This window comes from Glandiceps talaboti, chromosome 14 (genome assembly GCF_964340395.1).
Source record: "Glandiceps talaboti chromosome 14, keGlaTala1.1, whole genome shotgun sequence".
Taxonomy (NCBI): domain Eukaryota; kingdom Metazoa; phylum Hemichordata; class Enteropneusta; family Spengelidae; genus Glandiceps; species Glandiceps talaboti.
Genome location: NC_135562.1, coordinates 9,987,634 through 10,101,404, shown reverse-complemented (window position 1 = coordinate 10,101,404; position 113,771 = coordinate 9,987,634). Strand labels below are relative to the sequence as shown.

Sequence of the window (113,771 nt, the reverse complement as noted above, 5' to 3'; positions counted from 1 at the left end):
TTAGATTAGTTTGGGCTTTAATAACGAAAGTGGAAACAAAGCCTTTCCAATATAATCAGTCTGGTCTGTCTCTATTTTCCATGCGAAAAATATTGCAGCGATGTTTAATACGTCTGATTATTTCTCATTCAGTCACATTGTAACCGACAACAAAACATGCACTAAATGAATTCTACGAAATGAAACCAAACGCATTATATTTCCCGGTATTTATTTGTTCACCGATGACCGATGACGTAGTTCCCAGACACCATTGTGTCAACACTTTTAACTTTGTATTGGATAGACTAAACTGCTATACGGAACTTACACCCTTAAAGACCAAAATGACAGCAGAGGCGACGAAATTCCTAGAGAAGATAGACGCTAACTTCTTGAACTGTGGAATATGTTTTGGACGTTACCAAAATGCTAAAAGTTTGTCCTGTGGTCACAATTTTTGTCAGAAATGCCTATCGACGCTAGCTGGCAAGAGTTTCGTGCTTTTTTGTCCCGTGTGTCGTCAGAAACAGATAATATCAACGGGGGGAGTGGTAAACCTACCTAACAACTTCTTCCTCAATGAATTGGTAAGACAGTTCAGTGAACGAGATGAAAAACTGACAGACTCTAAGAAATGTGGAGGATGCGATGAGGGCGACAACACGGTAAGATGTGTCGATTGTGCAATGTTTCTCTGCGACATATGTACACGTACTCACCGTAAAGTTCCAATGACCCGTGGTCACAAACTCGTGTCACTTGCTGACTACAACAAAACAAAGTCAACTGACCCAGCTTTGGTACAGCCACCGATGTACTGCAGTAAACATCCAATCCAACCGTTGAAGTATTACTGTGATACGTGCGAAGTCCCAATCTGTCTCGAATGCACAGCTCTCGATCATAAAATAACTGAGCACAATTATAGATATCTTAAAGATGCAGCAACTGAGTACACTAAGGAGTTGGTGGATATGGTTGCCATGTTGAAAACGAAAGAAAGGAAAGCAAAGATGAACAAACAACAACTACAAAGAATGCTACAATCTTTAGATAGCCGTGTTGGCGTTGAAGAAAAGAAACTCGACGACTACATGGAAAAGACAATCATGGAAATCACTCGTATGATACGAGAAAATGGAAAACAGCTGACGAAACAGTTGAAAGAGGAATATGGAAGTAGACAACAAAAACTGGAAGCACAGTATAAAGAACTTGACATTGCTGAAAACTACCTTAGCAACGTAGTGGAGTTTGCAGAGGAACTGATACATAGTGGGAATGCTGCCAAGATGATGTCAGCTAAGACTGGGATGACGTCACAAATGAAAGAACTGATGACAATCGAGGTGAAAGGTGAACCAGTTGATGATGACGACATCGAGTTCAAAAAGTCGGAAGACTTCTTTAAAGACAAGTCTTTGGGAGAGATTGTAACAGGTTCTGATATCAAGTACAAACTTGCTGATATTCCTGATATCAAGTACAAACTTGCTGATATTCCTAAAGTTACAAGAATTGGTGAGGATATCAAGACAGCTTTTACAAGACAAGACAAGTCTGACAGGAAGCAGACAGAAAGAACAAAGAAAGAAGACATCAAAGCAGAGATGAAGACACCTGACAATAAGATAAAGGATGTCAAAGTTAGAGACAAGAACTCAGCGAGATACACTGGTACTATGGCACAATGCCATGAACAACCAGTACATGTAAGAAATAAACCAACAGCAGAGTCACTTGCCGCAACTGGGACCATTCCACAGAAGGGGTTGATTTGTAAAGTAGGAAAACCAGGGAAAGGGAAGGGTCAGTTAGGCTCTATTCCATCTGGGATAGCTCTAACTAAAGAGAGGTATGCGGCAGTATGTGATAGAGGTAATAATAGGTTGCAATTGTTTGACATCATTACTGGTAAAGATACACAAATCATTGAGTGTAAGAATTTAGGTCAACCATGTAAACCTAATTTCGTTGCTATTTCAGCCAATGGTCAAATTTTCTTTACTGATACTGGTAATAATCAAGTAAATGTTTGTGATGAGAATGGTAAATGGATCAGGTGTTTTGGGAAGGGTGATTTTGAATGGCCTGTAGGTATTGCTATTAGTCCTGTGAATGGAAGAGTGTATGTAGCTGATATGGAAGCTTTCTGTATAAGAATCTATCAACAAGATGGTGTGTGTTTATCATCATTTCATTGTGATGGCGATGGTCGGTTTAATAGCCTCTATGATATTAACATATCAAAGAATGGCAATGTCATTGTAGCTGATCAGGGCAACAACTGCATACAAATATTTGATAGTGATGGAAAATTCCTGTACAAGTTTGGCAGAAAGGGGAACTATGATGGTCAGATTAATAGACCATTTGGTGTAACCACAGACAGGGATGGGAATATCTATGTCAGTAGTTATGGCAATGGCAAGGTACAAAAGTTTGATTGCCATGGTAATTTCATCTGTCGTATTGACAGTGATGGGGATGGGTTGAAGAGAGCGACCGGTATCTGTGTTACTGATGATGAGCCACGTCAAGTCATAGTAGTTGACTGTGGTAATAGCTGCATGAGGGTGTATTCACAGTGAAACAGATACTCAATGTGAACATCTTGAGATGTGCTGCATCTTTTCAACTTGATTGTTGAGGTCAGTTACCAGTTTGGCCACTTCAATAAAAGAAAATTAGAGATTAGTACATTTGTACCAGAAATTACTTGCACTTGTGTGCGTATACTAATGGTATTTTCACTGCAGTGCAATACCAAAAGCATCATTGTGTAACCTGCATGCAAATAATATGCAAATGAGGATGTGATCATTCAGTGCACATGATTCATGAAATTGCTTGATTGCGCTGTATGATTTTTTAGCACAACTGATATGGTTTAGTAGTACTGTATGTACCAAATTTTCGGAGATATGAGAAATGTCTATTTTAGGACAAATATGGCTGCCAGTGTCATAAAGTTCAAGTTGAAAGTGACATGTATATATACCCCAGAGGGTTTGACATTTGTGCTAGGTTTGGCTAAAATTGAATTGTGGGTGCCTGAGATATGGATGTCCACAGACAGATGGCAAAATGGACGCATATGAACAAACAGGCGAATAGAGGCATACGGATCATCCTACATGCCCTGTACACACTGCACTGCTCGCTGGGGACTTGAAAACAAAAAAGTAACCACACACATAATGATGTTTTACAATACACCTTGGAGACAGAAAATCCACTCTTTAGTAGACTCATCACATTTGCATTTATTGTGACAAACTTTATTTCTAATAAAGTTATGGCAAAATTGACAAGATACATAGCATTTACTACACAATGTCTGCCAAGTAACAAATACTAGGCCTGGCATGACAGACATTTTGTTGGCACCAATACATGGGTACAAATACTAGCATTACCAGTGACAGAAAATAAAAGTCTGCCATTTCATGAAATTTCACTCTTCATTTTTTTTTTGAGTAACAAATTGATTTAAATCATGTTTTACTGAATGCCCACATTGAAATTCTTTTGTTGATTGTACACAGAATGTGGTTCTCTCACTCTTCGCAACGAATTGAAGGAATGTTTACAGCGAAAAAAATATATTTTGTACTTCGTTGCTATTTGAGTGTAATGTAAATATAGGTGTAAACTTTTCATATCAAGGTTTGTTGGCATGACAACCAAGACTAACAATCATAACATCACAACACACTTTATTATGTATTTGCTCTATACTAAGAATACAATGGCAGTAGTTCTTGTAGTAAAGCCTTGAATAAGTTCCTTCTAAATTATTCATTTATAATGTTTTACTTTACAAAGGTATAACACACAAACAGTTCTAAGTTTTTAACATTGAGCTTACAATCTGTCTTCAGTGGTCGATGGTCCTCATTAGAATGACAAATTCCATAGTTACAGTTGACCACTAGATGGCGGTATAATCTGTCTTGGTCGACGATCTACATCAGAATGACAAATTCCATAGTTACAGCTGACCACTAGATGGCGGTATGATCAGGATCGCTGACTAAGATGTATCTAAAGCCCAATGCTAAAAACTCTGAACTACTTGTGCGTTATGTTTGAAAATTAATTGATCTACCAAGCTGATGAACATTTTTTATTATATTTTTACTTTAATTTTGAGAAAACAATCACGTTATCTACGCTAAGAAAATTAATCTGACATTTAAGTAAAGGTGAATACACTTTTAGTTGAAATAGAAGTACTATTTGTTTCAGAAATGTGACACAAAAAGTGCTACTCAAGTACATTGCATACAAAATGTTGTTCAAATAAATATGTTCACAAAAAATTTGGTGAAAGTTGACCATCTTTCAACAGTGATAGTCTTCTTGATATCCTAGAGGCACTGTTTGCACATTAACCAGTCCCCTTAATGTACTTTGGGTGAAGTTTTCAACATTTACCGAGTACCATTGATAACAATGCCATTCTGACATACATGCCACATTCAGCTTGACGGAAGTAGGCAGCACGTGGATCAGAGTCAACCTCGGTACTAGAAGATAGAAATTACATTGAACGTTAAATAGGCAGTTTGGCTAAGGTATAGAACCTTGTTAACAGTAGGAGAAATCTGGTAAAGCTGGAACAGATTTCCATACTTGACTAAGATATAGATCCCAGTTAACAGTAGGAGGAGTCTGGTAAAGCTTGAACAGATTTCCATACTTGACTAAGGTATAGATCCCTGTTAACAGTAGGAGGAATCTGGTAAATCTGGAATAGATTTCCATACTTGACTAAGGTATAGAACCCTAATAACAGAAGGGGGAATCTGGTAAAGCTGGACTAGATTTCCATACTTGGCTAAGGTATAGAACCCTAATAACAGAAGGGGTGATCTGGTAAATCTGGAATGGATTTCCATACTTGACTAAGGTATAGATCCCTGTTAACAGTAGGAGGAATCTGGTAAAGCTGGAACAGATTTCCATACTTGACTAAGGTATACAACCCTAATAACAGAAGGTGGAATCTGGTAAATCTGGAATAGATTTCCATACTTGGCTAAGGTATAGAACCCTAATAACAGAAGGGGGAATCTGGTAAATCTGGAATAGATTTCCATACTTGACTAAGGTATAGAACCCTAATAACAGAAGGGGGAATCTGGTAAATCTGGAATAAATTTCCATACTTGACTAAGGTATAGAACCCTGTTAACAGTAAGAGGAATCTGGTAAATCTGGAATAGATTTCCATACTTGACTAAGGTATAGAACCCTAATAACAGTAGGAGGAATCTGGAATAGATTTCCATCCTTGGCTAAGATATAGAACCCTAATAACAGAAGGGGTGATCTGGTAAATCTGGAATGGATTTCCATACTTGACTAAGGTATAGATCCCTGTTAACAGTAGGAGGAATCTGGTAAAGCTGGAACAGATTTCCATACTTGACTAAGGTATAGAACCCTAATAACAGAAGGGGGAATCTGGTAAATCTGGAATAAATTTCCATACTTGACTAAGGTATAGAACCCTGTTAACAGTAAGAGGAATCTGGTAAATCTGGAATAGATTTCCATACTTGACTAAGGTATAGAATCCTGTTAACAGTAAGAGGAATCTGGTAAATCTGGAATAGATTTCCATACTTGGCTAAGGTATACAACCCTAATAACAGAAGGGGGAATCTGGTAAATCTGGAATAAATTTCCATACTTGACTAAGGTATACAACCCTAATAACAGAAGGGGGAATCTGGTAAATCTGGAATAAATTTCCATACTTGGCTAAGGTATAGAACCCTGTTAACAGTAAGAGGAATCTGGTAAATCTGGAATAGATTTCCATACTTGGCTAAGGTATAGAACCCTAATAACAGAAGGGGGAATCTGGTAAATCTGGAATAAATTTCCATACTTGACTAAGGTATAGAACCCTGTTAACAGTAAGAGGAATCTGGTAAATCTGGAATAGATTTCCATACTTGACTAAGGTATAGAACCCTGTTAACAGTAGGGGGAATCTGGTAAAGCTGGAACAGATTTCCATACTTGGCTAAGGTATAGAACCCTGTTAACAGTAAGAGGAATCTGGTAAATCTGGAATAGATTTCCATACTTGGCTAAGGTATACAACCCTAATAACAGAAGGGGGAATCTGGTAAATCTGGAATAAATTTCCATACTTGACTAAGGTATAGAACCCTGTTAACAGTAAGAGGAATCTGGTAAATCTGGAATAGATTTCCATACCTGACTAAGGTATAGAGCCCTGTTAACAGTAGGAGGAATCTGGTAAATCTGGAATAGATTTCCATACTTGACTAAGGTATAGAACCCTAGCAAAAGAAGGGGGAATCTGGTAAAGCTGGAACAGATTTCATTCCTTGATAGAATTCCAGTAAATTCACTGGGAATAACACTTTTCACATTTTTTGTGGCTTCACGACATAGTCATAAGTACTTCTTTATATAAACACACACATGATGACAAACACATATGATATAACAGACTCATAGATAATTATGACAACATGCATTTATATTGATTCCACACACATGCCAGGTAACTATGGCAATGTAAATACCAGATTTCAGAAACTATAAGTAACTATGACAACATAAATACCAGATTTCTGACACCAGGTAACTATGACAATACAAACACATGATTTAAGTCACTGGTAACCATGACAACATACATACCTAATTTCAGACACGCGTGGCATTGGGTGCATCACAACCATTTTGTCTTTAGCTCTTGTCATGATATGTGGGGTTAGAACAAAATGACCAGCAACCTAACAGAAATAAAAACAATCTTGTAAATTGTGTGAACGTTTCTATTCCAATATATATTGACGAAACTTTGCTTTCACTCTATATGTGGGTAAAACACTAATGCCAAACTTCTCTGCTATATAGCTTGAAGTCAAAGAAAGTAGACAACTGCACTGAGTTTCTAGAGTTTTTGTTGGTCCACAGTATTTTACATATAAATAGCAATATATGAAATAAAAGTCATGAAGCAAACTGACTTGCCTGGTATGTCAAGTAACATCTTATTTTGTTACAACTTTAGGAATTAATTGATACTGTGTGGCACTTTGATTCAATATGGCACTGCACTACAAACAACTTTACACTTTAAACTAAATTTGTAACAACTTTCATGTTCGTTGCTACTTTGTATCACTATTTATCAATCTGATAAGATCAAGCCTTGCATTACAACTTTTCAATGCTTACTCATACATTGTATCACTCTTATAAATTACTTTAAACCTTATTTGTAACAATGTTTATCAGTTTATTGATACTTTGAATCACTTTAGACCTTATTTGTAACATTATCGGTTTATTGATACTTTGTATCACTTCAGATCTTGTTTATAGCAATGTTCATTGTCTATTGATACTTTGTATCACTTTAAACCTTATTTGTAACAATGTTCATTGGTTTATTGATACTTTGTATGTATCATCAAGTATCAATCTACACACCAGTGCATAATCCTCTTCACTCTCAAATCGTTCTTTCTGTACACGAGTCATATAAAGTACATCGGTTCCAGGCAGGGCCTCCTCTATGCTTGAATACTCCTCCTGAAGAGACAAACAATGAATTGGTTTATTGTAAGTAAGCAAAGAAATATCATTATCACATTGGTAATGCAGCCTTTGGTTTACTAAGACAGATGCAAACTAAATCTATTGTTCTGCAATGTAGTAGATTACACAAGTGGGTGATAGCGGTTCCTCTGTTGTGTGATTCTAATCACTCTGTGATCAACATAGTGTAAACATTGGAAGTCCCAAAACAGCACTACAAGTTCATAGAACTCTAAATGAACAAGTTTTCAGAGACGCCTCCCCTACTGAGTCCATAATTAAACCAACATCCATTCAATAGCTTATCACTGTTGCATCGACATGTTACGACAATAGTTTTAGTTGGTGTATATCTTAGAAAACGAAAGGCTCAACTACCAGGGTAATATTCAAGAAAAATACAGACACAGAGAAACCCAGACACAAAAAACAAAGTCAGACACACATTCATGCACATAAACCACAAACAACAATTTCTTCCTTAGTTAACTTACCTGTGTTATTCCTCTTTCACTGACATAGTCGTAGACTGATTTTGGCATTTTGAGTTTTGGTGGTGCCACATATCGTAGCTGTACACGGTATAATGTTAGCAGTCTGGCCAAAGAGTGCACAGTTCTGCCATGTTTCAAGTCCCCTACCATTGTGATCTGCCAGGTGGAACGGATATGTTAATTAGACTTTACCAGGTGTACACAATAATTATGTAAATATTACTGAGCAGGTGTATACAATGTTTGTATGTCTTTATCAGGTGTACACAATATGTAAGTATGACTGACAGGTGTATGCAATGATTACATATCTTTACCAGATGTACACAGTATGGTTCCAGGATTTTTCCCAGTGTACATGTATATTATGTAAATATGGCTTTACCAGGTGTACACAATGTTTGTAAATATGTATATTTTTACCAGCAGTACAAAATGCTGTGTGTATTTTTTACCAGCAGTACGTGACCAGTAAGATTTCTAAATAATGATATTAATCTAAAAAAAAGAATGTGCAAAAAATAGAAAGGTAAAAATTGCTTCTGAAGATATGAAATATTTCAATAAAATTGTTAAATAAATGATAGAAAACTCACAATCAAGTTATTAACTGTACCAATCTCTTCTCTGATGGTGAAGACGTCAAGGAGTGCCTGGGTTGGGTGTTCACCTACTCCGTCACCAGCATTGATAACAGGACACTTGCAGTGTCTGGCAGCTTCCTCCACACTACCTGGCTGTGAGTGACGTAACACGATGACATCACTGTACCCTGCCATGGTTTGTATGGCGTCTGAGAAGAGAAACATGTTTTCTTAGTTCTTTCATCAAGCTAATATTCTCCATTGTCTTAAACCACAGGCCTCTTTACAGCACACTTTAAAACATGCTTGCTGTTAGTTGTGTCAGTAGAAACAAGTGTTCTGACTTGTGAGAATGATATTATCAGAATTTCGCCTTTGGATGTCCTGTGTAATATGGAGATCTTTTATTTCCTTCAAATGTCTTATGCAATCTATGTAAAATGGGAATTTGCTTGGCTGCAGCAAGTCAAAAATGTGGCAAAATGTTTTGGTTTAAAGCAATCCATCTTTGTTTTTAAATGGCTGGTACATGACCACAAACTCTAATATACACTTATTACCTGGCTATGTACACTAGTCCATACCCATGTGACAAGGTCTAAGCCAATCACTGAAGGTGAAAATGATGTGTTATAATATTAGGTACTGAAAATAACTGAAAGGAGTGAATAGAACTACCCACCTCGTAAACTCTCTCCCTTTCTATGAGATGAAAAGCCTTCATTGAAATGAAGGACACTGCCTCCAAGTCTATACATAGCTGCTGTGAAGGAATTACTGGTCCTCGTACTTGGTTCATAAAACATACTGGCAAGTACTTTACCCTGTAAATTGAAAGTTTTTTGCGTTATTCAATATGCAAATGTGAGCAATAGCCATGCTACATAGACTAACAAGAAAAACCCAAAAGAAACCTGTATGGATGAGATATGGGCTTGTGGACCCCAGGTCATGGCTGCTTACAGGCCCTCCTAAAGTCAGTCTGCAAAACCCATATCTCGGCCGTACAGATTCAAAATCTATCCAAGATCTCCAGTCATTTTAAGATGACAGAAGATATGGATATATATGCATGTTTTTTCTTTCTTTGTTGGGGTTCCCCATCAAAATTATGGTGCAAGATATGCAAATCTATGCAAATTTTCCTAGATTACTTTTTTACGAAGGTTCCTACATATACCATTGTACATTGTGTAGAAATCTGTAAGTTTTAGCAGATTATTGTTACCAGGGTTACCAAACTTAAGGTTACCAAACTTAAGTGAAAACTGTACAACTAGCGACAGGCATACATTTACAAGCAGAACTTGTCACAAACAGGGAAAGTAAATAAACAAAATGGAGTAATAACACTTGGCACAGCATGTTGGAACTAGACACTTGAATAATAGTTCACAATCACAAACAAATCTAAAGTTTCCATGACATTTCATGTACATGTAAAAAGGCCATAAAACTGTTGTTAATCCAATTCACCTATTCACTGTCACTGTTTTTAAGTCCTGCTTGTAAATGTTTGCCTGTTGCTGGTTGTATATTCAAAATTTATAAAAAATAAAGAATGTAATTAAAATGTAAATCTTACCTTGAGTATATAATCCAGAGATCTTTCCTTCTGAACCATCATTCTCATGTGATGTGCAACATTAAATAAATGATGCAGCTGTAATGATAAACATTATATATTACTTGTAGTAAAACACTGTATTTGCCATCACATGCACCCTTACTAGTACTACATACTACATACTCTATTACTCAAAGCTATATGTCGGAAGTGTGATGTGCATCTGAGAATAGACACTCATTATCAGAGAGAATAGACACACATACATGACCACAGAAGACACACACACATACACATACACACACACCAACAGATAACAGACACATGCATGCACATGCACACACTCACACACACACACACACACACACACACACACACACACACACACACACACACAGACACACAGACACACACACCATCAGATAGCACAAACATATATACACTATCACTGTATCAGAGAGAACACTATCAAACAGCACAGAGACGGACAGTCAACAGAAGACGTCCTATCAGAACAGGGGATGAGCACTATCGGAGAGAGAATACACATTATCATAGAGACATATATACCAGTCCTTATAAGTGAACAGAACAGATGCACTCAGGAACAACATGTTCTATGCAACAACATACGCACACACTGGAGACAGACACCCACACCCACACACACACTGGAGTAAAAAGACACTGACCTGGTCCTTTGAAAGTCTTCTAGCTGTCAGGATATGTTTGCCTATCAAACCATGATTAGGATAGTGTGGTAACAGTACTGGTTGTAAAGCACCATGATGACTTGGTGGGGTAACACTTGACAATCTTGGTATGGTGGCGTGATCTACAGGTGTTAATGGAGCCTCTGCACGGTATGGAGAGCTTGATTTAGTACTGGCTACATTCAATGATTGGTACGCATAGCTTGACACAAACGATGACTTGTAACCAGGTGGAGTTGGTGATGTGAGGTTTTTGATATCATGGAAGTGGAAATGATGGGGAGGTGGAATAAGAGTAGGAGTTGTCGGAGTAGAGTATGGGTAGTCAGAATAGGGATAGTCTGAAGAACAGATAAAGAGAAGCAGACAGACAGATGGGTAGAGAAGTGGGCAGACAGACATGGGTAGATAGCAAGCAATGCAGATAGGTGGAGAAGTAGGCAGAGTCAGATGGGTAGATAGGAAGCGACATGCAGATAGGTAGAGAAGTAGGCAGACAGACAGGGTCACAGACAGGCAGAGAGATAGATGGGTAGATAGGCACAGAGACAGATGGGTAGGACATGAGGCACAGACATGGGTAGAGGTAGGCAGAGAGATAGACAGGTACAGATAGAAAAATGCAGGCAGACACATAGGTACAGATATAGGGAACAGAGAAAGAAAGACAGACAGAGATTGACAACGACAAACAAAATGACAGATAGATAGGTAAAGATAGATAAAAATTAGAGACAGACAGAGACAGATGTGCAACCAAAGACAGACAGAGAGGCAGGTAAACCAAAGACAGACAGGCAAACAAAGATAGACAGAGACAGACAGGCAAACAAAGATAGACAGAGACAGACAGGCAAACAAAGATAGATAGAGACAGACAGACAGGCAAACAAAGACAGACAGACAGACAGACAGACAGACAGACAGACAGACAGACAGAAAGATAAAAGATCGGAAAGACAAGAAGATAGTTACATGGTCACAAAGTTACAAATTGGATGAACATTCACATAAATATTTCAACATATATGCATATTTTTCAACTTTCTCAGTTGAGTTGTATATTTTCTTAATTATCACTTTCAAATATAAAGGCAATGTGCAAAGTCAATACCAAATGAAACACTAATGTAGTGTAGTGTATCATAGTGTAGTGCAGTGCAGTGCAGTGTAGTGTGGTGTGGTATAATGTAGTGCAGTGTAGTATAGTGCAGTTTAGTATAGTATAGTGTAGTGCGGTATGGTATATATATCGTAGTGCAGTGTGTGGTGTAGTGTGGTATAGTGTAGTGTGGTGTGGTGTGGTGTGGAGTTGTGTAGTATAGTGTGGTGAGGTGTGGTATAGTGTAGTGTTGCATTGTACTGTACTGTAGTACAGTATAGTAAAATGTGGTGTAGTGTAATTCACTAATTGGCATTACTGTTTGTAATTATTTCAGGAGTGTTCATTGAAAACACTGTGTTATCGGACACTTTTGTATCTGTGCTTGCCTAGAATAAGCATAGCTCACTCAATGACCAAATTGCCATGGAGAGTAGTGTCTAGATATGCAGAATTTGACTTTTATGACTGCGTTTGTGAGAAAAAATGTGTGGTCAGAGTGACAACAAACTCACAAACTGACTATCAGTGGTGATTAGAGTGACAACAAACTCACAAACTGACTATCAGCAGTGGTACGAGTAACAACAAACTCACAAACTGACTATCAAGGAAAGTACTATAAGTAGCATTATTTTGAGATGCATAACTCACCAACTATTTGATCACCAGCCCCGGCGGGTGGGAGACTAGTACGGTGCACACGTGGTGGTAAGGAGAAGCGATCAACTGGAAGAACTTTCCTTGGTGATCCTGGAGCTGATATGGATCCTGGAAGTGGCTGGGTCTGTGATGGCACCTGTACGGTCAAAGGTCTTGGTGCAGGACCAAGATGTGATCTGACATCTTGACCAAAACCTGGCGACACTAGAACCTATTAAAACAACAGATTAACTCACATGAACAGTCAGGTTTGAATTTCACAAATAATTTCCTGGATTCTCAACAGTGTGGTTTGAAATTCTGCAATTTCTGCAATTCTCCTTGTAAGACTTTCAGTCTTTTGATTTTAAGTTTGCAAAGTTTTAGAAAGTCCTAACCTGTCTGTTAACTTGTTCAACCTCTCCTCGCAATACATAGAGTACCACAAACACTTCTCAATATTCATAACTGCCTTACCTGTCCATCGATATATGCAACCTCTCCTCTCAACACAACACGGCGTACAGTACCACAAACACTGCGTCCAGTGAAAGGTGTCCATCTTGCCTTACTGAATTGTGTATATTGTGGTATGATCCATTCTTCATCTAAATCAACCTCTACATAGGTGTCTTTCTGTTCTGGCAAGTTGAAAATCTTTCTTGGATTGTTGTACAACTTGTCAACAATATCCTGAAAATATGAATATGATTTGGTTTAAATTCTCTCAATAAAACTACACATGATTACCAATTTTATATGGCTAACAATTGCAACAATGTACTATACTGGAGTTAATCTTTAAGTCTACACTAGATTGCAAACAAATTCACTTTGTGTGTGAATGTGTGTGTGTGTGTGTGTGTGTGTGTATGTATGTATGTATGTATGTATGTATGTATGTATGTATGTATGTATGTATATGTATGTACATACTTATGTACATACACGTGTGCATGCATGCATGTAAAATTCAAGTAAATGCAAAAAGGCTCTTACATCCATGGTTAGCCTTCCCTCATTGACAGCAGTAAGTAGTAATGGTAACATTGTTTCCAACCCAGGAAATCCAGGTGGAGGCTTGGCACTGTTCTTCTCATCCACAGTATGGGGTGCTATTTTAGGATAAAAAAGAATTAAGCCAATAAATACCACTAAAATTTCCTTAATGCACACCTTTCAAGTTAAACAACATGAAACGACAGCAACCCCAACAACATTATTACAGCCCATCTTTTTCTCAGCATCTCTGTACGGGAAAATTCCGACCAGACTTAAAATTCAAAGTGTCAGAACAAAAAGACTGTGGTAAATGCGATGTCATCACCAGTCATTTGCCAATAAACCCTTGCAGGACATCCTCAAAACAGCAGAACATAATCAAGTGCACTTGGGCTTTTCAAAGTTGAGAAAGTTACAGAGGTGTATAAAGAGAAGAATAACTTATAAGAAATAAGTCTGACTGGACTTTTCCTTTACATGTAAGTTGATAGCAGTAATCAATACAAGTGTACTAAAAGTAGAAATAAGTCTCACTGAACCTTTACCTTAGGTTGATAGTAGTAATCAATACAAGTGTACTAAAGGTAGAAATAAGTCTGACTGGACTTTTACTTTAAGTTGATAACAGTAATCAATACAAGTGTACTAAAGATAGAAATAAGTCTGACTGGACTTTCCTTTAAGTTGATAGCAGTAATCAATACAAGTGTACTACAGACAGAAATAAGTCTGACTGGACTTTTACTTTAAGTTGATAGCAGTAATCAATACAAGTGTACTACAGGTAGAAATAAGTCTGACTGGACTTTACTTTAAGTTGATAGTAGTAATCATTAATGGCACAAATAAGACTGGAATTTTTCTTTATATCAATGTGGAGATGGGGGGACAAAAGATTCAGAGAAAGGACAATTCAGTTATTTTGGGGGGTTTTTGGTTTCTTTTTGCAGTGGTCTCATGTTATCCCATAATACTTACCATGCTCAGTAGCAAAACAATCTATGATATCCATGTTATCCCATGATACTCACCATGGTCAGTAGCAAAACAATCTATGATATCCATGTTATCCCATAATACTTACCATGGTCAGTAGCAAAACAATCTATGATATCCATGTTATCCCATAATACTTACCATGGTCAGTAGCAAAACAATCTATGATATCCATGTTATCCCATAATACTTACCATGGTCAGTAGCAAAACAATCTATGATATCCATGTTATCCCATAATGCTTCTTGGTCTGCCTTGGTGCATAGCATTGGTCTGACCTGACCTTTACCACAACCTATGACATCAAGGTCATCTGAGGTCAAAAACAGATGATGGGGAGCGACCTCACAGGTCACTTGCATTCCACGTTCCTTAGCAGCACGAATAATCTCGATCTGAAAAGAAGTCATGTGATGTTATGTTTAAGGTCAAAGTTCAAATAAGATTAAACTCTAGGAGTGAATAATGGTTGTTTAATACAGTACGGAAAAAGTTGGCCGTGAACAAAAAAAAATGATCCTTTAGAATTGCTATGGCTTCACCGATTGGATAACATTAATGAAAACAATTGATTGGATTCCAAAATAATGACAACTTGTACAATTTTTAAGATTTAAGCGAGAGAAAAAAGCTATTATATTAACTTAGAATGCTAACGAAAATTACTTTTTTACAAATTATTTCAGACATAAAGTCCTACCTCTTCCTTTCTGGCTACATGTGCTATATGCACAGGTCTGTCATTCAATTCTGCAATCAACAAGATGGCGGCTGTCGTACGACCCTCTGCATGGGTCACAATTGGTAAATGTTTGGGCCAATACTCAAAATGCTGCAAATAAAAATGAACATATGGATTTTTTAAGAAATATCACTAACGACACGGAAACAAAACTAATTCTTCATTTAAGTTTGATTGTGTCTAACTTTGTTACTACGGCTGTTAAACTAAAGATAAGTGACATAAAATAAAGATATAATTTATTCTAAGGCCTAATAAAAAAAATTGTGTGGTTCCGATTATGCTCAATTTTAGAATAGGTGGGGTAGGTAGATTATTTTATTTCATTTTATCTTTTTTTCATCTGTGAGTGTCAAGTTCAGGTTTCCATAGTTTTCCAAATGATCTCTGTGTTATTTATTTCTTCCTATCTGATGTACAGCTATTACAGATTGGAAGAACAGTTTTATTTTGTCTTTTTAAGTTGATGTCAGTTTCCACATCCACTATTGCTCATGAGACTTCACAATTTTTTCGATTTTATCATTTTGTTCTCGAATACATAAAAAAAAAGTTTAGGGTTGGCATGAAAAACTAGGTAGGGTTGGGTAGCCAGAACTAAACAATTATTTTTTTAGGCCGAAGTGAGATGAAAGTGTCATTACCCGGTTTATGACAGGTAATATTTCAGCACAAGGGCACCCATACAAAATTCATAACATTGTTAAAAAGTATTAATCATATTTTAACAGTCTGAATGACTTAGAATTGAAAACTAGTCAGAAAGAAACTTTGAACAATTTGTTTTCTTAAAGTTCCAAAATTTCAGCATTGCCCTAGGAAAAATAGAGCACAACTAGTGCCTTGCTCTATGCAAATTGAGGTCATTATAGGTCACTAATCCATACCATGTGACACGATCTAAGCCAATCACTGAAGGCTATACAAAAACAATGTGTTACCTTCATCCAAGTTGACATATCATCCAGTCTAAGTGAAGTGAACGTTTCATTCAGATACATCTTAAGTCCAGCAGCAGCAGGACCAATCTTAGGCAGAGATTCAGCATTGTCCGGTCCGGCACCAACATATAAACCATAGTCACAGCGGGCACCTAACTTGGCCAACTGAATACACATAAAAAGTAAAAGATGTGAGGATGAACACTTATAGATTCTGTGCCATAGTTACAAACAAAAAAATTTCCATTCAGACTCAACAAAATTGGGATTTGCCATTACTTTCCCTGATTTTTCTTTGACATTACTGGTGCTGGTATAATTATGTTATTCTCCAATATTTTTCTTCATTCAGCCGGAAAATACTCGTGACCTAAGGGTTGTCACTACAAGTCGCTACACGAGTAGTGACAAGGGCCCCTTAGGTCACTTGTATTTTCCTTGGCGAAGAAAAATATTGGGGTATAACAGTTAATTAGTTATTTATAAACTGAAATTCTATGCATCACTAGACATCTTACCTTTTGTGAAAGTGCAAATGAAGCTTGGTCTGTGATTGGTGGATTGGTATTAGGCATCGCTAGCACCATGGTAACGCCACCTGCTAGAGCTGCAGCGGTACCAGAAGCAAAGTCTTCTTTGTGTGTGGCACCTGGTTCACGTAAATGTACGTGGACGTCGATCAAACCTGGCAAACGAACCACACGTGATGATGTGATACAGTCTACGTGAGTTTTCATTGAAGGAGTACCGCCAACACGATGTAACGCCTGTAAAAATGAAAACAAGTGATGATGTGATAGTCTAAGTGAGTTTTCATTGGGGAAGCACCACAAGAACGAAATCTGGTAAAACTTAGATTTGCACAATAACTTAGTACCTAGTACATAATGTGGATGTGAGTATAAATAAACTACTAAGGGAACTCACATATATTTTGTCTACTTTCCTCCCCTTAACAAACACATACTGTACGTGTAGTATAGCACAACAGTACCACAGCAATGTGTAATCTAAAAAATCTAGAATTCATGAAATTATACAGTACACAATCACAAACACAGACACCATTCCACAAACACAATGTGCAAACACACACACACACACACACAGACAGACACACATATGTACACACAGACACATACGACACTGGTAATCCAGATAGACACAAACTAATCTATTGTTCTTCAATGTGGTAGATTACAAAAGTGGGTAATAGCGGTTCCTCTGTGGTGTGATTCTAATCACCCTGTGATCATGATAGTGTAAACATTGGAAGTCTCTCAAAACAGTACACTGCAATCCATGGAACGCTGTCAATAAAACTCTATGAGGCCTCCCTACTGAGACTATAATTAAACCAAGAACCATTCAATAGCTTATCACTGTTGTATCAACATGTAGTGACAATAGTTTTAGTTTGTGTATATCTTAGAAAACCAAAGACTTAATTATCAGGGTAATACCAATTACCATCCTACTAATATCTCAAGCTGGATTGTAATGTTTACAGACAGAATAAGTTGAGCAACATTCGAAAATATAATTTCATTGCATCACATAATATGACTGTAAATTGTTGATATGCACCAATAATCACTGACCTGTACAAATAATTTGACTTTTTTCACATCTGTTATGAGTGGAATCTCTTTATCCACCGCCATACGACGTGTACGATATCCATGCGTGATGAAGTGTGACGCCCGTCTTGATCCTCCGTTTCTCATCGGCAGATTTATAACCAAGTCAAATTGCTTCTCAGAGAGATAATCACTGATGCTACGTTCTTGAAATGACTTTGAGTCACCGGTGTCTTCAAATGGCCAATCAATAGCTTTGATCTGAAATACAGACATATGATTGGTCAATTCATATTCTAAGCTAACCAATCTGCTTTGACATCGTTTAATAAATATCTGCAATGATTGGTTTTTATCTAGAATACAGACATGTCATTGGTCAATTCATATTCTAAGCTAACTCAACCAAATGTTACCATGAAATGTGTATCTTCAATGACCAATCAATGGCTTTGATTTCAATTACAGACATGATTGGTCAATTCATATTTCAAACTAACCAATCAAATTTATCTTTTTCAAATGTGTCTGCAATGACCAATCAATGGCTATTATCTAGAAAACAGACACATTGGTCAATTGATATTCTAAGGAAATTTATCAAATTTACTGCTTTTCATATTCAGTGTATTCCCTGCAAAACAGGGTATCCTACACAAGTCTTAAATGAACTGCAGTTTTAATAGACACTAGAATCTTATAATAAAACAAGTGCATAATATGCCATAGTCCAGTTGTCAGAAAAACAAAAGATTACATAGCATGGCCACTGGGAGTGCTGTTTATTGAGGCAACTTTTTGTACTAAAAGTGAAGGCCATGATAGACAGGTGAGTACTATAAACTTCTTTGAAAAAAATAATCAATTCCAAGTCTTTATGGGCAAATTTTGATTGCAATCTTGACCAATCAAAACATTCTGCCAACTTTTGTTTCTGTTCATTTTTAGGAAATTTAGGAATGTTGTTTTAGGCACAGTTTGTTGACAACTGTATGTAGTACAGTGTGATTTCAACACCCACTTTTCCCCATGTGGGGCGCCCTCTAGTGGCATGTCACATTCAATAATGACAGCACAGTCGGTAACTGGAATAGGACATAATTCTAGGGAGATATCTACTCTACTGACTAGGGGGATAAATGAGACGGTTCTCGATACTTACTTTGATGCCATGTTCACTGTAGAAATCAGCCGTACCAATACTAGCAAACAACTGATAACCGAGATTCTCCAGAGTTCTTACAGACGGTAACAGTTCACTCTTTGCCTGCAAGGTCAAGTTGAACACTTACGTCAGTTTATGAAAAATTAGAGCATATAATGAAATACTGCATCATACTTGCTAGGCTGTTCTGATATACTACTAAGTGTCTATTTACAATACATTGATCTAAGACCATACCATATGTCACTTAATCAGAAAGACAAAAGATTTGTATAGTTTTGCCACTAGGAGTGCTGTTCAGGACACCGGACCATACCATATTCTACGCAATATCAGAAAGACAAAAGAATTGAATTGTTTTGCCACTAGGTGTGCTGTTCAGGAGCAGAAGCAAGGGAAACAATAGAATAAGGTCTCTAATAGTGATATCCAGGCCAGAAATGCTTGTAATACCAAGATGCACAGGTTTGAAAGAGATCTGACAATTTGTTCACCATCTCCCAAGGAGACTTACCTTGTAACTGCCGATAGACAACAGAATAGTTTTCTTTGGGATCTTAAATCCAGTACTCATCATAGCTTTTAGATACGCTTCATATCGATCTTCACCAAAACATGCCACTTCCCCTGTACTTGACATCTCAACACCCAGCATAAAATCAGCTCCAGCAAGACGTGAAAATGAAAACTGGGGACACTGAAAAAGAAAAATAGTATTCAGTTAGTTGTATTAGCATTTTGAGGCTCAAAGCTACAATTATGACTAAGTTTCTCAAAAACCCAATCTGGCACTAGTCCTGGTTCAATCCTGGGACTAGTTCTAGTCCGGGATCAGTTCCCGTTCAATTCCGAGACTTGTTCTCGTCCGGGATCTGGGATAAATCCCACTCCTAGTCTTGAGCCAGTCCCAGTTAAATTCTAGGATATATTCCACTCTGGGAATAGTTTCAGTTCCTGTCTGAGATTGATCCCAGATCCCATGTTGGACCAGTCCTAGTTAAATTCTGGGACAATGACATTTTTGGGCACAGTCCAAACTCCAATGTGGGACTGGTCCAAGTAGCAGTTAATTCAAATCTAAGTTGATTTCATGTACATGTATGTACATACAAAGGTCAGTGACAAAACATTGAAACTGAATTTGATATTTTTGAAATATATTCTTACTTTTCTTTCATACATTGTTTTTCTTACCAAGAAAGCAATAGGTCCAACGAATAAGCAACTCTCAGAGACTATATTACAAATAAGAAACTATTTCTGCAAAAACTTTCATGATTTCCATATTCTTAAAAAACTGATTTTAGACCTACCTTGACACCAACTCTTCCATTGCCATAGATAAATTTGAGTGGTTCAGTTGGTTCTCCCATAATGACGTCAGTTGCCATGGCAATAAAATCATGATCCAATGTTTTGGAAACAAATGGGAATGACCTTGATACTCTGACATTACATTCTATCACTTTCAGTTTGTTGTCCTGGAATAAGAGACGAAAGAATTTATTCAGTTGAAAGACACAATAGTAACAGCCTGTAATCACTACTTTCACACCTATTATAAATAGTTTTGTACTGCACAACATTTTTATACTCATTCAATGCTCACATACCTATCTACATAGAAATGCTACTACAGAAAGACCTTGGGATTGCCTTCCATGTGGTAATGCTAATTTCACTGTCTTTATTTTGCTGAAGTTTTGTTGGATAAAAAAGTAGGTGTGTGTGTGTGTTTGCGTATGTATGTGTGTATGTATGTATGTATGTATGTATGTATGTATGTATGTATGTATGTATGTATGTATGTATGTATGTATGTATGTATGTATGTATGTATGTGTGTGTATATGTATGTGTATGTGTGTATGTATGTATGTGTGTATGTATGTATGTATGTATGTATGTGTGTGTGTGTGTGTGTGTGTGTGTATGTATGTATGTATGTATGTATGTATGTATGTATGTATGTATGTATGTATGTATGTATGTATGTATGTATGTATGTATGTATGTATACATGCATTTACAAACTATTGGAAGTACACATAAATAACTTATAAGTTATCTCTGGCCATCAACTAAGGTAATTATATTACTCAGTATAAGTTACCTTAGCAATCAGCTGTAGGTTGAATGGACCTGTCACTTCTAGTTGCCGACCAATAGCAGTAACGATAGTATAGATCTTATCAAGGGTCTCTTTATTTAAATCTTGAGGCGGCGTCACTAAGGTAGCATCACCTGAATGCACACCTGCATTCTCCACATGCTCTGATATTGCCACGGCAACAACCTCACCATCCCTAGCAACTGCATCTACATCAATTTCCTTGAAATATACAATGCAGATTCCATGTACATATATTGATATTTGACCATTGATAATAAAATTCCTACTTCTCAACAAAACAATGTCTACATTGAGTCTGTATACTGGACACAAAAGAAAACTGTAACGTAAAGAGAGTCTGAAATCTATATTCACATTTTTTCATTCAGATTATCTGCCAGTCAATCTGTCAGTCTATCAGTCAATCAATCAATCAATCAATCAAAAAAGATTCCAAAGCCATCATTCTATTCAATGGCACTGAAAGGGTAAATCTACACTGAATGCTTGTTGAACAGATAAATCTTCAGTTTGCTCTTGAAAATATCCAGATTTGACTCCAGGACTGACCACTTCTTTCTGTGCATTAGGCCAACATGAGTTCTAAGCTAACATAAAATACCAAAGTCCAAAACAGTTTGATTAAAAATATCTTCATGATGAATTTCAATTATTTGAAATTACCAAACACTAAAGACATTGTTTACCTTTGCCTCTAGAATGAATTTAGAAATGACCACAGGATGGTCCTTGGACACAGCGACAGCATCACTGAGGTATGTCTCCAAATCATGATGTGAATGAGCCACATTCATAGCAGCTCCACTCAGTACATACGATGGTCTGACCAATGCTGGGTAGCTCACTTCATCACAAAACTTCTTAGCAGTCTAGAGAACAACAGATAGGCATAATTTAGAAAAGTGTTCAAGAGGAAACAGTAACAGAAAGAACACAGATTATGCATGGATTTGAGTGGTACTAAAGAGGTGACGATATCAGAATTATTTGAAGGTTAATACAAAATATGCATGGGTTAATATAATATTCTAAAAGCCACAGTAAGCTGAACAGTTCACAGTTTTCTGACTTGTATGCTCAGATATTGCTTCTTGAATTTAAGCACACCAGTGTACAGGGTTTGTGAAGACTTTGATATTTTAAAACTATGAAACTGTCATATCGATAGTCCTAGTTCAAATTCCAGTCGGGTCCAGATCAACTTCCATTCTGGACCAGATTAACATCCAGTCTGGAACCAATCTCTGTTCTAATGTGGGACTGGTCCAAATAACAGTTCTATCTTGTTAGAAGGTGATTACATTTATGAGTACAGTGGTGAAAGACGGAATATTGGAAGTCACTCTTTGTACTTTCTCTTTCAAGTTATTTCTTCCTCCAAGCAAAATGATGGACCAAGCTAACTAGAAGTTCTTAGAGACTATGTTAGGAAATAGGACATACATCTGGCTCTACAGTTTATTTACACTTACTAGATATAGACACATCAATGGAGTAATTTGTTCAAATTTTAACGAAATCTTTCCTCACTCAGTAAATCTAGTGATTACCTTGAGATCTGTCAATTCTTTCCATTGAGGTTGTTCAATTCCGATATTATCCAACATACGGGAAAACTTGAAGCGGTTTTCAGCGCTATCAATGTATTCTGGTGAGGTACCAAGAATACGACATCTCTGACGGTGTAAAGACATAGCAATGTTGTTTGGTAATTGTCCACCCATTGATAGGATTATACCTTTGGGATTCTCCCACTCATAGATATCCATGACAACCTGGTGAAATCAAAACAAAAATATTATAACCAAATTCTTTTAACTCTGCGAGTAGTAATTTTTTTGATAACATCCATGAAAACTCATTCTTGCATTATTTACATTGTTTCTTTATGATGTATGGACAAGAGTAAAAAATTGACTTAAATGTCTCATTAGAGAAAGTTTTCATGATTTCAAACTAAACAAGGTGCACTATTTTATGAAATTGATAAAAACTAGGTTGACCCCCTAACTTACCTTAAATGGAATCATTAAAGTAAAAGTTTTCCATCATACCCCTTAATTTACCTCAAATGAGGTCATTAAAGTAACCCAACATATACCACCTAACTAACCTCAAATGAGAGTTCATCAACGTAGAATCTGTCTCACACATATAGTCTGTGCTCAGTTTCTGGGTGTACCCCCTAACTTTCTCTAAATGAGGTCATTAAAAGTATCCCATCATACCACCTAACTTACCTCAAATGAGAGTTCATCAAAGTAGAGTCTGTCACACATATCGTAGTCTGTGCTCACTGTTTCTGGGTTGTAGTTGATCATAATTGTCTTGTGTCCACACTGAATAAACAAACAAAAAGGTTAAATGAGTTGATCTATAATTCTGGACATTCAAGCAAAGAAAGAAAACAAAAATGACTTTACTTTGTTACAGGAAAAGTTTATTCAGTCTTTAGAACAATTGTATTGATTACTGCTATCAACTTACATATGATTTTTTAAGTGTTAAAATAGCACATCAGTTTAACTTATTCAACTTTGAAATCTTGTAAAAAAAAAAAGAAAAAAAAAAGCCATACTCCACTTGACATGTGTTTGGCCATTTTGGGAATTTCCTGCAAGGGTTTATGGGAAAGCTACCGGTGATGACATCACATTTACCATAATCTATTTGTTGTGACATGCTTTGTGTTTGTATCTACACTTTTCCTTACTCTTGTTGGATCCTACAACACATGCAACACATTCAACGCAACTCACCTTTCTGAGTTCCGTGATACAGCCCACAGCACACCAATCAAATTCAACGCTACTTCCGATACGATACACTCCCGATCCAAGAACAATGATATAACCACCGGGGAAGTCCAAGTCATTACTTGTACCGTTGTAAGTCAGATATAAGTAGTTTGTTTGGGCTGGCCATTCTGCTGCCACTGTGTCAATCTGTTTTACATACGGTGTAATCTCTAATGTTTGTCTGGCTTTCCTAACAGCGATCTCCGTACTGAAATGAAATGTTTCAAAGTGTATGTTAGTATGTTGAATGTGACCAAACAAAAATCATGTCGTGATGTGTTCTGTGTCTATTCTCTGTAAACATGAAAAATATATTCTCCAAATGAACCTTACCTTTCAATAATCTTGGCTATCTGTTTATCAGAGAAACCTAGTTGCTTGGCACGAAGTAGGAGGTCTTTTGTCAGATCTTCGCTGTTCCTCAAAGTTTGTAACGTCTGCATACAGTCGATAATATTCCTAAACTTGTAAAGAAACCACTTGTCTATCTTGGTCAGTTCATACAATTTGTCGATGCTATAGCCTGCCTTCATTGCTGCAGCCAGCACAAAGATTCTTGTATCAGTTGGCGTCTTCAAATCCTGAAAAACAAGAAATTAGACATCATTTTTTCAATATTTTTCATCTTAATTTCATATCCAAAATAAAGAGGCAAATGACTGTTGTTATCTGTTAAAGATAAAATTCAGTCAGACTTATTTCTGCCTTTAGTAATGTACTGATTATTACTATCGACCTAAATATGATTTTGAGTAATAAGATAGCACCTTGGTAACTTATTCAACTTTGAAATCTTGTAAAGAAGCCCTCACGGCATTTGACATTTGTTCAGCCATTATAGGGGATTTCCTGCAAGGGTTTATGGGAAGTGTCATTCTAACACCAGGGTTTTCCCATCAACCTTTGCAGGAAATGTCAAAAATAGCTGAACACATGTCAAATGCAGTAGGGCTTTTTGTTACACGAAGTTGAGGAAGTTAGTGAAGTGTTATTTTATCACCCGGATATACAAGTTGATAGCAGTAATCAGTACAAGGGGCAACACTAAAAATGTAAAATATTGCATGAGTATATCATTCTATGCATATTGTAAATGTAATTGAATATTCTGGTCATATTGTGAAGACGGGAGGACTCCAATGAGCTTTACTGAAGGGCGAATAAATGGGAAACGAGGAAGAGGCAGGCCCACAATGCAATGGGTGGATAACATTACTGCCTGGAATGGCGTAGCCTCTCTTACTGATAATGAGATAGAGGGGCAATGGAACGGAACAGCTGGCATGAACAGACATCCAACCTCCAATGCAGAGATGGAACACGACTGACACTGATATTATTGTAATATCATTACCTCCTCAGATACTGTCGATCCATCAAATCCAAGATTAGATTCATCCACCATTCTCAGTGCTTTCTGGAAGGCTTCTTCAAACTTTCTACCAATGGCCATCACTTCACCAACACTCTTCATGGAACTACCAATCTGAAAAATTATAAACAAAACAAAAAAAGAATTGTAAAGAGCTAGAAGTCTTAACAACATCAAACAATGAAGAACTTTTATAGATCTACCAATAGACTGTGATATATGTCGTGTCGCTCCGCCCTTACTGGCTTCCCGAGAGGGGTTGACCGATGTGTGAGGGCGCCCCGTCACTGCATACCTTACAGACTAATCTACCAACAGCTGAAGTAAAATTTAACATTTCAACATTTACGAAATCTTACCTGTTTGCTGACTTTGCTGAACTTCTTGAGATCCCATCTTGGTATCTTCACAACACAGTAATCAAGACTTGGTTCAAAGCAAGCTGTGGTAGAATTAGTCACTGAATTTCTCAGCACTGGGAGTGGAATTCCTAGTGCCAACTTGGCTGCTACGTAGGCCAATGGGTATCCAGTAGCTTTACTAGCAAGTGCTGAACTACGAGACAGACGGGCGTTGACCTCAATAATGTAATACTGTGGGGAAAAACACAATTTGAAACACTTTATTCAAATAGTTCAGCATTCCAGTTGGTAAATACTGGAATGAGAGATAGTCTGGTGTCGAAGGGGAACACCACTCCAGGAAGGAGAGACATTTTCACAAACTATTTATTCCGGAGAGTCATTTCATGATTTTACATCACCTACAATTTAACTTGTAATTTCAGAGAAATATCAACTTGATCTTGTGCCTCTCATGGTGTATCTTTGATCTGTGGAAATTTCTTATCCATTGCATGATGGGAGCCAGCAGAAATAATATATTCATGGGTGAACAATGAATATTCATGACTACTCAGTGCTTATTCCCTTCAGCATAAAACATCCCCCCCCCTTTAACCTCTGTCATACTATGCTTTTGATAACTCAAAAAAATGTTACGTTTGAACACATTATAGTTGCTGACTTGTTCATAGTTACGTGTCCTCAACAAATTCTTGTTAAACTCAGGATGAAATTCACTCGTAATTCTGTACTTATCTTTGACATGTAAGAAATATTTACATTTATACGGGAATGGAACTACTTATAATTTTACATAAAACTTGTTATTTTAGTTGTACACACGCTTATTATTTGTGACTTTTACAATAATGTATTTTTACTAAATTGTCATGGCATGGTGCTGATATTATTTGCATAATTCAACCTTAATACCACCGTTCTTGTTGGCATCCAATCACACAACAGAATAGAAATCAGTGAAGCAGCAGAGGCCAATCAAACAACAGCTTTAAAATCAGCGTCCCATCACACAACTGCTTAGAAATATGGTTAATACCAGCATCCAATCACACAACAGAATAGAAATCAATGAAGGAGCAAAGGCTAATCAAACAACAGCTTAAAAAACATTTTAATATCAGCATCCAATCACACAACAGCATAGAAATCAGTTAAATGTCAGTGTCCAATCACATAACTGCTTAGAAATCAGGTTAATACCAGCATCCAATCACACAACAGCATAGAAATCAGCATCCAATCAAACAATAGCTTAGAAATCATTTCAAAGCCAGCTTCCAATCAAACAACACCTTAAAACTCATCACTTTATTATCGACAACCACCTTGTTTTAAGTGTGATATGCAAAATGGGTATATCAACGGTGGTGATGTCAGTGTTGAAATGACACTGTATTGTAGACAGATGAGTTGACATGAGATACAACTTGCCGACTATCATCAAAGCCCACAACCATTTTACACTAACATGGACAATTATTTGATTTGCACAAACAGTTCAAAGTTTTAGCATTGAGCTTATGATCTGACTTGGTCAATGATCCTCATTGGAGTGACAAATTCCATAGTGAGAACTGACCATTAGGTGGTGGTATGATCAAATTGGAAAATTATTTGTTGACAAGCATGGAGAAATAGCTTACTGTATACAACGAGTAACACTGAAATAAAGCACTTTCTCTATGTGCTACATCTATATCAAGTGTAAAAATAAATTGTTTCAATTGGTTTATATACAAGCCTAGCATGTGTGGCCTTACTAATGCAGTCAATTAGCAAATGAAACTTTTATAGTTGATATGGATGCTATAAACAATTGTGGTACATACAGACAATGCTTTACTTTAGTGTTATGGGTTGTATATTATCTGAAAGTTCTGAATACATTTTGTACTTTTCACCAATCAAATACAGAGATGGTGTTTTGGTTGACATTAACTTGGTTTGCGGTCTGACTGTACAAAGAACTCTTGGTTTGCATTGTGACAGTACAACTACAAGCAGTCTGGAAATTTCTTTTAAGCAACTCATTCTCACAACATAGTCCGCAGATTGAGATGACGAGATATCATAGCTTTGAATTGATACTTTTGAGTGTTCTGGTATGAGTTGTTTATTATGTAAAGCAGTGGCTTAATGTTAATGATGCAAAGCCCATGATTGAAATCACGCTGAGTAAAACACAAACTTTACCTCTATTTTTCCATCCTGTGGAAACAAATTAGAATGAATCTAGCTTAGAAAAGTCTATAAACCAAGAAACTTAAAAAAATTTAGACACAAAAGCACTGTAAATTATAGATGCACTTTTTCTATTTGATCCACACGACTTGGGTCAGGGAAGTATCATCAACGACTGCAACATATAGACTAATACATAACATTTTAGTTTTGTTAAAGTTGCACTAGATGCACTGGAACATGTTTTGAATCTATTTCGGTTAATAGCTATAATGACTTACTCATAATATCGTACACCATGATCAGTATTGAATCACCTGTGGGTAAACATGTTTGTGTAGCAGTACAGAGTATGATGATACAAGGAGTTTCTTTCAGTTTTGAATCATCACATGTTTAAGGATGGGGAATACATATTCATCAAAATGGCTTAGTTGTCACACAGGTGCTAAGCATGTACACGATTTCTAATTATCTAAATTACAGCATTTAGGATTCACTGTAAAAACTTAATATAAAATGTTCATGGTCCAACAAAGATTTAACCAGCTAACATTACATGATCATCCCCTCTAAGAGATAAACCCTCACACTAGTGTGAAAGTGTACGAAGTCTATGATGTTATGAGTATAAAGGATAAAAGAAACTAACAGTATACACTGTGTTTGCTATACATTAGTTTGTAAGATACACCATGATGGGGCGCCCTCACACATCGGTCAATGCATGATAGAGCCGGCCAGTGAGGGCGCACAACACGACGTACCTTACAGACTAGCTATACTTTACCTGTTGTGATTCTGGGTTGAGAGCATATTGTATGTTACATTCTCCAACAATGCCTAGATGACGGATCACTTTGATGGCTGTTGTACGTAGTTTGTTGTATTCTATGTTAGTCAATGTCTGACTTGGTGCTACCACAATAGATTCTCCTGTATGGATACCTAGGGGGTCCACATTCTCCATGTTGCATACCTAGTGTAGTGAAAAAATTTTAATTAAAAGGAGTTCATATGTTTGAGATTTTATACACAAGTTCTCTTCTCTTCCACTTTTTGATTGAGAAACAGACATGATTTGAACAAATCACTTGTCCTTCTTCAGTGTCTAACTGGATCTGACAGAATGATCCAAATTTGCAAGAGGTGTTGATGAGTAACCAGAGGTGTGAAAAGGTTAGCTTCAATATATGTAAATTTAGGTGTGAAAGTACTTGTCAGTTATGTACATCTAACTGTCCACCTTCTGTGATGATGTCACTGTAGATTTGGTGGAATGTCATATTTTCCTACATTGGCATTGGACGGATTGTTGACTTTGATGTACATGGCCACCAATAATCTTCTTTTATCCATGTTAGAGATTATATCTACAGCTTGTGGTCACTTCATTCTTATTAAACTTTCAGAACCCTTGTAATTAAATGGGGAAGACCTCAGTTTCTCTTAAGTTGTACCATAATTTATGGGAAAGATAGTGACCTGCTAATAGTTCCCTAATTATTCAGGGATTAGACTGAGTGGGCGTGCATGTTTCCCATGGACCCCCAACGAAACGTGGGATTCAAATCTTCTGGTTTAAAGATCAGCAGAGATGATACACCAGTAGATAGATGTATACACTGAATCTAAAATGTATATACAAGCCATCAAAAGAATGACCAAGTTACAGTTGGGGAAATCTTGTACAATTAGTTCTCCATGTGTTACATCATATAACCATACCCTATACATGTAATATCAGACTATTTCAACACCCCTAACCCACCATCCCCAACAGTGTGCCCTCTAAGTCAATTTGATGCACCACTGATGCACACATTTTCTAGTGACGCACCAAAATTTGGTGTTCCCCTATCTCTCACTATGTGGTGACTCACAAGAAATGCCAGTTTTTCTCATTTTGACTCGCAACAAAATTTGGCTAACATTAGAGGGCACACTGATCCCCGATGAATACAGCAAAGTAAAAGACAATATCTTACCGTGATACAATTATCATAGCCATCCCTTACAACTTCATATTCAACTTCTTTCCATCCTTTGAGTGACTTATCAACCAGTACTTGGCTGGTGTGTGCAAACGCAGTGTTAGCTAGTTGTATCAACTGCTGTTTATTGTCAGCAAATCCTGATCCCAGTCCTCCTAAGGCGTATGCTGCCCTCACTAGTACAGGATAGCCTAGTCTCTCACCAGCTGCTACAACCTATGATAAAGAACACAAAGGGTATTAACAGTGTTCTCCCAACTATAGAGAAAGCATGGTACAAACACCATCAATGTTATCTAGGCCGCCATGCTTGGCAGGTTTCTACCGTGCTTCAAAAGCATTCTACCATCCTTGAGCTTTAGTAATCTTTGAATGACAAAATCATAATAATACTTTCACATGAAGAGACATGTCTGATCCCAATGTCCATGTGACCAATGTGTTCAATGTGTTAAATGTAAACATGTAGCAGCATATTCTTAATTCTGTTCTCGTATGTTATTCGTTAGTGTATATTTTTTATATTCTGTATCTACTGTTTTTAATATGTTCTTGTTTGTTTATGCCATTTGTTGTAAGTGGATGGTTGCTCTTATATAGGTGCTTGCCACCTGTGCGACTTTTCCCTGACTTTTTGTCGAAGTTTAATAAATAAATAAATAAATAAATGTCAGCGTTTGTTCCAGTGTTGAAGATACGCTACTATTTTACATGCTGATCACTATGCAAACCAATATGCAAATGACCAGTTTTATATGTAAATTAATATGCAAATTAGTCACCATCTTTGCATGTGCGATTGTTCCTTAGGTCATTACGAATTCTTGTCATGAATTTCAGACAAAAATAATCATTACTTACCTCATCGATTGTATAAGCTGCTTCACTAGGTGCTACTTGTTCACCAATTTCAAACATTTTGTCGGCAAACGCCTTTCTATCTTCAGTCATAATAATAGCAGACACTGGAGTTCCTAAAACTTTCACATTGTATCTATCAAGGATGCCTTGTTTCTTTAACTGGATTCCACAATTTAAACCAGTCTGTCCACCAAAGGATAGCAGGATTCCGTCGGGTCTTTCACTTTTTATGACCTGTTGTTTGAAAGATAGCAAATCATATGATGAACAATTATGGCAAAACTGAGAGGGTCCATAATAAATATTTATAATCCAAAGCAATTTATAACTTAAGCAAAATTAAGGAGACTGTGAATTTCTTTTCAGGATTGTAAGCACTCAAAGTTCCATTCCAATTCCCAGTTCCATTTCCACTCTGGGACTGGTCACAGTTCCAGTCTCGGAATCGTCCCACTTCCTGTCTGGAATGGTCCCACTTCCAGTCTGGGAATGCTCAAACTTCCAGTCTAGGAATTGCTCCACTTTCACTCTGGCAAGGGCCCCACTTCTAGTCTTGGACTGTTCACACCTCCAATCTGGGTCTGGTCCCAAAAGTAATTCAACCTTGCATTACAAGAATCTGATTTCCATGCTTACCTGGGCTACATAGTCAGCAGTGATAGGCAAAAAGTAGACTTTGTCAGCAAGACCTTTCGATGTCTGGATTGTAGCTATGTTAGGGTTTACCAACACTGTCTGAATGGCTTCTTCTTTCAATGCTTTGATTGCCTACACACAGAAAACAAATATTGTTAGTCAAGATAACATAAAGTGAAACACCTAGTATACACAAAGACAAGATGGAAAAAACAACCAAACCAGATAGATAACTCACTGACAGACAATCAATGCATACACAAACCAGTGTTCTCACAAGAGAGCTCATACATAGACCTTTAGTAGTTGCTGGTTGTAGACTAGCAAAAGATAATCTGGGCTACTGACACTATAGGAAATAGTTCTGAGTATAATTTTGATATTATCATAAAATTACTCAGAAATTAGACAAGGACATGGCGAGTCCGCCACTCGACCATTTGACTATCATGACTCCATCATCCGTAGAGAATAAATGCATAGAAAGCAACAAAGTAAAATTTATACATCACCTGTGATCCAGAATAATCAAATTCTCCAGCTTGTCCAATAGAAAGCCCTCCTGATCCAAGAACGACTACTTTCCTTGGTTTCACGTCAACACTTATTGGGGTCTCTGGTACATACACCATGGCTGTCTGAAGACGTTCTTTAACACAAGGACTACAGACAGAAATAAAATGCTAATAAATTACATCTAACATTTCGGCCAAGAAAAAAAAAGAACTGTTTCTGGTCAGCACAGTTTGTCTAAAATGGTGCAACGACAAGCCTTTTTCTTTTCTTTTTTTAAATTCTCAACACACCTGTCACTCAATATACTATTTATGGCAGTTACTGTTCTTTTATTTAGTACTTCTAAGTTCTGAGCAAGTGTGTATGTGGGGCAGATATCATTTACTTGTTCATAATTGGCTCTGCAGTTGTCTTCACTGAAGTAGGGCGGGTTATTTTTGTGTTTCCCCATGGATCTGCAGAGTGCATGGGCTGGACAAACACACAAAAAAGAAAAGACAGACGTGGGGGTATTCAAGTGGTGTGCTGATCAGAAACAATTCCCTTTTTTTTCTGGCCTTATGTGAAATTTTTTTTTAAAATCTAGTCTGTTTGCAGAAATGCTGTCACTGCTGAATCCCTCGATGATTATTTTGAACAACAATATTTTAAAAACTATATGAAATAGTCATAAAAATGGCTCTGAATGTTACGACTTTTGCATCTTTAAATTTTTTTCTTGGTAAGCTTCTTACTTATCTGTATCTAATGAAATGAACTCGTATAAAATACCTTGTTACGCTATCTCCTGCTTTGGCAGATCTGACCGTGTCCATGAAAATATCAAAGAGGAACTCTAAATCTTCAGGTCCTGCCATTGCTTCTGGATGGAACTGTACACTGAAGAATGGCTTGACATTGTGAACGATGCCTTCATTGGATTTGTCATTGGCATTGGTGAACAAAACTGACCAATCAGAAGGCAGGGAGTCGGCATTAACTTCAAAACCATGGTTCTGAGTGGTGATGTAACAACGGTCTGTTCCATTGTGTATGCAGGGTTGGTTGTGTCCACGGTTACCATACCTAGGTAATAAAACAGACAGATAAATAAAAAATATAGAACTTCCAGTTCAAAGGTCTATTCTCCTTAATGACGAAGTGTCTTTGGTAGTTTTATCAAGTTGTTGTTCTTAAGCAGGTTATACATTTTGTTGCTCTTCCTTTTCCATAGAAATTTGAGTCATGTCTGTCTACAGTAAGCTTTCTATGGTAGCTTATTTTGTAGAGGTTTCAAACTCACAGCATAAATAATTTACCTAGTATAATGTCGACTCAGTCTTTTTCAGCTGTTTTTGCATGCATTTCAAAGACATAAACTTGTCATACAACTGCAGTAGATTTAGTTTACATTTATGTCAGCTTGTCTATAATAAACTGTCCAAAGTAGCACTGTTATCATTAGTAATTTTAAAACTTACTTCATTTTTGAAGTAGTAGCACCGATGGCCAGAGCTGTCAACTGATGGCCAAGACAGATACCAAACACTGGCTTAGGTTTGGAGTGATTAAAGATAGTACGAATGTTCTTAATGGCAGCCGTACACTGCTCTGGATTACCTGGTCCGTTGCTAAGGAACAGACCATCAAAATCTGGGGGAAAAATCAAAGTAAAAATACAAGTTATACGCTATGTTTTGAACATCCTCAGTTTATATTGGAAGAATACAAAATGTATTTGAGCTTCATTTACTGTTGGACAACATTATGTTTGATAAATACAGATAAACACACCACTATCTCAAACTTAAATGTATAAGATGAACTAACATAATTACATTGTTAAGTCAGAGCAACTCTATATTCAGGATAAGAAAACTGTAAATAGTCTATGTTTGAGAACCCTTATCTTACTGTTGAAGAATACAATTGGGAACTTTTATCTCCCTGTTGAAAAATAAGCCAACATTGATCTGCATGAGACCCTCAGAAAGACGACTTCTTGAGTTGACTGAAACTGTATGTCATGTGATGATGTCACTCACCGTTAATATCCAGTTGAGTGTCCCAGGGTACAACTTTGACGCATGCACCTCTCTCAACAAGACATCGTATTTGATTGAATTTGATACCACAGTCCACAGCCACAATCTTGACACTTCCTGACTTGTTGTAGGTCATTGGTTCCTGGTAGAATTCATGGAAAGTTTGTTACAAAGCTACTCTCACCATTTATACTATTACACACAGTACAACTGTATCTGTATGATTTATGTAAAACTCAAGATATATGGAATCAAATTGTCCGCTTGTTTCAGGACTTTGTAAAATTCTGCAATGCAGAACAATACTAACAGGGCAGTCTGTAACTTTATGGGTTTTGATGGTTACTTTTGTTTCATATTTTTAACATCATTTATGTTATTCAAACTAAAAAACTGTGTTGAATCATGTTTAGCAGCTATCACCATAGTAATAACAACATAGAAATAACAATGCCATTAATGACATAACATTTTGGATACCACTAAATTTGAAAATTCACCACATTCTTGTTTTCGATTGGTTGATTTCTGCATGCATATAACCATCAGATATTCACCCAGCTGATCAGTTTGTTTTCAGTGTGCATCATGTATTTGTACTTTGTATATCGACTTTCGATGAAAATGTGACCTCAGTTTCAGACCATGCCACTTTCATATTTTAATGCACATAGAATACATAAAATCACAATGGCAAGAAGCTCTAGCTTAGCTGTTTGACCCTTGGGTTAATCTGTTTTAAAAAGCGACCAAAGGTTGCCACTGAGGGCACTGCACCCAGACAGAGGTACATATCACCTTTCAGATAATTATTCAACAACCCCAAAGCACAGATCCGATGTCTTACAAAGCGACTAAGAAACTTGATGTAGATTTGACGTTCTTAGTCAAGATTTGCTGCTTTGTTATACTCATAGAAAATAAAGTACTTCAACATCAAACTATATTTCTCACCTTACATGAAACCTCTGCTACCAAGTTACGCACGTTTGGATCATCATAGGGTATTGTATTGGAATTAGTTGTACCAGTAACAACCTGTATTTAGAAAATATTACAACAAAGTTAGAATATTGATTTTATCATGTTAACAGTCAGTTTCCACAATTCATCACATTTTTTATTATTCAACATAGTAAATATTCTGAGAAAAAGACATCACTATTGATCATTTAGTAGAACAATGTTAAGTAGAATCTAAGTACTAAATGAACTACAAACTTTCTGGAGTGTGGGTCTTTCACTTTCAGCAGGAAATTTTAATTTGTAATTCACTATACCTTTTGCTAAGATTCCAAAGAAGCAAACCTATGAAAATCTAGACTCATACCTTTCCTAGCATGGTTCCATGTTGTCGTATCTTCTTTGTCAGTTCACGAGTATCAATACCTAAAATACATCGAAATAAACAACAAATAATTTCAGTACTTGAATTTTTGTCAACTACTTTGGTCTATTTGAGGGGTTTTTTTGGCTATCAAATCAGAATATACCATAATTATAGGTATTTGATGTTCTTTCAGCCAAACACAGTGGGTACTGTGTGTTCTTTCAGCCAATCAGAACTTACCATATATAGCAGGTATCCTGTGCTCTTTCAGCCAATCAGAACTTACCATATATAGCAGATAACTTGTGTTCTTTCAGCCAATCAGAACTTACCATATAATAGTATGTATCTTGTGCACTTTCAGCCAATCAGAACTTACCATATATAGCAGGTATCTTGTGTTCTTTCAGCCAATCATGAAGTGACTTCTTGGCAGCCCAGTGACTGTACTCCTCAGACATATCTCCAACCACCAATGCGGATACATGAATCTTCTTTGACTCAAACCATTTAGGAATATCATATTTATCGTTTTCATTTCCTGGGATGCCATAGTTTCCAATCAGGGGATAAGTTAACACTAAGATTTGAGATTTGTAAGATGGGTCAGTCAGAGACTCTGGATATCCAACCATACCAGTCTGGAATACTAAAATATCAAATGCAAAAATGTAAGATTAAAAATACAACATTGGAGATCTTCTATACTACTGCAACAATTGCAAAATAACACATGTATCATCCATATTAATTGTGCTTTTTGCTATGGTTTGGGAACCTGAATAACAGTCTACTCGTCTAGTTCCTATACAGTACTGTTACGATTAAAGGCCCACTTACAAGAGACAACTCAATGAGCAACGCACCAAGCAATTCGCCGCATGTGACGAATTGCCTCGTGTACATACATAATCGACGTCGCTAGGTGCGTCGCAAGGAATCCGACATGTCGTATTTTCTGCAACTCGTCACAAGTTGCTTCTCAAGTTGCTTCATGAATTGCCCCGTGTAATCACCTCATCACGTCGCAAGCACTAACCTTTGACATATACCCACATGTCAAATAACGTTCAATGTTATGGCTGCCATATTTTTAGTATAAATATTCTATTTCGGCAAGTATTTTTGATATGATTTCAATTTATCACCACGACTACCACTTATCACTGGTATACAACATCTATGAATGCTTGATCTCCACTGAATATCATTTTATTTCTAACTTGAATGCAAGTAGCGACATCGGAAATTGCCCTAAACGAACTTTGAATTGAATATAGTTTTACAAGTTTTCAGTCATTTTATTGGTAATATTAGCAATTTTATAACATTTCATCCAAGTTCCTGTTGCTAGAAGACTTGACCTCTATGATCTGTAACTTTTATATATCTACGCATGTGCACAATTAGCTCTTTCGACTCACCAAGCAACTGGTTGCCTCGTGTGCGTGTGCTCTGTTGCAGTTGCTAGCCGCGTCGCATGAGACAAATTGCTTCATGTATTACCCTGTGTAGCTGGGCCTTTACACCTAGCCTCCAGTCACAGTTAGAGACCTTGTTGACATCGACCATGACTTTGGTGGATAACACAATACAAAGTCTGGTGAAATGTGTAGAGGTACTAAGGTATGTAAACATCAAGCTAATAGTATGTCAATTGGCCTTGAGTCTCAAGGCTACTCAAACTTTTGACTGGAACTGACTGAACTGGGTGGGACAAGTCCCCTTAGAGTACGTTTTGGCAAAATTGGCTGTCCTATAGTGGTTTGCATTCCTAAGTTTGAGATCCAAGCACTTAATATCTACATATATATATGTTAGTATTGTTACCTTTTTTTGTACCATATGGCATGTCTTTTATGGGGAACCCCTGTAACAGGATATCTAGAAGTGAGTGCCATCACATCATTTATAGACACATGGACCAAAATGACATTTACCAGTGCAAAAATGTTTTCTTTGTACTCAATGTCTAGAATATTTCACAATCTATAATTAATACATGTGGGTTTCTTTTTTCTTTCCTTCACCTGTTGCTGATATTGTTGTTTATGATAATAATAGCTGTATCAAGTTCATACATTTTGCATATTCATTGGATATTGTTATTGTTGGGTTATCAATCAAATTTTCAAACATAAACAGTTCCAGTATTGTTTATTGATGAATGTCAAACTGTATGGTCACATGTCATAATAAAAAGATTGTTTTTTTTTCTGATCAAATAACTTATAAAACAGTAAAAGTAAGTCATAAATTTGTGAACATTCGCACATACTTAAGAAATAGCTTACATAATTTTTCAGCCAAACGAAATGTTCCTTATTATCATGATTTCGCTGTGCACGGTTTAAATTTGTTTTTCCCGCCATTGCGACTTTTACGGCATTTGAACAAAAATTATCTATAGCATCTAAAAGTACGTACCAACTTCACCAGCAACACTTTCGTTAGCTCCAAACAACGTTCCTTCATATTTTGAACCATCTTGAAGGTGAAGAACCGCTGTCATGTTTGGATGCTAGTTACGTAATGTTTTACGACAAATGCGTTTCCTGTGTACTCGGTAAGCTGGTAACCTTCAATCACCAGAAGCCCACGTGTGATATGAGTGATTGGGACAAAGACCACGAATGTTGCTCCAAAAACCTGAAAAAATCACTATATAGAAGCTATTGTAGGATCCAAAAATACGTCCAGATGTACAACTTAAAACTATTGGTCTGTTTCCCGTAAAAATATAATATGGTATTGGTAATTTCTGCCAAAAAACATACACGAAAGACGACCTGTCTCAGGAAAAATGTTTTCTCTCCGGCTGGCCGCCATTGATTGAACACGCACGGGATTTACCAATCAGCGTCAAACCGGGCTATTTAATTATGCATGTATTTCAATGACGTCATTGATAAATTTAGCCCGACCGGACATCTTCCTTCATGAAATACATAGATAATTACAAATTTATGTTTGTCATAAGTTCAGATATTTTGTTTAATTACTCAAAATGAGAAATCCATATAAAATGTGTGCTCATGACTATTTTCACAGCTAGGATGATTTACGAGCCATCTCGCGAGACTTTGGGGGATTGTGGGAACGATCGCCATTGCTTGCTTGTGTCTGTAATTTTCCAGAATGGCTTCTCTTATTTGTCGTGCACGCCTTACCGGCCTTTTAGCAAGGCCTTTCGTCGCGTCGTCAGTTAGGACGATGGCAAAGGGTGGAGGTAAGTTGTTTAAAGGGACTTGTATATATTACTTTCAAGTATCGTAAGTGTTTTCGTCGTGTTGCTGGCCGGTTGGTGTACTTTCGAACATTGAGCATGAGATCGTGCACGTACCGGCATTTTCAAGATGGCGGAAATTTTGTAACTTAATCGTAAAATCGTCGAATTATGCAATTTTGACCTTCCAAATCTGATATCATTTACATGAAATTTTAATATAATGTCAACACATCAACCTGTATTAACGGTGCATGAGCTGATCAGTGTTTTGTGGTATATTGCTCCTTGACCTAGTTCTGTGACCTTTTCGTGGACAGAAATGACCTCGACCCACCGTGCCCACTGTCTTAATATCATGTTTTCACATAATAATTCATCGTCAGATGATTTTGACGTACAGTCAGGTTAAATTTCTTAGTTCAGAAACGTGTCATCTTTGAACTGATACTTGCTTGGATATTTGATCATAATTTAATACAGTAATATTAAGATATCAGGAAGTGACATAACAATAGCTGCTGTGAATTGTGCCAAGTTGATTGTTTTACAGGCTTTCAAATTCCATACTACATTGTTGATAAATAGGTCATAGGATCTTACAAAAGGTCTAAATAACCCATTATAATAATGACAGAAATGTGCTTCAATTAGAGTACAGTAGCCACTGGCCTAACATACTATGATACAGAAATCAGTATATACAAAAAACTTCGAATGTAGTGGTTTGTTGTGACAAAACACAATGGCATATACAAATCCACTTATAGTAAAAACAAAACAAAATTTGTCTATCATATTAAATTAAATCATAAACAGAAGCAAAAATTACAAACTTTAACAACCCATTATGTCATATGATGGGGGACAAGTCAGTAAACAAGCATAACAAAACTATGCTACAATGCCATTACTGAATAGAATACTTGTGTATAGCATAATTTAGTTGTATCTTGTTTGCGTCTTGTGAGGTCCCCGTATGGTGTTATCCTACAATACATAAAACCCTGACAAAACTTTGGTTATATTTATACTACAGAGCCACTGAAAATCCTTTCAATCATTTTTCATTACAAAATTTTTGTTACATTATTATATATACTACGGAACCAATCCTCGTGAAATTTGAAGTATTGAAACAGTGTGCTTAAACTTTGTTAGGTAGTTTGCTAGATCTGTGTGTTGATATTCATGTGCATTTTACATGTAACTTTTCAACAACACAAATTGGTAATTTGAAGTAGTCAATACTACTACATTCAAATAACATACATCTTGTTACCGGTACTGTACTGACACAGTAGCCTGGAATCATAGCTGCTCTTGTACATACCTAGTAGTAGTCCTGTAGTAAAATGGGGTTATGGTTTAATAACACAACAAATACTCTTTTTTGTACTCAGGTGTTCCAGCCAATGAAGAACATGCCACAGGTTTGGAAAAATTAGAAATGGACATGAAGGAGTCTGGTATTGATGTAAGTACTGATCACAAACTGTATATGATTAGTGTTGACCAACATGTGACATGTGAACATGATGGAACAATCTCTACAGTATACATGTAATAACAACTAGTCTCATCCAGAAATTCTAAATTCTACCCCATGTCACTTTTGATCAGAATCACCACTGTAGAACTTCCTCGCTTCTCATTTAGAAAGGGAGTGCTAGCTAACTTGGTGTGTGTTTGGTCAACCATTTTGATAATATTTCACACACAATCACAGCTGTTGAAGTGGTTTGTGATGCAGTTTTCTTTCATGAAAGTGGGGGTTTTGGCACCATGTTTCTGTGTTTCTCATTGTAACACATTTAAAAGTATTGGGTCGGTCGCTCAGTTAAAGCAAGTGTATGTGTAGGGTAACACTAAAGTGTCTGAGGACAACATGGAAGTTAACAATCTATCATCATTTTTGTGTGATCATTTCTTGTTTTGTTACACGGTATACATATCAGAGCAAATCCCACATCATCATATTTACTGGACACATGTTATATTTTAATTACAGGATCCTTTTAATTTGAAAGTTAAACATGTTGTACCTGGCACAAAGCTGACACCCACACCAGTGCCATCAATCTTCGAAAAAAGAATTATTGGTTGTATCTGTAAGTATACTTATTAATACATACATGTTATGTACCAGTGATTGCGCCACCATGGCAAATTTTGGAAAGGCCGATTGGATGATAATCCTATACTTGTGTTTACATCCCTGTCCAATATTTACTACTGTGGAAAAGGGACAAGACCAATTTTACTAAATTGATCCAGCTAGAGAGTTAGGGTCAGGGTTAGGGTGCCCTAGAGTTAAGACTCCCTAGCTTAATCCTGATTTATATCACCGTCAATGGGTGGACACTGTTCTACATGTGTCTCCAAATGAGATATTATATAAACCTAAAGTTATGGTATATATAGGTTGTATGTAATACTGTACATATATGTATTTTTTTTCATTGTAGGTGAAGAAGATGCCACCACAATAAACTGGATGTGGCTACACAAAGGAGATGCACAAAGATGTGATTGTGGTCATTTTTTTGAGCTAACAGCTGATAAACCCTTGCAACCCACAATACGACAATAGAACTCCATCCTGTATAAATTTGCCAGCAAACGTCTATCTGTAGATTATACAAATTAGTGTTGACTCTGTGTGCTTGCTTCCCATTCTCTTCTATACACCTCAAACGGTAGTACAAGAAAATCAAGAATTTATATTCGTGAATGTCCACCACCGCATGTATAATTTAAGTTCAGTGGGTTACCAATGTACAAACTAACAATTTTCAAATGTTTATGCTTGCAATACCTGTTATAGTTGGATGCATTAAATGTCATCGATATATGAAAAATCTAGGACTTTACCAATATTCCTAACTATATTGTTGTCTTTGCAACTTTATCACAAAAAAGCAGAAGTTTATTAATCGCTGACTTTCAGCGTTATATATTTGACTCTAATGTAAAAACTCAATCTCATTTATTTCTGCATGAAATGGAAAGAATGCTGGACAACCATTTGCAATATAATTCAACAATATTACACTCAATTTACTTCAGTTCTGTAAGATCAATAGCTTTGTTTTTTTGTCTGTTTAATGCTTTATCGTTTTTACCTGTATTAAATTAAACCTTGTGGTGGTTTACAAGATTGCAGTTGAATAATTTAAAGTTTCATTTGTTTTGGAATGGAAATCTACAAAATAACAACAAATTGCCCAACCCACTGTTTTGTGTTAGGTTGTGGTTTTGACATGATGTTGATGTTACTGATCACGTTTCATGTTCCTGTAGCATTAAAGAAATGATATTGATTATTAATTAATGTGATGCAAGTAGTGTTTTCTGTGTTTTCTGATAACTATTTATTTATTTGTGTGTGTGTGTGTGTGTGAAAACAAAAGTATATCCTATACATGTACTGAGTATGAGAAAGTGAATGTTTAGCCTCGAATAACTTTTCTTCTACTTTTGATTGGGAAACACGTTTCATTTGTTCTTCAGTGTCTAAATTGGATCTGATGGAATGGTCCAAATTTATTGGAGATGTTAAACAAACTGGAGGTGTTTGCTCAATTTGCGTCATTCTGTCTGATCTAGTTTAAACACCAAAGCAGGACCAGTGATTTGTCCACACTATGATGATGTCCTGTTTCCCAACAATCCAAAGTGGAAAGAGAGAACTTGTGTATATGAATCACAATGCTTCCATGGTGAACATAAATAGTGTTACAAATAATTGCAGAAAGTAAATAAAGAATGTTCACTATCTTTTGATATGAATTGTAACAGACAGATACTGAGTCAGTCAAGAATTGCAAATTCGCTAGTTTAAACCAGTTGAAAACTATGAACATAGACACTGTTCTACATGCATGTGATTTTCTGAACATTTTATAAGTCTTAGTAATACTTTATATGGAATGAGTACCTCATGTATACACTATACGAAAAATCATATTTGACTGTCTTTCAAATTCTAAATGCAGAAATAAGTCTGATTTGATTTTTCCTTTATGTTGATAACAGTAACCGATACAAGTGTACAAAGGCAGAAATAAGTTTGACTGGACTTTTCCTTTAAGTTGATAGCAGTAATCAATACAAGTGTACTAAAAGACAGAAATAAGTCTGACTGGACTTTTCCTTTAAGTTGATAGCTGTAATCAATACAAGTGTACTAAAAGACAGAAATAAGTCTGACTGGACTTTTCCTTTAAGTTGATAGCAGTAATCAATACAAGTGTACTAAAGACAGAAATAAGTCTGACTGGATTTTTACTTTTAAGTTGATAGCAGTAACTGATGCAAGTATATCAACAAGGTAGAAATAAGTCTGACTACTTTTTTATACTCTGGTTATTTTTAAGTAAACTTTTTATTCCTTTTTTTCAAATTTGCATACAAACTCTCTCAAATTCAGAGAATAAGTGATTTCATCCAATGATTGCATGTTACCCTGGTTGTCTCATAAATCTCTATACTCCTCCACACAAAAGACTCCAGTATTTGTTCAGACAAATCTTCTAAATTCAAAGGTAAACTTGCACCACTTGTATTACCTCAAGTTGACCCTGGACATTTTAGATTATTATGTCTATAAATAGACCATCCAAGGTCATTGTAGGCAAACTCTGTATTCCAATCTTTGGTATACAAGTAACACACACTGATTCCAAATCCAAAATTACATAACAGAGGGCCATAGTCATGTTAGTTTGGTTTCAATCAGCTTCATGCTAGCTTGGTTTCAATTTTATGCAAACAGCATTGTTGTAAACCACAGCCTCTTTTCCAGCACTGTCCAAAATGTGTTATTTTGTTATTTTGCAGTGTCGCAGAAGAAATAACAGCTCTGGTTGCAAGAATAGTAAACAGCTATTTAGATATTTTTTGTCATTGCAGCAAACATATACTGGAGCAAATACTGACAACCTGATCCATCATTAGAAATTACTCAATTATTTGATTTTGAAATTATATCACTGAAACACTTCTACATGTCAAAATAACACGTAGAAGTTCTTTCTGTGAGATGTAGAATGGTGTACATTATTACATTCAAGAATCATTTTCTGTGCTAACACATAGTTGGCTTCCTCAGCAGCTTGGTTACATGTAGTGACTGGAGTGTCAATGATTGCAGCAACATAGGAACACATAGTTGGCTTCCTCAGCAGCTTGGTTACATGTAGTGACTGGAGTGTCAATGATTGCAGCAACCCTATGTTAACACCAGGCTAACTCAGTGCTAACACTATGCTGGCACTAACACCTCACCAGCATGTGTAAGCAATTGGAGGGTTAATCACCAGTCATATGTTACATGTAACACCAGACTATTTTTCATCTTTCTTTCCATTCAAACACTGCATTCTAAAACCACAACAAAACTGCTCCAGACATTCCCTGCCCCTACGTGCCAATTAAGATTCCATCATATATATCGCTGTATTCCAAGAACACATCAAAATCATCTTCAGAGATCCCTATCACTTTGTCGATTCAAGAATTACTCCCCAACCAGAAATCACTGCATTCTAAGACCACAAAAAAGCTGATTCCCTGCCCTTTGTCAATCAAAACAATATATCACTGTTTTTCAAGCCCACATCAAAGCCATCATCAAAATATTCCCTGTCCTGTTGTCATTTCAAGATTAAATAGAAAGTTCACTTTAGTCCAAGACCATGCTCAAACCAATTACAGTGCCTTGTTTCCTCATATGTTTTTCAAAACCACAACAAAACCAAACAGTAGAGATTCCCTGCCCATTTGTCAACTCAAGATTACATTTACAGTTCATTGTTTTTCAAGACCACACCAACACCATCTTCAGAGATTCCCTATCACTTTGTCATTTCAAGATTACCGGTGCATATAAAGTTGATTGTAGTCCACCCCTCCTCGTATACTGTCCCTTTCCTCTGCTGGGGGTAGTGCTGGTCTGACACCATTTTTACGACGTTCTGCCATGACTTGATTCTGAAAAATGGAAGTAAAACACTAAAGTATACACCATGTCTCAATTATCAGAAAGATAAAAATTGGGGGGGGGGGGTGTCTATAAATAAGTCCTTGTTAATGTTATTGCATTATGTGTATGGGGTTGATTTTCATGTAACAGGAATAAAAGACAAGATTGAGATAGCCTGACATTTCAGAAACGGGGCAAGTTTGTGTAACAGCATCCACAATCCAATGCATATTCTTGCGAAATTGAAATTCCTCGAAAAATTATTCAGAATATTTTAGTAGAAAATGATGACATGAAGGAGTACTCCCATTTTAGATCAAAACTCTGATGATTCCATTTTAGTCTAACACTCTCTCAAAAGACACCATTTTATACTTGCAGTTTTCTTATTTTTCTTCAGCTTGTTCCATTCCCCCCCCCCCCTCCCCCATCCACCCACCCAAATGTTATTCAAAATACCTTTATCTAAGGCCCTTCTCACAATTCATTTTTTGGCAAAAGTGTTACAAACTTCTGTAATTACCATTACTATAATCATTCCAACTTACCCAGAATTTCTTACAGTTTTTGTAGGTATAAAATTCTGTCATACACGAGTCCCTGTTAAAATTATAGTCATGAAGACACTGGAAAGATGCATTGGCTTCCTGAAATAAACAATGACAAGATCACAAAATGATTACAATATATGATATATGATATGATATATGATATGATATGATATGATATGATATGATATGATATGATATGATATGATATGATATGACATGGTATATGATACAAAGATAATACTGGAAACAGAACACATGATTAAATGTTCAAGACCAGTTTACACATATTTTAAAGTGCTTAAAATTCCTCAATTTTCATTTTGTTTTTCTTCTTAACATAAAATTGATGACAGTGAAAGGAGTTTTGTGAAGATGTAGCACTCATCAACACATACTAAGATACATGGTGTTGTTCAGCCCTCAATTCAAAGAAGTGTCTGACAGGTTCACAGTGGCATGACACATTGTGTCCTACAGACCATAGACATTTAAATCTGTGTACACACTAACCTTAACATAGCCAGTTGTGTGAGGAGTTTTGGCTCTCACCTCTTCCCTATCACGCCTGGCATTTCGCTAGCGGCCATTTATTCACACTTAAATTTGATTATGATTTCCCGCAACAATGTTCAACCCCAAATTGAATATGGTAATTGATGCTTACATCATATAGCTCAAAGCTCCTGAGTTGGCTCTAATGATGTGGTGATGGCATTGATAGCATCTCTCTGTGGGGAGAGCTTCAAACACAAAACGAATTGTGCCATCTTTCTGGCCAAAGCTCCTTTAGAGTAAATGACTGCTAGCGAAATGCCAGGCATGGTAGAGGAAAAAGGAGAGCCCAAACTCCCCACTGGATTCTAAGCTATCCCCAACATGGCTAATCTGAATTTATGGTAATTATCTATGCATAGCCCAATATGGTCTGTGATAGTGATAGTGATACAACTTCTTCAAAGTGGCTGAATTAAAAGGACCATTCTAATTGATCAACAAACTGGTAAACAATGGTATCTTTTGGTTTAAGTGTTGGCATATTACAGTGGATACATGTATGTAATCCAGTGTACCGTTAGTGTCTTCAAGGTCTTTTTTATTCATGAAAACAAACTAAAATCTTTAATGCAGGACCTCATGGCCACCATATGCTTTAAGCAGATAACTACCACTCATCAACCTTGAGTAGTACACAACACAGTCCCTAATGTATGCATAGGCTAGAGACACAACTAATGTGCATGGACAGTGTTTTTGTAAGTGGTAGAATCCCTACCCTTGTTAAAATCTATGTGAGTTCCCCAGTCATTTTACCAAGGTTCCCTACCAATGTTTTTGTTAAGGGTGGTAAGTAGGTAAACTCTATCTGAGTTCCCCAGTCATTTTACCAGGGTTCCCTACCTATGTTTTTGTTAAGGGTGGTAAGTAGATAAAATCTACCTCGGTTCCCCTGTCCCTTAAGATCTATTTGCACACGTCAAATTATATTGACTTCACTTTTTTCCAAGACAAGAGAACAAGGACAAAAAGCCCACTTGTAATGTCTCAGCATCCAATTTGATGCGATGATAGTCACATTCATTCAAAAGCCCTTCATTTTATGCAAAAACTATACCAACTCAGTGATAGAACTCAGAATAGCATTACTCCCCTCAAAATGACATCATTGCAAGAGTCTAAATACAAATTTCTGAGCCAACTTACGTAAAAAGCTCTGGTGAGAGCATCAGCCTTTGGTATCTCATTCATTTGTTTGCAAGAATGAAACCACTTTATCTTACTATTTGGTACAGAGAGTAGTCTCAGGAAGAGTAATGGTTGCAATGACTCTATTTCATGTTCTCTTTTTTGTGTTTCTTATTTGTCAGACTTAAAATACAACATTACTTTAGATAACATTCACCAATATTTTCACTCAAGGAAATGAGGATTGAATGACCTCAGGAGCTAAACACAAGTTGAGACAAAACCTTTATGTTACGAGTATTTTCAAGCTAAATGAAGAAATACTTTGAAGAACAATATAACTATAATAATTATGAGCAGTGTGCCCTCTAAGCCAATTTGACATGCCACTGATTCACACAATTTCTAGAGATACACCAAAATTGGGTGTTACGTGGTGGTGACTCACAAGAAATGCCAGTTTTTCTCATTTTGACTCGCAACAAAATTTAGCTATCATTAGAGGGCACACTGCTTATGTAATTTATGAATTTAAAAAATAATGACGTTGAAGTTGAATACAAATTATACAGACAGAAGCACTGATCTAAAGAGTTGGCAGATGTGTGAGGGCGCCCTGACATGGTGTATCTGACATACTGTATATCAGTAGAGGTTGCCTTGTTAACAGTCAAAATTGTTTGACTTTCACCAGAAATTGACCACACTAAAATAACACTGCTGTTCCACCAGAAACAAATACCAGTCGTCATTATGTTCAGATTGTAAAGAACCAGTGTGTTACATCTGTGAAATAGGCAGCAACCAGTCAGTCTTAACACTGACACTCATCACTTCAGCCTCTTTCACACCATAGACAATTGGTGGAGGGTCTATGTGTGAGCTCACACCCATCCTTTGTACTAAACAATCAACACCTTCACTGAAAGATTTCCTTTGCACATCTTAATATTGGCAAACTTGATAAGCAACTCAAAGTGTTTTGAAACCTGTTGAGTGGGTTGTACTTCCATGGTTGAGACAACCAATTTTCTTTTATTTCAAGGACTGCTTAGCCATGTGAGGTTAATGGCTCTACTCACTCCCATCCCAGGCATGCCTGTTATTTCACTAGTGGCCATTTACTTTCAGTGAAGTTTTGGCTGGAAATCAGACACAAATGCTTATTGGGTTATACATTTTTCCCACTGTAAGTGTAAGATGACATCAATATGACCAACTCATGTGACCAACTCAGAGGGTTGATGAGCTATATAATATGATGTAAACATAATTACCATATGCAATTTTTCCCTGCGAGAAATCATAATCTAACTTTAGGTTTGATTAAACTAGTGAAATGCCAGGCATGGTAGAAGATTCATGAGAGCAAAATCCTACACAACTGGTTTCTAAACTAAGGACTACCCTGCCTATATAGTTTGTGGTCTGTAGAATCATAGATCTTGGTGAGGACCATGATCTATGGTAGAAATTAGAATAACTAACATAAAACCAGTTTTCCTTCTCAGAACTAACAATATGATAGTCACTAAAATATTATTTAGGTGTGCTCATACTGTTAATGTTCATAGTTTTTTGGCAAGGTGGTAAGCTATACTTGTTATAGTTGGAATGGGTGGGATGCTGTACTTATATTTACTAATGCCCACCCCTTCATATAGCCATTACATACATGTAAACAGCAAACCCAAACTTTTTCCGCCCACAAAATGAATATTACTACATCATAAAAATGTCAAAACAATTCATAGTACATAACAATTAATAGTGAGGAAGTGAATAACACAGTATTCAATTATTGCACAAGAACGGAGTGGTCTATAATCAAATTGGGCCCATTACCACACTGTCCACAGACTACGTGTATTATGTGGGGCGATCGAACTTTAATAGTTACTGGCACGTTTGTTACCTTTGAAGAATATCTGTATCTTGGTAAATCCATAGTATAAGAATAACACATCAAAACTTTGAAATCGTGTGTTATACCGGTTGGTGCAATCATGTACATACTTACTACTGTACATGGATTATTGTCCGCGTCGGTCAACCTTTTAGCTTTTGTGTTTGGTCCTCGTCGTTTCTTCTCAAGTTCATCTGGGGGTAGATTTAGTGGTTTGAATCTAGCTTGTGTGGTTGTCGGATTCTCGGTCGAAGCCATCTCTCCTATGTACACACAGTATCTCCTAAAACACAAGATCTGTGTATTCTATATGCACATATTGTATTTCATGGAACCCGACCCTGTTCACAGACAATGCTAACTTGCATAAGGAACAATGTACACACAAGAACAAAGTGTCATTCACCGACGTACATGTGACAAGGATTACTACAGGTGTTCCCCCGTTTACCTTGTACCTTACGTTTGGGTTAAACAACAAACATGGACTCTCAAAATTTCGTTTAGGACAAGAGTGGTTTGTTTATGGTTACTGCACGGTTACAGTGTATGTCGAAAATCGCAATTTTGTCCCATAAATCGAGTATACATTGGGTGTAATGTAAAGCAATGTATAGTATGATGAATTCTGGGAACGTACCGAAGTCGACGAATGAGGTAGCATTACGTCATAGAATACCCACAATGCAAACCGGATAAATATCAACATGGCCGTCGTTTTGCCGAAAATCATTCAAAATTCACGGAAAAAATAATTCAGTTCTTCTGATCGGGGATTAATATTGAGAAGAATATTACATATAGTGGAAAGTGGTATAAGGTATGTACGCATGCAATTGTGATTGTCTTTATAGATGTATTGCAGATTTTTTAAGCCAAGGAATAGAAAGCAAAATGATATCTATTGTGCACACCCTTTTTGTACCCCCTGCATACTTCAACATCAGTAGATACATTCCTGCGCAAATTCTCTGATTTACCATCAAATTGCGTTTGTGCTTTAGCTTACAGCGACATCAGACTATTGCTATGGGTCGCTGCTTGTCATTCCACACGTATACATCCTATTAATTGTCCGAGCCCCCTTTGTCTTCCGTCTGCATCTTGTGACAGGCGACAAGCTGTCAAAGTCGCCAATGATCTGTATGCTTTGATTGTACGGACAGCTGGCTGACACCGAAACAGAGAATCGACGTTTAGAGTTTTCAGTACGACAACGACTCTAAACCTTGGTCAAATATGCATATCATGCCCTTTAAAATTCTAGAGCGAAAGAATGACTAGCCCAAAAATATTTCGACAGTAATATCGCTAATATTCTTTAATATTAAATTGCTTCATCGATCTGAAAAGATTCAATTTGTTTTTCATTCAATGAATTTATTGAAATATCCAGCACAGCTTGAGTATTTTTTTTCCATTTTCGATATTTTATATGCAGTCGTTTTTTATAACACCCATTTCATCTTTCGTTTGTCAATTTCCGCCGTTAGCATACACAAGAGCCTTTGTTTAGCTCGCTATTCTTTGTGTATTTGCATATTACAAAATGGAAGCGTTGAAAATGTTACTGTCGACTACAATTACCGTAACATGATTGACGGTACTGTATATGATGTAAGAGTTGACAATTTTGTCATTTCTCTAAAAATAGATACTGTGGAAAGTGTGGGAGAAACTCTGAAAGTTATGTTATAGTGTTATAATGTACATGTTTCCAAATATTAACATCAAAGTAAGGCACCAATTTAATTATTTTAGCTATTGTGAAGTCGTAATATTTTATATCCATAAATCACCCTTTACATGTATTATGTTTCATGCACGAAGGGTTGCAAGTCAATATTTGTCGTGTTAAAGTAAAAGAAATACTCCTAAGAAAAGAAGACTTGAGCTCTAAGTTGAAAGCTACGTACAAAATTTGAACTTTATCAAATCTGTGATAGTGATTTGCAAGCTCAACTGTATTGAAATTCAAATGAAAGTTCATGGTGTAAGAATCACATTACATGTATTGTATTTCATGTGTGTGAATTTAAGCCCTGTAAGTGTATAATTGAAACATAAAGTATAAATAACCACGAAAAGAATGTGAAATCCTCAGTTGGATTTTAAATCGTTCTTTTTTTTAAAGATAAAATTTGGGCACATTTTCAATACAGGATGTACAACATGATTGAGGTAAGAGTTCATAATTTTTTTTTGAAAGTTTAGTATATATTAGTTTCAACTGAGTTTTAGTAAATTTCAAACTGACCACCATAGTGTGTGGCATTGTGAATGTCCTTTGTTGTGACCACAAAGTAACTGACCATCTGTGCATTGTTTACATTACAGGCCAGTGCAGTTATCCCACTGCAGTCACTGTATAGCAGTATGTCCAAGGACCCTCTCTGTAAGTCATCAATTGTTTCATTGTGTCTTCTTGTAAAACCAAATGAATCCTACTTTAGTGTGTATAGTGTAGCAGTTGGTTTCTGTAATGGTCACATATGGTTTGTGATTTATTGACAAAGAATACTCACGAAAAACACACATTTTTCCAATTTGGTAACTGTAAAATTACAACTTCAATCATTTACAAATTCTTGTTTAAAACCCCTGCTGCTGCTATATAGATTGGACAGTACACCAATTTTTTTTTATAATTTTTTTTTTATAATTTTTTTTTGACAACTTAGCAGTATGATTCAAAACCATGAATTTTAACCATGTAGGATTTCAGTCTGATTGAAAAGCTTGGCTTCTAGTTTCACATACATGTTGCCAACAATTTCTGACTTTTCATTTAGGTAATCAGTTTTTTGTTAAATTAAACTGTATATACTGTGGTGCCCTTGAGTATTTCTTTATCATTACTCATCTTAATCTCCATATATTCACTTCAATGCAATATTGTATAATTCCATGCAAATTACTAGTTATTGAAAACTTTATTGTTTTCAAGAAACAATGAATTGAATAACTTAACAAAATGGCATACAATGTAAAATGCTTTGTTATTCTAATTGTCTTATTGATGGTATCATTTCCTTTTAGCTGGTCAGTAAAGTAGTGGGTTTTTTTTCGTATGATCGATTTGTTTTGTAATAGGTCAGTAGAGTTCGCAGCAATATAGCGATATCAGGGAAACAGTTCATTTTCTCTGAAATTTTAGTTTTACAGAAATATTTCATCTGCAAAATTGATATCCTAACCAAGACACGAGCTCTCAGTAATTTTTTTCGTATATATTTGCTCATGAAACTGAAATAAAGTGGGTAACTGAAAATGGCAGTGGAAATTGTGCCATTTATTTTTTTATTTAAAAATGTGTTACATAGTACAACGAGTAAAACTGAAGTAAAGCACTTTCTCGATGTGCTACACTCATTTATAGCATTCATATTACAAGTAACACTGAAGTAAAGCACTTTCTCTATGTGCTACACTCATTTATAGCATTCAGATCAAGTGTGAAAGTATACTGCTTCAATTGGTTTATTTATTAGCCTAGCATGTGGTCTTTCTAATGTGGTCAATTAGCAAATGAAATAGTATACTTTTATACTTGATGTGGATGCTATAAACAATTGTGGTGCATAAAGAAAACACTTTACTTTGGTGTTATGTGTTGTACTTAGTTTATCCTAGCGCTAACCTAGAGTCAAAACCGTTGGCTACCAAAGCACTTGCAGAGTAGCCATACTTGATTTTCTTGAAAGCAGTAGGGAACACATGTATTTATAAGAAGAAAAAAAATTTGGTAAGCAAATCACAAAAACTTCATGATGGTTTGCTAATAGTGGCATGTTCGGGGTGGGTGGGAGTGGGGGGTAGATACAGTAGTGAGTTGTAATGTGATTCATACAAGCAATATCTATTAACCCATTTATCTGTATAACATTTTTATCAATGGTTATGTAAATTTATTGAAACGTGCTATATCATTATTTTCATGGATGACATGTGATTCACAATTATCAATTGTATTCATTAGTTCTTTATGCAATGAAGCATCACATTTATGCTTGATTGTTATTCGTGCCTCAAAGTATAGCTCCTTATGAAGTTTGATGTATAAAGCGTGTAGATGTCATGAAAATTATTTCTAGTGTGAAAAAGTCTTGTTATTTAAAGTGGCCATATAGATGAGGATCAGGGTATTTATTTCGGATTTTTAATTTATAAAACAATTTTATCATGGCTTCCTACTTGAGACATCAATGTGAAACAACATATGCCAAGTCCTTGTTTGTAACTCAATAAATGGCAAAAGGTTAATAAATGTGTCAAATGTTTGTTATTGTATGTATAATAACAAACGTATTACCCAGTTCTGAGCTTTTTGCAGTGTATTGAGTCACAAACACAGACTTGGTCAATCTTGTTTCACATTAATTTTTCAAGGAGGAAGCCATGATAAAATTATTTTATAAATTCAAAATTCAAAATGAATTCCCAATTCTCATCTACAATGTATATAGCCACTTAAAGATTCATAAAGAAAGAAAGCAATTGATGAAATGATATTTCAGTCAAATTTTATTCTGTTGTCTCATAACTTGGGGTCGTAAAATATAATAATAATTAATTCGTTTATCACAATCAAGAGTTCAAATTATTTACGAGTAATGTTTCACCTATTGACCTGAACAGGTTAAATGTTATTCATAAGTAATGAGAACCTTTTGTTGTGATACCAAGACCTAATTATTATTATTATTATTATTATTATTATTATTATTTAATTATTACAAAATTTAATGTATTCTGTTATAGTTTTAAGAATTCACTTGGTATAAAAGTTAATATAAAAGTAAACTAGAGTTTTACCAGGTTCCCAAATTGTGTTTGACAAACGAAAATGTAAATTTTACTACATCTACAGTTCACTACTCTCAGAGTTCTAAAATCTTATTTTAAAAAAAAGGAATTTAAAAACCGATATTTTATTAATTTAACACTTTTGGCAATACTCCAAATTTTCTGGTCAATATTGTTTGTAACTTGTCCAACATCTTGTCAGTATTAACCTCAAATTATTTTGATACTCTGCAGTACAAATAATCAAACACACTAAGGGATTTTGTGTTTTAACTGCTATTGTAGTCTAGTTCCTATACATGTACATGTACATATGTTTTATGATTACTATGATCATCTCCACCCACATACAGTCAAAGTTGTTGCTCTAGCACAGAAATATGCTCACCCACCCCCCACTCCCACAGTGTTCATATAAACATGATGATGCTATTGTGTCCCCACATGATTTAGTTCAGGCTGGAGGTAGAGTTCTGTAGTAAATATTATTGCAATTAGCCCTTGTCTAGAGGAAGTAACCAATAACAACTGCCTGTCAGTTTGTGATGGATTACTACTGACATGCACTGTTTAATCTTGGCCCAGCATTTGGTTTAGCCAGATTAACAGTCTTTTGGTAAGGTTGACTCTACAGTATTAAACATGAGTGGAGATGATCAAAGTAATCGTAAGGCGTATGTATAGGAACTTAGTAGACTATTACTATAGCGATGTATGTATGTATGTATGTATGTATGTATGTATGTATGTATGTATGTATGTATGTATGTATGTATGTATGTGTGTGTGTGTATGTATGTATGTATGTATGTATGTATGTATGTATGTATGTATGTATGTGTGTGTGTGTGTGTGTGTGTGTGTATGTATGTATGTATGTATGTATGTGCATCAATATATTTGTGGCAGTTTGTATCAATATATTTGTGTGTGTGTGTGTGTATGTATGTATGTATGTATGTATGTGTGTGTGTGTGTATGTGTGTGTGTATTTATTTGTATGCTAGGGGATATTATTACAGGAAACAAATCATTCAGCGCAACAGTCAGCAGAGTGAGCACCCAATTACCACTTAGTTTAAATAAAATGTTGTGTATGGGGAAAGTTATTTAAAAAATGTGTCAGCAGTTCAGTTGATGAGAAAATCATATGATGGTACTTGTAGATAATCCTTGGTAGATGTATGTATACATTACAATGTATTAGAGATAAATAAAGTATGGAAATTTTGTACAAATCATAGCAAGCATTACCTCTGCTATTAAAAATTTTAACAAATTAGAACTTTTCACCTTGTATACGTTGATTTCTTGAGAACAATTGAATATCAATATTTCCTTTTGTTATTTAAATTTCTCATCCCATATCATGGGAGGACACTGTTACACTGTTAGGATACACATGTTTTGATAATATAAAACCCTCGAATAAAGGCAAATTTTGTTGTTGTTTGGTCAAAATATAGACTTGTCTTAATGTTTCTACCTCAAGAAGCTCTCTATGTATACCAGAAGAGAGCTTCTAGAGATAGTAACACCCGACTGGCTTTGGCTAGTCAGAATGATAAACCTGGGTTTCTTTGTGAGTTTGACATAGTAAAGTGTAAGGGATTTATTGTGTCTTGTAAATTTTCTTATATTGCTTGGCAAGAGATATATCTACATTTGTCGGTGTGAGAAAGAGACATTGGACTTCAGAGCATATAAGAATTATGTACAATCAATACAGAAAATTGAGTATAATATTGCAAATAGGAGACATAAGCTCAACTCACACATAAAGAAATAGGGAAGTTATCTAAAACACATTGTCCAAGACCCAACATTAAATAGGGAATAGAAAACTAAGTTTGAATTTCAGTAAAGAAATCATTTTGTGCATTATCCAGATACTGTAAAAAATCTGTTATGTATAACTTTTCATACTCCAATAAAAATCTTTTAAATACAAAAAAAAGTGTAAGGGATAGCGGAAACACCAAAGTTTGGTGCATCACAAGAAATTGTTGTACATCAGTGGTGTTAGTCTAGAGGCTAATACCATGACTTCAGTCCTCTTCGATCTGTCTCTCTCTTTGACGTCTAATCAAATAAGTGTATCGAAAACAACATTTCGCTATTACTAGATGTGAGAGATTGAAGAGGATTGAAGCTACAGATGGAGTCTAGACTACGGTATAGTGGTGCATCAAATTGGTTTAGTAAACACACTGATAGTTGTATAATTTTGTTTGTTCCAGGGTGTGAAGACTGCGGCAAGTCACAACCAGGAGAATGTTCAATACATGGACCACTGATCAAAGTCAAGGACAAAGTCATACCCAGCCATGCCAGACTTACCATACCTCACTACTTAGCACTTAAAGAAATTGAACTTAGGGCAGGAAATCAACAGAGTAAGTTTGTGTGTTATATTTATCTTTAAAGTCACTAACATCTACAGGTGAAACTTATCACAGTTCAGTGTTTGTAGAGATGTGAAAGTTAATACTCTACTCCAATCATTTGAAGAATTTAGTTGCACTGTTTCCTTGTGAGCACCATTATTGCAGTATAAGGGAGTTTCCTAAAAAACTACCAACTATCATAAATGCTTGAGAGTAGTATACTTGTAACTTCATAGAATCAACATTGGTGCCACTAATAGCATCAAAATTATCAGCAAGTTTGTCAAATTTTTGGGAATCATCCAGATGTCATTATTTTGTAATTGCCACCATATGGTCAGTACATCCAGTCTCCCTCTCAGCTAAACTTGTGTGTTGTCAGGTGACACCTCACATGGTAATCACCCGACTTCATAGGGTTAAATCAAACTGCTGATGATACTACGGTAATTTGATTTTGACAAAAGCTATGATCATGTGTAATTTCCTGACTCCAATAAGGTAACTTATCTTCAGTCTAGTTTTAGTAAAATTATCGTCGTTAAAAGTTATATTAATTAAAATTTATATACAGTATCAATGGATACCAAAGTATCAATGATAGTTCTGTTTCTACTTAAAGTATCCGATGTGTCAGCTGGTCTCTATGGCTGGTTTAAAGTAGTTTTCTAAAAATGCCCTATGTCGATACTTTTCTATGAATTCTTACTATTATCTTGTATTAGTTCTCTGTAACATACCCACTGTTATGAGATATAGCATGATACAGATTTTGTAATGACAACTGTCGGATAGTTTGATATTTCCACAACTAGGAATATCTATCCTCTTTCTATCTATAATTACATGTATCATTGCAATGTTAACTGCAGGACACTAGAAATGAATAGAGATAATAATCTTTACGGCTTGGATACGGGTTTCATGGACTGGGGTTGTATATGGGCAAGGACCTGACTTTCAGAGGGCCCAAAAGCCATACTACCTTGGTCTGGAAAGCCCATATCATAAAGGTTTTATACCCTATGTAGTAACAGAGAAACATCATTTGAATCACGTAACCACATAAATTGATGGTGAAAAATTATGTGTGCAAAAAACATAAATATATGGAGAAAAAATCAAATCATTGAGCAAACAGATATGAACGAACTTTCCACTTGCCACATTTGGTTAAAGTGGGCTTGAGTATGATATCGGAAAATTACTTCATGGGTTTGGTGAACGTTTTCCACTTTGAATTAAACAGGGGAAGCAATACAGGTGTGCACATGGATTAGAATGCACAGAAATTTGTTTAGTGATCTGGTCCAATATGTTTAAAAAAATGTAATATTAGTTACCCCGAATGACAACAATTACAATCTATACATAACTAATGGTGCAAACTCTTTTAAAGAGTTTTCCTAGTACTGATATTTCAATCTCAGAAATCTTGCCATAGCTCTTTACAAACTGGAATGCTTTCACCCATACAAGAACTACATGTATAAAATAGGAACATCTGTGTCAAGTATTTATCACAATGTTTTCTAAGAGTCATATCCTAATGGTGTTTATGATGACCTCCAGGTCAAATGCCAAACCCAAAGGCTGTCTTCCATACAACAAGAATTATGAAATACTGATACAGAAACATGTGTGTCTAGTATTTATTGCAATGTTTTCTAAGAGTCACAGCGTAATATAGTATTTATGAAGACCTCCAGGGCCAAATGCCAAACCAAATCCAAATGTTATCTTCCATACAACAAGAATTATGAAATACTCAAACAGAAACATGTGTGCCTTGTGTTCATCACAATATTTTCTAAGAGTCACAGTGTAATTGTATTTATGGAGACCTCCAGGTCAAATGTCAAACCAAACCAAATGCTGTCTTCCATACAACAGCTTGATCAAGAAATATGAAATACTCAAATAGGAGCATGTGTGTCTAGTATTTATTGCAATGTTTTCTAAGAGTCACATCCTAATAGTATTTATGAAGACCTCCAGGTGAAATGCCAAACCAAACCCAAATGCTGTCTTCCATACAACAAGATTTATGGAATACTTAAATAGGAACATGTGTGTCGCGGCCTAATTGAGCTTATCTTGACCTCCGGGGTCAAATGTCAAATGCCTGTAGTATGACCCAGGTGTGGTTCAAGTAGTCAGCACTGTGTTTCCATGGATTCTCTCTCCAATGATGATAACAGCCCCCACCTTTTAATACATTATTTTTCAAGGACATACATCTAGTTACTACATAGTTATAATTTTTTTGTCTATGAAACATGTTAAGATAAACATCAACTTTTCTGATAAAATTTTAATTGAACTTTAACCTTGCTGAAGGTCAAAGTTCAGATCCATACATGCATATTTGCATTACTACCCTAGATTGAATATGAAGGAGAGAAAGGGAACCTTCTCAGTAATCAAAACCGTGCAAATTTTTACATGTAACACAAGTACCTACATCAAAGTATCTCATATTATCTCAAATTTTATACACGTATGTACCAGTAGTTGTATTGAACTATACCAGTATTTGAAAATTTTGATTAAAAATGAAAGTGGAATTTCTCATTCACAATACTGAATATGTATTTGTTTGCTTTTATGAATTCACTACATTAGTTATGGTATGGATGTTAAATGCCTGTATTTAATTTTAACTGTGTTTGGTTTGCTAAAAGGAGATAGATGAATTGAGGCATTATTTCCATTATGACGTATGATGCATTCATGTCATGTCTTCACTACATGTACAAATGTATGACTGATAACGTAGCTGACCATGACCGTGACCTTACAGTCCTTGATAAATGAATTCAATCCATTTAGAAGTCGACTTGACCTGGTTGTGATCTGTCAGTGTCAAGTACATACAGTCAATGTCAGTATTACTAAATTTTCTTGTAATTAAAAAAAAAAAAAAAAATTGTATAACTACACACTAGTCTGGATGGCAACGAGGTCTCTAAACTGACTATATACAATGTATGTGAGTGGAGGTGTAGATCGTAATGATACATTATAGGGACTGCCAGACTAGACTAACTACACATATTTGCTTCAAATAAAACTTGAACTTGGCAGTACTAGCAGTGTCACTGTTCATGTACATGTAGGCAGCACCAGGCTAATTTTCCTGTTTATCACTACACATTTTTGCTCAAATTACAATTTGATAATTGAACTCAGTACTTAGCAGTTCTAGTTGTAGTAATACTAATAGTGTTACTGTACACATGTACACAACACTAGGCTATCTAGCTAGATTTTCCTGTCTGTAATTACACATATTTCTTTTCCAAAGAAAGGTTGAAATCAGTATGCTAAGTTCTAGTAGTTGTGTGACTGTACATGCAGGCTATTGTAACTAAATTTCCTGTGAATAACGTAGTCTGGAATCCATGCAGATGATAATTTTAAATTTTAGTGAAAAGGAAACCAAAATTTTAAATTCCCATTCGTATGGATTCCAGGCTTTGAATAACTACGCACTTCTTCCGGCCTCGTCTTGTAGTCTATTTTTACTTCAAATGAAAATTGAACTCAGTAGTATAGCTGTGTCAGTGTACATATGATATAGGCAACGCCTAGTTTTGTTTTTACTCCAAACAAAGAATAGAACTCAGAACTTGTATCGTCACTATTCTAAACTCTCTTGATGTAGTTAAAGTTTTCTATGTCTGACCACACATTTTTTTGACAATATATTTGATATACTAGTATCTTCCAGTGTGTCTGTTTTGCGTAAACTAATTTCCGTTTTCACTCCAACCAGTTGTATTGTCACCACTGTAGACAACGCTGGACTCTCATACTTAAATTTGTCTTTTTGTTACTATATATCTCCCTGTACCTGTTTTGTGTAAACTATTTTCTGTTTTTATTTCAAATAAAAGCTGAACTCATTGTATTATCACTACTTTAGACACCGCTGGACTCGCATAGCTAAATTTATCAGTCAGTAACTAATATGTGTAGACACACACTGGCAGGGCATGTCGATTCAATGCCTCACTGAATTTAGTGTCACGGCATTTTATGTTATGAATATTTTATGTACGTAGTGTAAAAGTGACAATTAGCTATTATTCTCCAATATTTTTCCTTTTTCCAGGGTTGGAAAAGACTTGTGACCTAAAATACATTATACATTATCACTACAAATCGTGAGACGAGTAGTGTCAAAACCCTTAGGTCATTTTCCAAATGACTGAAAATAGTGTGAATAATATATCTCAAACACAGATTATGAAAAATTGGTAAAATAATTGTAATTTGGCATATTTGACTCAAATATCAGGTACTGCAGAAGCAATGATGTAGACACAAGTTGTTATGATATAGAACTACCAGGGTATAAACCCCATATTTTTGTTTGAATGTGTTCAATCTGGCTTGTGTAAAAAAAATATAATATTGTCAGTGTTATTGCAGTGTATGTCATCTAATGGTTTCTTGTTGAACATGATATTTATAAAAATGAAAATAAAATTTATTGATGAACAAAAACTGCTAAATAGCTAGATATTTCAAAGCAAATAATTTGTAAATGAACCAAATTTTAGATGTAATTCAGTTTACAACTGTAGTAACCCTGGGACTGTAGAGATAGTAGTTGGTGTCATTATCAGAGAGATTGTTACCCAGGTAGTTGTATATCATGAGAGATTGGGTTGTTGGTGGCCAAATTGGTAAAGCACTTGCCTCTAACCACTGCACTGTACCTGGGGTTTGAACCCATTCAGGGTTTGATTAAATTTACCAGGCTGTGAGTCAGAAGAACATTGTTCAGTTTGACTCTACCGAACAACGTAGGTTTTCCCCAGGTACTCCGGTTTCCTCCTGCATTAACACTGAACCCATGAGGGATGGTCCTCACTGGACTTCTTGGGAAATAAGTGTTTATATACTTATAGAACTATCCAGTATAAGTAAAGATTATTATTATTATTCTCTTTCGATGTGAAATTTCAAAAGAATTTCAAGTATTTAATGTCCTTCTCTGAGAGAATCTTATCCTTGTTATAAAAATAAAATCTATCAATATCATCAAAAAAAATACAAAATGGCTAGATATAAAAATGAATAAACAAAATTTTTTAATTTGTAAACCCCAATACTCTATGACATTATTTGGTGTGATTATCACAAATTCTTATCCAAGTTATAAAAAATAAAATCAATCATTAAAAAAAACTACAAAATAGTTAGATGTAAAAATGAATAAACAAAATTTTTAAATCGATGAAAACCACTATTTAAATGTCATTATCACAGAGATTCTTATCCAAGTTCGAGTGAAGAATAAATAAAGAAATCGATGAAGGAAAAATTATAGAAATGGTTTGAAATTCCACAGGAAATGAATGAACCAAATTTTAATCAATTCTGCTTCATAAACCCAACTACTTTTATAGTTAATATTTGGTGTCATACAGTTGTCTATGTATGTCACTGATTGATGTGAGTCTCAAAGCACTGCTACAGCATTTAATGGATTCGATTGTCAATAAAAAGTACAGCTGTTTAACCTTGAAAGAATTGCAGTGCATTAGTAGTAGTAGCAAGGTCAGAGGAGAGAGAACTACAGTCAATGTAATTTAGACCTCATTATGTTATGTGATACCAAGAAAACACATTTAATTGGCATGCAGTATTATTAGACCGAAGTATTTACTTTGGAGTTAAGAGTTTATTTTAAATGTATTCTGAGGGGATATTTTAAAGTTCCACACTTAATGATTTTTGTTCAGAACAACATTCTCTCTGAACCATCGAGTGGTACGTGCCACATTGCGATTTGTAGAATATAAATGTTCATATTCATATTCATAAACATAATTCATTGTTATGTTATCTGTTAAATGGTTTAACCTTTCTTACGTGAGAGGAAACTGAAAATTAATATTTTCAGATTGATATTTCTAGAACATTGAAAAATTTCTGTTATCAATATGCAAATTAGAAAACCTACAAGAAAGTGTAGGTTTATATATTAACATATCAATGCAGCTATTCTGCTGATTGGCATATCAATATATTCATTAACATATCACAACACAGATGTGTAGTTTACAATTAGATGTTATTCCCAATATTTTTTTTTGTTCAGCCAAGGAAAATACAAGTGACCTAAGGGGCCTTTGTCACTATGACCCTGAGGTCATGAGTATTTTCCGGCTGAATGAAGAATAAATATTGGAGAATAAGATAATTATACCAGCACCAATTATATCAAAGAAAAGAAAAATGGCAATTTTGAACATTTTGACTCATATTTTGAATACAGCAGAACCAGTGACATAGACACGGGTTGTCGTGAAATAGACACGCATTGTCATGACGTAGAGCCGTCAGAGTATATATTCCGTATTTTTTGTTCAACTTGGCTCATGCATGGCATAATAAGATCTTATCAAGTATGAATTTGTTCGTTTCAAGAATATTTTCGTTGATGAAATGAAATGTGCAGTATCCATAAAAAAAAAATACTTCTCATAAAGAGAAAGGAGGTTCATAAAATCGTTACTTAAATATAACATAACTAACGTTGTATAAGTTGGAATTACATACACATAATATTGATCCTCTTTGAATGATCCAAAGGTTGGCACCAGCAATGCGTGATAGTAAAATTTAATGATTGTTGCTGAAATAATAGTCACTAATACTATATTTCACAGTAAGGCTTAACAAAATAAATGGTGTGGTTCCGATTATGCTCAATTTTAGAAAAGATGGGGTAGGTAGATTTTTATTTTATTTTTATTTTTTTTACATATTTTTATTGATATGTGAGTGTCTACTTCAAGTAAATGTTTTCTGTTGTTTTCCATATGGTCTCTGTGTCATTGGTTTCATCTCATCAGATGTACAGCCATTACAGATTGGAAGAACAGTTTTATATTGTCTTTTTCAGTTGATGTCAGTTTCCACATCCATTATTTCTAGCGAGACTTCACAATTTTTGTGATTTTATTTAAATTTTTTTCGAATACGTAAAAAAAAAGTTTAGGGTCGGCATGAAATCTGGGTGGGGTCTCGTAACTAGAACCAAACACTTTGTTTTTGTAGGTCTAACATGTGTTTGACCACAATTTATCAGGCTTTTAATCTCAGATTCAGATGACATGAAGTGGCAAGGTCATTCAGCCAGAATCTCTAGTTACATGTATGTTGGCCATAAAAGGTTCAACTTTGACCTCATTTACATATCAACATATTTGTGTTTACCTCTGACCTTTCAAAAGCAATATGATGAATGGGACTGAAAGCAATGTCCATGTCAAAACGCATGACATCTTTTTTGTGATGTACAAGACAGCGTGAATTGATGAATGAATGTACAAATATGTGGTATATCAGTTTAGAAAGAAAGTACATATTATTTCAATTCTTTATCAAATAAGCGTGGTAGACGATATTTGATCAGCTTTTTACCGTTATTATGACTGAGAATTTCAATAAGTGCCATCACAAGTAAATGGTGAATAGGAACAAACACATACACCACACGCACATAGCATGTACATGTGTTTGTAATAGATAAGTACAACCAGCCAAAGAAAACAAACATTATTCTGTAGCTTTTGTATTGCTTAAAATTGGAGTACTGTATATGGATGGTACCGGTAGAGCAGCAGTGTGCCCTCTTATGATAGCTCAATTTTGTTGCTGTGAGTAAAAATGAGAAAAACTTTTCTTGTGAGTCACCACAGAGTAAGGGATAGGGAATACCAAATTTTGGTGCGTCACTAGTAATTGTGCGTCAGTGGCGTGTCAAATTGGCAATCTGTTTGCAGACCATACACGTACAACAGAAGTGGAAGGTTTTAAATTAATGTCCGATGCACTATAGGATTAAGATCTCTGTCTGAAAACCAGTTGGCTGACAGGGCTATAGAAATAGTTGGTCTGGATAAGTACATGCGTGTACAACCAGCAAAAGAAAATAAACTGTCTTGGCATCAGTGTGCCCTCTAATGATAGCCAAATTGTGTTGTTGTGAGTCAAAATGAGAAAAACTGACATTTCTTGTGAATCACCACATAGTAAGAGATAGGGGAACACCAACTTTTGGTGCGTCAGTAGAAATTATGTGCATCAGTGGTGTGTCAAATTGGCTTAGAGAGCACAAGGTCAGATGTACATGTATGTAACAATCGCTCACAAAAAACAAACAACAGTAAACATAACAAATTGCAAAGTGTACAATACATCGGACTTTAATCAGATTGGGACAGTACCATAAAAAAGGCCTGTGGCTGTGTGATGATTAGTTTGAAACGAAAGTGAAACTTTTATTTATCCATGTACAAAATATCATTCTGATGATGAGTTGAAATTTTAATAATATCCATCAATCAGCCATAAGGCACCTATACTAGAACTATAGGATTGATTACATGTATTTGTACAAATGTAAGGAAATGTAATGTTGGAATGACTAGTCTGTCATCTTGTGTTAACCTGGTGTTTTTACTGTATTTGAATGAACTTAGATTCCCAACTCATCATGGTGTGTGGCTTTGACATGGAGATGTCATACCATGTAATGGGGGCCTGAATTTAAATATATGTACTGTTTATGACCAGCCAACATTCAAGTGTGGTCATGTGACTAGTATATAGTTTGCGTAACATCATACATCATATGCACAGATGTAGTGGTAATGATGTATATGTAGTTTAGAAAAAAATTGAAAAATAAATATTCTGTATCCAGAAATAGTACTGAAATAGCTAAACAGTCACTTTCACTCAGTCATCACAGGCACACAGACTACACAGAGAGTTGTTGGTGGCTGAGTGGTTAAACCACTAGCCGCTTAGCACCACTGTGGCAGAGGTTCATACCCATTCAGGGTTTGATAAAATTTACCACTCTGTAATTAAAGTAAGAAGAATGTCATTCAGTTTGATTCTAATGAACAACACAGGTTTTCCCCGGGATACATTTGTATTCCAGTTTTCTCCTGTGCTAAGACTGAACCCTTATCCTGTTATTGGGCAATGCCTGTTGGATGGTGTATAAATAAATAAATAAACAAACAAGCAAACAAACAAACAAACAAATCAAAACTTGGAAACAAACAGTAAGACATGAGCTTACTCATTCATCCAAGGAGTGAGTGGTGAGATATTCGTAATCAGATCATGCCATGTTTTTCAGCTTCACTTAAATAATATGTTAAATTTAGATTACATACAAGTATTACTAGGTCATTGGAGTAACGAGACTTTGTCAATTTTCTAGTTGTGAATGTTATCAAGTAGAGAGTGAACAAAATGAAATAAGTGCATTAGACTCGTAATGTAGTCATTCACTATTGATGGGTACATGCTATATAGGAGTCACCAATACTTAGGTTTCTATGAAATTCTGATTTCCTGCAAGTGTTCAACTCTGACATTTACATGATTTATTTACCTTTACAGCTACAATCAAGTTACAGCCAATAAATTTCACTGTGTTTAATTAATCAGAAGGCTTGCAATGAGTGAGCTGTATAGAAATTCTCACATACTGTGGCTGCTGTGTCAATATCTATGTATGCGATTTTATTAGATTCACTCAGACTCGAATTCACCCATCGCCACACTTTGTATTCTACGTGTAGTTACGGTTTGAGATTTCTATGAAAGGTTAATCCAGAAATTTGTAATTCCCATGTGTTAATTTTATTCATTTTATGCCTGTCTACTGTCAGTCACTCCATTATGTAGTTGCCATGCATACCACACCCCAGGATAGAAACATTTTTGTCATATCATCATCATCAGAACTCAAAATGCAGCAGAAAATGTTATGAATATTAGCATTTTTGCAGTTTTCACTTTGGAAATAAAAGCTTTTAAACTTTCCCTGTTACTTTGTTTAAGAAAAATCCAATCCATTAATCCATTGATCCATCCTTAATTAATCCATTCTTAGTTTAACTCAAAAAAAAAAATGAAGGTGAGGGTTGCTGCACAAATTTTTGAAATAGTGCTTCTGTCCACTGAATACTGCTTTAACGCTATCGACAAATAAAAGTAGATAATGGATCACTAAATTTCTTTTGTTATGTCAAAAGGACCGGTTTGAAGAGATTTTTTTGATTTTCAATGAATTGGTACATTTTTACCCGAGACCAGTACTGGTTAAAAATCAAAAACACTGAGATTACAAATTCTACAGTATTAATAAAATCATATACTACTTACCATGCCGCTATTGTGTACATTTCATAATGTTCATATTAATAAACTCATAATCAGGGCTCGATTTTACCAGTAGTCCACAGATCACTAATTTATTCGACTACCAAATTAACAGTAGTCCAGGGAACGTAGACTACTAAACATTGTATCTAGACTACCAAATTAGCAGTAGTCCAGGACACATAGACTACTAAACATTGTATCTAGACTACCAAATTAGCAGTAGTCCAGGACACATAGACTACTAAACATTGTATCTAGACTACCAAATTAGCAGTAGTCCAGGACACATAGACTACTAAACATTGTATCTAGACTACCAAATTAGCAGTAGTCCAGGACACATAGACTACTTAACATTGTATCTAGACTACCAAACTAACAGGAGTCCAGGACACATACATGTAGATAACTAAACATTGTATGTGCAATGTCGTCTACCAAATTAGCAGCCCTTCAGGGCACATCTTGACTACCAAATTTATAAGGTGGTAGTCTGTCATTAGACCAATGAAAATCAATTGAAAACTGCAGCTGAAACAGTTCACATGACTACCAAGCATTGAAGTTAAATTCAAGCCCAGCATGATATACAACAGCCACCAAACCTCAAATCTCTTTCTCCATGGCAATTACAGAAGATATATGTTACAATTTGCATATGCATGAATGGTCTCATAGCCTTCATGTCCTAGAATTCTAGGAAGAACTCTTCATGTGTACATGTACATGTAGTTGAACTATTGGGTGTGGTGAAGGTTTAAAGTAGTGTTGAAATAAGATTTTTTTGAAGCTGTAAATACTATATCTTAATATCTTCACTTTGTATGATATTAATTATGAGATGTACCTACATTAAATGTAATAATGTCATTCAATAACCGTCATGTTTCTCTGTTGTTAATACCTGTTGTACACCAGCACATAAAGGGAACACATGCACTACATTTTTACTTATACACACTTCTGGGAGTTCACCTTAACAAACTAAGGTACATCTTTAACACTTCTGTGAATTCATCTTAACAAAGGTACATCTATAACACTTCTGTGAGTTCACCTTAACATAGTTATGTCTGTACACACTTCTGTGAACCCACCTTAACAAAGGTACATCTATCCACACTTCTGTGATTTCACCATAACATAGTTACATCTATACACACTTCTGTGAACCCACCTTAACAAAGGTACATCTATCCACACTTCTGTGAGTTCACCATAACATAGTTACATCTATACACACTTCTGTGAACCCGCCTTAACAAAGGTACATCTATCCACACTTCTGTGAGTTCACCATAACATAGTTACATCTATACACACTTCTGTGAACCCACCTTAACAAAGGTATATCTATCCACACTTCTCTGAGTTCACCTTAACATAGTTATAGTTACATGTATATACTTTTCTTTGAGTTCACCAAAACAAAGTAACACTAACTGTTGTACATGTTGACAAAATAATCACAACCAGAGACATGTTAAAAGTCAATTTACACTAACAAAAATGGAAAACAAATTAGATAATGCACGTTAGCAATTCACTCTATGCACATATTTTTCAACTTTAATGTTATTTTAAATTAGTTTTAATATTCAGAATGTTTTGTGTGATTTTTATTTTCTTTTAATATTTTCAGCTGGTAGCATGCAGCCAGCCAATATCACCAGTAAGTCAATTACAACCTTTACTCAATCCATTCTTTGTAACAAAGCAACATCAGTTATTTCACCTTTCTAGTCATTTAAAAAATCATTTCATACGCCACAGTTAGCTAATATTTTCAGACATATATTCATTGCCACAGTTAGCTAATATTTTCAGACATATATTCATTGCCACAGTTAGCTAATATTTTCAGACATATATTCATATGCCACAGTTAGCTAATATTTTCAGACATATATTCATTGCCACAGTTAGCTAATATTTTCAGACATATATTCATTGCCACAGTTAGCTAATATTTTCAGACATATATTCATTGCCATAGTTAGCTAATATTTTCAGACATATATTCATTGCCACAGTTAGCTAATATTTTCAGACATATATTCATTGCCACAGTTAGCTAATATTTTCAGACATATATTCATATGCCATAGTTAGCTAATATTTTCAGACATATATTCATTGCCACAGTTAGCTAATATTTTCAGACATATATTCATTGCCACAGTTAGCTAATATTTTCAGACATATATTCATTGCCATAGTTAGCTAATATTTTCAGACATATATTCATATGCCATAGTTAGCTAATATTTTCAGACACATATTCATTGCCACAGTTAGCTAATATTTTCAGACACATATTCATTGCCACAGTTAGCTAATATTTTTAGACATATATTCATTGCCACAGTTAGCTAATATTTCCAGACATTTATTCTCATTGCCATAGTTAGCTAATACTTTCAGACAAATGAATTTTCTCATTGCCATAGTTACATGTAGCTAATATTTTTAGACATATTAATTTTCTCATTGCCATAGTTACATATAGCTAATATTTTTAGATATATTAAGTTTCTCATTGCCATAGTTACATGTAGCTAATATTTTAGACATATTAATTTTCTCATTGCCACCATTAGCTGATATTTTCAGACATGTATTCTGACTGCCATAGTTAGCTAATATTGTCAGAATATTGTGCAAACATCCATCAGTTAAAATTAGTGTCAGGTACTTGTAGTGGTACAGAAGCCTTCATTATAATATAGAACATCATTGCCCTTGCCAATTTACTGAAGGGTACATATCCGTACAATTTTATTCTCTTTCCACGATATTATTCTAAAACAGTTTTTTCACGTATGAATCATTTAACATTATTTGGTATTCATTGATTCCATCCCATTAGTCAGTATAGGGAATGGTTTCCTAGCAACTGAGAATCAATCATTGATATCGCCATGGTTACCTGAATTCAGCCATGGTTCCTACTCTTCAGTTTGTGTTCTCTGTTTGGCCTGAAGTAAGACATTTAAAGTAATGAATAAAAGGAGCTACTGTATAAATTTGAAGTACTTGGTAATTTGTAACATGTCTACTTACATTGTTAATGTAGCGTTTCAAAGTGATATCTGTAGTCGCATAGAGTTGTGCAGTGATTGGATTTGCTGTGATTGACATGTTGAAGGTTGTTATCATATTTTTGTGTGCTTGATTACTTGACTCAACATTTATTTTTTCAATTGACTGAGAATTTTTCTCCCAAACGGTTGACTTCTGTTGGATGACAAGAGCCAGCCTCTCATGTCATTGATCTGTGCATGACTACAATACTACTGGGGAACGGGAGGGAAGGGGGTAATCGGCTTTGGAATGAGTTACTGGTACATGTATACCCTGGCAAATTCAAATTACAAGCACAAACACTTCTAACAAAAATTCAAAAACTGAGGGTCAAAAGTCTACAATTCAGCCAAAAATTAAGTAATAAGGATCAAATGTCTACCTTTTGCTTGAAATAAATAGGAGTCCAAAATCTTGGAAAAATTTGAAAATTGGCAATCTGGAAGGTATTTTTTCGAGAAATCTTGGAAAAATATGAAAATTGGGAACTTGAAAACTACAATGTCCAAAATTATGGGATCAGAGGTCGTGTTCAAAGAGGGGGTCAGACCAGCTTTAAAAACAATCAAGAACCAAAAGTCTATAGAGTCAAAAAGGGGGGTCAAACCGCAGTATATAAAATATGTACCCTTTAACTATGTGAGTATGTCTCCTGGGGATACTGTTTGCCTAAGTGTAGGAGACAGGTACATGTATTGTAGTTACTGATCAGCGACATACATGAGGTGATATGATTGCTAGCCTGTCTACATGTTTTATGTCACTGATCTGTGCATGACTTCAATATATTGTACGTCTCACCTGAGTCTAGGCAGTAGCTACATATTCATTGTTACAGATCAGCAACATAGAATAGATGTAGATAGATGAGACAATTGCTAGTCTGTCATGTCAGTGATCTGTGCATGACTACGATACTGCCTGCCTAAGTGTAGGAGAGAGCTACATGTATTGTAGTTACAGATCAGCGACATACATGTAGACAGGCGAAATGATTGCTACCCTGTCTATGTCACTGGTCTGTGGATGACTACAACACTGCCTATCTATAAGTGTAGATGAGAGCTACATGTACACACATCGTAGTCACATATCAGCAATGTAGACAGCTAGATGGGTGCAACACTGCAAGGCAGTTTTCAATACTTAAAAAAAATATTATCATCGGTAGGGAAAGCTTTTCTCTTTCCAGCTTTGTCCCATCATTTTGAAAATCTGAAAATGAGACACAAAACTCTAGAAAATATCACCACTATTTCAAAATGTCAATTCAAGATGTTTAACAAAAGGAATATTAACCAAGGCTAATGTAGATGGAAAAGAAATTTTATTCACACAAACGAAGATAGTGCATTATTTAAAAGGAACTACCCAAAGGGAATATCTGCAATATAAATGATTCACTTTATGTACATGTCAGTAATGTATCCATCAGCAAAAAAATTTTGAATGAATCCTTTCCCATACAATATTGGAAGAAAAAAAATAAGCTGCACAGAGAAAGACAGGACAAAGAAAAATAACCTATTAAGCTTAGAAATCTATGCGTCTTGTACGTTGTAAATTTCTTATACTGTTACTGAATATATAAAGATCCCGTGGGAGGCTGAGCTAAATGAACAAGTCCGTAGGTTACCAACTAATTGACTACTGCATGTACATGTTTATATGTAATATACATGAAAAGTACATTTACAGTGTAACAGTATACATGTATATGTGTGTGCTAGTCACTTTCAAAGGTGTGGTACTGAACGTGTATCATTCCTATGAGAAACAGAATTTCATCTTGTATGTGACCTCTGACCTCAGTTAGTTTGGTGAGTGATTAACTACTCCAAGTGTGATGATGTTCAAGGATTTGAAGTGAATATCTAATCCATGTTTTAATCTCTAACCTTTGACCTTTTCAAATAGCTGTCAAAATGTTGGTCAGATATAGTGTTTGACATTGTACAGGATTAGTAATCCTCTAGTAGTGTCGATCTCAAGTTTGGGTAGGCTAGCAGGTAATCCAGGTTAATACCCTGAGACAGGCTACTCACAATGGCATGAGAATCGATACATGTATATATACCTTTCGTAAACGCATACCCAACACTGTAGACACATGTACATGTAAAAAGTTAAGACAAACCTTACCGGCCTCCCATAAACACATACAACTGACATACATACACCATATGTACATGTACATGACATACAATCTTACAGTGACACAAACCTTACCTGGTCTTTCATAAACACATGTACATACATGTCATAGATGTATGTACTTGTACATGTACATGGATACACACACCTTGATCAGAGTGTTGTGGAGGAATGTACATGCATACAATATGTCTGTTTAATGTATGGTTCCCATTGGAATCATAGTTGAAACTAGAACTAGTAGAAGATCCCCATCCACCACACATATATACACACACACACACACACCCACACACCCACACACACACACACACACACACATACCCACACACACACACACACACACACACACACACACACTCTCTCTCTCTCTCTCTCTCTCTCTCTCTCTCTCTCTCTCTCTCTCTCTCTCTCTCTCTCTCTCTCTCTCTCTCTCTCTCTCTCTCTCTCTCTCTCTCTCTCTCTCTCTCTCTCTCTCTCTCTCTCTCTCTCTCTCTCTCTCTCTCTCTCTCTCTCTCTCTCTTGAGCATGAGTTCTGAAATATAAGCAATCATATTATTTATAAAAGGGAAGTGCCACTCCAGGAAATAAAAGTATTTTTTCCTAACTATGGGTTCTGGAGAGTCATTTCATTATTTCCTGCTTATTCCCCAGCTTCAGTGCAAAACATCTCTCATGAATATTCATTGTACAACCATGAACACTAGTAAGTATATTATTTATGCTGACTCCCATGGCAAAGGCCCATGGCCCATGGCAAAGATACAGGGCAGAAGATCAACTTGATGTATCTCTGAAATCACAAGTATCATTATAAGTGATGTAAAATCGTGAAATGACTCCAGAACCCACATTATATACCTGTACTAACTATCTACCACAACATTTCCAAAAAGTAAGGCAAGTCAATAGACTCTCAAATACCATCATTGGTGGTACTTTGAAAATCAGAGCACCATTTCAGGCAAACTGGCAATTTGATAAAGCCTGACCAGGTGAAACATTTCTCACAGGTAATAAACTTGTAATCTGTGGTTATTCAGTCAGCGCCATTATTACTATGTGTTATGGACATCATTAATGTTTTCAATGATACAACTAGCGACAGACAAGTCTGTAAGATACGTCGTGACGTTTCGCCCCCACCAGCCTCCTCCTGGGTTGACCGATGTGTGAAGGTGCCCCGTCACAGCGTACCTTACAGACTAGCGACAGACAAGCATTCACAAACAGAATTTGTTACAAACAGGGAAAGTATATAATGCATTGGTAATAACAAATGGCACATATACTTAGCACAGCATTTTAGAGCTAAAGAGATTTTATTGCATTTAATGGTTTGATAAGGACAGGTTTATGGCCTCTTTACGAGATAACTCACATTCACAAACAACTTTAAGTTTCCCTGGCATTTCATGTACACATAAAGAGGCTGTTTATATCAAACTATGAAATCTAATGCTAGTTTCTTTAGTTACAACATGCTGTGCCAAGTATTATTAATCCATTTCTTTTTGTTTACTTTCCTTGTTTGTGACAAGTTCTGCTTGTAAATGCTTGCCTGTTGCTGGTTGTAGTAGGAGTATCGTTACATGTAAATAACAAAACTCTAACAATCTTGTCTTTCTATATCTAGTTTTAGGTATCTATGCCAGAAAGCTGATACAGAAGAGAACACAGTTTGGTCCTTTTATAGCACCAAGGATAGGAAAACTTGAAAACAGAATAGACAATTCAAAATTGGAATTCAAGGTTAGTGTTAGTGTGTAAGGTACGCCGTGACAGGGCGCCCTCACACATCAGTCAACCCCTCTCACAGATAGATAAAGTCATGAGAGAGGAGACTGGTGAGGGTGGAACAACACGGTGTATCTTAGTCTAGGTTGGTGTCAACTATGGGCTTTTTTAGTATTGCATTGAAACTTTTTGTTCCAAACACATCAAAATTGTACCTGAAATTTTCTACTGCACACTTCAGGCTTTGTCAGCAGATGATTGACAACAGATTTTCAAGTTTGTGTTTGGAACAAAAGTTCAATTCTTGGTACCTGAAATAGAACATTGCTGCCAAGGCACATCGTACAAATAACAAACATCCGATTCCTTAGTCACTCCATAACCTCCGCAGCACATGCTTCACATGCATTACTGTGGGAACGCGTGAGAATAAGTCAACCTTCTTGTTCTATTTTTACCTCCTGGTGTCAGGTAAAATGCCATTGCAGGTACCAAGAATTTGATGACTATGCAGATGAAGTTTCATTTGAAGATATGGGCTTTTCTAGAAATGTGTTAGCTTTGTGTTATTATTTTCCATATCAGAAAAGTAATGTCTACTTTTTAGTGATGTCAAACTTGAAACTTATAGGGTGAATACTTTGATCCTAGATTCTGAGAGTGAATCCATTTGTAACGTGCTATTTATCTGGTTTGTTTGTTTGTTGTAGCTCTTCCACAGTGCTTGTGAGCCGTTGATCCTAGATACTTCCAGTGAAGCCATGTGTAATTGGATGATGTTTGTTAGGCCTGCTTCCAGTCTTGATGATCAAAATGTTGTAGCTTACCAGCATCAAAATGATATTTACTTCACAACAGTTAAGGTTTGTATTGTCTGTTGTACATTGTAGTGTATACCTCATTACATTGTATTTCTGTATTTTCTATCCAGTTCAATTCCTTAAGTTTATTTATCCTAAAAGGGCAATTTGGTTTGGCGGACATAACATCTACACATCAAGAAAAAGATGGTAGTTCAAATGCAAAAACAAAAATAAACAAAAGAAAAAGTTACATAACATCAAAAGAACAATTCACTTTACAAGATATAATAAATGAAAATAAGTCTTTGGTGAAATTTTCCAGGTTTGCAATATTCATTAACTTTAAATCTTGTTTTTCTTAATTCCTATATAGCCCATCCCTCCACACTGTGAACTAAAAGTTTGGTATGCAACAGAGTACGCTAAGTTGATGAGTTCAGACACATTAGATAAACCATGCAGGTTATCACCACGTCAAAGTCAACTACAACAGATACTAGCTGGTAGGTACACAACGTCATCCTGTCAATACACAAATGTCATCCTGTCTATCATATCATTATCACCCATGATCTTGGCTTACAAGACTATAAATAATAAAATGACTGGTTTATACCCTTACCATATAAGGTATTCTATAAAATTGACTGATATCATACCCTTACCACGGTAAGGAATTCTATGAATTACTGATTTCATACCATTACCCATATAAGTAATACTATAAATTGACTGATTTCATACCCTTACCACTGTAAGGAACTCTATAAATTGACTGATTTCATACCCTTACCACTGTAAGTAATTCTATAAATTGACTGATTTCATACCCTTACCACTGTAAGTAATTCTAAAATTGACTGATTCCATACCCTTACCACTGTAAGGAATTCTATAAATTACTGATTTCATACCCTTACCACTGTAAGGAATTCTATAAATTACTGATTTCATACCCTTACCACTGTAAGGAATTCTATGAATTACTGATTTCATACCATTACCCATATAAGTAATACTATAAATTGACTGATTTCATACCCTTACCACTGTAAGGAACTCTATAAATTGACTGATTTCATACCCTTACCACTGTAAGTAATTCTATAAATTGACTGATTTCATACCCTTACCACTGTAAGTAATTCTATAAATTGACTGATTTCATACCCTTACCACTGTAAGGAATTCTATAAATTACTGATTTCATACCCTTACCACTGTAAGGAATTCTATAAATTACTGATTTCATACCATTACCCATATAAGTAATACTATAAATTGACTGATTTCATACCCTTACCACTGTAAGTAATTCTATAAATTGACTGATTTCATACCCTTACCACTGTAAGTAATTCTATAAATTGACTGATTTCATACCCTTACCACTGTAAGTAATTCTATAAATTGACTGATTTCATACCCTTACCACTGTAAGTAATTCTATAAATTGACTGATTTCATACCCTTACCACTGTAAGGAATTCTATAAATTACTGATTTCATACCCTTACCACTGTAAGGAATTCTATAAATTACTGATTTCATACCATTACCCATATAAGTAATACTATAAATTGACTGATTTCATACCCTTACCACTGTAAGGAACTCTATAAATTGACTGATTTCATACCCTTACCACTGTAAGTAATTCTATAAATTGACTGATTTCATACCCTTACCACTGTAAGGAATTCTATAAATTGACTGATTTCATACCCTTACCACTGTAAGTAATTCTATAAATTGACTGATTTCATACCCTTACCACTGTAAGTAATTCTAAAATTGACTGATTCCATACCCTTACCACTGTAAGGAATTCTATAAATTACTGATTTCATACCCTTACCACTGTAAGGAATTCTATAAATTACTGATTTCATACCCTTACCACTGTAAGGAATTCTATAAATTACTGATTTCATACCCTTACCACTGTAAGGAATTCTATAAATTGACTGATTTCATACCCTTACCACTGTAAGTAATTCTATAAATTGACTGATTTCATACCCTTACCACTGTAAGGAACTCTATAAATTGACTGATTTCATACCCTTACCACTGTAAGGAATTCTATAAATTACCGATTTCATACCCTTACCTCTGTAAGTAATTCTATAAATTGACTGATTTCATACCCTTACCACTGAAAGAAATTCTATAAATTGACTTATTTCATACCCTTACCACTGTAAGTAATTCTAAAATTGACTGATTTCATACCCTTACCACTGTTAGTAATTCTAAAATTGACTGATTTCATACCCTTACCACTGTAATTAATTCTAAAATTGGCTGATTTCATGCCCTTACCATATAAGTAATTCTATAAATTGACTGATTTCATACCCTTACCACTGTAAGGAATTCTATAAATTACTGATTCCATATCCTTACCACTGTTAGTAATTCTAAAAATTGACCGATTTCAGCTCTTACTGTTCCAGGTGATACGATGTCTGATCAGCTTCTTCTCCAAAGTCCTCCAGCACTTCCATCTGTAACCACGGCAACATTTACCACTTTAACAACACCACTATTTACCAAAGAAATTAAAGAGGTGAGTGCTCCAATACAATTGATTATATTTTGTGATAGGAACATTGTAAGAACATCCTTTATTTGTCTGTGAACCACTTAAGATGTCTGATAAAAGGAGTGCAGTAAAACAGTTGTAAAGACCAAGATGCCATCCTGTTAAAAAAAAGTAGAAAGTTCTTACTCAAATGATAAAGACATAGATGTACTGGACTCAGAAATAAATAGTATATGTTCATATCCCGTAGTATTGAAACTTATCAATGTACTTTGTGTTGGATGAATATTCAGCTGTATATAGAACTCTCATTGCTTTATGGTAATGTATCTGTCTTGTATAACTTATACAATGTCCTCTCAAACCCAACTTGATTCTTGAGGTGTACCAAACTTGCATAGGTGTTCTCATTTTCCTTACTCTGTGGTGAGTCACAGCCAGTGTTCCGTCCAGCTCTATGCTAATTTGACACTCATCTGACATACAGCAATTTCTTGTGATGTACCAATCTGATTAAGACCTGATGTAGTGTACTTGGTGTGATTTCTTTGTAGCTCTTATCATGTTTATTGCCACTTGTTCTTTTGTTTTGTGAGTGCCTGATACCTACATCTGACACAATACCATTGCTGTTCTCGAGCCACGTGAGATTGCTGAGTGAATTTACTCAATGAATGAGAACATGTAATGCTCCAAAACATATGGGTACAGTACTTCAGAACACGCTATTCGAAAAGAGCTTGAACACAAAGCGCAGACAATGATGTTCTCATTATTGTATGGTGGTTCTCTTTCTTTCAATTCCATGCATTGAATGTTATATTGTAAGACGGATTCTGGTTGGTTCCTTGTAAGTTTGAGGTTGCGTCCGAGAACAGCAGGTATTGTGTCAGATGTAGGTATCAGACACTCACAAAAGAACAAATGATAATATATGTAAGAGCTGAAAAGAAATCGTACATGACATCAGATTTAAATCGGATTAGTGATGTACCAAACCTTGGCATTTCCCAGTCCCATTCAATGTGATGACTCACATGAAAACAAAGTTTTTGTCAGTTGAAACCAAAACAGAAATGTTTGTCTTTTATTAGTGGTTTCACTGATGACGTGAATATTTCATCTTTAACGATTGCGATATCTTTTCTCCCTTTGTACTGATTAGAATTTAAATGGAGCAGAAACCAACTCAACTACGTCAAATGGCAGTTCAGACCCTTGGAAATGTTCCAACTGCAATCACGTCTTTAGTACGTTTGCGTTGTTGGAGGAACATATATGTGAATCCAAACCAACCAAGAAACGTGGTCGCAGACCTAAGAAGGCTAGGAATTCTGCACTACTGCATCGGATGGAGAAAAAGAAAGAAGCTAAGTTAAAGAAAAGTAAAGGTAAGACGGGCAGGATATCGACAGACAGACATACCTACAGCTGTGAGATCTGTGGAAAAGTGTTCCTCAATCCAGAGAAGTTAAAGACACACTCGTATAACCATACTGGTGAACGGCCATTCCAGTGTTCTCACTCAGACTGCAAGAAAGCATTCGTATCTAAATACAAACTGATGAGACACATGGCAACCCATTCACCCCTCAAAGTACACACATGTACTTACTGTGAGAAGAAGTTTCACCGGAAAGACCATCTGAAGAATCACTTGCACACCCACGACCCAAACAAGATCTCTTTCAATTGTAAAGAGTGTGGGAAGGTATACAATACAAAACCAGGGTTTCGTAAACACATAGCCTTGCACGCAGCAGCGGCAGGTGATCTGACGTGTAAGATATGTAACAAAGATTTCGAGAGTACTGATATTCTCTTAGAGCACATCAAAGTGCATTCAGGTAAATCTAATGGTGTGAAAGAAAAGAAACATAAATGCGAGCACTGCGAGAGGAGATTTTACACTAGGAAAGATGTCAGGCGGCACCTGGTGGTACATACAGGAAGGAAAGATTTCTTGTGTCAGGTTTGTGGCCAACGTTTTGGTAGGAAAGACCACCTGGTGCGGCATAGTCGGAAAAGTCACAGTGGTGAAGCCATGAAACACAGGTTAACATCAGTCAATGTACAACAAATGCAACAAGCATTACTGCCAATAACTACTGCCGATGCACAGTTACTTCAAACACAGCTGCCACCTCCTCCCCCTCCACCTCCCCCACATCCTCAAGCTTTGCAACAACACCACATACAGCTGCAGCTACAACCACTGCCAATAAAAATACCGCCCCCACCTCCTAAATTAATTAATAAAGTACTCAACTCGCCAAACTGCCAAGACCTTTCATGTCCTAATACAACTATAGTGTACACACAGACCAAAGTAAGACCCCCTACAAAAGCTGCAACAAAAGTATACGATATAAAGCCCCCTAACACACCACCTAAAGTTGCCCTAGAAGTGTCCGTAGAAACCACCAATAATCTAGATGACAACAAAGGTCCTGCTGTAATAGCGGAACCTGTCAATGCTAGTACTGTGGACTTAGGACAGCTGTTAGGTTTCTTACCGTTACAGCCGCCAGTAACGAACACACAAATACAGGAACCTTCACCTCCTATCCCAACCACTGCCATGTCTCCTCCTGCAACTCTCACACTAACAACTCAAAATACAGTCATCAACGGCAATGGACCAAGTAGTCCAGATGGTGGCTTGCAACGATTACAGAATGCAACTCTAACTCAGATTGCCTTCTCTAGTCCACTTACACAGTCCCTTCCTAGGTTTCACCAGGCATTCCAATAGTATTACCGTATTGAGGCCATTAGCGCCCTCATGCGGGCAAGGGCCCAGTGCTTTTGTTTTAACCTCCCAGAGTTGAATGAAATTATAAGAGTCTGGTCCAACCCAGCGTTTGAAAGACAGCTCACTTCAGCAACAATCAAATGTTTTTGTTTTTATTTATTTATTCATTGAGAGTGTTCATAAAGACTTTATCAGTAAACAAATTGTTGATCTGAATGTAGCCATTTCACTGGCTGGAGACAACAATTTATTTATGTGTGGCCACCCACTAGATGTATTGCTGTCAACTACCTCATGTTGTGTTTGTGCATTATTACTATAAAAAAAAAAGAAAGAAAGAAACAGACATAAATTAATATATAGCAGTCCTAACTTTATTTCAAGTCATGTTGGACCATACATGCATGTATGCAAATAGATTGATCCCATTAAAAAGCCAAATTATTGTGGTCTTTTTTGGGAGCTAACCAAAATGATTTGTAGAAAGAAAAATTGACTTATCGGAAATTATACTTAGATTTGAGTAGTTTGAGAATTTGGACTTTGTAGAGAGAGATGTTATTGATATAGAATTGCAAATACAATCATGTTTTTAAATGTGACCGTCAGGGATAGTTACGTCATGTATTCATATTTGTCAAATTGTGGTACAGTCTACCTATCAGAGATGCAAACAGATTGCATCAGTCTATAGGTAGCTATAATGTGTAAATAGCATAGTAATTAAGCTTCAGTGTTTACTATACCAGTGTTTTTTGCCCAGATATTGTGGTGCTGTAACGTCTATGTGACCGTATTTCAATGTAAGATGTGAACTTTTTTAAAGTGCAGTGCAAAGTACATGACTTAATTTTATCTTTTACTATGTCTAGATGGTCATAGTATGGACAATTTTTATCACCCAGAAAGTTATTGGAAATATGTGAAACTGTAGTCATGAACTCGGTGTGATGTCACACAGTTCTTGGCATTTCATGAAGGTGTAATCATGGACTTGATGTGGTGTCACTCTGTTCTTGGAATTTCATGAAAGTATAATCATGGACTTGATGTGACATCACACAGTTCTTGGAATTCCATGAAGGTGTAATCATGGACGTGATGTAATGTCACACAGTTCTTGGAATTTCATGAAGGTGTAATCATGGACTTGATGTGATGTCACACAGTTCTTGGAATGCCATGAAAATGTAACCATGGACTTGATTTGATGTCACACAGTTCTTGGAATTCCATGAAGGTGTAATCATGGACTTGATGTGATGTCACACAGTTCTTGGAATGCCATGAAAGTGTAACCATGGACTTGATGTGATGTCACACAGTTCTTGGAATGCCATGAAAATGTAACCATGGACTTGATTTGATGTCACACAGTTCTTGGAATTCCATGAAGGTGTAATCATGGACTTGATGTGATGTCACACAGTTCTTGGAATTCCATGAAGGTGTAATCATGGACTTGATGTGATGTCACACAGTTCTTGGAATTCCATGAAGGTGTAATCATGGACTTGATGTGATGTCACACAGGTCTTGGAATGCCATGAAGGTGTAACCATGGACTTGATGTGATGTCACACAGTTCTTGGAATTCTACTGAAGTGGACCGTAATAGCTAACAACTCAATGCTGCCATTCATAACAGGATATACAACAATCATTTTGATTTTCAATTCGAAATATAAGAGATTGCAATAATTTGTGAAAGTTAAAAGTTATGCCTTCAATTTCCATATACTAGTACCTGGATAATCACAAACATTACAACTCACATTTATTAGAAGTGAACTTGAGTAAATTGCATTGTAGTAACTCATTTAAAACCCTCATTAGAAAGCAAATTATAAAACAAGTTGGTGTCACTAACATGGAAAAAAAACCTCCAGAAATCTACAATGAAAACAATGAATATGAAAATGTTTTATTGAAATCAGGGTAAATATTGTCAGATGTTATAAAAGTCAGTCCTGCCTCATGTATTAAATGTGAAACACCAACAAAGTGTAATTTGTAAAATATTAAGCTTTACATCATGTATAGATATACTGTCTTTTAAAAAAAAAATGAGTTGTATCAACAGAGATTCTTTGAAATACGAAAAAAAATAGGCATGTTTAGATCTATGTGTGAGAACATAGAATGATTTAGATTAGGTAGCTGGTGTGAAATGACACCAACATGCTACACAGAAATCTTTACTGAGTGTATTTGTGTGTTATGTACAGTTCTTTAATGTGTAGATATTGTGTAGGTAGTTTTAAGCTTAGTCGAAAAGTTTCAGTGTTTTAGGAATTTTTTGAATCTCTCAGAACACAGTGTTTTGATTTAGCATCTTAGTTTTGTTATTACTTATATTATTAATATTAATATTCCAAAGTAATATAAACCACACAAAAGAATTTTATTACTATCATAATGTATAATAAAATATTTCGATACCATTTTTATTGTTATTTTTAGACTTCAGTTTTACTTATGTTTGCCTTTTTTGTAAAGTATTTATTTTTCTTTGTATTCAATTTGTGACCGTTTCAACTCAACTTTAAAGAAAGTACCATGTGCAAGAGTTTTTATTGTTCATATTTGTAGTTTTAATTTTGTACCAAATGAGCAAAAAAATGAATTCCTCCTGTAAACTGTCCATTTTCATTGCCGAGTGCATTTTGTGCATATTGCTGAGCTGAAAGTTCAGTCATTTTGTTGTTTTTCACTATTTATTAATTTAGTGGCTGATATTCTCATCTTTAAGTTGTTAGGGGTAGGTGCCAATTTGATTTATTGCCCCTGTCAATCAGACCTGTTCACCCCCATTGAGAGTAGTACAGTCTACCTGTATCATGATGTCGGGGTGAATGGATCTGGTGGTAGTGTTTTTTGAGAAATTTGGCGTACTAACTTCCAATGTAATATGGTGCAATATTGTTAGTACAAAATCAATTATACTGCTACCATGTATAGTACAGTGCAAGACAGCACAAACTGTGCCATACTGTCACAGGGTAAAATACCTGCAATGTTCACAATGTTCATCACCCCCCCACCCCCCCCCCTCCAAAAAAATAGAACAGAAATGAAAGAAACATTCATTTATAAAATCATGATGGGTAAGTTATAAAATATACATTATCAATTCTCTTTGACTGCCTTCCCAGAACTAAACAGCTCTGTTCTAAGACTCCCAAGGAAAATTGAAATGTGTTCCATAGACTACCTAGGGAAATAAGATTTTGTTCAAAAGATCCCTTAGAAAAATCATATTTGTTCTAAGGCTCCTTAGGGAAATCAAATTTGTTCAAAAGACTTAGATTTTGTTCTAATACTCCCTAGGGATGTCAAATTTGTGCTAAAGACTCCTTAGGCTCATCAGATTCATTCTAAGGCATTCCCACCAAAACATTATGTAAGGGTTTATGAAACTTCGAGTAGTAAGCTTATTCAGTCTTGAAGGAAACTGAACGACAGACTGTACAGCGAAAGAAGAAAACTTTGTTATCAGACAGGAACAACAACTTTTATAAAATTGTTTAGTCATTTCAAACTATTTGTTTTAAAACTTTTTTTCCTTCAATGCAAAATTTACATCACAGTAACTATGCACAAGCAGTTGTTTGTCTTGTAAGTATATTAATAATTTTATTTTAAAGAAGAGTACTTTGTCTTTCTCATTCTGTGTAGTATATCTTTGAACCGTCCTTATTATCCAACATGAGTACTGTATTTTGATGTATGCAATGGTAACTATCTAAATCTATACTGTAAGACAAAGCACTGACATTTTTTTTGCAAAGTTCTAAAGTTCTATAATATGGAGTGAGATGTTTCTGTTCTATTAAAACCAACCAACAAGCATTCTATATTTTGTGTACTTACCAATGATTATCTTTGAACTTGAACTTGAGATCAAATTACAAGGTTTAGAATTCACGTAAATAGGCAGCTAGGGATATTTTTACTTCAACTTGTCGATAATCCCCATTTTTTTCACCAACTCAACACGTAGCTCATATCTAGACCAATCAACTGATATAAAGTAAATCACATAAACTTCATATTTCAGTCACCAGACTGACATAAAAATCTTTCCTCTACCTGCCTAGCCTGCCATCTAGAGCCAGAAATCTGTAACTTGCAAGTCTGTTCACATTTGAAGTCTTCACGAGATTGCGAATTGCAAAAAAAAAAATATATAACTTGCCAAATGACATTAACAGTACAAGACAAAGTATTGGTGATTGAGCAGTAGAGATATTCAAATACAGACTCTTCACTTTTCAAAATTATTCAAAACAAAACCAAAATATTGCAAGTAAAACCGGTATAACATTGTGAGTTGAACCCAGTGTGATATTGCTCATCAATATTACAACTTTCCCTGTGACAGTATGGAACCAATTTGTGCTGTGAGCTTGATCTGTCTTTTAGTGATGGCACTTTTCAAAACAAACTGTTTAAACTATTTATACCTGTGGTGTGTTCAAATAGTTCTTTGGTGTATAGTGCTGACCTTTTGACCTTATAGTGCTGACCTTTGACCTATGACTTATAGTGACCGAGTACTATGTATCTTTTGAGAGAAAAAAATAGAAATGGTAGCCCCTCTGTTTAGGGCTGTACCATGTTATTGCAATAATGGAATCTTCCACTTATTTGAAAATTACAGTAATTAAATGTTTGAAAAAAAGTTATTCTTAGATAGTTCTAATTAGGAAATTATTTTCTAGTTTCTATCACTGTGTAATGATCTTGAGTAGATTGACAAATTGTAACTGCTCCGTATAATTTATGTTTTTTTGCGTACGTGATTTTAGGCATACATGAATGTACATTAAGTATGTGTTCATAGAGGTACTTTGACTTAGTTGTATGTTCCTTCAAGAGAGACTTTGTTATCACTGAAAAATGCTGTAAGTTTTAGACATATGTAGACTTAGTCATTAGACTTTTAAAAAATATATATATATAGTCAGTCATACATGAAGCAGTTCCAGAGTCTGGATCACTACTTTTGACTTTTCAGGATATGCTTCAATTCGGATATATTCTTTGCTTCACTTTAATATGCAATATGCAAAGTAGTGGGAACAAATTAGACTATAACTGTAACAAATTAGTCTATAGTCAAAGATATGCAACAAAGTAGTCATTCAAAACTGCAACAAAGTAGCCATCACAGAAAAATGCAACAAAGTAGTCATTAGCATACAGAACTGCAACAGAGTAATTATTAGCATACAGAACTGCAACAGAGTAGTCATTGGGAGTATACAAAACTGCAACAAAGTAATTGTTAGCACACAGAATTGCAAGAAAGTAGTCTGTCATACAAGTGCTGTGGTAAATTAGTAATTAGCATATAGGACTGCAACAATGTAGTCTGAAGCATACAAAACAGAGTAATCTATAGCATACAGACTGCGACTTTGTTATTTATGACATGTAGGACTGCAACGAAGTAGTCTTTGGTATTCAGAGCTGCAACAAAGTAGTTATTAGCATACAGAACTGCAACAAAGTAGTCAGTAACATACAAAAACTGCAATGCAATTGTCATTAGCATTCAAAACTACAACAGGACAGTACAGTACATAGAAGAACTGCCAAATAGTCTGTAGCAAACACACAAACACACACACACACATACATACATACATACATACATACATACATACATACATACATACATACAGACAGACAGACAGACAGACAGACAGACAGACAGACATAAAGTTACTGAATTGTAGTCTTTTGCACATAGGAGAAATCCAGCATGTCGTTTAATTTTTTGATTGTCAGTTAAAACTTTTGAATTGGAGATCAGTCAATACAAGATCATTACACAGATTCTTTCAATGTGTAGCATTTGCAAGTGTAGAAATGCTTGTAATATGTTAGTTATTCGTGTGTGTGATTGCCCTATTTATCCAACAAAACTCCCAACCTTTGTACATTGTGTTCTCTCTATTTCTGGGAATCCACTTTAATAGAGTACATCTGCTGTGCTGTCATTTCAAGTTTATAATACCAACCAAGCCATTAACTGTTCATTAGATCATATATGCTTATTGCAGCAAACTTCAAATTTGCTGAATTTGAACATGCAGAATATGTCTAACTTAGTATACATGACTTTGTCGACAGTGACGAGCCAACTAAGTGAATACAATGGGTAGTGACACTCTAATCCTGTCTGATCATTATACGGATGTCAAGTTATATACTTGTTTATAACAGAAAATGTCAAATATACGCTTCCATTCTAGCTATGCTTGTTGATTGAAAATGTAAAATGTATACTTTCATTTTAGACTACACTCTCCTCGAGTCTTCAGTTTACTAAGATAGACACAATATGTTGATACAACAGTGATAAGTTATTGAATGGACATTGGTTTAATTATAATCTCAGTAGGGAGGCGTCCACAGAGAACGTGCAGTGTACTGTTTTAGTACTTCCAATGTTTAGTCTTTATGACAGGGTGATTAGAATTGCACAACAGATTAAACCACGATCCCCCACTTGTGTATCTACCCAATTGAAGAACTATATATTTAGTTTGTGTCTATCTTAGTAAACTGAAGGCTGGATTACCAGAGTTGTGTACTGTTCTTACTATCACAAAGAGAAACTTAATGTAATAATGAAATAATGTTGAAATTGATAGCCCAGTAAATGTTGATATAGTTATCAAATTAATTGTAAGAATTTTAATGAAAGACGTTAATTTTCATATGTAAATTACTTGATGAAATGAGAATGTGGCTGTCGATAGTCAAGACAATGCATAGCTAAACTTTTTATTATTCACATATATTATGAAATCATGGAGAACGTTTTATGAATGGTAAATAATGAGAGTAATCAAAAGTGTTGATATTGATTGTAGGATGGAGTCATTAGTGGTTTTACTTTTAATCTTTGTTTTTATTACAAAAATGATGAAGCTTAGTTTTTCCACTGATGATATTACACATACAGTGGCAATTGAGGTTTTTGGGTTTACCAAGATTCTTACTAAAACTATTGTTGTTCAGTGTGGTAGATTACACAAGTGTGTGATAGCAGTGTGGATCTAATCACCCTGTAGACATGATTGTGTAAACATTGGAAGTCCACAAAAATGTACACTGAAAGATCATGTAAGTCATTAGAAATGCTACCCTACTGTGAGTAAAATTAAACCAATGTGCATTAAATGGCTTAAAAAGTGGCCATAAGGATGACGATATGGTGTTTATTTTGGATTTTTTATTTGTAAAACAATTTTATCATGGTTTCCTACTTGAAATGTCAACGTGAAACAATTTTGACCTAGTCTGTTTGTAACTCAATACATTGTAAAAAGCTCAAAAATGTGTAAAAAGTTTGTTCTTGTACATACAATAACAAACATTTTACACTTCTATTATTCTGTTGCAATTCACTGAGTTACAAACAAGGACTTGGCATGTGTTGTTTCACATTGACTTTTCAAGTAGGAAGCCATGATAAAGTTGTTTTATAAATCAAAAATCAAAAATAAATACCCAATCCTAATCCATATGGTTACTTTAAACCAACATGTCACAACAACAGTTTTAGTTTGTGTCTTTCGTAGAAACCTCAGTTACCACTGTTGTATATCTTACAACATAAGTACCACTACTTATGTATGTTTTCAACTTTTGATAAGTGTTGAAGAGTCGCAGTCCACATTCTAAGTTTCCTTGGTTGATTTAGGTTTTATGATAAGTTCTGACAGTATCCTGTTATTGTGGTCAAAACCTCATGACCATGTTCTTTCTGTAGATCCCCACCTATGGATATCACCTAGAGTGGTACAACAATATTTTGAATGTAAATTCCTTGATAAACGTAAAATGATTTATATGAAAATCTTTCAAATTGGACTACGTGTATATAGTTAGTCAACAAATTAACAATTAATTTGAAATTTGTGGCAACTTGCTATAAACATGTAAAGCTCAGTTGAGACATGGAAAATTGTATACGTTTTTACTGGGCGTGCCATGTGAGCATACCATGTGGGCATATATGGAGAAATAACAAATTGCATGTCATCACATGACATTGTATGTACCATAGCAAGTGTACTAAAATTATTTGGTACACTGAACGTGTTATATTCAAAATAAGTAGGATACTGACAGCTTTTCAACAAAAATCTAAAAATTCTCCAGGAAACCCGTGATTCAGATGTTGTTGACTGTTTCTTCCTTGAACTATAATATAAGCTTGGAATTTTAATCACACAGTATTTTACACAGATCAAGACTATCAAATCAAAGGACTTCATTCAGAGTACAGATATCAAAACCATACATTACCTCAATGGTAACTGCATTTTATGTTGCAATATTTTATCTAAAACGTGCCATACATACATTGCCTTATTTATATACACATCCTGACTTTCCAAGGGGTCAGCCGTTCTTTTTTGCTCCTGGTACAAGTGAGCAGAGATAACATTTTGTTGTATCATGCCCCATGTGGCCAGATTGTCTGTTTTACAGATCTTTGACTACTCAAGAAATGATTTGTTATTGTCATACTTTCCAGTAGGGGAGTAGAGATAACAAATTGCAAAGCTTGTGGTTAGAGGATGTATGTTACACCTCTTTGACTATTCAAGGTATGATTTGTTATTTATGTACTTTCCAGTGAGTAGAAATAATGGTTTGCACCCCTTGTAGTCAGATGATGTATTTAACACTGCCAACAAACCCAGTGCAATTATTCTCAGCCTTCACCTTGCCATCGGTATGCAATACTTAACAAGTCAGTTTTTTTCACTTATTATCTGTACTGTAATTTAAACAACTCAGAGTTTCAATCACTGTGCAACAACTCCACACCAATCCGATTCAAAAGATAATTATCTTTAAATTCATTCTGTCTTGCTACCCTTTCTTTCAAATGCAGTATTGGGGGAAAAACATCAAAATGTACAAGGATTATCATAAATTCATTTCCAGATTACATTAAATTACAGTAAATCAAAGACAGCTTGATTATCTTATGCTCAATTCTTGGTACCTGCAATAGCATTTCACCTCAGGCTAGAGGGTCAAAATAGAAGAAAAAGGTTGACTTATTATCGGTACTTGTAATAGCATTTCACCTCGTGCTAGAGGATCAAAATAGAACAAGCAGGTTGACTTATTCTCATGTGTACCTATGGTAATGCATGTGTACGTGTGGAGTTGAAGTTGTGGTGTCGACCAAAAAATCGAATATTTGTTATTCTTATGACATACGTAAGTGGTAGAATTCTATTGCAGGTATTGAGAATTGTTACTTCTCTCTTATGGACATTTACTGTGTTCTACTTAATTAAACTTTCAGTATGCGTGGAAAACGGAAGTCATCTGTTCTTTGATATTTCACTGACAGAATATGATAATACACCTCACAAAATAGTTATGGTTAAAAGAATCCAGAACAGATATATCAGTGGATATTACATGAAAATTGATGAGTGGTAATTAAGTAACTTTAAACCAACCAGATTGTTATCGTGTATACTACCGTGTACATTGTCTAATTACAAGATCATGGTTGCTGAACGATTCTTTGGGGACTGAGCAGAGATAGTGTTTACAGAAGGTGATTTGAACATCATTGTCTTTTATTCATGGTATAAAGCTTGCCAAGTAACTTTGATAAACTTTGCTTATAGAACTTTAGTGTGCCTTTCTCCATGTATGGATTTACAGAGTATCAATGCAGTCTGTATTTTTAGTAGAGTAACTCTGTATTATTCAGCTACAGATAGTAACAGTATGATGACTTGCTTGCCATGAAAGACAATGATGTTGTCACTAAAGGTCAGAAAGCAGTCCAAACTTAAGAACTTGAAGTCAAACCAAGAAAGTGAGATAGATGCCAAATAGGTGTATATGTCCGTACATTTCACAACTGAGAACCCTTCTCAAGAGGAATATGCATAATAGTCCAAAGACTTGCTGTTGACTTTCTAGCGATCCTAAACAGTGCCAAGCATTATGAGCTTGCAGGACAGAAATCAATTCTGTCTTTGATGTTACCACCAAGAGCTTATTAACTGATGATATTATCATGTCCACACATTTGAACTGGAAAGTGGAATTAGGTCCGCTTGAAAGAAGTAACCAATTACACGCTGGCCAGTGTGTGCTGGATTACTACTGCCCTGTTGTTTACGTGATTGATCTGTAACTAAGGCATATTCAACTGGAATCTAGTGCTGAAACACTGTTAATGCTTGGCGTAGATTAGCATCATTCGATGAGAAGCCAACAGCAAGTCTTCGGGCTACATTCATCAATGTTTCCGTGATATCCGACTTTATACACTTATCATATTAGTCTGATTTGACATCAAGTATTTCTCTTGGCTCAGTCCCTAGAATTAATTATTACAAATGATGGTAATATGACAATATTTATGAATTCAAAGTAATGTTATAGAGCTGTCAAAATATAAAGACATAATATCATGAATCATGTATATTAAAATTTTTAGATTTGATCAGTGCAAAAATGCAATATTATTTAATAATGCGATTAGGTCACTAGACTTCGTACGAAGTCAGTGCTGAAGTTACTTTATCAGCATTACTGAACTGCATTGTAAATTACATAATTTATGTGTGGATTTTTTTACGAACATCTTGTCATTTTTTCCTACTAGTATAAAATAAGCTCACCGTGCTTATATCTGAATTGTTACAGTTTTAACTTATTGAATTGTACTTTGACATTTTTTTATACTACGCAATCAAGAATTGTATTACCTTAAAGAGTAACATTTCATCAGTTCAGAGGTTTGTCAGAATTGACGTTTGCTCACTTTATCACGTTCGATAATGTGATGAAACTTGCTGATCTGATCAGATGAAACAGGTAATGTCATTCTTGGTAGTGTTCTCCGATTTAATATATACTTGTACTTCATTTTAATAATATGAATATTTTCAGAGGTAATAGTACTCTTGATGGTGGATTCCCTGAGACCCAGTATGTGATGAATTATTTATGCAGCAGCTGAGCTATGCCATCGTGTTTGTAGTTGACATGCCGTCATTCTTTGCATCTTTGTAGTAGACTTTTTTTCTTCTTGACCTTTTGATCCCTCCGTTGCTTCCTGTATTTCCACTTCTCTGTACGATATCTCCCCTTGAGATTCAATGAATTAAAAATAATGATGTCAAATCAATGAGAATCATTGCTGAATCAGACGTCTTTTTTTATCTGTCGTGGTCGCATGTGTGTGTGACTGGGGGAGGGGGTAGATTGGAGTGGTATGTGTAACTTTACATCTGCTTTCTGTATTTTGATGATGCCTTCATGAGACTTTCCTAACCCAGTGTGTGTGTGTGTGTGTGTTTGACTTTCTATCTGCTTTCTGCCTTTGTATAAGTTTCCTACCCCCTCACTAAGTGTGTGTGTGAGTTTACATCTGCCTTCATAAAAATTTCCTAACCCATCAGTGTATGTGTGTGCGTGTGACTTTGCATCTGCTTCCTGCATTTTATGGTGCCTTTGTATGACTTTCCTACCTCCTTGTTAACTGTGTGTGGGACTTTCTATCTGGCTTCATAATACTTTGCGAATAACCCATCAGTGTGTGTGTGTGTGTGTGTGTGTAAGAGAGAGAGAGATTTCACACCCACTTCATGCATCATGGGGCAGAACTTTATCTTGGTGCAATCATGCATAATTTACATAAATTTACATACAATTTAAATAATATATATTTTAGTATACCCAATTAAATATCATATGTAAGGCTAGTAAAAATAAAAAAGCTGGTCAACCTTACCCATCATATTGGGTAGGTAGGTAGAATTTCATTTTTTCACAATGCCTGACAAGGATAAAACAAACCATACATAATGATAGCAAAATATTCCAGGTCGAGTTTAGATAGAATTTATTCAGTCATCTTGATACTATCTCTTGCAATTTGTCTGCATAGCTACAGTTAGGAAATGTACACAATTCACAGTTGAATAAATGTTGTAACTCCTTTCACCCTCTCTTCTCAAAAAATGTTAAGCCCCGCCAAATGTAACCCAAGCATTATTTTAGCCACCCCTTCTGTCACCTACACTAAAGTGGAGATATAAAATTATGTGGTACAATATGATACATTAAAATAACAGTGATATCCAACAACAATAATACTCTGAATGAGATTACTTTCCACAGGATGTGAATTTCACATGTATACAGAGATCTGAGATGTCTCTAATTAGCTCTAACCTATACAGGGAGGTACTTAGCCAGACACCATCCATCTTGTTTTGGGAGAAAGACATTTATCAGTTTGATTGCTACTGATTGGAGAGACAACTCCAAAGGTGAAAAAAATGAAAATAAGACAGTGTAGGAGGCCATTTAGAGGCATAAAATATCAAACCATAGACATAATTTGATTTAAAGTCTTACAATACTTGAATATGGTAATAAAATGCCAGAATTGAAACAATTATGCTATACATTACATATTATCTGGCAGGGTATTTTGTTGTGGCAAAGTTGAAAGATAATTTGCGGATGTGCACTTGGTAAATGACTTCTCCTGAAGTTTAATTTGGTTCCCCAAAATTCCGAATAAAGAGCAAAACATTTCAAGACTTTCAGACTTTGATAGCCCTATGACTGTTCAACCCACTCCCATGGTCGTAAACTTTTGCTCAATTCTTTTTAGTGTACATTGGATATGCAACAGCTTAATTTAATCTCAATTCATGCTTGTATGCATCAGCAGAGCCAAATAAACCACTGTATACGATGTTATATAATTTGGAATAGACTCAAATGTATATTGTTACATGTACTATTCAGAAAATATAAAGAAATATCCTTAATTTTGAAACAAATGCGAAGCCCGCATGAGGATATATTGCCCATTACCAAAAAATATATGGTTAGGTTGAACAGCACCTTTAATTTTTCCTGGCCTAATGTCACATCTTTCAAAGTAGTTGCCGAAAAGATATCACATTCAAAGTAAAAAAACACCAAACTTTTAAATAAAAACAAATGGATGGTGCTTTCTCAAAAGTAACACAACAAAATAATCATTTTCTTTACCCAACTCCCAAAACTTGTATGGCCCTTCTTTATGTTGGAACCCAAGGTGAACTCAGTTAATTCTCCTTGTCATTATCATTATAATGGGAATAATTGAAGTTTGGATTTTGATGTCGAATGTACAGCTCTACTGTTTACACATTCAGGGCCATTCTTTCCATAGCAAGTTGTCGCTTCAAAATGAATTGCGTAATAACGCTAGTGCCAATGCAATGAGATAATTATATCAAACAACATTTTAACCAAAGACAACGTCGAACACAATTATTGAAAGTGGATCTTTAAAGAGTGGATCTTAAATTGCGTACCTAGTTTGATAGTTTTCCTGGGCCACCAAATATTCCAAAAAGAGGTCTGCTGTTTTATCAGTAAATGTTTTAATATAAGGAACAAGATGTAAATGAGGTCGAGTGCATCTTTGGAGTCACTGCATGCAACAGGCGACCTCACGTTGAACGACTTTTCCGGGTTTTCTTTTTGGAGTTTCACTCTGACATTATTGCGACTTGCTATCTTCAAATGAAGGAGACTTTCAAGACTACTGTCACTTGCGGAAAATGCACAGTGCATGTGAACTTCTTTTATTTTGTACACAAAGAATTTTTAAAGTTACAATTTTTAACCGGACACATATTTTTATTCAAAGTTAAGCCAGCGTACAATAGAGATGTAATATAAGATACACATTAGCGAGGAGTCAGTGTACAGTCACTTTTGACTTTAGTGAACCATCAATTTAAATCGCGCATGCTAGGAATCATCACATAAATAACGATTTTAATAACATCCCTATGTATTCAAAAAGTCGCTTTTTTTCTTGCTTTTTATTTCAAAATCTCGGGGGGGGGCAGCTGCCCCCTGCGGCCCCCCCCCCCCGCAGGCTACGGTAATGTCAAGGTCATAGAAATGTCAATAGATTAGGTATGTAGCTTGTCAAAATTTTTCACATGTATCGGAGGCACTATACTAGTATAATTTCAAAAGAGTTGGTCTGTTAGCACACATTCCAATTTCTATTTCCGTCTCAGTAAGTGGTATGCTGCAGAGAGTTCTTTTGGTATTCCTGGCAATTCTTGCATCGATGTTGAATTCTTGCCCTCTATAGTTCTCGTCTTCTCAACATAAAATGACCAGTTAGATGACGTACTACTAATAAACAGTGTTGCACCTGGCAAATACAAAAAAAAAGAACGCAATTATATTACGGATCTTTCAGTAATTGTTGGAGTAGGGGCAGAGGAATCGAAGTCTTAATTGAAAAAATCATCCACAGGTCGCATTTTCTGTATATCACAGGTGTAAGATTTTGGACCAACTTGAACTTTCACTGTCGATAAAATATTTTTAGATTCTGAAATAAAAACATTTTATTTTCAATTCAATAGTGCAGCAGAAGTAAGCAGCAGGAACACTATTCAGTATATAGACACACTTATTGGTTGTGTCTGTCTCTTGCAGAGGGTGATTTATATACATTGTGATTCAATCGTTGCATGTATCTGCATGGTATAGTCCGCACAGCAGTGTACAATCATGATATCATGCATGTTTTTGTTTTGTCTGTCAGAATTATGACAGGAACGCCATGCTATCTTTTCATGTAGTCCATGTTTGGTAAATCACCCTCTGCAAGAGACAGACACAAACAACAGTTGTGTTCATTCTGACGCTTCCTGCAACGTATCCTTTCTTCTGCTGTAAATCAGTTAGTAGTGATGATAGAACTTGATGGTAGTATTTCATTCTTTTACTAAATTGGGACAAGTACTAAAAGACCAATCACACTGTACATCCCATGCATGAGCTCAGTGATCCGATGGTGACAGCCCTTGTACACAAACACAATCCTGTGATCTATCTTCATATGATAATAATATTCGTGTGACGGTAGTTATGCACCTCATCCAGACCGTCGAAAGCGAGAATATTATGGGCACGGTTACGATCTGAGTTCTTGTATAGCTGAGCTCTTACAAGATAACTCTGACTGTAGCCATGTATTTTGTACCACAAGGTTCAAATGCAAAGATTTAAAATTTGCAATTGATTTAAACCATGAACATAGACACAATTAACCGCTTACTAAAATCGCTTATATATATATATATATATATATATATATATATATATATATATATATATATATATATATATATATATATATCGCAGACGCTGTGTCCTGTCTCTTGCAACACATTGCTCACGAAGTCCACGGATTATAGCCTTATTAGAAAAAGCAATTTGTGCCGCTGAGCATCAATATGAGCCGGTGCACACCATGGTATATATTCTGGGGGTATTCTTATATGAAACCGTGTTTAGCCAGGACAACTGTACTTCATACAAGTGGGAAATTTATGACTTGGACTTGAAAATGTCAAAGAACCTTTCAGATAAGACCCAATTACTGATACCTGAAACTTCTTTTTAGTACATGTAGATGTTGGGCATTCAGCGTCTCATACTCACACCGATCATTCTGTAATATGACCAACTAAACCAAATTGAAGGCATATCATCATACATATAGTATTTGCATGCAATAACATTTGGTTAGCTAGTTGGCGTTTGCATGACTTCAAGAGAAATATTAGTATATGGCATTCTTCGTTGTTTTGTCGCCAAGTGTATATATCAAGTCTTGCAGAGGTTACAACGTTTGCTTGACATACAACCCCTTTCAAGTTACCGTTCAACGGTTCTGTTCGATACCAATTAGAAACTGCAAAATCGCAATTTCTTACTATATTTTGTCTATAGGAAATATACCGTTTAAGCATACTCCAACTAGACGCAGACACACGGGTGCCAATGTTTTGATGTCTGCATTTGATGATTGTATCCGGGGTCTGCATTGTGGCACATTTATAATTCATTTCATTTAAATAAAATTTTGTAAGAAATTGTATTCATTCAATCTTGCTATCTTAAAGTGTAGCATGTACAGTTTCTTATTGGTTTCTGCATGATTGTATCAAACAAAGACGCTGAACGGTATAACGAAAAGGGCTGTAAAGCTTGCCCTTATTCTCGTACCTTCAGCCATTTCTTGTTCCACGAGGGAGATGACATAGTTATCATCCTTGTACTTAGCGAAAGTTGGGGACATTTCTTCAAGATGCTTTAAAAAGTAAACATGTTCCACGTTTGTTTCAAAATGACGGAAGATAGCCTGGAATGATAAAATAATTACACAATAATACTAGTTCCACGGTGACCATGAAGACGTAGCTAACTGAAAATTCGACTCTACAGTCTATGACAGGCCCTCCATGTGGACATGCTAAAAGAAAAGCCTGGCCGACCCAAATTTTCAGCTCCGACATCACAATAAAGTTGTTTTTTATTTTCGCCCACCTATAATAGTTTGTGGAACAGTGCCCTCTCTGGCAAGAATAAGCAAGTTTTTGGACTGTCGACAGCATCTACAGTCATGACAGCAGCGACGACGACGCTTGTTCACTAACAGAGCATTGGTGTAGGTTGATATACTCCAAGAAGATGAACTTAAAACTTCGCATCTTTGTATTTGAATATTGTAAATAATGATGGCGTCCTGAAGATGGTGTAGGTTTTTTTGGGGAGAAAAAAACAACTGGAAACGTTTGTTGAAACCAATCACAACGAAAATATTTGAGACATCAACAATAGCCTAATGGGATTTCAACCTTTCGGAAGCCAATCGCTTATCATACAATTGTTCCATTTTCTGAAACTACAGCTGTCGCCATGGAAAAATGAGGCGCCGACGCACAACAATGCGCAGATCATGATTGCTCATTTCATTTCACATGCATGTATTGCTGGCCCATATATAATTCGTTTGCATCCATCTTACTCCTCACAAAGTATGAGGAGAAGCTAGTTTAAATTGCATGGATAAACTTGGACTGGGACTTACTTGTTTATATGGTGCTGCGGCAACATACAAACATGACACTCCGTGTACTTGCATTAATTCCTTGATACCAGATATAATTGCACCAGTTGCAGCAGACAGAATATGAAGTTCCTCCGAAAGTCTACATTTTCCTGGCAAATGGTTTCGACAACTGAAGAGATTAAGGAACCGTGTTTGGTATCGTGGCCCACAAGTGACACGACAAACCAAATATTTGTAACAAAAATGTACAAAATTTTCATCAACATTTTTTGACAATGAAACACTTCTTCCATACACAAACGTTAATTTGAAACAATGCAAAGTAAAACTGTGTACGTGCGAAATTCAGTTTGAAAACACCATAACGTAAATCTGTAGACATGCAAAAGGCAAATGTTAATTCTCTGTTGATGGAAAGACTTAACTGCACAGACACCAATAATACATGGTATGATTAAGTCAGGAACGTTTGGTGTGTGTGCAGTAGTGAGATATTGCTGTTCTTGACCTTGCGCCAAGACACCTACTCTAATAGAAAAGATATGTTAGATATTGGAATTCGAGGGACACATTCTGAAGTGTGTATTTTTTACCAAAATACGAAAATAAAGAATACTCATTAATACTTTGTATGTGCATTTTGCAAGACTAGGTGGGTGGCAATATACTTCCACTTGGGATTTGTTGTGGTGTTTTTGTGCTTTCATATTGTTATATTCAGATTTGATTCAATAACTCAAACAATGTGTGTATGCGTGACAGACAGGCAGGCAGGCAGACAGACAGACAGACAGACAGACAGACAGACAGACAGACAGACAGACAGACAGACAGACAGACAGACAGACAGACAGACAGACAGACACAACAAAGAAACAACAGTCGGACAGGCGGACAGACAGATAGAGGGATAAAGATAACATCAACCATCACCCTCTAAAAGAAATTAATACTAAACCTCTCTCCAGATTTGTTTCTCCAGTGTAGCATTGCAAAGTTCCCATCACATAGTTTTGCACTTAACTCAGATGCCATCTTGCGAATATATGGCGCTCTTTTGAAGTATTTGTTCACCACTTGCTCAATTTCAGATCTTTTTGGAATGCTGGCTAATTTTGATGGAAAATAATACAAGCATTTAACGTTATTGAATGATTTCCAAATGTTAACATTCTCCTCTGGCGGATGTAAGTTGTGACGTTTTACATCAAATTCTATACCATAGTGAGGAGAATACTTCCTCATGATCGGATTGAGGACTAAAATTGTATCACTAAATGATGTATGAATTTGCCAATATTTATCTACCAATGGATGTTCAGATGTCATACGAGGGGGAACCAACACTTGGTACTGTTCCACCTTGTTTCCGCACACTCGTTTGAAGTGTTCCAGAGGTATAGTAGGTATTAGTTTTTCAAGTTCTTCAAGATCAAATGTTTCGTTGAAGTATCGCTGTTTCTCATCTTGAAGGTAGTGTGTATGAAAGGGTAACGTTACAACGGTTCTGTTCAAAAGAACGGCTATTGGCAATGCATCACGGTATCCGTTGAACAGGACAACAGGGCCACCGTTGTAAGTGATTATTGGAAACAAAAACCGTTCTTCGTCATCCAGCCTATTGTCAGTTACAAGAGATGAAACGGTGCCGTTCTCTGTACCGTGTATTTTCTTGGACGTTAGAACATCTCCTTCTTGAATCGCGAGAGAGCTATCTGAGTCGACTTGTTCATTCTTCTTCGACAAAGCTAAAATTTCGTAACTTTTTGTGTCATCTGCAGTATCAGAGATATTACTGGCATTATTGCGTATCCTGTACTCTTCATTGGAGTCATCATTAATCTGAGTTGAGAGAATAGGAAAATAAAAAGATGAAGTCATTGGGATGCCATTTATGTATTCAATCAAATCCAACATTTCATTGTTATCGTCTCTTGATGTAAGGCATACCAAGAGATCTTGAGGGTAAAGTATATGTCCAAGAACATTCAGCTCAGCGCGACATGACACAACACGTGCAGTACAGTACAGTACAGTACAGTACAGTACAGTACAGTACAGTACAGTACAGTACAGTACAAAGATGTAGCAATACGGTAAAGTAAAAATACAGTACAGAACAATACAATACAGCACAACACCATACAGTACAGTACAGTACAGTACAGTACAGTACAGTACAGTACAGTACAGTGTACTGGACGACAAATTGAAGTACAACAGTAACGTACAGTATGCAATGTATGACACAACACAATACAATACAATACAACACAACACAACACAACACAACACAACACAATAATGATGATGATACACTGGTACTTCTTTGCGTTTGAAAAAAGACATTGCACTGCTGTAAACATAACATTCAATACAATATAATTGCAACAATAACAACAGAATACAGTATGTGTGTTCTATATCCTTTAAATATGAAATATGAAATATGAAAATAATAATTTATAAGTATAGAGACAATTAACATGCAATATACCATAGGCGACCCACGACCAACGTGGGGGGTCTATGCATATACCTACTTGATTTTCATCGTGTACTGTCGAGTAGGCTCTGTTTTCAGATCCTGCCGAAAATCCATGACTGTTATGAGAATGATAACGGGTACTAATTATCAAATAGGATACTATCGACAGAGAAGTGAAGATTAGAGAACATTTAAGAGATGTCTTCAGGTTTTTTAACACCATTTTGTCTACTACTAGTATATACGAGAACAGCTCAAATGAAAATTCCACATAGGCGATTTTCACAGCAGGCACAATGACTATGTTTTCATAGTCACAGTTGGTATAACGCCTTTTGGTGTCACTCTGTAAACAGGTTGTTGTTATTACAATTCCATTGTAGTGTACAGCCATTTTAATACATGTATATAGATTTACAATGTTTTTTTAAGTTATCAGCGAGTTTCTATTTAAAAGTTGTGATTTGGTACTATTCAAGTATGTGAATGGGTGAACGTTTCTTCTTTAAACACGTGAAACGTGAATTGGGGAATATTGGCATTATGAAGTCAAAGTTACAAATTATGGCGGTTGTTAAGTTTTATCACAGGTAAGTTACAGTTACAAATTATGGAAGTTGTTACGTTTTATCACAGGTAAGTTAAAGTTTCATCACAGGTAATTAAATAGGCCATATGGATGAGGGGCGGGTGTTTATTTTGGATTTTGGATTTATAAAACAATTTGATCATGGCTTCTTACTTGAAAAATCGATGTGAAACAACATTGGCAAAGTAATACATTGCAAAATGCTGAAAATGTGTAAAATGTTTGTTATGGTACGTACAATAACAGACATTTTTATGCATTTATTAATCTTTTGCAATACATTGAGTTACAAACAAGGACTTGGCATGTATTTTTTATTTTTCCATTTATTGAAACTGGATGATACGACTGCAAAATAAGCTCAATCTGGTTCACAAAAAGGTTTTCTTATGAGTTAAAAAAAGAACTAAAGTGATAGCAGCTGATGCACTACAGAGTAAACACCATGAGCCCACAATATCGACCTTTCACTTGTGTATAATTATAATGAATTACACCATTAATGACTAAATTGTGCTTCAGTTTATCGTGATTTCATAACATTTAAGGAAATTTAAAAATATTTTTATCAAACAGTGCAAGCGTTATCGACTCATATTATATTTTTACAACCGAAAATGAAACAGCGTTGGCAATACTAAAATATGTTATTTTAAGAGTAACAACCAACCTTAAATCAGCTGTGTCGATGATACAACAGAGTAATACAACCCGCGAAAAAACATCGATGCGTTTGCTTGCTTGTTGTAGGCAGGAATGAGATTAGGTTCATTCAAAGACATACAATGTAATGAGTGTGGGTAACTTATCAAAGTATAAACACCACAGGAGCCCAGATCCCATAACTCAGCTGTTTACTGATCAAACACTACACATAACATTGAGTACGACTGATACTGTTACATTATAACATCGGAATCCACAGATATAAGCACCCACTGTTGCTTTTGTATCAGTTGTTGATTATTTTTACCTAATTTTGTCTTTGGGTGAAGTCTTTCCTTGGTTCACTTCATTCAAGCAAACACACCGGTGTTTTTTCGCGGGATGTATCAATTGAATGTGTTCTTGATGAACTGTAATGAGGGCTACTAAAAAGCATTTATGAGTTGTTTGAATTCTACACTCTGTGTTTTGCAGTATATAACTGGTCACACTTACTCGTTGTGGTTACATGTAAGTAAGGGTAAGTGAACTCGAGTTGAGTTATAGTGCAGATGTATACTCGAGTTCATTAAGCAGCTTACACACCAATCAAATTATTAAAGATAAAATTTCTGGGCCCAGTATAGTTTAAAGCAGTTGACTAACTCCATCAAATAAAAGAGCTGAAACATCAAACTACTGAATGTGTTTGAATTATCATTTTGAATGGAAATCAAACACACCTGTGTGTGGTCACAAATTGGCCAATCGGTTTTGAGGATGTGTTCACAAATTAGCATGTCATTGCGAGAAACAGGCCAGTGATTGGCCAATTCATTTTGACCGTGTGGCACTGGAGGAACACCTGTTTCTGTCAATTTTGTGATTATGAGCTTTGCTTTTTGGATGGAAGCACGTGTAGTTGGCACTGGACGTTGAGGGGCGTTTGTAGAGATATTAATCTAGTTTGGCTTCTCCACGATTTCAGGAACAGACTGGTGAGTAAAATTGAATCCCTGTAACCTCTAAATTTTACGTCGCCTTCTAAGAATTTTGTTTTCGTCCACAAGACTTGAAATCGGCTCCGCGTGCCTCAAAATCCTACGTTGATTTCACTGACCACGTGGTTATCACTATCGTCTCTCTGTAAGTCCGATTGTTAGCAACGGTACGTACTAATTGGACATTCGATGTCATTTCATTAACAATCGATCAATGTTACGTAGTAACAAACTGTTGTTGTTGTTGTTGTTGTTGTTGTTGTTGTTGTTGTTGTTGTTGTTGTTGTTGTACAATGTGCATGTACGAGTGTGGTACGGTTTTTTCAAAACATGTATCGTATTCGCATTTTGTCTTAAAGAATGTTCGCTCCATTCAGTAACTTCTGAAATTGTCAAATTATCAGCAAGTTAGGGACACCATTTACCACAATTCTGTCAGATATTGTTCCTAACTTTCGTGTTAAAGTTATATTTTCAACCTACAAACAAGACGTCGAATTTGATCAGCACATATTCTTTGTTGCCAAGATTAAAGCGAGGTGTAGGCATTGAACTTCCCTTTTTTCTGCACACCAGAAGAACAAGTCAGAGTAACAAACTGTAAGATACAGCCGTTGATGGCGCTCTGAAGCGGTCAGACTATTTTTCGTAGGCTACTTGTTAACGTTTATTTGTTGCGAAGGAATCCACACTTTTAATTCATTACTTTATTCAAACAAGTTTTTGTGTGTCTGTGTGTGTGTGTTTGATGCATAATGGTGTTACCCATCTAAGCTAATTTTATAGAGTATCTTTTGACGTTATCAAAATTATCAATATTTTCATTATCAATATTTTCTGAAGTCAACTCAGAGCGAGAGAATTCTTTGAAGTCTTGCATGTTTCTCCCATATTTCTATAATCATGGTACTTTCTAAAATGCCACTGTCTGTTGTCTGTAAGGTCGAGACATGACTCAGTGCTAGTGGTGATAAATAGGCGAAGAATACCATATGTGTGCACATATCACACACTGTATCAGCCGTCTGCTATTTTGTACTCAATGTCACCCTTTTTATGTAAGTTGTTGTCTGGGATCCATGTGTAAGATTATACTTATTGCAATTTCAGCTGCAGACAACAGAAGTGAGTTACCATGAACATTAGAGTCCACTCATTCTTTTTCAACATGGCACGTTTTCACACAGCCTTCTCAGTCTCGGTTACCCAGGGTGTAGCCCCCTCAACGGCGAGAGTCGGGGTAACCGAGACATGAACCTAGACAAACAACCTTCTTGGATCAGACGACCGTTTGTGGCGCTATATCCAAATACTAGTATTTCAGCAGATCTACACAGCGTACACTCGAGCTGAAGTCCTGCAAACCCTGGATAAACGAGTGCCTGGTGCATGCTACCAGCGCTAATAACGATTGACGTAGCACATTTGTAGTGAAAACCCGAGTAGAAACATAGCAAATATGTGTAATTATTCGATTATCACGTAATGCAAATGGACCAACCACATTACACGCACCATGGTGTGTTAGCAATGTGATTCCGTTCCAATTATATCTGCAACATTCAAAACCCCACCTCTTATAAATCGTGTATTCAGATTGGGATACAAGAAGAAAGACAAAAACTACTTAAGCCCAATATCGTTTACTTTACTCCTCAGTTTGGATCAGCGTTGTTGGTCCCACTGTGTGACGTTTGAATGTGTCACCATTGTGTTCATTCTTACGTGAGCAATCTTTTATTATATAGCTTTATTAAAACTTACGGTCTACTCCAAATATTTCTGTAATTAACTTCTTTTGAATTTGAAAATTTACCGAGGCAAAGCACGCACGTGTCGTCAACGAACAACGGCGTCTTACATCAACCCATCTCTTTAACACATTTCTGTGCGTGATATGGACACTGTCTTTCACCAGGTTCGGTAAAGTTATGTGCCTTTTAATAATACGAAGCGCCCATTCTTATACTTGGGGACAAAAGCGAGAGGTCGCGACAACTCACTCGTGTGTGAAATTGTAAACAATACTTAGCTTTTTGGAGGCATACCATACCTGCACAGTTTTCTATAGGTCCCCTCTGTTGATGGACGGTTTCTAGGACCCCATACGATCCATCCCTTAGAATTTGCAGGACTTAATTCGTAAAGTTGTCAAAACAGCAAATCAAGAAATTATAAGATTTGTGTTCCATGACGAGTAAGCTAGTCTTCTAAGACGTACATTGTTGTGGGTTTTGTAAAGAATAAACATCTGAACAAACAAGGGTTCGTTTTGTTTTGTTGACGACGTGAACTTTTATCATTGTCGAAATTGGGACGCGTACGTTCACTATTTTAATTCGAGTTAGTTGTCACTCAAGGGCAACATTGAACTATTTGACAACATATGTTTGAATAACTTCCAACGAAGATGTTATATTTCTCATAAAAGTGTCGTCAGCATGTGCCACCTGTTGATTGATTTGGAAAATTTCTTAAATGTGTGGTTAGGCCAGCATATGGTAAATGGGATAAGTACCTTGCTATAGCATGCATGTGTTGTCAAATATCAAAAAGAGGAAAGTGTTCGGATTGGGTCCAATGTTTATTTATCTCGGTTAACTTTCCGCACAGACAACCGAAGGGGCCGGTCTGTGCCATTAGTACTAGTGTTTGTTATATCAGAGAGCAGATGCATGGAGGTGATAACATTTGTAATTACAGACATTACCAACAGTAAAATGTGAGGATAACCCCTGTGTTTCAGGTGTGCACACACCTGATGCAAATGAGTTTCCACAATTTAGCTACAACGTTTTGTGTTTCTGTTGTATGTGTACATTTAATAGTCGAGTGTGCGTTTGGTCCAAAAATGTTTAAATTGGTCACCTTAGATAATGTCAATGACATCTTGACAATGTGAACGACGAAACACTCCCGTTTTTCAAATAACTTGCTGCAAAACGTATAAGTGACTTCCTTTGTTTTACATATAAAGATATCTTATAACCAATTTGCTAAAACAGTCCCATAAACAACTCGTAAAATTGAGAAATTTTGGTATTTTCCGCGCGATAAGCAGGTGAGCGAAATCAAAACCTACTCAAGACAACTTATCAGAAAAACCGCCAATTTAAACTCGGCTAATAATACTGGCTAAAAAAATACAATATTTCGAACTTCAAGTAGGGGAGGTTAAATTCTCTACAGGGCTTTTATTTGGTGATGAAAAAGTGAGAAAGATATTGTTCAATCAATATCTTTCTCACTTTTTCATCACCAAATAAAAGCCCTGTAGAGAATTTAACCTCCCCTACTTGAAGTTCGAAATATTGTATTTTTTTAGCCAGTGAGTGAGTGAGTGAGTGAGTGAGTGAGTGAGTGAGTGAGTGAGTGAGTGAGTGTGTGTGTGTGTGTGTGTGTGTGTGTGTGTGTGTGTGTGTGTGTGTGTGTGTGAGTGAGTGAGTGAGTGAGTTTGTGAGTGATTTAAGATAAATCGATTCTGCGTTTAGTTTGTTATTTCGACAGGCACTGTTCTTTGGTCTGTACCTTGTGTTTACATGTATGTCTGTTTACTAACATGGTAGTAGGTGATTGGTTGTCATTTGTAAACTAATTAGCATACAAGTTGACAGCTTCATCATTCTATTTTGTTACACGCTATTGGGCAATCAAGTAAGAAACCTTGACTAAATGAAGAGCCTAGAATACATGTCATTGGGCAGCCATATAAGACAAATTGACTTAATGATTCGTCCAGACTAGAATTATTCCTTTGACCTTGATGATAGAATTGAAAGTGACCTTACCCCATTCAATATTATACAGGTTTAAGGTTAACATAGACAATTATAGGTCCTGTGAAAGACGAGGGTGTCAATATGGTTGTTGTTATTAGTTCTGTCAAACTGTTAGATATGTAAAACCTAGGAGAAAGAACCATTGTGATGTTTTTGTAGCAACGCTTTGTCACTGTTGTCATTTGGAATCAATACGTTATAAACAGACGTTGTGCATAATTTACTTGGTGTGAATTTTGATGCCGTTTTCAAGGCCAATGATTAGTAACCCCGTCTGTATTGGTCCAATAGGGACACTCGTACCACTCTGTGAATTCAGCCGTAGAGTTGGTGTTTTTTTTTTCATATTCATGTGAACTGAGCGGACACTGTATGCAAATGCTGTAATACCAGTAGAAATGACATTTGAAGTATTGTTATAGCATAACATTAAAATGTCTTAGTCATTCTGCAAAAGTTCAAAACAGGCGACATTTATATTTATCGAACACGCAATGTTAAAGTTTGCTTGAACTGTGTACCATATATTAGCCAATTCTGACACCTGTCCATCACCTTATTAGTCTGCGATGTTGTATTCATTTTAAAGAATTATTTTGATTAGCTTTAAATTTTAAAATAAACTTTTTCACTAGATATTTGAAACATAATTGAGTATGAAACACACAAATATACGTACATCAATATATATATATATATATATATATATATATATATATATATATATATATATATATATATATATATATATAACTCGGTGAGTATCAATCTGCTAAGACAGTGCTCTATACCGCAGTGGCAGAGCGTAATAGTTTTGTGTATATATATATATATATATATATATATATATATATATATATATATATATATATATATATATATATATATATATATATATATATATATATATATATATATATATATATATATATATATATATATATATATACTTGGTCTATATAAATAGCGATCTATGTAAGATATTTAACGTGCAATATATAAGTATATATAAAAGACAGTTAACTTGGTCAGTATGATATACAATAGTGGATAGCCAATAGAATAGCCTAAGTTGGTATATACAACATATGTAGCGTGCGTACGTGCGTAAAATAAGATATTGGACACTACACTGCACTGAATCGCTCTGATCTGCACTACACTACACTACACTACACTACACTACACTACACTACACTACACTACACTACACTACACTACACTGTGCTGCACTGCACTACACTACACTACACTACACTATACTATACTACACTGCACTACACTGCACTGCACTATACTACACTACACTACACTACACTACACTGCACTGCACTGCACTGCACTGCACTACACTACACTACACTGCACTGCACTGCACTGCACTGCTCTGCTCTGTGGTGTACTATACTATGCTACACTATATTAAATACTATGCAACATTTTAACAAACTTCGGTAATTTTACTACTTGTTTTAATAGGGACTGTGTTATTGATGGCTTTTGCAGACATTTGGATACAACCCAAATGACCCAATATGCCATATACTAGTATACTGCCATACAGTCCCCAACTGGTCCCCACGGTATCATAGATTCGATACACACGTTCTTGTTCGATACACACCCAAATATTATACCGCTGATGTCATACAAAACCCCTTCCCTCCACAACAATTCTACAAAGTGCACATACACAAAGTACTACCAATATCTACATTATATAAAGAATCCTTGTTCACTCACGTGATTTATTTACAAATACGTGCATTGAACTTGTTTGTATAGCGATTATCGTCCACAAATGTCAAAAGTTCATTGGGGAGTAATATAAACCATATAAACCCTCTAAATAGCCATTAACTGTGTTTGTTCTGTCAACTGTACGAACACTTCAAGTAAGAATGTCAAGAATTGAAAGTTGTACGATTAAAAGCGGAGTCGACGTACTTGAAAGGGTATTTATATTATCTTCAGAAGTGATGTTTCTAACTCTCAAAAACTACTCGATATAAACTCGACAATTTTTCTTTGGTCGCGACCTCCCCCCCCCCCCCCGAGATGTTATCGACATCAAGCATATTGTACGATATACCCAGGGATAGCCCTAGTAAAAGTCAATGAGCTCATCCCCGTGAAATGTTCAAAATCGTTCCACATGACTAGCCCTGTATATCTTCGCGGTATTTCGATCGTTGTTGAACTGCCAACCCCCTTTCCTTGCAGTTCTATTATACCGATAAACGATGTATACAAACTTCTATGAATGCTTCAGTAAATAGCCATTACCAAAAGAAAGATTACTGAGCTCCTTGCACTTCTCTCTGATACAATAGTTCTGTTTGTGTCGCTGCTAAAAGTTAGTCGTTTTTGTCGGTGCTTTGTACATTCTGGGTTTATGTGAATAGGGAACCCCGATGGCTAATGGTACAGGTCCCATTGATACCAAAGGTGTTTTGGGGCTGATTTTGTTTAACCCACATCATCGATGTAAGTTCCACCTCGACCAATAAGAAGCTCAACATTGGGGTCTCACAGTCTCACTTTTGAAACGCAGGCATAGCTAGAGAAAATATTAATTTTGTAATGAGCCAAAACCAAAAATTTGGTGGTAGTTTTATATTTGCCTGTCTGTCTTTTATATTTGCCTGTTTGTCTCTATGAATATATGTGTATGTATGTAAGTATGCCTCTTTGTCTCTCCCGCCCTCCCTCCCTCCCTCCCTCCCCCCTCTCTCTCTCTCTCTCTCTCTCTCTCTCTCTCTCTCTCTCTCTCTCTCTCTCTCTCTCTCTCTCTCTCTCTCTCTCTCTCTCTCTCTCTCTCTCTCATCTGCATAAATCTATTGACTCAAGTAGTATATAACAGCGTTTGAGTAATTCGATGTTAGCCTGTTTTTAGGACAGTGGATGACGACAGAATGTAATTCCCAGCATTTTCAAGGGAGTCAATAATACCTGTTTAAAAGTGTTTGTAAGTCTCTTAAAGGCACATAATTCAGTCCCAGGTTCTTGAATTAGTGCTTTCTTAGTAATATGGTCACAAAGGATGACAAAGAATAGTTCTTTTGTTCCGAACCAACTTTATAGCTCGTGACCTAAATAATCTGACATATCCTCGTAGCCTTGGTGGTCACCATAGTGTGTGTAGTTTGGTAGATGTCGTTGACCTTACTAATAAGGGTGTGTCATCCATTGAAGGTAGACTCTGATCACTGGTCACAAAGCCCCATTACCCAAAACATAACCAGGCCATCGTCAACAATAATGACATCATTATGGTTGTTTCTTGACCCCCTAATATCAAACCATTCACAAAAGTAGCATCGAACAGAGGCGTGGCAAACCAACTCTACAAGACAAGTTGACCGGTGTCATGTACTCGTACCATAAGCAGCTGTCCGCTACTTTAAGTACACTACGTGTATAACTTATCATTTAGAATATGCTTCACTACAGGGTTTGATTTCATTTGTTAACTCGAAGAGTGTTTTTCCATTCATCAGTTCGACCACTCCACTGACAAGTTTACGATTTGAGCTTGTACTAAATTATTTATTGTGTTCATGAAAGGCACATATAAGACGACATTACACGGTTTAATACACTTGAAAGGGTTTCTCGACCATCAACAACAAATCCGACAAATATAAATGATACCAAAAGAGCTTCTTTTGTACGGTGTTTACTAGTATACTCCCATGTTTTTGCTTTCTTACTAAACACTTAAAAGCCTCTGAGTATAGATGTATATATGTAGTGGGGCATATGATGTGACAAACCCTGCACATTTGTATTGTAATTACAGTATGACCTTGGTTGACCTTGTCATGCCCTGTGTTATCGATGAAGGGCCTTATTGTTTGGCGTACTATTGTGTGGCATGTGAAACTCAAGCAACGAAATTTTATTGTACACTTACACATTCATGGTCTTCTCCGCTGGACGTCTCTTTGTCTCCCCTTCCCATCTTCCTACCCACTCCCGAACCCCGTCGTTTTCTTCTTTGTACACAAACGTATTACATTTGGGAGATGCCCATCATGAGGCTGGATTTCAATTATAAAAATGCAAATCTTCAAGTGAGTTTTATCGCACCAAAAACAGAAGACGTTCATGCACAAATTCAGCAAACATCGGATATAGTTCTGACTTTAGAAATCTTAAATCGTCGATACCATTTGTTTCTCGCTAGTGTCACTATGTCACGTGACTTCGAAGACTCGAAATCTTCAGTATTCCAACGAGTAACTCTTTTTAGTCGAGTAGAAAGCAGAAAACATTCGACCACATGATGTCAACGGTAATTGGGGTTCTTCAACGACAGGGTGTCTGTTATTAACGACTGAGTGGATATTCTTACTTTCTTATCCTTCTGCATGAGCTAGTAAATTACTTCTGTTATATTAGAGAATGGATCATAAGTGGATGAACCAAGGCAATCATGTTTGAAATCTCCCCCGAAGATGGAGAAGGTATTTTGAGATGGAGAAAGCCTCACGTCTTATATTTGGTACTACAGTCTGTGAACGAAGAGAAGTGAGAAAATATCATAACCTATACCAAATTACATGCCTATTCAAGTACGAAACATTCAACTTAATTGAGCCGTGGGAAAAGGCACTGACGGATGACATGATACAATTTGCCTGTAATGGCCTTTTAATTCTCAGGTATTTCTGAAGTATTGGAGAAGCCTACTTTGTAGCTCCATGGACATATAACTGGAGATGGCTTACCATATCGTCGTCGTCTCTCTCTAACTGGAGTTGGCTGACTGACTGTCTGTCTGTCTGTCTGTCTGTCTGTCTGTCTGTCTGTCTGTCTGTCTGTCTGTCTGTCTGTCTGTCTGTCTGTCTGTCTGTCTGTCTGTCTGTCTGTCCGTCTGTCCGTCCGTCCGTCCGTCCGTCCGTCCGTCCGTCCGTGTGTGTGTGTGTATGTATGTATGTATGTATGTGTATGTGTGTGTGTATGTATGTATGTATGTATGTATGTATGTATGTATGTATGTATGTATGTATGTATGTATGTATGTATGTATGTATGCATGCATGTAAGTATGTATGTATGTATGTATGTATGTATGTATGTATGTTTACGTCGTTGTGTCCATGTTTATGTGTGTATGGAGATAATGGTACGTTATTCTATTTTAAGGCATATACTACAACCATGTCATAAAGTTTGCAATGGCGTGACGAGTGGTGGCTAAATGTGTTGGTTGTCCACTCCTTCCTCATCTGATATTTTTACGAGGGGATAATCGATAAATTCCCATATCAATCTTTCACCAACATTAAAAAGTATTTGATTAGTGATGGTGATATCAATAACTATCTATCTATATTATTAATCGATGCAGTGTCATGGAAAAAGTGTTTTGCTCTGGTTAGAACTTTATAAAAACAATATGACTATTTTTTATTGGTCATGGGTAACGTAGATATTTTTGTACAACCCGCGAAAAAACACCGGTTCGTTTGCTTTTTGCTTGCATGTTGTAAGTAAGGATGAGACAAGTTTCATGCAAATACATACAACGTAATTAGTGCCTCAACTTATCAAAGCATAAACACCACAGGCGCCTAGATCCCATTACTCGGTTTAATGATAGAACACTACACGTTATAACATTGAGTACTACTGTTACTGTTACAATAACTTCCATATCTAAACAAACTGATAAATCACTGCCTCAACCTACATTAAAGGCACCCCCTGTTATTTTTTGTATCAGTTGTATTGTTCTTTTTACCTAATTTTGTCTTTGTGTGAAGTCTTTCCTTGACTCACTTCGTTCAAGGAAACGCACTGGTGTTTTTTCGCCAGTTGTATATTGTTTGAAAGCTGAATGCTAAATTTAAATAAAATAAATGAGTTGTCCCAAAAAAATCGTGTGTGTTATGAATACATCATAAGTTGCATATTAATATCTTCTCCGTAAGCAGGAAAATGGTGCAATATGATGCACGAAGAAATCGATAAGATATACAGTCAGTATTACTTACAGGAGAAATGAAGATGCCTTGGCGTTTTACTCAATGACATGAGACACGGCGTTTTTCACACAAAAATAAACAACATCAAATGTAAAAGAAAAAGTTATAGAGGTGCCATGAAAAGTTGGGATGGCGTAAGAAGCAAACAAGTTACCACGTTGACTGCCAGTTGGAAAGTAAACAATTGAAGCCATTACAATCACCAAGTCCATGTCCGTTTTTACTGCATTGTACATGCAAACAAATAGCAATGTTTGTTTTATCAATGTGATTGGTTAAAGAATCCTGCTGTTTGCACGTGCCTGGCAGCCAACTTGGTATCTAAACCAGAATTTTGTCATTAATTAACAAAGCCATAATGTTAATGACTGTGTGGGTGGCTGTGGATGAATTTTAAATTGCATCTCATGCATCTTTATAGGACTCCTAGAGTAACGACTGTGACTATACTGTGAGTGGACGTGTAAATGGTAACGATACCGTATAGGGACTAGACTACCAGTGTATGTACGTCGGGTATTTTCACTGAGGAGGTGAATAGCAAATCTACAAGCAAAAGTAAATGACAGTCACACTTACAGCAGATATGAAATATCATCGATAGGTAAATAAAATGAGTGGATATTAATAAGATTAAATCTGAAAATTGTGATCATAACATCATTTTATTAGAAATGGTAATAAAATGGTGCTCAAGGAAACCAATACGCAGGTAACCAGCGTCGACCAAGAAAAACTTGTATGTCTATCCTGCGACGTGACCGAGTGACGACTTATTAATTCACTACGAAATTCTTGAGTAACTGGGTCAACACATATAGTTATCACGTGACACTGAGCGAAATGACAGCTGTGTAAGAAAGAATTTGAGATTAATGTAATAAATGACAAAGCCATAAATTCCACCTGTCAAGTATAGAATGGAGTATGGGTAAAGATAAAGAAAAGGGAAATTAAATTCACAGAAGCAAGAAATTGGTGAAAAGGTGAAAATTGAAGAGTGTCGGTGTATTGAATGTATTGTTTACCACGTGATTAGTGTCTTGACGAGTGATGGTCTGAATGTCAGGGTTGGTTGGTTGGTTGGTCGGTCGGTCGGTCGATCGGTCGATCGGGTGGTTATTGGAGTGGCTAATTACTAGATGACGTGGTTGTTTGATTGGTCGATTGATTGTAGGGTTGTTGGTTACTTGATGAAATATTATAGTTAATTGATTATTGATTGTAGATCGATTGATTGATTTTACTGATTTACTGTTTGATTGATCGGTTTATAGATTGGACGATAAGTGTGTCGGTTGATTGATTTGCTGATCAATGTATTGAGAGAATGTATTGTGATGGTCGATCAGTTGATTAATTGATTGATTGGTTGATTGAGATCGATTTGTCAGTTGGTTTGTTACTTGGTTGGTTGGTTGGTTGGTTGGTTGGTTGGATAAATAATTGATTGCTCTGTCATATTGATCATAGGCCGATTGCGAATCGCTGATTCATTGGATAATTTCGCAAACAACTGTTTTATCCTAGTCACCATACGGTCATTCATTCGTCAATTTGTACGTCATTGGTAAAACGTGTAGGTTGTGTCGTTGATTGATTCAGCGGTTGAAATTATTTATAGCGTGTCTGGTCAGTGCTCTGCAGGTCTTTGCAATTTGTCATTCTCAATCAGTTCTTAAATTCGTAATGGGATGTTTTTTTCTCTCTCAGTTGTTTAATTCGCTTTCTATGATGAGAATCTATTATGGCCGATGGAAATGACATTTAAATTTCAAAATTTGTTTACAGATAATTTACACTTTATACATGTTTTAACATTACATTGTAAGTACAGCTCTTATCAGAATTTAATAGTTTCGTCTCTTTCTTTCATGAATATGTAGACAGATAAGTTAAAAAGTTACATCTACATAGCGGTGACCTGTCAATAGCGATCAGTAATTTCGGGGTGTAATTTGGTGAAAATGGGGTAAATAGATTGGAAAATAGAAGCTTGAGGGCAAACCGGAAAGTCTCCTTTTCACCGCTAGAGATGTATCACGTCTTTTCAGAGGGCTGATATCTGACTATCCAGCACTTTTCATTAATGAGTTGGCACATGTCCAGCTAGCCACGTACACAACCGGCGACACTAATTCGTCACCGATGAATCAAGTCTCCATCTCATACAAACTAAAGGCATTAGGATGCGGAGGTTGAACGTCTGTAGAGAGGGTCTGAAGTCGCAAGTGACACATCCGCTGATTGGTCAAGGAAGAATCTACGATTTCGTGTCTTGTTTGTGATTGATTGATGTCTGTGTGACGTCATCATTTCAGTCTGTTATAGTTTGTTCTGCGAGGGAAGTTGTTACTATGGAGAATTTAGTATACAAAATGTTCACTAGTTTTACATACCCTTTGTCATGTTATCTCCGTTTATATGTCTGCCTGTCTGTCTGTCTGTCTGTCTGTCTGTCTGTCTGTCTGTGTCTTCCCCCCCCCTCTCTCTCTCTCTCTCTCTCTCTCTCTCCCTCCCTCCCCCCTCTCTCAATCCCCCCACTAAACTTCTAGAGCTATGTATAAAGCAACCTAAACAATCATGTGAGTGTTTTGCCTGATGTGAATCAAGAATACCCTTGCAAAGAATACAGTTCAGTGAGTTTATTCATGTGTTATCGGTCCCTAGACTAATAAATATTGTCTAGTGCGGGTATTTATAGCGTAAATACAGGATGCCAGCTACGGTGTCTGCATGACAATTGTCCCTCCAAACATTGTACACCATACGTATCTATATATGTTAGGGGCGAGATCAATAGTTCAATGTAAGATAAGAAACTATTAATTCTTTTACTTTGGGTGGGGTTGGGGGTTTGAGATCCCTACATACAAATATTTCTTTAAAAAATGTCAAATTGAGAAATGGAAGAATTTTGGCCATTATTATATATGCATGGTTGAAATAAAGTAAAGTGTCAACGGAAGAACTATTCTTTCTTACTGGCTTTATATACATAGCACTAAATACTGATTGGAAATTTAATGTGTGGTTTGAAGCAATTTTCAATTGTGGCAAATTAGTTAGAAGGGCTTAAGGGGTGGGGGTTCTGAGGCCCAAGTATAAGAATTTTTTTATCCTACATTGAACTATTGATCTCGCCCCTTACGGCATTACA

At 35.9% G+C, this 113,771-nt stretch overlaps 5 protein-coding genes and 1 long non-coding RNA gene across 9 annotated transcripts; 4 read left to right on the top strand and 2 right to left on the bottom strand.

Annotated features, from left to right (window-relative positions):
• Positions 1-326: 326 nt before the first annotated feature.
• LOC144445230 (E3 ubiquitin-protein ligase TRIM71-like) lies at positions 327-2,573 on the top strand. Its single transcript, XM_078134772.1, has one exon. The coding sequence runs from the start codon at positions 327-329 to the stop codon at positions 2,571-2,573; it is 2,247 nt and encodes a 748-aa protein (XP_077990898.1).
• A 668-nt stretch (positions 2,574-3,241) lies between these two features.
• LOC144445561 (multifunctional protein CAD-like) lies at positions 3,242-38,151 on the bottom strand. Of its 4 annotated transcripts, none has more exons than XM_078135164.1 (40): positions 37,746-38,151; positions 35,698-35,967; positions 35,319-35,377; positions 34,943-35,026; positions 33,989-34,130; positions 33,425-33,596; positions 32,736-33,029; positions 31,961-32,111; positions 31,449-31,580; positions 30,813-31,046; positions 29,946-30,167; positions 28,748-28,936; positions 27,970-27,984; positions 25,771-26,004; positions 25,394-25,525; positions 24,373-24,620; positions 24,001-24,247; positions 23,482-23,580; positions 22,792-23,016; positions 21,928-22,110; positions 21,221-21,439; positions 20,421-20,588; positions 19,622-19,804; positions 19,105-19,209; positions 17,964-18,203; positions 16,881-17,129; positions 16,363-16,527; positions 15,380-15,511; positions 14,873-15,074; positions 13,680-13,795; positions 13,158-13,373; positions 12,693-12,912; positions 10,916-11,277; positions 10,242-10,319; positions 9,339-9,480; positions 8,669-8,865; positions 8,073-8,228; positions 7,471-7,572; positions 6,673-6,767; positions 3,242-4,514 (listed from the first exon to the last, which is right to left on the bottom strand). In XM_078135164.1, exons 1-40 carry the CDS (start codon positions 37,828-37,830, stop codon positions 4,412-4,414), a joined length of 6,867 nt encoding a protein of 2,288 aa, XP_077991290.1. In that variant the 5' UTR covers positions 37,831-38,151; the 3' UTR covers positions 3,242-4,411. The 4 variants fall into 4 exon arrangements, with proteins under 4 accessions (XP_077991290.1, XP_077991293.1, XP_077991292.1 ...); XM_078135167.1 differs by having other exon boundaries at positions 10,916-11,079; XM_078135166.1 differs by having other exon boundaries at positions 29,976-30,167.
• A 118-nt stretch (positions 38,152-38,269) lies between these two features.
• On the top strand, positions 38,270-41,883 carry LOC144445563 (cytochrome c oxidase subunit 5B, mitochondrial-like). The gene is made up of 4 exons (XM_078135168.1): positions 38,270-38,547; positions 39,948-40,021; positions 40,556-40,655; positions 41,013-41,883. Exons 1-4 carry the CDS (start codon positions 38,457-38,459, stop codon positions 41,135-41,137), a joined length of 390 nt encoding a protein of 129 aa, XP_077991294.1. The 5' UTR covers positions 38,270-38,456; the 3' UTR covers positions 41,138-41,883.
• A 1,060-nt stretch (positions 41,884-42,943) lies between these two features.
• On the bottom strand, positions 42,944-49,110 carry LOC144445694 (coiled-coil-helix-coiled-coil-helix domain-containing protein 7-like). Its single transcript, XM_078135338.1, has 3 exons — positions 48,785-49,110; positions 45,079-45,177; positions 42,944-44,538 (listed from the first exon to the last, which is right to left on the bottom strand). Exons 1-3 carry the CDS (start codon positions 48,926-48,928, stop codon positions 44,422-44,424), a joined length of 360 nt encoding a protein of 119 aa, XP_077991464.1. The 5' UTR covers positions 48,929-49,110; the 3' UTR covers positions 42,944-44,421.
• Positions 49,111-50,831: 1,721 nt separating this feature from the next.
• Positions 50,832-55,784, top strand: LOC144445464 (uncharacterized). The gene is made up of 3 exons (XR_013481906.1): positions 50,832-50,851; positions 51,008-51,065; positions 55,717-55,784. It is a non-coding gene; the product is annotated as an uncharacterized LOC144445464 (long non-coding RNA).
• Positions 55,785-77,947: 22,163 nt separating this feature from the next.
• LOC144445229 (zinc finger protein PLAG1-like) lies at positions 77,948-79,153 on the top strand. Its single transcript, XM_078134770.1, has one exon. It carries the CDS (start codon positions 77,963-77,965, stop codon positions 79,151-79,153), a length of 1,191 nt encoding a protein of 396 aa, XP_077990896.1. The 5' UTR covers positions 77,948-77,962.
• The last annotated feature ends 34,618 nt before the right edge of the window (positions 79,154-113,771 follow it).

Excerpts from the sequence above, each read along its gene's own strand:
- LOC144445561 (XM_078135164.1), bottom strand. The coding sequence starts at position 37,830 with ATGACAGCGGTTCTTCACCTTCAAGATGGTTCAAAATATGAAGGAACG. Across the intron at positions 17,130-17,963 it reads AAGTCAAATTATTTGTACAG|GCGTTACATCGTGTTGGCGG; the intron begins GTCAGTGATTAT and ends TCATTTTTACAG. Across the intron at positions 15,075-15,379 it reads ATGTAGCCAGAAAGGAAGAG|ATCGAGATTATTCGTGCTGC; the intron begins GTAGGACTTTAT and ends ACTTCTTTTCAG.
- LOC144445230 (XM_078134772.1), top strand. The coding sequence starts at position 327 with ATGACAGCAGAGGCGACGAAATTCCTAGAGAAGATAGACGCTAACTTC.
- LOC144445229 (XM_078134770.1), top strand. The coding sequence starts at position 77,963 with ATGAGACACATGGCAACCCATTCACCCCTCAAAGTACACACATGTACT.
- LOC144445563 (XM_078135168.1), top strand. The coding sequence starts at position 38,457 with ATGGCTTCTCTTATTTGTCGTGCACGCCTTACCGGCCTTTTAGCAAGG. Across the intron at positions 38,548-39,947 it reads GACGATGGCAAAGGGTGGAG|GTGTTCCAGCCAATGAAGAA; the intron begins GTAAGTTGTTTA and ends TTTTGTACTCAG. Across the intron at positions 40,656-41,012 it reads AAGAATTATTGGTTGTATCT|GTGAAGAAGATGCCACCACA; the intron begins GTAAGTATACTT and ends TTTTCATTGTAG.
- LOC144445694 (XM_078135338.1), bottom strand. The coding sequence starts at position 48,928 with ATGGCTTCGACCGAGAATCCGACAACCACACAAGCTAGATTCAAACCA. Across the intron at positions 45,178-48,784 it reads ACAATAATCCATGTACAGTA|GAAGCCAATGCATCTTTCCA; the intron begins GTAAGTATGTAC and ends TGTTTATTTCAG. Across the intron at positions 44,539-45,078 it reads AAAACTGTAAGAAATTCTGG|AATCAAGTCATGGCAGAACG; the intron begins GTAAGTTGGAAT and ends TCCATTTTTCAG.